Consider the following 144,179-nt stretch of genomic DNA (forward strand, 5'->3'; position numbering starts at 1 on the left):
GAATGTAGCTAAAGAAATCTACCTCAGCTGAATATTATAGATTTATATTTTCTTACTGCAATGGAGCAAACTCAGCTTTGACAGCACACTTTCTGAGTGTTTATCAAAATTTTAATACTTTGTACAATACTCTTAAATGCTGTCCTTTATTGTTCAAGAGTGAAGAAATTAAGAAGAACAAATTTTAGATAATAAGCATGTACATTAAGTTATTACTTATGAACTAAGGACTAACACCTGTACAACTTGGTGGGCATGAAGGAGACTTTCATTGCAGTCTCACATGTGTTTCAAACAGAAGGTAATAAAAACATGCTGAGTTTCCATGCCATATCAAAATGTCGACCATATCACACAGTAATGCTTGCTATGCCAGCACAAAGTTCCTTAATGTTGTACTTTCAGATGTTTATGAGGTAGCTACCATTCTGTGCAATCATCTTCTGTTTCACTCCTTTATCCAACATGTCATTTATATCTGGTTTTAGGAGGTATTACAAGTAGATGAGAAGGGGTTCATCGAACTTTAATGCAGGGATCCTTGCTGCCACAGCCTGGAGAAACCATTAAAAACTGAGGCACTATCATCCCCAAAGAGAAGGCAGCCAACAGCAATGGCTGTACTCATGGTCAAAAAGCTGGACATGAAGTATATCCCCTCTCCAATTAGAAAGGCCTATTTGGCCCGCTGAAACAAAATTCACCAACCATGGATGCAGCCATTTTGAGCCAATCCACTGTTCTCAATAATTGGGATGGTAACAACAGAGAACATCAGCTTTCCTTTACTGAAAAGCAAGCTCAGTGATGACCAATTAGGTGTCCAATTCCAGGAAGATAGCTTCTGGTCTGATCCCAGCAAACAAAGACTTGCTACTACTTCAGAATCCTGATTTCAATATCAGCCCTCAGGAAGATATTACCCAATGTGAGGATTGTGGAGAGTGGAATTCCCCAAGAGCATAACTAGACTCCATTGCGAATTAAGAGTCTAACAAGGACTGTGAACACACTATTGACTGTCAGGAAAAGCCCATCTGATTGACTAACTAATGTCCTTGAGGAAAGGAAACTACCATTCTTATCTGGTCTGGCCTACGTATGACTCCACACCCACAACGATGCGGTTGACTCTCCAATTCCATCTGGGGATGGACAATAACTGCTGGTCTAGATAGCAACACCCATGAATGAATTTTTTCAAAAAAAATATTGTTTGCACTGGTTTTCTTCCCTGAAGGATACTAATTAACCAGAGAGGAGTTTACAACAATGATTGTTATCACAATCACTGACACCTACAATAAATTGTCATGAAGGCCTGTCTTATTCTTTTTAGGGAAATAAATCTACGATCTTGACCCCATTTGACCTCGACGTGACTATAGAGATATAGCAATAGAGTTAATAATCTGAAATAAGTTCAGGGACAATCAGGGATGGGCAACAAATGCTGGCCTTTGTTAAGCTAAGAATAAAGCAGGCAATGCAGCATTTAAATGTAACATATTATAACGTTTTTTTCTGCGTGAGGCGATCATTCAAAAATTGTCTTAACACTTCTATTGTAAAATATGTTCTCTTCTGCTTTTCCAGATGTCGAAAAGAAGGAGTATGTAAGATCAGTATACCGACATAACTGAGCATCCCATTCACCGGCATCAACAATTATGATATGAAAGTGTAAGAGTTTGAAAGGGTCGATGCTGAGGAGTGCATTAAACACCACCCAATATGACAACATGATACGGACTTGGGTGGAGCTTTAGATATTTAAAGATTAAGACCTAATTTTGAGCTTTGTCTCATGGTCTCAGTAGCAATGGGCAGAATCTTGCCATGTTTTGGCTGTATAATTTTCATTGAGTTTCATGGAAGATTTGTCTTCATTAGGCCTAGTGGGATTTATCATGTGATCATCTCAAACTTCCCTCAGCAACTATCTACCACTCTTCTATGGTGGCCTTCTCATCTAAGGCAAGTCTGATTCTCCCACTTACCATAGCGGAGGTACACATCACTGCCAGGATATCCTGGGATATTTAGATATCTCTGGCGTTGGAGCCATATTGAAATGGTTGTTGCTCAGCTGGTGGTTAGTCTGGAACTGCCCTGCACGATGTCTGACTTTCGACATGTCAGACAAAGGAAAATTGGCACCCTGCTTTGCAGACAGGCACCTGGATGTCCAGATAGATGGGATGGTAAAGAGGAGAGATGTCCAGTTCTCAAAAAAAATTGGCAGAGGCCACATCAGACCTGGCTAGTCTGGTCTAAGGTTGTCACCCATGTCAGTGCAGTCAACACATCCAGCTATGTTGCAGGGAGAAGGTCAACCAGAGTAAGTGTCATGATCTGATCTCTGCTACCACATCCACCAGTCAACAAGGCTCATCCTCTACCATTTTCACTATTACATGCAACATCTCCCCTCACTTGTTCAATCTTATGGCACACAGATGGTAAGGGCAAGATGACTGTGTAAATAAGCTTAAACTTTTGTGGATATATTTTTACTTTTTATCATCAGTTGTAAGCCTCTGTCTAGCTGTAACTACAGGATTGAAGAAACCAAGCCCACCCATGATGCCTCCATGATGTTTGATGGCCGAAGGTGTGAAATGAACAGCTGCTACACCATCAACACATAATAGGTAATGTTGTAGGTGATTACTACTTTGGCAAATGGGCTCCATCTTCCCAGTTATTTCATTGCAGACATTAATGAGATTAGTTTGTTTTCTTACATGACATCCTCAAGGTGTATAGGGCAAGAATTTGAATTAACTACAGTAGGCTAATGCCAAAGTTTTAGACAGCATGTGAGAGTCACTGGTGAGTTTTAAGTCCAAGTTTTCATCTGCCCAATTTTACACCACTCAGCCCCAGGCACATCAAATAAACATACTGGGTTTGGTGTTACATTGTCACCATGTAGGAGTTAGTGCACTGCTTATTGTCAATGGCAGTTCCCCTCTCACATAACCTTGTTCTCTCCCAGCTCTAATGTCACCACTCCTTATTTTCTTAATTCACCTGTTCAGAAATGTTATTACACACATCCAGTGCTGGTGGGACTTGAAACCTAGTCTCCTAGCTAAAATGTAGGGCCACTACCACTGTGCCACTAGAACCCACTCCCCTTCTTATACTTTGAGTTCCATCCTCCACTTAAATGCGTCATCCTTCTGCATCACTGAACTCTGACTCCACTCCCTATAATTATGTTCAGTATGTTCAAAACCTCACACCCACCCCACCCCACAAAGTGCAGAACACCTGATGACTCCTCTTTGAATTTTGGTAGACTGACTATGGCCTACTTCCTTGAGTAACTTAGACAGGCCTAAAAGATGAGTGACATGACCCCGACCAAGATCTGTACAGATCTGTCTTCCTGTGACTCCCTTGACAGAATGTGTTAGACCCATAATGCTGACCATCATCGACTCCCTGGGCTGCAGAGCTCTACCAACCTCCTGACCCTAACCTCTCTGGCCAGTGACTTTTTGTATCCATGCCTTTGGACAGCAGAGCTACAAATGGCCAGACCCTAATTTTTCTCTCTGGTTTTCTAATTGTATTCATACTCCTGGATTGATATTGGAGGCTGCCCTTGATTTATTATGCTGGGACTGCTTGACTGAATGATGTTTCTCTGGATTTGACTGAGGAACATTTCCCTTAGACGTTGAAACATTGCATGTGCTGCAAGCAAATAGCCATGTGTTTGCCGCATAATCGACTGGCACTTGGTGGAGGTTTGAGATTGAGGAGAACAGTGCGATGCAGCAACATGCGCAATCCCTTGCCTCGTGGCTGCTGACAAATGTGACAAGCTACTTAGTTTTGTCTCTGCAGTAAACTGCACACCAAGACAGCACACTGTGAGCAGTGCTGCTGAGGAGATTAAGCACTAAAATGTAAGGCAAGGATGCTGCAATATGGTTAGGGTATCCAAGTTGATGCATAGTGAGTGAGCACCAGCAGAGCAAAATACAGCTGCTCCAGTGTGTGAGCTGGATGCCTGTTCTTGTTGAAAGGTGCTAATGTGCCCCAAGTGCAACATTGAAGTGCAAAAGTGCACTACATGTGGACTGAAGATGTGCAAGATAATGCAGACAGGATGGTATATTTTGGATTCAAATGTTCATGGAGATGGAATGCATGCAGCTGCTGCCCATGGAGCATGCCCTGAGACCTTGGTGCCAGGTGTCCAAGCTAGAGACCCAGATGAATAAGCAATGAGCTCAAGTTGCCAGGTACACACTTTGGCTTTCATGCCTGGAATTCATTTCATCTAGTTTCTCTTTGACAGATGGTAGTATAGGAGAGTGCATATTAATTAAGTGAGATTAAGTAGTGATTAGGGTGGTAATGAGACAATTTCCATTAATAGGCCTATCATGACTCACAAGCAAGAATCTTATCTCAACATCTGGAACATAATTGGAACTTCAACTTATTGGTCTTGATGTTAACAAAGGCATCGCTGAACTTCTGATGATTCTCCTAAATTTCTTGTCATTACCCACATCCTTCAGGGCCTAGGAATAAGGTAATTGCAATTTGTACCTGATTGCCATTGTGCAATAAACTTCATCTTATTTAAGACTAGTGCCCCTTTTCTTTAGAGCAACAGGTCTTTTTCCATTACCACATCAGACAATATGATAGTGATACCCTAATCCCGACCACTCTCTCTTTTGATGTCTGCATTGCCCTTAGCAGGCTTTGCTTGTTAATGCACAATTAGTCACATGGGTGTTTTCCTGGTGGTGGGACAAAAAAAAACTCAAAAAAATCTATTCACAATGGTTTCTTTCTTTTCTATCTCACTCTGCATAAAGGAATTTTTTTTAAAAAGGATGATGGCGGAGCATCTACTAGATGGACCAATCAATGGCTACTTTAAGGGATGTAGATGACAGTGAAGCAGTGATGGAGTGATAGTGGTGATTAAGGACTGATTAGACTCTCTCTTTTAGCTATATATTTTCTTTCCTTTCTTAAATTATTCAAAATTTCACCAATTCATAGTGACAAATGAAAGCGCTTCACTATATTTCATTGTATTCTTACTGTAAAATACATGTGACAATAAAATAATTCATTCATTTGCTCATTCATTCAGTCATCACCTCTATTATGTTACCCATCATAGGAGTAGCCCATACCATGCATGCAGACTGGAGTCAAGCCAGATGAGAGGGCTCCCCCTGTCCAGGCCCCCTGAATCCCCTAACCATCCTTGTGGTCTCTTGATCTGAGCCACCAACCCTTGCCAAAACTCCCTACTCTGTACTTCTTGAACTCCTTGGCATGTCGGGTTGCTGTAGCCCAGCAAGCATCACTACCTGAGGTTGGTGCTGCTAGAACTGTAAGACTACCAACCAATCCAATTGGCCAGCGGGTCTAAAATCGAAATTATTCTGAAACCCCTTGAAGGTGTCATAAAAAAGAAATAAGGAGCTCATTCCATCATTCAGTAATGGCTTCTTTTAAATGTTCTGTAAGATTTGTCTGGGAAATAAGAGTTCCTTTTCCCATTCAATAACAGCAGGAAGCCCTTCCATAAGATCCATTCAGCCTGGATCCAGGTAGCAACGAAGGTTGGTGCAAATGGACCACACCAGCAGCGCTGCTTGTTCTGATATTTGAAGACCTCCTAGATCAAGAGATGCATCATGCAAAGTATATGCTGTATGTCTATTTTTAGGATCTTTATTTCTCCTAAGTCACTGGTCTGAAGCCAGAGACTGTAGTTTGAGGCCCACTACTCCATATCAAGTGTGGCTGACCAGGAGTATCTGCAGCTCTTACCATCTGCCGTAAGTGTGTCCAAAGGATTTACATGTCGACAGTCAACTTGTTTGGACACAATATGAATGCAGCCTCCACAGCCATAAAGTTCTGGAATGGGACTTAGCCTGTAGCCTCTGCAATAGCCACCATGACACAAGACCTCTTCATGTAGCTTTGCAGTGACGATTGCAGTTAGGCCCTGATGACAGTATCAGAACTCAACCCACACTTTTCAAGAAGGGTCCCACGGCTTCTGCTGGGTGGCCTTCTCTTCTTGAAAGGGAAATTAAGATCAAAATCAGTGAAACAGTGAAGCAGTTGTATCAGAGCTGGACAGCTTTACGAGCCCACCTGCCCAGTTTTCACTGGCGGATAAGATAATAAACATCATTTTCAATGTAAAAATTCAGAATTTTCCATAGATCCCTTTATAAGTACCTAAATGCAAAATTAATATCATAATCTTAACCCCTTCAGGCCTTCATGTACTTATTTTTCTTTCTATTACCAGTGAAGCGATGTTGAGCACACCTTCAGTTTACATTGTAAAACTATATAACTAAATATATATTCCTTAAAAATCTAATTTGGAGGATTATTTTAATTTTTGTCAAACTGTAAGAGACCTTTTGCTAAGGTTTTAGGGTTTTTTTGTAGGAAATCCTACAAAGGTATCATCAAGAAACAAACTGATTAAATCTTTATTCAAGTTAATGAACTGTGCACGAGAAATCAAGCTTAAAATAAATTAATGATACAGGAGCACTCTAAAGAGACTATGTACAAGAAAGTCTGCCAGTCAAACAAAACCTTAAACAGTTTATTTTCCCCTTATTATTAATCTTGACAATTGTTGATACTCAGCATCAAACATATCACTGCTCAAATACAACACCTCGCTATTAAGACAAGCTCATTCTATTATGTCCAAATATTGTGCTTTAGTGCCACAGAAATATCAGAAGCTGGTTGTGGAAGCTATAGACAGACAAAATTGGACACCATTAGTGTAAATTAGTAACATTATTAACCCTGAAATTATATGCAGGAACATTACAATGCAGGGCTTCGCAGAAATCTTTGTCAATTACCAATCCCATATGATCTGGCATCATTTGACATCACTGATGATTAACATATATCTATCAGTGCTATATACAGCACCTTACCCCCTTCCCATCCAGGCCATTACACCTCATTAATTAATTACAAGTATTCACATTACCTCACACCAAAAGCACTGCAACCTTCCCCACCACACCCCATCCCCTGACAGTCAGAGTCACCAATTCCATCCCTGAGTCATAAAGGTAGATGGTTTTGTTCTTGGAGCATCTGTGAAGGAAAAAACAGAGTTAACGTTTTAAGTCCGGGGACCTTTCCTCAGAACTGGTTCTGAGTTCCTCAGCTCCTTAGGTTCCTCAGTTCTGTGGAAGGGTCACCGGACCCAAAAATTAACTCTGTTTTTTTACCTTCACAGATGCTGCTAGACCTGCTGAGCTTTTCCAGAAACTTCTGTTTTTGCTCCTGATTTACAGCATCCATAGTTCTTTCAGTTTTTATGGTCTTGTTCCTCTTTGGAGGAGACTAAGGATCACTCTTCTTGAAGAGGTGAACCATGTAGTGGAACAGTCAAACTGATTGCCTTAGTCATTTGGGATATTGGCCCAGTCTTGTAAATAACTTAGATTAGAGCATAACAGTACAGATCTACTCCTTCTGATAGCCCCCTGGTAAATATGCACCAGATAAGCCATGGATTAACGAACTGATTCAAAACCTGACCTCAACAATTCTGTTCATGGAATCACACTGTCTTCCTGGCTGGACAACCCATAGGTACTGTTTTATGATAATGGAATTTTATGCTTTGGTCAGACCAGGCATGATTTATTTTCCCTACCCATTCAATTTTACCACTTTGCAACATGGTCAAAAGCTACATGGAGAAGTTGTGAGTTGTGTCTGTGATCTCTTGTCCATCAAGATTTCTGATGAAGTGAGACCATTGCACAGGGGCATGGAACAGTAGCTTTACAGAACTAAGGTGATGCCTACACTCCTTTTTAACAAAGATTTTACTGTGCTGAGCCCTCTTTTGGCCTGCCCTTTGTTCTGTGGGTATCTGGGTGAACTGGCAATGTGGACAAACTCATAGGTATCAATGAAACAGTTAAAGCAGTCATTGGCAAACAGCAGACTGCTGTCAGAGATTATTAGGCCAGGGATACTGTGTGCAGAAATAAATCACTAAATCCATTGTCAATGTCGGGTGCAGTTGTTGTTCAACTTCAATCCAAAATGAGTAATAATCCACTACAATCAGGAATTTTTTGTCCTGGAATATGAAAGGATCCAACTCGAGATTTTCCCATGGTTAAGATGGGAACAAAGACTCTTCCAGTAATTCTTGTGTCTTTCCCATGAATGGCACAAGTTATGTAGTTAGAAATCATGTTTTGGACAATCCTTCCTACCTATCAAATAAGTGTGGGCCCTGTCCTGATATTTGGTAGTTTGCTACTGTCACTGATGTAGCTGCTGTAAAGTATCCAGCTGGTGTGCTTGAAGGATGATTTCCCTTTCACTGTAAGTCAACGTATCCAGGAAATCGAACAGCTCGGCCATTTCTAAGTAATGTTTTAGGATACAGTTGCAAGATGGATATGTAGGATATCCTGTAGCACAACTCTCATACCTGTACACACTCAGAATCAGCTTTTTGAGCTGTGTGAATTTCCTCGAGCTTCTTATAGGTCAAAGACATGTAGGTTTCCACATTCTTGGCAAAATGTATGGTGTGTGTAAGCTTCCTCAGAGGGAATACAGACATGCATTTGCTATTGTTTGGATGTAATCTGCAATGGCAACAAACTTTTAGTCTCCAGTGAAAAATCTCAATAATTTTGTGGCATCTTTGTGAGTTCTTTGGTGTTAAACAGATTGGTGACTGGTTTATGTTGTCTGAATAATAAACATACATCCCGGTACATTGTCAATTTTTTTTCCCAAACCCAGATGATAATTGAAGCCTCCTTTTACAATGACCACATACTGCTTGTCCATCTCTGTTAGTGCCTGAGACTTAAGAAACTGGTCTGTGGGAACCATCATGTTGTATTAGGAGCAGGATGTTCCTTAACCTTATGGATGACATAGCAGCCATCACTAGGTGGATAGATCTGGGTTGTTGTGGACCAGTATTTTATCAAAGGTTCTCTGTTGGTGTCCCCCTCAGTACCAGGTGTGGTCTGCTAGAGCAGTAGATAGAGCAGCTGATTAACGTTTGCAAGATGGGCAGGAGCTTCCTCACTATTGATCATGTCAACAAAAGGGCTGTAACATTAACGGGCACTGAGAAGTCCTTGATGGGTCTAGTTTTTTGGAGCGTCAAGTTTGATGCCATATGCATTAACAATATTACCTAAAAAGCTGATTCCAGCCTTTAGAAAATTTGCATTTTTGGTGGAATGTAAAGGCCTGCAGTCTGCAAGCATTGGGATATGTCCTAATCCTGGCATTATGCTCCAAAATATTGGATCCCTCAATAAGAATGTTGTCCCTGTGACACAAGACACCTTCCAGCCCTCCCGAAGTGCTGGTCACAGCATGTTTGAAAAATTTCAGTCACCAAGGCAATTTTGAATGATAGCCAATTGGAACAAGCATGATAAATGTAGTTAGTAGCTTTGATAGGTTATCTAGGGGTAGCTGCAAAAAAACTGCATTTGGCGTCCAATTTCATGAAAACAAAGTTCATAGATTCAGAGTTGTCAGCCCTGTGTGTTATGGTGTCAACACCCTTTTTCACAGCATTGTTCAGCTGGGAATGTCAGTACAGATTTGTGGTAAGCCTTTAGGTTTGGGTATAGTTACCATGTCTGAATAGCATCAAGTGGCCTGTGTTGCCAGTGAGAAGAGTCTTGGTATACTGTGGAATCAATTTCTGGTCTCCCCTTCCAGATCAACAGAAAATCAAACAGTAATTTAGCATCTGGCCTTAATGTAATGTGGTAAGCCATATCTAATTCCTCTAGATCCACAAACAAATTTGGAGATTCTAACTTGAATATCACTGTTTATTGTGAACAAGTTGCAAATCCAAGCAGTCTGTCTAGCTCAATAACGAAAAATCCTGATTTGCTATGATGTAAGATGTTCCTGGAATTTTGCTACGTTATATTGAAGCATAGTTGTCAACTCCCCCTTCACCTTTAGTTGGATGTCTGCCGCTCTGTAGCATTATATAGTTCATAACTGGAGTAAATAGGCTTCAGCTTCTGTACTGAATCAGAGTGAATTGACATCCCGCAGAATCCAATTTTAAATTTGTTCAGTGACTATGTACCAGAATTTTGGCACTCCATGAGTCTTCTGAACTTTGTAAGTTCACCCAGGAAAGGCAAGACTTGGAAATCAGTAATTGGATTCCTGTGGCATTTCAGTTCAAAATGCCCCATTTGCTTGTAGGAGTTACACTCTACAGTTGTGGTTGTGGAAGTTTGGCACAGGTGAGGCCCTGCTCTGTCACGACTTGGACCTAGAACAATGTCAGTGACTGTGTCCTTTGTCTTCTCACTCTAATTCAATGTAAGCACTCTGGCAGCACTTCCTTCTTCCAGTTGGGTGATAGTGAATGGATGTTGTTTTCAAAAGATTTAAAATTTATTGCAAAACCCTGCTTGTTGGTGCCACTTTTTTTCCCCCAAGTGTAACATAGCACTGTCTCTTAAATGAGAATCAAAGACCTTATTGATTTGGTCATGTTTGTTGATTTCTTCTTAAATGCCTTGTCTAGTCAGAATGGCGTTGGCACTGCTGCCAGTTCCATGTGACAGTGCACTAACAACCCTGATCCTTTTTGGGTCAGAAGTCAGAGGGAGATCCATATTCAGTGAAGTAACAATGTCATTCAATCCAGTGTGAGATAATAAAATGTGAAGCTGGATGAACACAGCAGGCCAAGCAGCATCTCAGGAGCACAAAAGCCGACGTTTCGGGCCTAGACCCTTCATCAGAGAGGGGGATGGGGTGAGGGCTCCGGAACAAACAGGGAGAGAGGGGGAGGCGGACCGAAGATGGAGAGAAAAGAAGATAGGTGGAGAGAGTATAGGTGGGGAGGTGGGGAGGGGATAGGTCAGTCCAGGGAAGACGGACAGGTCAAGGAGGTGGGATGAGGTTAGTAGGCAGATGGGGGTGCGGCTTGGGGTGGGAGGAAGGGATGGGTGAGAGGAAGAACAGGTTAGGGAGGCAGAGACAGGTTGGACTGGTTTTGGGATGCAGTGGGTGGGGGGGAAGAGCTGGGCTGGTTGTGTGTTGCAGTGGGGGGAGGGGACGAACTGGGCTGGTTTAGGGATGCGGTGGGGGAAGGGGAGATTTTGAAACTGGTGAAGTCCACATTGATACCATTAGGCTGCAGGGTTCCCAGGCGGAATATGAGTTGCTGTTCCTGCAACCTTCGGGTGGCATCATTGTGGCACTGCAGGAGGCCCATGATGGACATGTCATCTAAAGAATGGGAGGGGGAGTGGAAATGGTTTGCGACTGGGAGGTGCAGTTGTTTGTTGCAAACTGAGCGGAGGTGTTCTGCAAAGCGGTCTCCAAGCCTCCACTTGGTTTCCCCAATGTAGAGGAAGCCACACGGGGTACAGTGGATGCAGTATACCACATTGGCAGATGTGCAGGTGAACCTCTGTTTAATGTGGAATGTCATCTTGGGGCCTGGGATAGGGGTGAGGGAGGAGGTGTGGGGGCAAGCGTAGCATTTCCTGCGGTTGCAGGGGAAGGTGCCGGGTGTGGTGGGGTTGGAGGGCAGTGTGGAGCGAACAAGGGAGTCACGGAGAGAGTGGTCTCTCCGGAAAGCAGACAGGGGTGGGGATGGAAAAATGTCTTGGGTGGTGGGGTGATCACGTTCGCCTCACATCCCACCACCCAAGACATTTTTCCATCCCCACCCCTGTCTGCTTTCCGGAGAGACCACTCTCTCCGTGACTCCCTTGTTCGCTCCACACTGCCCTCCAACCCCACCACACCCGGCACCTTCCCCTGCAACCGCAGGAAGTGCTACACTTGCCCCCACACCTCCTCCCTCACCCCTATCCCAGGCCCCAAGATGACATTCCACATTAAGCAGAGGTTCACCTGCACATCTGCCAATGTGGTATACTGCATCCACTGTACCCCGTGTGGCTTCCTCTACATTGGGGAAACCAAGCGGAGGCTTGGAGACCGCTCTGCAGAACACCTCCGCTCAGTTTGCAACAAACAACTGCACCTCCCAGTCGCAAACCATTTCCACTCCCCCTCCCATTCTTTAGATGACATGTCCATCATGGGCCTCCTGCAGTGCCACAATGATGCCACCCGAAGGTTGCAGGAACAGCAACTCATATTCCGCCTGGGAACACTGCAGCCTAATGGTATCAATGTGGACTTCACCAGTTTCAAAATTTCCCCTTCCCCAACTGCATCCCTAAACCAGCCCAGTTCGTCCCCTCCCCCCACTGCAACACACAACCAGCTCAGCTCTTCCCCCTCCACCCACTGCATCCCAAAACCAGTCCAACCTGTCTCTGCCTCCCTAACCTGTTCTTCCTCTCACCCATCCCTTCCTCCCACCCCAAGCCACACCCCCATCCCCTACCTACTAACCTCATCCCACCTCCTTGACCTGTCCGTCTTCCCTGGACTGACCTATCCCCTCCCCACCTCCCCACCTATACTCTCTCCACCTATCTTCTTTTCTCTCCATCTTCGGTCCGCCTCCCCCTCTCTCCCTGTTTGTTCTGGAGCCCTCACCCCATCCCCCTCTCTGATGAAGGGTCTAGGCCCGAAACGTCAGCTTTTGTGCTCCTGAGATGCTGCTTGGCCTGCTGTGTTCATCCAGCCTCACATTTTATTATCTTGGATTCTCCAGCATCTGCAGTTCCCATTATCTCTGAATCCAGTGTGAGACTTGGTTGGGAGGCATCTGCACCATAGTGCTTTGCCCATCATGCTATACTGTCGTTGGCTGCTCCTCTTGGGCTCTGCTATTGGTGAGTTGCTGACAGTACTTATTGTGAGTGTAACCCAGGGCTTCTCTCCTCAAGCCTCAGCCTCATGTGATCTGTCACTACTGATGTAGGTGGCTATTAGTAAATAGATATCACTGCAATATACTACAAATGCCAATGTAGAGAAGCATCACTTAGTCTGTCAGTTTGATTTTTTTTTCCATTTCCCATGCAGGCACAGCCATCACATTTCAGCCTGCCTAAGCTTATGCCAAACAGGAAGCAGTTTTCATGCACTTAAGACCAAATTACAACATAAACACAATCCCCATTTTGTACAAGACCTCTATAAAATGTCAGTTGAAATAATCTGAGTTAGATCAAAACACAAATTCCAGAGGAGATTAGTTAATGTCTAATTCCATTATATTTGCCTGTTCCCTCACCACTGAACAAGTAAGCTAGCAGGGACAGTCCTTCAATAACACAGCTGCAGAGCAACATCCCTCAGTCCAGAAGAGTTGAGGGTGGGGATAGAAGAGACTTTGTTCAGTTGATGTAGAACTCCCTGTGTGGATGGGTGGATAGGAATGGTCCACTAATCCCTTCAAAAATTATACGAATTAAATCCATTGTTATAATTTCCTTGTTACTTTGTAGTGGAGTTCAACATTTGTTGGCCTGAAAATTACTCCCTGTAGCACTTCATAAGGTCAATTTAAATTACCAGAGTGTCTTCGGAAACAAAATGGAATGGAACCTAAGGTCTGAATGAAGTCCACTTCATTGTTGGCCAGCATTTCTTGTCCACCCCAATGGCCAAATTGAGACGGTGGTGGTGAACTGCCTTCTTAAACCGCTGTAGTTATTGGGGTCTAGGTGCACACAGTGATTTTAAGAAGGGAGTGTGATTTGTATTTCCAAAAGGCATTTGATAGATTGTTACATAAATGTTATGATGCAAGAATACGTGGCGTTGGGATTTTTTTGACATTGATGAAGGTTTCGCTATCTAACAGGAAACAGGATGGGTCTTTTTCAAGTTGACAGACACTAGTGGAATGCTGTAGGGATCAGTGCAGGGATCTTCTTCAATTTGCACTTTATGTTACTTAAATGAAGGGATCAAGTGTGTTGTAGCTGAATTTACTGATGATACAAAGACAGCGAAAGTGGAGGACACAAAGAATCTGGAAACAAATATAGATTGGTTAAGTGAATTGGCAAACCATTTGCAAATATAAGAGAATGTAGAAATGAGAATTTGTTCGTTTGGCAGAACCATTAGATAAACAGACTGTAACACAAATGTTGCATACGAAGGGATTTGGGTATCATCATATATGAATCTCAAAATGTTAGCATGCAGGTACTAACAAGTGAAATTAGAAAGGTAAGTGAAATGTTGGTCTTTTATGCTTCATCCCACGTGCAGTGAAGGTCAAAAATCTTGCTACAATTATACAGGGCATTGGTAAAACCTCACCTAGAGTACTGTGTACAGCTTTGATCTCCTTATTTGAGGGGAATACTTACATTGAAGACAGTTCTAACAGGGTTCAAAAGGCTAATTCCTGCAATGGCAAGATTATCATATGAAGGGACATTTAGCCTGTACTCATTGGAGATTAGCATGAGAAATGACTTCATTGACTCGTGTACAATTCTGAGGGAATGTTTCAGAAATAGGAGTTGTAGTTTCCTAATAAATTTGATTTAAGATGAAGATGAATAAGAATTTGTTCTGAGGGTGGTTAACCTTTGAAATTTCCTACAGAAAGAAGTGGAGGCTGACTCATTAAATATATTACGGATTTAATTGTTTTTTTTAAATCTGTAAGGAAATTAATCATATGAGGGATGGGCAGGAAAGTGGAGTTGAGGCCACTGTTAGATGAACCATAATCTTATTCAATGATAACCCAGGCTTAAGGAGCAAAAGGGTCTATTACTGCTCATTTTTTTTCTTAAGATCTTATGTCGAGTGTAGAGCATTTTATCACACAGGACTCATTTAAATGCTGTAGTTGCTGGATCAGAGTTCAAAGCAACTAGTGACTGACCTATCCCCACCCTAACTCCCCACTTATACTCCCCTTAACTGGCTCCATCCCCCCTCTTTGACCTGTCTGTCTTCTTTCCACCTATCTGTTCCTTTATCCATCTTCCATCCGCCTCCCCCTCTCTCTCTATTTATTTCAGAATCCCGTTCCCCTCCCCCAATTCTGAAGGGTCTAGGCCCGAAACGTCAGCTTTCCTGCTCCGCTGATGCTGCTTGGCCTGCAGTATTCATCCAGCTCTACACCTTGTTATCTCAGATTCTCCAGCATCTGCAGCTCCTACTATCTCAGTACCAGATAAATTCCTGGATTTCTAACCATCTACATTGCATTGTTGAGTAACATGAACTAGCATTTCATATATTCTCACTATTAGAATCATAGACCCAACAATTTAACCAAGACAAGGTGGATGAAAAAAAATGTACAGTTGGGGCAAAATTGTTCAAAATAATCAGCTTCCCCTTGTGTACTGAAACTGATTTATAATAACTCTGCAGGCTGTGTGTTTTAAATATCAGTAAAGAGCAAGAACCACATTTTGCTTTGAACTCTCATCCAGCAACTACAGCATTTAAATGAGTCCTGTGTGATAAAATGCTCTACACCCAACATAAGATCATAAGAAAAAAAAGAGCAGGAATAGACCCTTTTGCTCCTTAAGCCTGGATTATCAATGAATAAGATTATGGTTCATCTAACTGTGGCCTCAACTCCACTTTCCTGCCCATCCCTCGTATTATTAATTTCCTTATAGATTTAAAAGAAAAACAATTAAATCCAGAATATATTTAATGAGTCAGCCTCCACTGCAGTCTGTAGGAGATTTCAAAATTCACTAAAAGTGCCAATGTAGTTCATGGTACTCAACAATGTGATGCAGATGGTTAGAAATCCAGGAATTTATCCTGTACTGAGATAGTAGGAGCTGCAGATGCTGGAGAATCTGAGATAACAAGGTGTAGAGCTGGATGAACACAGCAGGTCAGTCCAGGGAGGACGGACATGTCAAGGAGGCGGAATGAGGCTGGTAGGTAGGAGGTGGGTGTGGGGCTTGAGGTAGGAGGAGTGGATAGGTGGAAGGAAGGACGGATAGTTTAGGGAGGCGGGGACGAGGTGGGCTGGTGTTGGGGAAGGGGGCTTTTGAAGCTTGTGAAGTCCGATCCAAGGTAATAAAATGAGAGGCTGGATGAACACAGCAGGCCCAGCAGCATCTCGGGAGTACCGATATTCTCCAGAGCTACAGCTACAATGCAAATATCGTGCACAGTTAGATTGATGGTATGGATACACTGCAATGTCAGAAGTACAATGTAGATATCCCACAGAGCCAGTTGCAGTGCAGATACCTTGCACAGCTAGAGTAACTGTATAGGTATCCTGCACTGCTAATCTTACTGTACAGAAATCCTGCACAGCCAGAATTGCAGTGAGATGTCCCACACAACCACACCTACAGTGCAGGTTCCTGACCAACCAGGATGCCTATGCAGTTAATCTGGACAGCCAGACCACTGTACAGACAATCTGCACAGTCAGAATGCCTGTGCACTTAGCTCTCACAGCCAGAACTATGGTAAATAAACCTGCACAACCAGACTGACTTTACTGTTAAGCCATACAGCCAGATTGACTACAATTAACATGGGCTGTCATACCTATTATGCTGCACTTGAGGCCATTTCAGAAAAGAAGAAGGTTGATCCTGTTGGGAGTGATAATGGGAACTGCAGATGCTGGAGAATCCAAGATAACAAAGTGTGAAGCTGGATGAACACAGCAGGCCAAGCAGCATTTCAGGCCTAGACCCTTCATGAGGGTCTAGGCCCGAAACATCAGCTTTTGTGCTCCTGAGATGCTGCTTGGCCTGCTGTGCTCATCCAGCTGCACACTTTGTGATCCCATTATCACTGAAATCCGATCCGCCCTGTCCCTCAGGCTCAACCAGTGCACCTCCACTGACACCCTTATCTGCTTAGCTGAACTCGTTCTCACCTTTAACAACTTCTCCTTCAATTCCTGCCACTTCCTACAGACAAAGTGGGTGGCCATGGGCACCTGCATGGGCCCAAACTGTGCCAGTCTCTTTGTCGGATACATGGAAGCATCCCTCTTCCAAAGCTACACTGGCCATATTCCCCACCTCTTCCTCCGGTACATCGATGATTGTATCGGCGCCACCTCGTTCTCCCATGATAGCTCGAACAGTTCATCCATTTCACCAACGCCTTCCACCCCAACCTTTAGTTCACCTGGACCATCTCCGATACCTCTCTGTTTCCATCTCTGGCAACCACCTAGAAACCTATATCCATTTCAAGCCTACCAACTGCCACAGCTACCTAGAATACACCTCCCCTCACCCACCTTCCAGCAAAAATGCCACCCCCTATTCCTAATTCCTTCGCCTCCACTGCATCTGCTCCTGAGATGAGACATTTTACTCCCAGACATTCCAGATGTCCTCGTTTTTCAAGGACCACAGCTTCCCCTCCACAGTGGTCAAAAACTCTCTTGGCCATATCTCCCGCATTTTCCAAAACTCCTCCCTCACACTCCCTCCCCACAATATTAGCCAAAATAGAAACCCCTTGTCCCACTTATCACCCCGCCAACCTTCAGGTCTAACGCATCATCCACCAACACTTCCACCATCTGCAATCTGACCCCACTATCAAAGACATTTTTCCCTCCCCACCCTTAGCTGGAGAGGGACCACTCTCTCCATGACTCTCTAATCCACTCCACACTCCCCACCAGACCCACCACACCAAGCACTTCCTGCGGTTGCAAGGAAAAGTGTCACACCTCCCCCCTCACCCCTAGCCCAGGCCCCAAAAAGACTTTCCACATCAAACAGATGTTCACCTGCACATCTGTTAATGTGGTTTACTTATCTGTTGTTCCTAATGTGGCCTCCTCTACATCGGGGAAACCAAGCAGAGGCATGGAGGCTGCTTTGTGGAACAACTATACTTAGTTCACGACAAACAAACGCACCTCCCAGTCGCGAACCATTTCAACTCCCCCTCCCATTCCTCAGACGACATGTCCATCCTGGGCCTCCTGCAGTACCATAATGATGCCACCCAAAGGCTACAGGAACAGTAACTCATATTTCACTTGGGAACCCTGCAGCCAATGGTATCAATGTGGATTTCACAAGCTTCAAAATCTCCCCTCCCCTTACCACATCCCAAAACCAACCCAGCTCATCCCCCCACCAACCTGTCTGTCCTTCCTCCCACCTATCCACTCCTCCCACCTCCTACCTACCAACTTCATCCCGCCTGCTTGACCTGTCCATCCTCCCTGAACTGACCTATCTCCACCCTAACTTCCCATCTACACTCACCTTTACTGGATCCATCCCCACCTCTTTGACCTGTCTGTCTCCCCTCCACTTTTCTGCCCTTTTATCCATCTTCCATCCGCCTCCACCTCTTGCTCTTTATTTCAGAATTCCCTTCCCCTTGCCCATTTCTGAAAAAGAGTCCAGACCCGAAACATCAGCTTTTCGGCTCCTCTGGTGGTGCTTGGCCCGCTGTGTTCATCCAGCTCTACACCTTATTATCTCAAATTCTCCAGCATCAGTTCCCACTATCTCTGAATCAATAGATTTTTATATTTGCTCAGATTTTGGGGAACACTTTTCCAATCTGCACTTAGTGAAGATCTGCCACTCTGACCTGACCTGGCATACAAAGAAATCCAAACACAGTAATGTGGTTGACTCTTAACGACCCACTGAAAATGACCCAGCGGTCCATTAAGTTCAAGGACAGTTAGAGATATGTAACAAATGATGGTCTTGACCGAAATGCCCACATCCTACCAAAGAATTTTTTTAGAAAGGTTCTTGAAGTTCGCATACAACTACTTTAATGCATTAATGTGCACGTTCATATGAAAATTCTATACGCATTAACTTAACCAAAGAATGAGTTAACATCTGTATAGAAATAGCAAAATGAAGCCAGACTACATTTAACTTTCATTTGTAGACTGAGGTGCTTGGAAATTCAACTTCTGGAAGCTGTTTTAAGGAACAGCATATCAAAATTAATTATTACTCCAAGGGAGCAACCTTTGTGATTCCATGAATTTATTTTATTTTTATTTTGCTATTCAAATCAGGGAACTCATATTCTATGAGGTCTAGCTGGTTACAAATCACGAGATCCCTTCCCCTCTGAGTCCAAAGGCGTAGGCTGGTCCTTTCTCTTGGAGACCTTCCTGGAGCGTTTTAGCATCGGGTCAGGTTCCTTCAATTCAGCATCCGATACAGGCGACATGTAATGCATGGGAGCTCACCTCTTACACCACGAGCACCTCGGTAGAACTTCACTCTCTTCTTCCTGTGACAAAGGCTTCAAGGCAGCTACATCTGTCATGTCCATCTTTGATTCTAAGGACTTGTAAACATTCGTCATAGAGTGTTACCCCATGGGTTCTGGCAGCCTTTCTGTTCTGTGAGACAGGGCACGTTTTGCTTCCATTTGCGAATTTGTGGCTTTTGTATGGACGATGTGCTTGCTCAGGACCAACGGACCTACCTGAACTTGATATGTCACTAGTCCCGACCTTGTGTCAACCATGCCTCTCACCCACCCAGGGCTATTTCTGTGATTCTTGCACCAAACCTCATCCACTGTATCAAACTACCTGTCTTGCTTGGCAGAGTCTTGTATTTAGAATTGGTGTTTCTGATGCCTCATTTCACCTTCTTCCCAGCACCTCTCCCTGTGATCCAGGAAGTTCAGTCTTAATCTGGTGTGGTGCCTTCTACGCATTAGCAACTCTGTCAGTACTATCCGGTAGTTGCAATGTGAGGTGGATCTATAATCAAATAGGAACCAAGACACCTTAGTATCAGTTTCTTCAAGCCAGCCTTCAAAGTTTTGATTGGTCTTTCTGCCAGGTCATTGAATGATGGATAATGTGGAGCTGTCCTAATGTTGAGTCCCATTCAACTTTAGGAAATACCCAAATTCCCTGCTGGTAAACAATGGCCCCTTATCTTAAGGATTCTGCAACTCCATGTATTGCAAAAGATAGGCACAGCTTTTCTACCATCTGTGCTTGACGAATGGATCCTATTCACGTCATTAAACCAGAGCATTGAAACCATGAAAGCACTGGCATAGTTGATGTGCAATCAAGTCCAAAGTTTATCCAGCTATTCCCACAGATGTAGGGGAACTGCTGGCAATAATTTGTCCCTTTCGGCTCTCTAGGCACTGCCATACCAATGCAATTCTATCTGCATCCAGGCCAGACACCAGACAGCTTCTCACCAACTTCTTCAATTTTGGAGACCCCTCTTGGATGCCTCTGCTGGAGGTCAGGCCAGTAGTTGGCAGCACAGGATCATGTTTTACTCTTGTTGCCACTAAAATAACTGTAAACTGTCACCAAGTCACCCTTTATTTACACATGAACAGTCCTTGACTTCAGTACTTCATCTTCAGAGGCAGCTATCAGAGTATCAACTTCTGACACTCCCCTTTTCATCTGTCAAGCAGGGCTCACTGATTGGACCAAATGAATAGCCCCAATCAGGGAACTCATTCTATGAGGTCCAGTTGGCTGGCCTCAATCAATATTTAAATTGGCAAGTAACCTTTGCACAGCATGCCACAACTGCTTCGTAATTAAATAATGATAATTAAATCCACCCAGTATATATGCCACCTAAGTACCCAACCTGTGCAACTGGCCTGTTGATAGCTCTGTCGCGTGTGTGATATGATCACTAACACTATGTCTTAGCCCTTCATCTGCCATAACGGTTCTTCTGCACCTTTCTCATACAGCAAATGAGCTCTTGAAGATTAACAGATACTTTTTACTTTTAATTCCAGGGCTTTATAATGGGTTCCAATTAATCATGAGAAATGAATTTTGCCATGAATGACTCCGGGTGCTCCAGTTTCCTCCCACAGTCCAAAGATGTGCAGGCTAGGTGAATTGTCCATACTAAATTGCCCGTAGTGTTCAGGGGTGTGTGGGTTATAGGGAAATGGGTCTGGGTGGGATACTTCAAGGGGCGGTGTGGACTTGTTGGGCCAAATGGCCTATTCCCACACTGTAGGGAATCTAAGCTAATCAAACCATTTGACTCCAATGTGCAGGAGCAGAGATGTCTTGCTGCAGTATATAGGGCATTGGTAAAACCAGACCTGGAGTAGTGTGTGCAGTTTTGATCTCCTTACCCTAAGGAAGGATGCTCTAGCTATTGAGGGAGTGTGTAGAAGGTTTACTAGACTAGTTTCTGGGATGGCAGGACTGAGGTTTGTAGAATGACTGGATCAGTTAGGACTATGTTCAAAAGATTTTAGAGTAAGGGGCAATCTCATAGAAACGTATAAAATCCCAACAGGGTTAGATAGGGAAGATGCACGAGGATGTTCTTGATGGCGCAGGAGTCCAGGACCACGTTCACAGTACAAAGATAAAGGATAGGCCTTTTAGGATAAATGAGGGGAAACTTCTTCACCCAGAGAGTGGTGGGCCTGTGAAATTCTCTGCTCTACGAATCTGTTGAGGCCAATATATTTGAAGGCTTTTCAGAAAGATACAGATATAGTTCTTAGGACTTAAAGGGAGTAATGGCTTTTTAGAGAAAACAGGAATAGGGTGTTCAGTTGGATGATCAACCATGATCATATTGATTGGCAGTGCAGGCACAAAGGGTGAATAACCTGCTCCTACTTCTATACTCTGTGTTTCTATGTGTACTGTATTACCATCCTGATTTATTACTGCAACTGAACCTTTCTTTTTTCCCAGCACACCTGTTAACAATATACCAACTCACCTGAATTATTTCTGTCTGAGACAATCTGGCACATTATTTCAGTGCTCTCAGAATCTCCGCAGAGTCCTCAATCTTGAGCAAAGCCCATTTCCTTTCACACAATACAATCAATTGTGTAGAAAATCAGATCTAATTGACATACCTTCCAAAGAAGGAATATAGCAGAGAAAGCAATTAGATATTTTGCCTGTAGACTGATTATAATGTCTATGGCACAGAAGGCCAATCAGCCCCTCATGTCTGTGCTGACTGCCTGAAACAGTAACACAGCTATCTACTCAACCTTTCCTTGCAGCTCTGCAAATTTCTCCTCTTCAATTAGTCATGCACTCCCTTTTGAGAGCCATGACTGAATATTCCTCTGCCACACTTTCAGGCAATTAATTCCCACCAACTGCTTACAATTAAACAGAAGTAATATACAATTAACACTTCCATCCTCCCAGTGCTAAAATATTACATATGGGAATTTATCACAATTATTTTAATCAGTTTACTAAAAATAGCACAGAAGAAATGAAGTTCTTGTCTATTTAAAATAGCATGAAGGAACTTTGTGGAGGAAGGCTCTATGCTGTGTTAAGGTGAATCACAAAATGTGCGTATTTGCGTTTGTATCTTGGATTATTGGAGGAGGTAAACATAGTATGAAGCATATATGTTAACCAGTTATTGCATCTTCATTGAATAAGATTGGTTTTGATATTCATCTAATAATGATGTTTATTAAAGAAACCTGGTTGGTAGAGCCTCTTTTATTCTAAACCTGATATAGATAAGTTATTTAAATGGCCTTCTCACTTTCTGGAAACTATTTTTATTTAATGTTCTGAACTATGGTGGAACCAGAGGGAAGTGCACTAAAACAACCTTGATCATAACATTGCAAACTTTAATCATTGCAACTGCACTCAACCTGGCAGTTAATTGCCTGGTTTATAGCCACTCTAGTCAGTGAGGAAAGAGTCATGGAATTGTTGCAATGCAGGAGGCCATTTGGCCCATCATGCTTGTACCAGTTCCATTAACTGGTGCCAATCTCCTGCCTTTTCCATATATCCCTATGTACCATTTCCATTCAAACTATCCTCCAATGCCCCCAGTGAATCTGCCTCCACCACACTTCCAGGCAGTGCATTCCATACCTTAACTACTCACCGCATGTAAAAAGTTATTTTCACATCGCCCTTGCTTCAGTGCATGTCACTAAGTCTGTACCCTCAGATTCCTTTCACTTTTACAAGTAACGACACCTCCTTACCAGTTAGTCTGGCACATTCATGATTTTGAATTCTATCAAATTTCCTGTCAACTTTCTTCTTTTACAAAGAATATAGTCCCAACTACTTCAATCTATTTTCATCACTGAAGTTTCTCATTCCAAGAACCATTCTCATAAGTAGCCTCTGCACTTTCTCCAACATACCCACATCTTTCCTATAATGTGGCAGTCACAACCGTATGCAATACTCCAGCTGAAGTCTAAGAGACTTAAAAAGTTCAATGGTACCTGCTTGTTCCTATTCTGTATGCCTCTTTTAATTAAGCCAAGAGCATAATGCTTTATTAATTTGCTCTCGTCATCTTGCCTGCCAGATTTAATGATTTGTGGAGGTCATCACAACCACATCACTCTGCTCCTAAATCCACTTTCGAATTGTACCCCGTATTTTACACTGTCTTTCAATGTTCTTCTGATCAAAGTGCATCACCACATACTTCTCTGCAGTGAACTCATCTGCCACCTATCCGTCCATTGCACCGACTTATCAATTTTCTTTTGGAGTTCCACACTGTACACTTTGCATTTACAATTCTTGATGATTAGTGTCATTTGTAAACTTTGAAATTGTCCTCTGCACACCAAAATCATTCATTAATCAGCTTGGTTCAAAGAACAAGGCCTGAAAGTGCATCTTGTTGAGTTGGACTAGACACATACTACTGTAATTTTTTTTTCTGAACATTATCAAGGAACACTTACCCCTCTCCACCCTTTACACGACCACTGTCCCAGTATATATTATCATAAGGTTCCCCATTATGACTACTCTTAATATTGGCATCTCCCGAGTAACACCATAGATTTCTTCCTTGAGGTTGGTTGGCTTGCCGAGCTGGTTTCTTGTTTCGCAGACATTTCATTACCGTGCTTGGTAACATCCTCAGTGCAGCCTTCAATGAAACATCAGTGTGTTTTCCCACCTGCTTTTTAAACTCTGGGGTCCATTGAAATGGATTGCCTCACTTCTGGTTTTCCTTCGGAGTGGAATGTATTTGGGGTCGAGTTCACTGTGTTTATTAATAGCATGCTTTGTGGAGTGCCAAGCTTCCAGGAATTCTCATGCTTGTCTCTGCCTAGCCTGTCCCAGGATCTTGATGTCCCAGATGAAGTTGTGGTTCTCCTTGTCCAAGATAACAAAGTGTGGAGCTGGATGAACACAGCAGGCCAAGCAGCATCTCAGGAGCACAAAAGCAGATGTTTCAGGCCTAGACCCTTCTTCAGAGAGGGGGATGGGGAGAGGGTTCTAGAATAAATAGGGAGAGAGGGGGAGGTGGACTGAAGATGGAGAGAAAAGAAGCTAGGTGGAGAGGAGAGTATAGATAGGGAGGGGATAGGTCAGTCCAGGGAAGACGGACAGGTCAAGGAGGCGGGATGAGGTTAGTAGGTAGGAAATGGAGGTGCGGCTTGATGTGGGAGGAAGGGGTAGGTGAGAGGAAGAACAGGTTAGGGAGGCGGGGACGAGCTGGGCTGGTTTTGGGATGCAGTGGGAGAAGGGGAGATTTTGAAGCTTGTGAAGCCCACATTGATACCATTGGGCTGCAGGGTTCCCAAGTGGAATATGAGTTGCTGTTCCTGCAATCTTCGGGTGGCGTCATTGTGGCACTGCAGGAGGCCCATGATGGAAACGTCGTTAAGGAATGGGAGGGGGAGTTAAAATAGTTCGCGACTGGGAGGTGCAGTTGTTTATTGCGAACCAAGCGGAGGTGTTCTGCAAAGCGGTCCCCAAGCCTCCGCTTGGTTTCCCCAATGTAGACGAAGCCACGTGGATTAAGATGAGTGAGTATTGGTCGTGTCTTTTTGTAGCCAGTTGGCGTTCATGTACTCTTGTTGTTAGTTTCCCTCCTGTTTGTCTGATGTAGTGTTTCTCAGTCTCTGCAGGGTATCCTGCTTTCCAATTCATGAACATTCCACACAACTTCGTAACAAGCCTTGTATCAGTGGTACGGAAAATGCAAGAATCTAATACAAAGGATGGGATTAATAAATACCTGGTTGGTGACTGTATATAGCCAGCATGGATTTTGAATGGGAAATGATGTTTGATCAACTTAGGAGATTTTTATCAAAAAGTTACAAACAAAATTAATGAATGTTAGTATAGTCAGATTTTCAGAAGGCTTTTGATAAAGTACCTCACAGGAGGTTAGTTAGAAAAGCCAAAGCACAGAAGATGAGAGGTAATGTACCACTCTGGATTAATGATTGGCTGACAGACAGAAACAGTAGGAATAAATGGATCATTCTCACATTGGCAGGATGGGGTACCACAAGGATCAGTGTTTGGGCTCCATCTGTTCACAATATGTATCAATGATTTAGAAATGGGGACCAAATGTAATATTTCCAAATTTGCAGATGGTATAATGCCAAGTGGGAATTGTGAGGAAGATGTAAAGCAGGTTCTGGACAATTTAGACTTACTGAATAGGCATGAACATGGTAGATGGGATATCATGTGGAAAAATGTGAGGTTAACCACTTTGGTAAGAGGAATAGATGTGCAGTATATTTCTTAAATGGTAAGAGGTTAGGACGTGTAGATGTATACAGATGATTGGCACCACATCCACAAACACTCACCCCTCCAGCACAGATGCTCAGGAGCAGCAGTGTGTGTTATCTACAAGATGTACTGCAGCAATTCACTGATGCTCCTTAGATCACACCTTCCAAACCCACGGACACTTCCAAGGATAAGAGCTGTAGATACATAGGAACATCATCATGTCCAAGTTCCCCTTCAAGCTACTCACCAGTCAGACTTGGAAATATATCACCATTTCTTCAGTGTTCCTAAGGACAAAATCATGTTGCTCCCTTCCTAAAGGCTTTGTAAGTGTATCAACATCAAGCATACTACAGCAATTCAAGACAGAAGCGCCTCACCACCTTCTCATAAAATCATAGAATCCCTGTAGTGCTGAAAGAGGGCATTTAGCCCATTGAGTTCGCATAAACCCTCCCACCAACACCCAAACCTCTGTCCTATCCCCATAACCCCACATTTACCATGGACAACCCACCTAGTCTCCATATCCCTGAACATTGCGAACAATTTACCATGGCCATTCCACCCAACCTGCATATCTTGGACAGTAGGAGGAAACTGATGCAGACATGGGAAGAACATGCAAATTCCACACAGACAGTCACCCAAGGCTGGAATCGAACATTGTGAGGCAGCAGTGCTAACCATTGAGCCGCCATACCACCCTTGGATGAGGTCTCAAAGGTAACTAGAGATGGGCAATATGTTCTGGTTCAGCCAAGAATGTCCACGTCCTGAAATGTGGTCTTGTCAATAAGCTATTGACAGGTGGCATAAGGTGTAACATGCTCTTGAAAGCTAATAAAATGTTAGCCTTTATTGCAAGAGAATTTGAACACAGGATTAATGAAATCTTGCATCAATTGTTCAGGAGTTTGCTAAGACATCAGCCAGAGTATTGTGTGCAGTGTCAGTGTCCTTATTTCAGGAAAAATATCACTTCTTTAGAGGGAATGCAATGAAGGATGACTAGATTTGTCCCTGAGTTGGTGGAACCCTCCTACTAAGAGACAGATTGGGCAAACTTGCAAAATTGTTAAAAGGATAGAAAGGCTAGGAGCAGGGAAAATGTTTTCTGACTGGCGAGTCTCGAGCCAATGGCACAATTTGAAAATAAGTGATATCCAAAGCTCACTTATGTCGAAGATAAGATTTTTTTTTTGCTTACTCAGTGTTGTGAACTTTTGGCATTCTCTACCACAGAGGTCTATGGAAGCTTAGCCTTCGAGCCTTTGAGCACTTTTAGGGTAGAGATTGATAGATTTCTGGTTCCCAGTGGGGTACAGGATTACGCTGATAGGGTGGGTAAAAAAAACATTCAAATGTTTAATCAGCCATGATTGTATTGAATGGCAAGGCAGTCACAATGGGCTGACTGGCCTACCCCTGTTCCTGTTTCTATGTTGGTATTTCAGGAGAATAAATTACAAAATATTAGCGAACAGAAAATCAGAAGTTGTGTCCATTATTTTCTCAGCTCATAAAATAAGTGCAGTTTCAGCATCCCTGGCTATCAAAGACAGGGAGACAGGAGCATCCCAGTTATGTGGTGACACAATTAAATATTAGTGACCCACATGTCCTATTGTCCTCAATCAGATTGGGATTATTTCAAGGGGGTGTAAAACGTGATAATTTCATAAAATGTTGACCCATTCTTACCTTGCTAATACTAATTCATGGAACACCCACATTGCCTTCACGTGGGCAGCATGTGTCACTGAAGGATACAAATGCCAATTGATCAGAGGAATTGAACCCTTTTCTTGGTTTCTTTTCCCTTGAATCAAGCATTTTGGAAATGTCATGACATATTTCTGTGGACATAACATCCTGAGGTAATACTTTGAAACTGGACCTTCTGCCCCTAAAAGATAGGGACATTACCACTGCACCGTAAGAAACTCATTATTTTGAAGGTTAACCTGCTCCTACTCCTAACTTGAATTTTTGTATGAATATCACAGGACTTGTGCATATAACCTACTAGAGTTCATGCACACATACTTCAGCAGGACTGGTCAATCAGATCATGCAGCTGACTAGGGTTTACAGTTGGTTCATACAGTGGTAGCAGGCTCTGCAGTAGAGATTCCATGTTGAGGAGTGCAGCCCTCTCCAAACTCTGCTGTGCTGGACATGGATGCTGTACACCTGGATTGTTGATGAAAAGGATAATTATTGAGTAGCAATAGACTGTGTGAGATGTACTGATCACCATTCCAAGCACACTGACCCAGAGCGCAGACAGAATAGATAAGTTCACCTCAAACACAAATTATTTGATGTCACAGAACACTGTGATTATATATTCCTCCAGGGAAAGAGTGACCAGTTTCATGGAATACTAAACATTTCAATCAGATGAAGCCATTCATCTCTTGAGTGTAGCTGTGTAGACTCTGGGTGACCCTAGCCTTAACCTGACAATGCTCTCCCTGACAGCAGGAGCAGTGAAATGCAGCTTGGCCATGAGAAGGATGATGGGAAAAGGGTGTATTGAAGTGGAAACTCCACTCAAAGCGCATCCAGATTTCATCTAAAGCACCACAACATTGCCAAAAGGCTAGCTTTCCTCACAAAGATTCAGGCTGAGCAAAATTGAACAGGCCCCCATGGGCTTGAAAATCTGGGACTCCTCAGCCAAGAAGATCTTAGAGCAGAGATCTGAGCAATCTGCCTTTGCCTCAAGTTCCATGTTACAAGGTATAGGAGCAGGAGGACAACGGAGAGGAAAGTTTTAAAATTGTACAAGGGCGTGCATGTGGATGTTTGATAAAATATGTTGCTGCTAAGTTCTTGCCGTGTCCGTCCTTGGTTTCTAGGCTCAGGTTTCTGACTGGTAAACCCTAGTCACTTTTGAATTGGATATCCTTTGTTCTCTAACAGCCACCGCTTTTTTAAAAAAAAGCTCTAAGGCCATCTAGGTTTTGAACCATCATGGGGCAAAAGAATCGTGTAACTCCCATGAGTCTTGCACACACCAGTAATTGCACGGTGGCTCAGTGGTTAGCACAGTTGCCTCACTGCACCAGGGATCTGGGTTCAAATCCAGCCTCGGGCAGCTGTCAGTGTGGAGTTTGCACAGTCTCCCCATGACTGCATAGGTTTCCTCCGGGTGTTCCTGTTTCCTCCCACAGTGCAAAGATGTGCAGGTTAAGTGGATTGGCCATGATAAATTGCCTGTAGTGTTCAGGGGTATGTAGATTAGGTGGGCTATAGGGGTATGGGTCTGGGTGGAATGCGCCAAGGGTTGGTGTTGACTTGTTGCGCTGAAGGGCCCGTTTCCACACTGTCGGGATTCTATGATCCTATGCCTGTGATTGTGGGTTAGCTGTACAATAATAGAGTGAAAACTCTTGTGATTCATTAACACTCCTTGTAGACCTAGGAATGCCCAGATTGCAACATGTTCGTTTGGTGATTTACCCTGCACTTATGGGAATCTTTGGGTAAGCCTACTGGTAGATCCTGGATGTGATTCCTACAGATGTGATTCTGGTAGGGCCTGGCGATTAATAAGTTGAGAGCAGTGGTGACACGGACAGTGTTGCTAATGGGTGAATCCTGCCTTCTCTGAGGGAGTTGTAGACGACCTGATGTGACAAGTGTGATTCCCGAAGCACCACTGATCCAATACGCTGGTCCTGCAGGTTATTTTCCTGCGTCAAATGTTAGAATTTAAGAAAGCAAAAACATCCTGCAGTGATTCAGAGAACCTCCATAGTGGAAAAACAATGGCATTAGCAGAAGTGCTATAAACAAACCCTTCTGCGCCTATCCCCCAAGCCAGTAGGAAAGAAATCAGACGAGAGTACTGAGAATCTTTGCAGTGCTTGTGTGAGCTTGATTCATTCATAAGACCATAGACCATAAGATATAGGAGAAGAATTGAACCATTCAGCCCATCCAGTCTGCTCTGCCATTCTATCATGACTGATATGTTTCTCAACCTCATTTTCCAACCATCTCCCCATAGCCCTTGATTCCCCTTACCAATCAAGAACCTACCTATTTCTGTCTTAAATACACATAGTGACTTGGCTTTCACATAATTCTGCAACAACAATTTCCACAGATACACTCCCTATGGCTGAAGAAATTCCTTCTTATCTCTGTTGTAAATGGTTGCCCATTCACTCTGACGCTGTGTCCTTGGGTCTTGGCCTGTCCTACCAGTGGAAACAACTTCTCCACATCCACTCTATCGAGGTGTCTCAGTATTCTGTAAATTTCAATTCCCCCCCTCATTTTTCTGAACTCCAATGAGTACATGTCCAGAGTCCTCAACTGCTTCTCAATGACAAGCCCTTTATCCCTGGAATTTTTCTTAAAAACCTCCTTTGGACCATCTCCAACATTAGGACATCCTTCCCTAAATAAGGACCTAAATCTGCTCTCAATATTCCAAATTCAGGCTGATTAGAGCATTATGTAGCTTCAGCAATACATCCCTGCTCTTGTATTCCACCCCTCACGAAATGAATGTTAATATTGCATTTGCCTTTCTAACTGCCAACATCGTAACTCAACCAACATGTTAACTTTAGGAGTCCTACTTCAGGATTTTCTTAAGTCCTTTTTGTGCTTCAGGTTTCTGAAGCCTTTACCCATTTAGAAAATAGTCTATTCCTCTATTCTTCCCACCAAAGTGCCTAGCCTCGCACTTTTTTCCCCACATTGTATTCTATCTACCACTTTTTTAACTAGTCTCCTGGCCTTTTTCAAGTCTTCCTACAGCCTCCACACTTCCTCAGTGCTATCTGTGATCCATCTAGCTTTGTGTCATCTGCAAACTTAGCAACAATGACCTCCGTTCCATCATCCAGAATGTTAATGTGTATTGTGAATAGTTGTGGTCTCAATGCTAACCGCTGTGGAACTCCATTAGTCACCAGCTGCTATCCCCCTGAGAAAGCCCACTTTATCCATATTCTGTGCCTTCTGCCAGTCAGCCAATCCTCTATCCATTCCAGTACCTTTTCCCTAACACCATGGACTCCTATCTTACTTAGCAGCATCCAGTGTGACATCTTGTCAAAGGCTTTGTGGAAATCCAAATAAGTTGTGTCCACTAGCTCTCGTTTGCCTAACTTGCTTGTCATCCTTTCAAAAAATTCTGACATATTTATCAGGCATGACTTCCCCTTTACGAAGCTTTACAACCTTAGCCTTATTTTGCCATGCGCTTCCAAGTATTCTGCAGTCTTAGCCTGAATAATGGGCTTTAAAATCTAAAACTAATGACCAAGGTTGGCTAACCAATCCATAATTTCCTGTCTTGCCTCTTTCCCATTTTAAAACAGGGGTGTTACATTGACCATCTTCCAGTCCTGTGGGACTCTCCCTGCCTCCAATGATACCTGAGAGATCACCACCAATCTCCTGAAGTATCTCCTTCAGATTCCGGTGACATAGTCCATTGTGTCCAGATGATTTATCCACCTTCAGACCTTTCAGTTTCACCAGCAACTTTTCCTTAGTGATGACCATTACACTCACCTGTACCTCTTGACTCTTAAAGTTCTGATTTGCAAGTGACGTTTTCCATCATAAAGCCTCGTCAATTGCTTTTCCATTCTCTCTCTGTTTTCAACAGTGAATTTTTAAGAACGTCCAGGAAAACACTCAATACAACCATGAATATAAAACTAATTTGAAATACTAATTTGAGTTCATTGTGTTAAAGTTGTTGAACTAGAGCTAGTTGCCTTGCATTTTGTCCATATAAATCTCTATTCATATCAGGATCCAGGCACTTCTCCAAGGTAAGGTTTCTCTCGGGGAGTCCGTGTGACAAAATCTTTTGCAACTTATTTAAATTTCCTGGATTACTAAATTACATGCTTTATTAATAATTAGGAGACTGTGAAAACTTCTGGCTGGGCCAGCATTTATTGCTCACCACAAATTACCCAGGGGGCCGTTAACAGTAAATCGGAGCTCCACAGCACCCTCCCCTGCAACCGTCAAAGGTGCAACACCTGCCCATTTCCCTCGGCCCTCCTCATTATTCAAGGGCCCAAATATACTTTCCAGGTGAAGCAACACTTGATCTGCGCTTCACACAATCTAGTCTGCTTTCTTCTCTGTTCACATGTGGTCTCCTCTACTCTGGGGAAATGAAGCGTAGACTGGGAGACCGCTTCGCAGAACATCTGTGTTATGCCTCCAAAAAAGACCCTGAGTTTCCAATTGCCTGTCACTTTTTAACACACCACCCTGTTCCCTGGCCAACACCTCTGTCTCAGGCTTGCTGCAGTATTCCAGCAAAGCTGGAAAAGCAACATCTCATTTTCTGCTTTGGGACCCTGCAGTGGACAGGACTCTATCGAGTTCAATAATTTTAGGCCTGAACTCTCCCATGTCCTAGCTCCCAACACTACACAGCAGGCCTTGTTATTACATAGTCTACCATTGCATATTGTCTATTCATAGCCACTAACAATCTTCATTAACAGCTATTCACCTTCCTAGCCAGATTGTTATCCACTACTTTGTCTGTCCAACTGTTCTTCTCTCTCTTTGAGCTCTATCCCCACTTATCGTTTACTCCTTACCCTCTCCCCCCACCATATCGTTTTCATATAAATCAACATTCCCCAGCTACTAGCAGTTCTGAGGAAGGGTCACCAGACCCGAAACATTAACTCTGATTCCTCTTCACAGATGCTGCCAAACCTGCAGAGCTTTTCCAGCATCCTCTGTTTTTGTTTAAGAGTCAGCCATAAGGTTGTGGGTCTGGAATCAGAGAAGTAAGAACACCAGACTTTCCTCCCTGAAGGACAGAAGTGTGGCACACTGGTTAGCATTGCTGCTTCACAGTGCAAGGTGTCGTGTGTCCAATTCCACCCTCTGGCAACTGTATGTGTAGAGTTTGCATGTTCTCCCCACATCTGTGTGGATTTCATCTGGGTGCTCCAGTTTCCTCCTACAGTCCAAAGATATGCAGGTTAGATGGATTGGCCATGCTGAATTGCCCATAGATGTGCAGACTAGGTGGATTAGTCATGGGGAATGCAAGGTTACAGGAAAGGGGGGGGGTCAAGGATGCTTTTCTGAGAGTTGGCATGGACTTGATGGGCTAAATGGCTTGCTTCCACACTATAGGGATTCTAAGTGAGCCAGCTATCATTGGGCTCACTTTTAATTTCACATTTTTATTGAAATCAGTTTGTCATAATGAGATTGTCATTGTCCCCAGAAGATCGAGCTGTACAGCATGGAAACAGACCCTTCATCCATGCTGACCAGATATCCTAAATTAATCTATACAAAACGCTAGTGCGGCCTCACCTGGTATATTGCGTGCAGTTCTGGTCGCCCCATTACAGGAAGGATGTGGAAGCATTGGAAAAGGTACAGAGGAGATTTACCAGGATGTTGCCTGGTCTGGAGCGAAGGCCTTATGAAGAAAGTCTGAGGGACTTGGGTCTGTTCTCATTGGAGAGAAGAAGGCTAAGAGGGGATTTAATAGAGACATACAAGATGATCAGAGGATTAGATAGGGTGGACAGTAAGAGTCTTTTTCCGAGGATGATGACATCAGCTTGTATGAGGGGGCATAGCTACAAATTGAGGGGTGATGAATCTAAGAGAGATGTCAGAGGCAGGTTCTTTACTCAGAGAGTGGTAAGGACATGGAACACTCTGCCTGCCAATGTAGTTAACTCAGCCACATTAGGTGTGTTTAAACAGTCCCTGGATGAGCAAATGGATGATGATGGTATAGTGTAGGGGGATGGGCTTAGATCAGCTCACAGGTCGGCGCAACATCGAGGGCTGAAGGGCCTGTTCTGCACTGTATTGTTCTATGTTCTATTCCCAGTTGCTAGCATGTTGCCTATATCCCTCTGAACCCCTTCCATTCACGTAACCATCCAGATGCCTTCTAAATGTTGTAGTTGTACCAGCCTCAACCACTTCCTCTGACAGCTCATTCCATACATGCACCACCCATTGCGTGGAAAAAAAAATGCCCCCTAGGTTCTTTTTTATATCTTTTCTCTCTCACCTTAAAACTATACCCACTAATTTTGGACTTCCCTCACCCTGGGGGAAAGACTTTGGCCATTCACCATATCCATGTCTCTCATGATTTTGTTAACATCTACAATGTCACCCCTCAGCCTACAACGCCCCAGGGTAAATAGCCTCAGCCTATTCAGCATCTCCCTATAGATCAAACCCTTCAACTGAGCAACATCCTTGTAAATCTTTTCTGCACCCTTTCAAGTTTAATAACATTTTTCCTACAGCAGCGGAACCAGAACTGAATGCAGAAGTGGCTGAACCAATGTCTTGTGCAGCCACAATATGACCTCCCAACTCCTATACTCAATGCACTGGCCAATAAAGGCAAGCGCTACCCTATCTCTCGGTGACTCCACTTTCAAAGAATTAGGAGCTTGCATCACAAAATTGTCCAGAGCTTTAGATAGTTCTGCCTATAAATGCTGTTTCTCACTGCGCAAACTGCTCAGTATTGCAGCATTGTCTGTTTGTTCTAGGCCAATATCTCATGACATGGCTTGATATCAAACTTAGTTTGATAACAGCCTGATAAGCCCTTTGTGATGTTGTACTGTGTTAAAAGGGGCTATATTAATGCAAAATAAAAACTGAAAGAACTGCAGATGCTGTATATCAGGAACAAAAACAAAGTTGCTGGAAAATCTCAGCACATCTGGCAGCATTTTTGAGGAAAAATTCAGAATGAACGCTTCATGTCTGGTTGTGAGGAAGGGTCACCAGACTGGAAACATTAACTCTGATCTTTTCTTCACAGATGCTGCCAGGCCTGCTGAGCTTTTCCAGCAACTTCTGTTTTTGTTCCTACCGAATGCCCATAGTTACAATCTCCTTTAGTAGAAGAGCTGGTCACATATTTAAGAATGTTAATCTTCCCTGCGTAGACCAAGAGACCTCTCTTCCCTAGAAAGGTTTGCTTTTTTGAATATTGAGGATGCAGAAAACAGGCCATTCAGTCCTTCATATGTGATCATGTCCCACATTAACCTCCTCCCCTTTTCCTCCTTCTAACCCCAACATATTGTTCTGTTGTTTCCATCCTCTCATTCTTATTTAGTTTCCCTGAGATTGATTTATTCACCTGCATCTCTGCCGATGGCAGGTTCTTTGTTTATTGTCAGCTGATAGAGCCGTCTTTTCATAGTTCTCTCTGTCAAGAGTGACATCCTGTGACCTTCTGCCCTTTGGGAAAGGCAAGGAGGCTAACCTTGGCAAAGCAGGAATTGAACCTGTCCTGTTGGTGTTATTCATAACTACAAACTGGCCATTTAGCCAGCTGAGCTAACCCACCTGTTTCCCTTCCATGCCCATTCAATCCCTCCATCTGCTAACAGCCTCCATTGTTTCAACAGCACTGTTCAAACCACAAAGGCTCTGGTCACTGTCTCTCAAACATTTCTCGATCTGAAGTTGGGCAACTATCGATGTAAAACTCTGTGTAGGGATCTGACTCCAATAGAGTTTACCTACATTTATGTGAAGCCTGGAGCAGTTTTGGGACATTCCACAACATGTTCAGTTGAATAATGTACCTTTGACCTGCAGTCGCATGGGAAACTCAGCAACCAATGGATGCACAGCAACGGCCCATTTCCAGTAGCATCTTGACAGACCATCTGTTTTTGTGATCTTGGTTGAAGTATAAAAATTGCCCATGGGATCCAGGGGAACTCTCCCTGCTTTACTTCAAACAGTGCTCAAGGGCGTGTCCGTTCATCTAAGATCACAGGCAGAGCCCCAATTTGATGTCTTATCCTGATAGTGAAACATGAGATTTAGATTCATTGATGGAAAGAACTGAAGGGATAAGGAGAAATGTCCTGGACAGTATTTATTAACTTGAGTAGTGATAAGAACATTTTAGGACCCTGGAAACTCTCATTGATTGCCCTACAAAGGGAAACATCCTCTCCATATCTAACTGAAACCACAAAAGAATTTTGTGTATTTTCATAGGACCGATATCCAGTGGTCTCCTGATAGCCTTTGTCACAATGTTAAACAAGCTAAAGTAGATATTTTCGAATCAATCTGTTCAGAAATATTAGGACAAATCTCTGGAACAGGTGGGGTGTGAACCTAGGCCTCCTGCCTCACAGGAAGGGTTCACAGTGCCTCAAGAGCCTGCAATATAGTGTTTGTAGAAAATATTCTTAGTACAATGGTAAACCTCCTTCTATTCTGCTCCTTATCAATCATCATGAGCCTCTAATGAAGTCCAGATCCTTTTAGTCAACTTATTCAATGGTGTTATTACATATTTCTGGTTAGCTAGGCCTCTTGGTTCAAATATGGTGACACTACTACCATGTTCCAAGAGCTCCGTGAGGCTAAATCCTGCCGTCAATTGAAAGAGTTATCTGTACATAAGGCAACATAATTGAAAGGCCACTTTGGAAGGAAGGCACTGCTGAGATAATTTGTACCTAGTTGCTAACATGCAATAAACATTGGAGCTGTTGTGGTGTGGTGGTAGTGTCCCTGCCCCTGAGATGAGTTGGAGCCCCACATGCTCCAGAGGGGTGTGATGATATGGCTGAACAGGTTGATTAGAACACCTTTCTTCCCTGAAGAAGTGATGTCCTTGAACTGAGTTAATTGACCTCATACAGCCACAACAAATTGTCATCATATAGAATTATGCAATAAACTGCATCTTGTTAAGACAAGAGCCTCTTATTAACAATGAATAGTGGTTGATACTGTTTGGTATAAACCAGTTAGGCCCTTGGCTTCTACAGGAAAAGAGGAACAATAAAGGTTGTATATTGCCATGAGTAGTACTCTTGTGTTTTGGATGCAGCAACCTTGACTCGAGGTGGCAGTTCATGGTACTGACCAGAGTAGAGTTGATTGAATAATTACCATCAGTTAGGGAAAATATATTGCTGTGAGTGAAACAAGATCTGTGGTAATGTTCCTGCCTCTGAGCTAGGAGACCTGGATTCAGGTTCCACCTGCTCCAGAGGTGTTATAACATTATCTGATTTAAAATAACTACAAGAGGAAGAAACAAGGATTGGGGATGGAGCACCTCTATCTATTATTTATATATCATTCAATTAATAACACTAGAGCAGGCGGCCTAATCATTATCTCACTGTGGTATCTTGCTGTGCACAAATTGCTTAGTTCCAACAGTGCCTATGCTTCAGAACCTCTTCATTAGCTGCCAAGTGTTGCAGGGTATCCAATATTCTGAAAAACAATTTAGAAGCCTGATTAGGCCATTCATTTGTCCAACTCCACCATTTAGTAAAATCATGGCTGATCCGATTGTAATTGTAACACCATTTTCCTGCCTGTCCCCATAACCTTTGACTTCCTTATCAATCAAAAATTAGTCAGACTTGAATATATGTGCTGGAAATTTTGGCAAACATTAAGATTGATAAGTCCCCAGGGCCAGACCATATTTATCCTAGGTTGCGCCGGGAAGCGAGAAGGGAGGTTGCTAAGCCGTTGGCGAAGATCTCTGCTTCCTCACTCTCCACGGAAGTCGTACTGGAAGATTGGAGGGAAGCAAATGTTGTTCCTCTTTTCAAGAAAGGGAATAGGGAAATCCCTGGAAATTACAGACCAGTCAGTCTTACGTCTGTGGTCAGCAAGGTTTTGGAAAGAATTCTGAGGGATAGAATTTATGACTATTTGGAAAAGCATAACATGATTAAAGGAAGTCAGCATGGCTTTGTGAGGGGCAGGTCATGCCTTATAAATCTTATTGAGTTCTTTGAGGAAGTCATGAGACAGGTTGACGAGGGTCGAGCAGTGGATGTGGTGTACATGGACTTCAGCAAGTCATTTGATAAGGTTCCCCACGGCAGGCTCATTCATAAAGTCAGGGGGTATGGGGTACAGGGTGATTTGGCTGTCTGGATTCAGAATTGGTTGGCTGACAGGAGGCAGAGAGTGGTTGTAGATGGTAAGTATTCTGTCTGGAGGTCAGTGCTGAGTGGTGTCCCGCAGGGCTCTGTTCTTGGGCCTCTGCTCTTTGTAGTTTTTATAAATGACTTGGATGAGGAGGTTGAGGGGTGGGTTAGTACGTTTGCTGATGACACAAAGGTTGGAGGTGCCGTTGATAGTATTAAGGGCTATTGCAGGCTTCAGCGAGACATTGACAGAATGCAGAGCTGGGCTGAGAAATGGCAGATGGAGTTCGACCTGAATAAATGCGAAGTGATGCATTTTGGAAGGTCGAACTTAAATGCTGAATATAGGATTAAAGGCAGGATTCTCGGCAGTGTGGAGGAACAGCAGGATCTTGGTGTTCAAGTGCATAGCTCCCTCAAAGTTGCCACCCAAGTGGATAAGGTTGTTAAGAAAGCATATGGTGTTTTGGCTTTCATTAACAGGGGGATCGAGTTTAAGAGCTGTGAGGTTATGCTGCAGCTCTACAAAACCCTGGTGAGACCACACTTGGAATATTGTGTCCAGTTCTGGTCACCCTATTATAGGAAAGATGTGGAGGCTTTGGAAAGGGTGCAAAGGAGGTTTACCAGGATGCTGCCTGGACTGGAGGGCTTGTCTTACGTGGAGAGGTTGACTGAGGTCGGACTTTTCTCTCTGGAGAGAAGGAGGAAGAGAAGTGACCTGATCGAGGTGTACAATGAAAGGCATGGATAGAGTTGATAGCCAGAGACTTTTCCCCAGGGCAGGATTGACTGCCATGAGGGGTCATAGTTTTAAGGTGTTACAAGGAAGGTACACAGGAGGCATCAGAGCGAGGTTCTTCACCCAAAGAGTTGTGAGCGCATGGAATACTTTGCCAGTGAAAGTCGTGGAAGCAGAGTCATTTGTGACATTGAAGTGACTGCTGGACATGCACATGGGCAGCAGTGAATTGAGGGGAGTGTAGGTTAGGTTATTTTATTTTTGGATTAACGTTATTCCACGGCACAACATCGTGGGACGAAGGGCCTGTACTGTGCTGTACTTTTCTATGTTCTATGTATGTTCTATATCCAATCACCCAGCCTCCAATGTTCTTGTGGAGAAAATTCCAAATTCTGCTGACCATCAGAAATGAAATTCTTCCCTGTCTCCTCAAGTCAGAGAGTCCTTATTTGAAACTGTGGACCTTAGTTCTTGATTCCCACACTAGGGGAAACATTCTCTCAATATTTCCCCTGTTCAACCCTAAATTTTAAATGTTTCCAGAAGATCACCTCTCATAGTCCTAAGCTTCCAAACTTTCCTCATAAGGAAACACCTTGATCCCAGGAATGAGACCAGTGAACCTTCTCTGAGCTACTTTCAATGCAAGTATATTCCTGATTAAGTGGAGCACAACAGTGCATTGTGTTCTAGATCTCATCAATGCCCTGAATGGATGGAGTACGTGAATGGTGTCATTTAAATATCAATTGGTCTGAATTGTGGCAGTGTTGGAATAGATTCTGTGTACCCTGTATTGCTAACGTAACAACATCCAAAAGGACTTATTTTGTTTACCCTTCTCATGCAGAATAAGGAGGAGCAGTTAGTGATAAAGGCTGCCAAGTGTTTCCTTCCTCTTTGTGAAACAGAGCCATGAGGCAGCGCGGTAGTGCAGTGGTTAGCACTGCTGCTTCACAGTGCCAGGACCCTAGGTTTGAATCCAATCTCGGGTGTCTGTATGAAGTTTGCACATTCTCCTCATGTCTACGTGGGTTTCCTCCCACCGTCCAAAGATGTGCAGGTTAGATGGATTGGCTGTGCTAAATTGTCCTGTAGTGTGCAGGGATGTGCAGGCTAAATGGGAAATATGGTGTTACAGGGGAGTGGGTCTGGGTGGGATGTTCTTCAGAGGTTCAATATGGACTTGATGGACTGAATGGCCTGCTTCCACACTGTGGGGATTCTATGATTCTATAACAGTGAATATAAGATTTAATATCCATGTAATATGCAATAAAGTGTTTCAGATAATTTGGTCTGTTTCATCTCTTGCATTAAAAATGACTGAACGCATGACTGAAACTTTTATTTTTGCTTTCCTTGAAACTTGTTAGTTTATTATTTTAAGCTTTTTAAAATAATTCTGTTTTAAGCAAAGCAAAAACATAATAGACATCCAAAAAGGGGATTTACATTAGAGCTTGAATGAATACTAGGCAAGCAGAAATATCTGAAAGTCAAAATGAATATTTAAGTGGATATGTCAGGAGTTTTGCACTTGTGTTAACCAACCAAAGCATTTCCATTGATTCAGCAGTGATCTAATCACCACCTGTCATTGAGCCATTAGTCACAGCAGTTGCTGCTGCGATTTGAGGAGTAACAACACAAGCAGAAGGAAGTAATGACCCTGCATCATGCTGATTCCACACATCAAGATGAGTTCCTACCTTACATCACCGAACAAAAAATTATGAAACCATTTTGAAAAGAAATTCAAGCAGGATGTCAAATGGGCAGTCAGTTTGCTGTCATCCATTTTACGCCTACTGAATACGTTAAAATAATTCCTTTCGCGCTGGTTTTCTTTTGCTAGCTGTATAAGTCTCATTTATTTTTAATTTGCTCCTTGAGTGCTTCTTTCCCCTTTCTCGTATGATTTGTACATGAAACACCATTGTCACCTTTCATTTTTACATGTTTATCAATCTCTTTTCCTTTTAGTCTCGTAGGTTTCTAAAGGCTGAGATAATCTTATTTTTCACTTGGTACAAAGTCTCCACATTTATTGTAAATGCCAACTTAATCTTCAAAATAGTACAGGATTATTTCAGTCAGTGATCTCTTTGTTACCATCAATATCACTGAAAGCATTTTACAATTTAACCTTTGGCATCATCTGTTTATGTGTGTGTGTGTGTGTGTGTGTTTGTGTGTGTGTGTGTGTTTGTGTGTTTGTGTGTACATATGTACCAATTCCTGGAGCAATCACTTCTGACTGCATTGACAGATTTTTGTCTTGGAACTTAACTTTTGCTAGATCTACAAACTAATTCATTTCCTGTTTGATATATTAAAACAAAGTCATGATTTTGCTGAACTATCCAAATAGCTGCTAATTTGCTGAAAGAATAAATGAGTCAGTAAATGTGCATTGATGCTGCAATTTTCATGTTCTTCCCAGCCTGAAGAAGTTTCAGATCCAATGGATGGGATCTTATAGAAGTCTGAGCAACATGGGATGTGGCAAGATTCGTAACAGAATTGAACAAGAAATCTGGACAGGCCTATCTCAACAGCAGGACTGTCTCACTCCAATTGTTAGGCAGTGATGAGTTGCCAACTATGGAGGATTATTGCTTACTCAACACCTTTCTAATGGACTAGCTTACTTCATTAATATTTCGGTTTTTGTCTTACCAAATACACCAAACAAACCACACGTTGAGAAAACATGACATGGAAACCAGAGTGGGAACCTGGCAGATTCAGCTCTCCGCCTGCTCCAAAGGACCTCCATGTTGCTTAAGACCAGCCTGCATTTCAGAACAGTCCAGAAACAGTACAGGAGCTTTGCCTTAATCAATTGTACACAGGGATTCTCATGGTCAGGAATTCTGCCCCAGTACATCTGGGGTAGGGACAACAGTCTGTCCTGTAGGATGATCACAAGCAATCACGTGTGCTGCAAACACAGTGGTCAAGGCGTTGATCAGCAATATCTAGGTACAAATTGTAAAAGTTGGCCATAGGCACAATCCATGCATACCAAATGCTGGCATCACTTGCCCACTGATATTGGTTTCCGTCATTTGCCAACCTCTAAAAATCATCACCACACATCATTGATACACTGGCATCAACTCAATGCAGGATGCACTCATAACTAGTACTGAATGACTGACTACAGATGGAGTACTTTGTAAGTACACAGGTAACCATCTCAAGAATTGGACTAGGCTTCATGACAGCGTTAATTGCTGCTCTCATAGTGCTTGCTCACCTAGCACCTACCTGGACTCTCACAGCATCCATATCTTGCATTGCCTGATTATGCCTGGCCTATGGTGCATGGTGTTTCAGATAGAATCAACAGCTGTCAGTTCTGCCATCCTGAGATGCTCTTTAATACAGGCACAGGTTACATATCATACTTGCCCGAAGGGATCTGTCCAGGCTGTCAAGATATCTTGATGCATGCCACGTCAGGATGTCAATCTAAAATGCAACAGTTTCCTATGGAGCAAACACACTGCAGGTTTATTCAACCTGATGACTAACGGAAACTGCTCAAAGAATGGAATTGCCTACTCCCATTCCTATTTCCTATGTTTTGTCCCTATGTCCTAGGTTCAGTCATGTGGGTGGTGGGAGTCACTCCTGGCAGGGATCCCAGGACTCTCATTCATGAACACAGCCCACAACAGCAAAGGAGCTTTGTCAAAACCAGTTGTACACCAGGATGCTCGTGCTCAGAGGTTCTGTCCCAGCACAGTCTGGGTTATGGACAGCAGTCTGTTCTGTAGGACCATTACAAGCAATCAGAGGAGCCGCAAATACAGTGGTCAAGTCACTGGTCAGTAAAATCTAGAGGCTAATTGTAGAAGATGGTCATAGGTTTGGGGTGGGAACAGGGTTGGGCATGTGCGGAGGGTGGGGTAATGGAGTCTCCAATGTAGTCTGGACAGTATGTGCCATATCAGGGGACACTAAAATGCTGCCTTAGCAGTGATTTAGAGAGGATGAAGCTTTGAACAGGTAAATTGTGCAGTGTATTGGTGGCACAGTGATTAGGTTGACAGAACGATATCATGTATGCAAAGCTGTGTCAGCCATGCACTATGGGTAATGTTATCTAAATGGTGATAGATTACAGAACTCTGAGGTAAACCTGTTTGTCTGAGTGCCTAAATCACACAAGGTTCATTTTCAGGTACAGCAAGTAATTAAAAAAAGGATTGTTATTGTTTATTTTGAGGGGAACTGAATGCAAAGTAGGGAGGTAATGCTTCAGTTACATAGGGCACTGATGAGACCACATGTATTGTGCACAGTATTTATCTCCCTATTTAAGTAATTATGCAACTATATTGGAGAATAGGTTTACTGATATTGAATTTGGAAAATACAGTGTCCTATGAGGAAATGTTGGACAGGCTAGGTTGGCAACTTAGTTTAGAAGATCAATTTGTTGACTTTATTAAAAAATACAAAGATCCTGAGCAGACTTTGACAGGCTGAAAATGGAAAGGATATGACTCTGGTGAGATAATCTAGAGCTAAGGGTCAGTATTTAAAACTAAAGGGCCACACATTTAAGGCAGAGTTTTTAAAAAAATGTTTTCTGTGAGGCTTGAGAATCTTTGCTACTTTCTTCCTCAAAATGGTTCTGGAGGCAGAATCACCAAACATTTTTTAAGGCAGAGATAGATAGGTTCTTGATAAGTTAAGAGGTAAAACGTTATCAGGACAATGGAGTTGAGGTTAAAATCAGATCAGCCATGATCTTCGTCAATGGTGTAGCAGGCTCTTAGAGCCAGGAAGGCCACTCTTAATTTTTATGTATGTATCTTTGTGTGTTCACATTGCATTCACTTCTAACCTCTCTTCTGTGCTATCAATTTTTGTAACCAGTGTACACAAACAGATTATTACTGCAGAATTATTCGAATATCTTATATGGAATAACCAAATGGATATATGTATTTATGTATTAATAAGTTTGAAGCTTCCTATCTGAGTCACAAGTTCAACATGGCTTGAATTCCAAGATCTATGAACCCTGTTAGATATGTGTGGTGAGACATCTAGTATGATCCTTCTGGATGAGGTCAATTAAATAGATTCCTTTTGGTTCATTTCAGTGTATGGACTACAGGCAGCCCAAAGAAAAGGAGGGCTAATCAGTACCTGCAGAGGACAGCCAGCAGACTGACTGTGAATGCTGTGCACTGTTCAGGTGTGTGGAGATGAAGAAGGAAGCACGGGTTGTAGGTACCAATGTTGGTGGAGCTGTTAGCCAATTCCTGGGAACCAATGTTACTCATTGGATGCTTCAACAGGTACGAAATGCTTACAATATCCTGAATGAATGCCCTGAGAATCGCCGATGTTGTCCTTGAAAGTTACTGCAGATTATCTGATGGTGCTCTGACTTACCACTCTGCCCTTGCTTCCTGTAGATGAGCTACAGGCAGAAACATATCCCATGCGTGGCCTGAAAATTTCAATAACTTTACAGAAGTATCAACTACTCAACCATATAATGACATTATAGGTTCTCCTGCGCTGCTGACAGGGGCAGGGAGTGGGTGACTGCTGAGATTTCCCAGCCCAGCCTGGAAACAGTGGGACACATCAGTGAAACAACCTGATTTTTTTTTCAAATTTTGCTTGCCTGACCTAGATCTACATAATATGTGCTTCCTCCTCGTGGGATGCATTTTGGATTGGAATTCCAAGTGAAGCTACACAAAGATGTTGATTCAATTGGAATTCATTAATGTGTGCATATTAGAATAGACTTTGCCTTCACTCCTTATCCTTACATTACAGCTCTGATCTATTGGAGGTAGAGTCATTAAATATTTTTAACACAGAGCTAGATAGATTCATGCTAGCGAGTCAAATGTTATTGGGGTAGATGGAAATGCAGAATTTGAACACAAACAGATCAGCTATGAGTTTGTTGAATGGCAAAGTGGGCTGAGGGACCACATAGGCCGCTTCAGCTCCTAGCTATGTGTTTGTATATTCACAACTTTTACAAACATTATGGGACATAAACATTGTTGGCTGGGCTGGTATTTATTGTCCATCACTAGACGTCCTGGCGAAGGTAGTGGTGAGCATCCTTTTTGAATCTCTGCAGCCCTTTCACCCACAATGCTGTTCGAGAGGAGGTTGTAGGTTTTACACCCAGCATCACGGAAAAAAAGGAAAAATATTTCCAATTGAATTGGATCTGACTGGTTTAGGTAGGAACTCACAGGTTCCTGTAAATCCACTGCTTTTGACTCTCTAGTTTAGTCATCACAGGTATAGAAAGTGCTAAGGAGCTGTGGTTGAATTTCTGCAGTGCATCTTGTACATATTACTGCTGAGGATGGTTGGTGGAGGGGATGAAGGTTTGTGGATATGATGTCAAACAGGCCGGTTGCTTTGCCTTAGATGGTGTCAAGTTTTTTTTGAGTGTTGTTGGAAGTACAGTCATCCAGGCAAATGGGAAGTATTGAACCAAACTCCCTGACTTTTCCCTTGCAAATGTGAACAGATTCAGGAAGAGAGTTACATGCTGCGGAATTTCTAGTCTCTGACCTCCTACTTAAACCACTGTATTTATTTGTTATTATCAGGGCCCTTAATTTTTTTCAGTTTCCAGTGCCTTCTGTCATATCATGATGCCATGCAGGATGAATCAAATTGACTGAAGACCAGCATCTGTGATGCTGAGGACCTTATGATCAGAAGCAGAGGAAATTTATAATGAAAAACAAAAAAAAAAGCTGGCCAACTAAATGTACACTTTGGTTCTCTATTCAGAAAGGAGGACGCATATAACTCATCAGAAACGTTGGAGAATACAGGGTTTAGTAAGAGGGAGGTACTGGAGAAGTCAATATTAGTAGGGAAATAGTGTTGGAGAAACTGATGGAATTAAAAACCAGTAAATTCCCAAAAACCTGTTAATCTAAATCCCAGAGTATTTAAGGAAGTGGCTTAAGAAATGGTGGATGCATTGGTGATCGTCATTCAAGATTATATAGACTATGAAACAGTTACTACAGTCTGTAAGGTAGCTAATGTAGCCCCTCCATTTATGAAGGGATGCAGAGAGAAAACCAGGAATTATAGATTAATCATCCTGATATTAACAGTGGGGAAAATGCTAAAGTCCATTATAAAGAAATTAATAGCTGAGCATTTGGAAAACAGTGACATGATCGGAGAGTCAGCATGGATTCATGAAAGGGAAGTTGGGCTTGATAAATCTAGGATTCTTTGAGGATGTTATTCGTTGAGATGATGAAGCCTTGGATGTGGTTTATTTGGTTTATTTCAGAAGACGTTTGACACATTCCCACATGAAAGACTAATTCACATGAGATTGGAGTTAGTGTACTAAGATGGATAGAAAATGGGTTGGCAGACAGGAAGCAAAGAATAGGAATAGATGGGTCTTTTTCTGACTTTCTTATTTAGAGTTGATAGGGCTGAATTTACTGTTGTCATTCCTAGTGCTCAAGTCAATTTACGGTGGTCCAACTCCTCTTCTTTCTATTTTGAGGTTTTTAAGTGGTTTTGATACACATGTCAAGCTGTTTCAGAAGGCAGTTAAGACTTGCTATGGATCTGGAATCAGCAGTACAGACATTGCTATGCGTTAGAGATCGGGGAAAAATTGCCAGGATATTTTGATCCAGAAGCCAGCCAGATAACAGCTTGGACTCATTAATAGTGAGATACAAAGGGATATGATCGCTTCTCCAGAAGATAAGAAGTCCTCAAATGCAGCTCTGTCAACCCTTGTCATTGTTCCAGCAGAATGTAGGACTTGCAACTGGTATTGGTGAAAATACAAACTGCTGGGAGGAAGAGTAAATTGACCATAGCTCAATGGTGCCTTTTAGTTGGTGTCACAAATAAAGGCAAGCTTGTTGAGAAAGGGGGAATCATTTCAATGTCACAGTTCACACAGAAATCAATGACATGGGTAGATCTAGGAAAAATGTCCTTCTGAGAGAATTTGAGAAGTAAGGATACAAATTAAAAAGCAGATCCTCAAAAGATAATAATCCATGGATTACAACTTGTGACATGCTCAAAATGGCAGAGGGAGAGACAGATTAAAGGTTCAAAGGTTAGTTTGAAAGAATGGAGTTCAATACAGGCTTTATAATTCAGAGGGTACTGGCATGACTAGTGAGGAAAGAGGGAGCTGTTCCTCTGGGGTGAACACCCCTTAAATTGAAATGGCCCTAGTACCATAGAGAATCAAATAAGTGAAGATATTAAATAGGGTTTTAAACTAATAAGGGCAATGGATCATTCAGCTAAGAGCAAATCTATGAGGGTGAACAGAAAAATTCAGTCTATAAAGACCCTTTATGCCTTGGTTAAAATCAGACAGATTGTTAAACACTTTATTCTTTTCTGACACAATGGCACTAGAACAGTTGTAACTAGGGTCACTTCAGAAAAAAAAAAGTTTTAAAGAATGTATAAAAGTAAAAAGGTGCTATATATGACAGCACTCACAACAGCTTTGAAGTAATGGCAGAATAGAGACAAATAGGTTTGTTCCAAGAGTCACATAATGAAATACTCACTGCACTGGAGGGCCTGATAAATCTTATGAGCAACAAGAAGGAACACAGGAGTCCAGCATAAATTTTCCGCTAGATTTTATGAAGTGATTGTAGTCTGAAGTTTTGTAGTCAAAACAATTGTTCTTTTGTGTCTGAAATACCATCTGACTTTGCTAAAACATTACACATAATAGTATCTGTCATAAATTCCAAATTTTAAAAAATTTCAGCATTGACTTTTCAAAAATTACTGAAACAATTTACAAGACAATGGAATGAGGCACTATAGTGATAATAATTTAGTTTCAGTGCTGGAGAGGCTGATTGGCAATCATTAATACTTACCACCTCAATAAAGTGTATGGTTGTAATTACTTGTAATTGTGCTTGTAATTATGACACCTAAATATCTGTGGTGAATTTAGTCCATGAAAATACAGCAAATTTATGGCAATCAATCCATGTCAATCTTGAAGAAGACAGTGAAGCATCACAAACAGCAATTTTTAAGACATTCACGGTGAATATTCTGCTCATTGCCTTACTGCACCATTAACCTCATTATTTTGAGAGTAAAATGTGGCCAGTGACAGCTTTCACCAACAAAAATCATTAGAAACTAATACTCCTATTTAAAAATAATAATTGAACTCAAAGGTGAGCGTCCTTAATTGTGAAATGATTTTGCTTTCCTAATATAGCAAAACACAATAACAAGAGAAAAGGAAGCAGATGTACAGCACTCTGAAGGTCATTAAGGAATTAATAAAAACTGATTGAGAATTTCATCATCAGAAGTCAATTGACAGATCAGTTATAAAGAATTATAACTCAGTTAATCCTTTTTATTGCTCAAAAATTATTTTTGGTGAGACACAATGACATAATTGTAGCTAACTGATTTGGCACATACGTAGTCAGCACTGAGTCATCCCCAAGTTTATGACTGTATCTCTACTCCGGTTATTTAGCTTCCTTGCAATTAGAGTCAGTAAACGCTTCAAGTCAGTACTCAGTGGTAATATCATTATTAGTTATTGCTCAGCAGAAACACTTTAAGGAAAAAAGCTGTCAGAAATAGTCAGAACTGTTGCATATCGCACTTAATTATAATTTTGTTTAATTATTTGACTTTTGAAAGAATCTGAAATGGTATGATTTAAACGATGCTGAAAGGCAAGTTGAAACTTTTTGTCTTGGATCATCAGAACTAGAATGCAAGAAACAGACATAAGGTATCATTTTATCCAAAATGTTGTGTGATTTCCACCTTGATTATTTTGATTAATCCTAGTCATTTCAGCAGGCAAAACTGTAGTTATACCAAGAATTATATACAAATACTGTCACTTTTTTAAAATCCCTTAGACAACTTGGTTTTGTGGACCGATAGAAAGATAGCTGTTGTGGACAGGAGATGCATATGACCCAACTACCTCTCAAATTTAAACTTCTGGTGAGCAATTATTGAACAACTGAACCCATTGAAAATATCTTGAGTCAGAAATTTCAGAATGCCTGACTCACTTAATCGAGTAGTTAGCCAGGAAATGCTGGAGAGATCAAAGCCTCCTGTAATCCCTGGACAACAATGAAACTGAGACCCTGACTCGCACTGACCTCCCTGACACCACTCTTGACTCACCACCTCCCCAAGCTGACATCCTCCCCAATTTTGCCCAGCAGCCCCTGAACTGACCCCACTTTAACTCTCCGCAACGTCATCCCCCAGCTCTACCCTAGACTCTCCCCACCCCCACTAAAGCAAAAATCCCCATTTCCACTTGATACCTGCCATCCTCCTTACCACTATTCTACTCAGATTCCTGACTACTCAATTGCCACCTTACCCAGATCTTTCTCAACGCTCCCCCCAAACACCCACCCCTACCCCCAACAATTTGACTTGCCTGAAGAAGACCCTGACCTGATCACCCAATTCAACTTGACCTGTGTCCAACCCACCATCAAAAACTTGTCTACCTGCCAATCTACTATATACCACCCTACCATATTACCCATTTGTCATCCCAGCAACCAGCCACCTCACCATCTATTACCCTATCACCCTAGCAATGTACCATCATACACAATACTTCCTTATCCAGATGCCTGCCTACCCAGGCGTCACCCTCCCTTGATGCCACCCTACCCCTCACCTACTTACTTCATTCATTAAAAGCAATGAAATAGCATTGAATGTTAAATAAGAAAAAACAATTCGTTACACTTAAACTCAGTGGCATTTTTATTTAATGAATGGAAATATTAATAATATTAAATGTTTTCACAAAAGCGAATACAATTACTAAAATGGTTTTGAACACCTTAAAATGGAATGGAAGTTTCATTAAACTAATCTTGCAGTTTAAGTGTTGGCGACCCTTCCTCAGAACTGATGGTGGCTGGGAAAACGTCAGTTTATATGCAGAAAGTAGGAGTGGGGTAGGGAGTAAACAACAGGATAGAGCCCAAAGAGAGAGAAAGACAGTTAGACAGACAAAGGAGTTGCTAACCATCAGGCTGGGAGGGTGAATAATTGTTAATGGGGACTGTTAGTGACTAACAACAGGGGGTGTGTAGTGGCAGGCTATGTGGTAACAAGGCCTGGTGTTTGGGGTGGGGGACTGGGACATGGGACAGTTTAAGCCCTTAAATTATTGAACTCAATATTGAGCCCGGAGGTTTGTAGGGTCCCCAAGCGGAAAATGCGGTGTTGTTCCTCCAGCTTGCACTGGGCTTCACTGGAGCACTGCAGCAAGCCGGAGACAGATGTTGGCCAGGGAGCAAGGTGGTGTATTGAAGTGGCAGGCAACAGGTAGTTCAGGGTCTTTTTTTGTGTGCAGACCATAGATGTTCTACAAAGTGGTCGCTAAATCTACACTTCGTTTTCCCAATGTAGAGGACACCACATTGTGAGCAGCGGAAGCAATGGACTAGGTTCTTGGAAGTGCAGGTGAAGTGCTGCTTCACCTGGAAGGTATGTTTGGGCCCTTGGATACTGTGGAGGGAGGAGGTTAATGGGCAGGTGTTGCACCTTCGCCGGTTACAGGTGAAGGTGCCATGGGGCTGTGGGGAGGTGTTGGGAGTGAAGCAAGTGTGGACCATGGTATCCCGGAGGGAATGGTCCCTGTGGAAGGCAGGCAAGGGAGGGGAGGGGAATATGCGTCTGGTGGTGACATCTCGCTGGAGGTGGTGGAAATGGTGTCTGATGATCATATTTCTGCCCATTTACCTCCTCCCCCCTCAGCATCCAAGGAACCAAACATACCTTCCAGATGAAGCAACACTTCATCTGCACTTCCAAGAACCTAGTCTACTGCATTTGATGCTCACAATGTGGTCTCCTCTACATTGGGAAAACAAAGTATAGACTTGGTGACTGCTTCGTAGAGCATCTACGTTCTGCTCACAAAAAAGACCCTGAACTACCTGTTGCCTGCCACTTCAATGCACCACCTTGCTCCCTGTTCAACATCTCTGTTTCCGGCTTGCTACAGTGTTCCAGTGAAGTGCAACGCAAGCTGGAGGAACAACACCTCACATTCCACTTGGGGAACGTACAGCCCTCCAGACTCAATATTGAGTTCAATAATTTTAGGGCTTAAACTGTCCCATGTCCCAGTCCCCCACCCCAAACACCAGGCCTTGTTACCACATAGCCTGCCACTACACGCCCCCTGTTGTGAGCCACTAACAATCCCCATTAACAACTACTCACCCTTCCAGCCTGATGGTTAGCAACTCCTTTGTCTAACTGTCTTTCTCTCTCTTTGGGCTCTATCCTATCGTTTACTCCCTACCCCATCCACCTCCCTCTTTTCTGCATATTAACTGACGTTTTCCCAGCTACCATCAGTTCTGAGGAAGTGTCACCGAACCTGAAATGTTAACTCTGTTTTCTCCTCCACAGATGCTGCCACACCCACTGAGCTTTTCCAGCAACTTTGTTTTTGTTCCTGATTTACAGCATCCGCAGTTCTTTTGCTTTTATTCTTGCAGTTTAAGTCACAACTGTCTGCAGCAATCATTGGGGCTGTTCCAGTTCCTCTGTATCTGAGGGGGAGCCTTCATTTCCCCATTAATGTATCAATATCTAAAGGCTTTTGAGAGCAGCCAGCATGGAAAGTTCATTTGGAAAAAGCATGAACAAGTAAGTGAGTAGTTGTTCCTACAGTTCTGGGTCAAAGTCCTTCGCTTTACGTCTAGATATTCCCAACACTGTAAAGACAGCTGGAGGTGACAGGGCTAAGAAAATAATGAGGAGCCATATTGCTATGTTTCTCCAATACACTTTTACCACTGAGGAGGTTTTGCAGGAATGTGTTGAGAAGAGGAGTGATTGTCCATGACATGGAGGCAGCCAGCCAATTCATGGGATGGGGCTCCCAGTTAGGGATGATTTGGCAGCCTTACCAACATCTATAGTATACAGTAGTATTGTCAGGCCTTCAGAGTTGTTTTGTTGGACCTTTGATTGGGTTTGCAGGATTGAGAACCCCGCTGCTTTTCTTAATAACACAGTAACTCAGAGGCCCCTAATTAACAAACTGCCTCCCATGAGGGGATTGCTGAGCCAGATTTGTTGCTGGCAACTGTGAGCTCAGAAACCACTTTTGGTTTCAACATCAGGGCCCTAAATCCCCGGGAAGTCCCAGCCGTAAAGCCACAAACATCATCTATTTCGATACAGTAGTCACTTAAATTGTAATGTTGGCTTACTAGACAAAACAAGTGATGCAATTATGTTAATTTCCTGTTAAAGACAGACCTTTGAAGATCAAGATTTGTTGCAATGGCTATGATGTCAAGGACATTTCTATAACTGAAAATCTGCACAGAAGCAGGCATATATGAAATGTGATTTTTGAATTGGAATGCATTACATTGACATTGCACTGTCAACCCAGTAGCTATCATATTGAACATACATATCTAGTTGAAAGAATATAAACTTAACAGTAGCAATCTACAGGAAAAAGCAAGAACTGAATTTAGAGGCACAAGATGAAACATTAGCATATTGCTCATTTATTGCTGCACAAGTATAATTTTGGATAGAAATCCAGAGGAATAAATCCTTAATACCAGAATATTACACTGAATTTGGAGAGAGCATTGATAAAATATTGCATGGGAACTGTAGACTTCTAATCAATTGTATCCCAAATTACCTGTCAGGCTGTGCTGTCATGAGAGGAAAGTAAAATTTATCAGATGAAAGTACAATGCCCCATTTTCTGTTTTAATTTAATTTTCTGTTGGAAAATATCAGGCATAAAATATACCTAAATATTATAAAGAGAATGAGAGATAATGGGAACTGCAGATGCTGGAGAATCCAAGATAACAAAGTGTGGAGCTGGATGAGCACAGCAGGCCAAGCAGCATCTCAGGAGCACGAAAGCTGACGTTTCGGGCCAAGACCCTTCATCAGAGAGGGGTGTTTTCTGAGAGGTCCAGGAAGGTGAGGGATGTGTTGGAGATGTCCCAGGTGAACTTGAGGTTGGGGTGGAAGGTGTTGGTGAAGTGGATGAACTGTTCGAGTTCCTCTGGGGAGCAAGAGGCGGCGCCGATACAGTCATCAATGTAACGGAGGAAGAGGTGGGGTTTGGGGCCTGTGTAGGTGCGGAAGAGGGATTGTTCCACATAACCTACAAAGAGGCAGGCATAGCTGGGGCCCATGCGGGTGCCCATGGCCACCCCCTTTGTCTGTAGGAAGTAGGAGGAATCGAAAGAGAAGTTGTTGAGGGTGACGACGAGTTTGGCTAGGCGGATGAGGGTGTCGGTGGAGGGGGACTGGTCGGGCCTGCAGGACAGGAAGAAGCGGAAGGCCTTGAGGCCATCTGCATGAGGAATACAGGCGTATTGGGACTGGACGTCCATGGTGAAAATGAGGTGTTGGAGGCCAGGGAATTGGAAGTTCTGGAGGAGGTGGAGGGCGTAGGTGGTATCACGGACGTAGGAAAGGAGTTCCTGGATCAAAGGTAAGAAAATGGAGTCCAGATAGGTGGAGATGAGTTCGGTGGGGCAGGAACAGGCTGAGACAATAGGTCGACCAGGGCAGGCGGGTTTGTGGATTTTGGGAAGGAGATAGAAACGGGCCGTGCGGGGTTGGGGAATAATAAGGTTGGAGGCTGTGGGTGGGAGGTCCCCTGAGGTGATGAGGTCATGAACGGTGTTGGAGATGATGGTTTGGTGCTCGGGGCTGGGGTCATGATCAAGGGGGCAGTAGGAGGAGGGTGAAGGGTCTCGGCCCAAAACGTCAGCTTTTGTGCTCCTGAGATGCTGCTTGGCCTGCTGTGTTCATCCAGCTTCACACTTTGTTCTTATTATAAAGAGAAGCTAGTTTGCCAACTGCATCAAGAAGGTCACTGTATCAATTATAGTAAGAATGTTCTTCTTAAATATTTAGACTCAAGGATAAAGGTGGTTTGCAAAAGAGGATTTTGGATTGGGGGAAGACAGAATATATTAAAATAAGTCAGAATCTAGACGAATCAGACTAGGAACATGTGCTTCTGGGTAAATCACAGCAGAACAGTGGGCAGTGGGGGCATTCAAAATGGAATTGGTGAGAACACAGTTCCATCATGTTCTCTTTAGGTTGGAATGTTGGAGCACAAACCCAAAACAATTCCCAATATCAATGAATATTTAGAGCTGGAAAAGAAGAAAAGGAGAAACTTTAACAGATACGAAGGGAGCAAAGCAACGAAGACTGTGGTGGAGTACAGAAAGTGCAGGATAGAACTTATGAAAACAATTAGGTGAGCAAAGCGGAGCCATGAATAAACACTGGTAGGCAAGGTTAAGGAGAATTCCCAGATATTCTATAAGTATATTAAGGGAAAGAGGATAACCAGGGAAATAGTAGGGACCAAGGGGCCAATCTGTGCATGGAGCCAGAGGACTTTGGTAAGGTTGAAAACAAGCACTTCACATCTGTCTTTACTTTCGAGAAAGAAGGTGTAGGTACAGAATTCGAGAAGAGGGATTGTGATTTTCTTGAGCAAATGGGCATAGGGAGTGAGGCGTTATTGGAACTTTGGCAATTTGTATACAAAGTTGCTGTGGGACCTGAGGGAGAAAATTGCAGGAGCCCTGACTCAAATTTTTAATTCTTCTCAGGTCACAGGAGAAGTGCCCAAGGACTGAAAAACAGCTAATGTGGTCCCACTTCTCAAAGTGTGGCCACAATAAACTAGGGAATTACACACCAATCAGTCCCACATCAGTAGTTGGGAAACTAGTAATGAAATAATTAATCTCCATTTGGAGAGGTAAGGTTTGATCAAAGATAGTCAGCATAGTTTTGTTGGGGAGATGTCATAGCGAACGAATGTGCTTGAATTTTCAAGGAGATGATCAGATATGTCAATGAGGTTTGTACTGTTGATTTGGTTCATAGGCCTTTTCATCTAAAGTCTCACATAGGAGACTGATAAAGAAGGTAAAAGAGGATTTTGGATTGAGGAAAGGCAGATTTTATTAAAATAAGTCAGGATCTAGCCGAAGCAGACTGGAAGCAGCTACTTCCAGGTAAATCACAGCAGAACAGTGGGCAGTGGCGGCATTCAAAATGGAATTGGTGAGAACACAGTTCCATGAGTGTAACTAGGCAAGTTGGATCAAAAATAGCTTAGGAGGCTGAAGCCCAATGTTTAGTTGCATACCACAGGGATGTGATGGGTCATTTATTGATCATGATATATCAATGATATAGAAGCAAATTTGCAAGGGACAGCCAGGAAATTTGTGGATGACACAAAGATTGACTATGATAACAAACTGTGGAGCTGGATGAACACAGCAGGCCAAGCAGCATCTTAGGAGCACAAAAGCTGACATTTCGGGCCTAGACCCTTATACAGAAAAAGTGGTTGGCAGTCAGAAATAAGGTCTTCTTAGGTTACAGGAGAACATATTAGTCAGATGGCCAGATATGTGTAAGATGGAATTGACTCTGGTAAATGTGAGCTGATGCATTTTGGAAGAACGAGAAAAACAAGGGAGTACTCATCGAATAGCGAGACACTTTGAAGCTCAGAGGAACAGACCAATCTTGTGTGTTTGTCACAGATCCCTCAAGGATGCAGGACAAGTTAATATGGTCATTAAGAAGGCATGTGGACAATTGCCTGGGATAGTAGTCGAAGCAGGAATCACCACAACTTATAAAAAGTACTTGGATGAACACTCGACATGTCATAGCATTTAAGGTTATGCACTAAGTGCTGGAAAGGGAAACTCATGTCGTAGTTTAGAGTAGTCTTATGGTAGTGTCTTCTGTTTGTGTTGACCCAAAGGGGCTGAAAGGCCACTTCTGTTCTATATAATTCTATGAGAGTACCCTTTTGCAAGATACTGCAATGGTTGCTTTCCCTCTTATCTTAGAGTAGATACTACAGATGCATTGTTAATAGCCCAGTCACAATGGCTTCTGTCCCATCCACCCACTCCTGATCTCTTCTCCAGAAAATTTCCATCATCTGTCACAGCACTCATCCCCTCTCCCAGACTAGATAGTAGTTCAATGACATTCCCATCAGGTCACATTTTACTCCTCAAGACACATTTCTGCATCCATCATAAAACTGGAAGGGCTACCTGGCAGACTAGTCAAGCAATAGTGCACAATGGCAGCGGTATACCATCCATGAGATACACGACAATAATTGACCAATAATCCTCCCAAACCAGCATGCTCTATCACCTAGAAGGACAAAGCAGCATTCCTTCACTGTAGCTGGGTCAAAATCCTGGAATTCCCTTCCTAACGTTGCTGTGAATGTTCCTATACCCCAAGAACTGCAGGGATTTAAGAAGGCAACTCACCATCACCTTTTCTGGGACAATGGCCTAGTGGTAATATCACTACTAATCTAGAGATCCAGGTACTGCTTTGGATGCTGGGGCTTGAATCCCACCATGGAAAATGGATGGAATTTGAATTCAATAAAAATCTGGAATTAAAAGCCTAATAATGACCATTAAAGCATTATCAATTGTCAGGAAAAGCCTGTCTGGTTCACTAATGTCCCTTCGGGGAAGAAATTCTATCCTTACCTGGTCTGACCTATATGTGACTCCAAATCCACAATAACATGATTGAGTCTCAACTGCTCTTTGGGCAATTAGGGCTGGCATAGTCAAAGACACCCATCTCCCATGAACAAATAAAAAACACGAGCTCTACGTCTCAAGCTGCCTAGAATTATTATTTAAATATCAAATCAAAACATAATTTTAAAATTCAAACAGAATGCAATAATTCAAAATGAACACAATATGTATACACTCCATGTAATGTGGCCCTGACTTTCTGCAGATTTTGTCAATGTGTTGTTGTGTTGTTGAGACCTCAATTGTAATTTGCATAAATCCACCTTTAATGAAGTTATGGTAAGTGAGTAAGAGTCTGTGGCAATTCAGATGGATGCATCTTAATAAAAATCCTACTTCAGTATATGTCAGTCTAAATCTCCCTGTCCTCTATCTTCACAACACTGAAGACAGTCCTTGGGCTGAGCATCCTCGCATTGCCCATTCCATCTTCTTATTGGGCAACACCAGAGAGATTGACTAGTGATAAGTGTTCGCTATCAGGATATTTTAACAGAGATGTTAGCACATTCAATTTCACTGTTTAATGCCTCCATTAGAATAATAGACAGAAGAATGTATTAAGTATTTAACCACTAATATCACAAATACCAAAAAAAGCTCAAAATGGGAAAGATTAAGAGAATTTGTAAATTAAATTATTTTACACATACGATAGGGAATGAATGAAATAGACAGGCTGTGGTACATTTTAACATATTTGAACAGTTACTAGTGAAGGAAATGAGTGATGGAAATAAGAGATCGAATTGTGTATAATGTTTCTTAATTTTTCAGAATGATCCAAAGAATCTAGTCCTGTATGGCTCAGCTATACATTGGCCCATCAAAGGAATGATATAGAGCTTATTTATTGAAGCTCAGAGAGCAGTAAATAATGGTAGAAAGACTTATAGTACTCTGAAGTTCATTATTTTATATATTTTGTACTACAAAGATTTGTTTCACGCAATGACTGATTAAATTAAGAAATGCGACTTGTTTTGTTCAGGCCATTTCTATGAACTACAAGTGCATGACTGTCTATGGCACTATATGTTACAATAAGCTTAGAAAGTGTAGTCCATCCTTTGTGTGAGTGAAGCTAACTTTGATTTCACCCGTGAGGCCTGCATTGATTGTATTATATTATTGTACTCAGATGGGGTAGGAGATGTAGGTATTTCCCTAAAACCAGCTGTCACAAGTCCCCCATAGTTAAAAAAATTAATCAAAAACATTATTTAACCCATTATTAATTTTAAAAATCCAACTCCCTAGACTAGTTTCATTTGGTGCCACCAATGCTGCTATTATATTGTATAGAAGGGAAAGTGCAGGATGGGAAATGGGTTATTTGTAACCAGCATGTTTATTTGTCCAGTATTGTAAGTAATTTTTTACTTAACTGTAAATCTGATTTGGAAAATGTTGTGAATGTCACTTTGCACATAAGAGTTGTCAAAAATGTAATTTTTATTGCATGCAAAATATTTGGCATTTATAACATCTCTTTATACTTAAATTCATCCGTTAAATCTTCTCTGTACATTTTCATTCAAATTTGAATATATTATGTATTCATAAATCTCTATAGATGTCTGTACTTTTGTACAAAATATGACCACTGAAGTTAGCTTCTGTGGTACAAATTTACATGATTTCCCTTAACCATGTACATTCGTTATAAAAGCAACAATGTACATTTTGAAACGTGCCATATTTTAATGAAAAAAATAGAAAAGTGCATTATTTTACAACACTGCAGTAATTGTAAAGACAATGTAAAATATATACATGTTAGTGCAATCATTACAAAAAAAGAAGCAACCCCATTAATTACATTTTGTACATGAGCATAAAAGCTTCCTTGAGTTGTAAACATTTTGTTACAGCTTCCTATCATTTGAATTATGTCATACAACAGCAAAAAAAAATGGTTTTTGGAAATAACAGTTAAAGTCACTTAAACTGTTAGACCTTCTGAAGAGGAAAATCTTTTTTGTTGCTGATTTTCTAAACGTATTGTCCCTATCCAGGCATTCAAAAACTAATTCCATTTCATGCCAATCATAACTGCACTAAAGTTATTAAATGCAACTCCAACCATTCATTTTTACTCCTCTTCCCTCTGTCAAAATAACCACAGAAGCCAAGAAAGAACAAATGGCTGGAATTGCTGCAAAAGCATAAATACTATTCATAAATCAATAAATATGAATTGTTTTATTAATTTCATTGCTAATTAATTTGTGTTCTCAGGTAAGTTATAATGCATACCAGTTGTACAAAGCACATGCATTTAAACTGGCATGCTGAAATTATCTTTCAGCATTTTACAATCCAGTAATAAAGAGCCAGCTGTTGAAAATACAATGGCACATCCAGTATACCAACTGCTTCATTTACTAATGCGCATGCTGTCTTGGCAATACGATTTGGGTTCGTCTGTTTGTCAAATCTGAAACTCAGTTAAATGGTTTTAAAAAATTAATACCTGATACATTGTATGCCATACACACACATCCCCACTTTCACCAATAAAACTTCCTCATTCTAACAGTTTACAATCACTTCCAAGCAGAATAATGTCAATGTTACCAGTCCCCTTGCTGAAGTAGTTCCAATAGATGCCCAGCATTTTGCTTGTTCCTAAAATTCCATCTGCCATCGATAAGGCATATTGTTGCTGATGTAGAGCTTTTATTAACCATGCTTCATGCTTGGTTTCTGAGTCCCAGAGTAAGGTTATTGTATTTTCCTCATCTTCTCCAGCACGCTCAAAAACAAATCAAAATAGAAATATTTCAAATAGACTTTCTCCTTCTCATGAGCCTGTGGTTCTCATTGAAGCTATGTAAACCTGGTGACACAGAGCTCACAGGGGATGGGAATAGACTGTTTTTCAATGTGCTTGGTGAAATCTCTTCTATCTTGTAAGATACTGAGTGAAAGTACTGGGGATTAAGTTGGGAGCTGAACGAATTCTGGTGAGATACCACCTGATTGGTGTACTCATGGGATCTGGAGCACATGCAGGAGCAAACAGACTGCAGATCTGTCACCTCGGTTTTGTACCGCTGACGGCCCTGTTGGGGATCCTCCTGGATGTGAATGATCATGCTGTTCCTATTCCCTGCCAAAGAAGCTCTCTCTTCAGCATCCCGTCGCTCATCTTCACTGTTCATGGTCAAAAACCTGAGAACCACCAGGTTGAGGAATGCTCCAATAACCGTCAAACCTACTAAAATATACATAAAGCTAAAGGCCACATACAGTGGTCTTTTCTGCAGAGCCTTATCTTTCTGGAGGGCTACAAAGTCTCCAAACCCTATTGTAGTCAATGTAATAAAGCAGTAGTAATATGCATGAAAGAAGTTCCAGTCTTCATAATGTGCAAAGGCAGCTGCTCCAATGCAAAGGGTGCCCATGCAAGAGAAGAATCCCACGGTCACCATGTTCTCCATCGACACATCTGTGCTTTTCATGCCGAGGCATTTCTTTATTCTTTTCAAAAGGTATTTGACAAATGTGTTCATCCGTTCTCCCAGACTCTGGAACATGACTAGGGTCAGTGGTATTCCTAGCACGGCATAAAACATGCAAAAAGCTTTACCTGCGTCAGTGTCTGGAGCTGCATGGCCATATCCTGCAAAGCAATTAGAAACATTCATTAATCAATTTGCTCCTGGAATCTTCAAGTTTTTGTCAAAAATACCCAGGATAATAAATGGCCTCCCCTGTTAACTTAATTTTTTATGCAAAAATATGATTCATCATTATTTCTCACAGACCTTTGACATCTAAAACAGATGTTTTGCTATCTACTTTGTGACTTGTTTGTCTTTAAAAATGCTTAAATATATACACAATCATCACAGAAGAACATGAGGTTGGAAAATTCTCAGATAATGTTTTTCATTAAAGTATGTAATGACAAAAATTGTTCATTAAAACATCAGAAGCAGAGTCACATTGTTTCTCTCGGATGCTGCCAAACATGTTGCATTTCTCCAGATCTTTGTTTTGCTTTTATCTATAATGAGTCCATCAATGTTAAATGTCAATGGCAAAAGAAAGCATGGAATTATTATAAGCTAAAGCAACTCAGCAATTCAAAAATCAGTTTAATATCTAAATCTAAGCAGTCATGTTTTAAGAAGAAAACAGCTGAAAAATAGTACATTGTGGATTCAAGTTGTTCTGCGGCCTAGAAACTAAAGATTTAATCAAGATCAACTAAACTCATTTAACTTGTGATATTGAATGAAATAATTTTCATTACCAGATCTCTGTACCTGGATCCATATCTCTGAGGTTTCAATTCACAATGTCACTTAACTTCTAAACATGCACTGTTCAATCCTTATAAATATGTAACCGAATTGCCAATATTTTAACTGAGACTCCTATATGCCATAGATAAAAACAGCCTCCGGTTATACTTTCATTCAGTCTGCAAGTCAAATATATGTGGCAGAAAACACTAAACCAAAAATATTTCTGCTTCTAAAATCTGGTGCCAATTCTGAATTAAATGTGTTCTACGCTCTTGTAAGAAAGTGAGAAATTTATTTCTGTTTGTCTTGTTTGGTTATTCTAAACAATGGCAAAAAAAGGACAGGCTTTGATACAAGGATATCTTAAAGTTAGATTCCCTAGAGTGAACAAAGGTTGTACAAGTTCTAATAATACTGCAGCAATGATGTTAGGATCCATTGAGTGTTAGAGAGTCAACCTGTCCTATTCTTCTGATTGAAGCACAAAGTCTGGTTGGCAAGTGGGATGAGAAAATGAATACACAGTAAAATCTGCATTAGTAATTCTTTAAATAAAGGTAAAATTGCAGTAAAATATTTGAAGAAGTTTGATTCCTTCATTTTGTGGGATTCTAACAATAACTAACAAACTGGCCAGGAATTTCCTGGAAAGATTTGTCATAAACACACCATGAAGCCACTCTACTTACAAGCTGTATCTTGGAAATCTGCGTATTACTAATTTATGCTAGTTTTTCAATGATTATTTGTGCCTTAGTTGCAACATCCCAGTTAACTCATGAACATGGATAATCCTGTTCAAATGTCCAGAAAATGCAGTTTTTCTCAATGAGCATAAATTTCTCCCAAAGGTATACATGCAACAAGATTCAGTCACATTTCCTAGTGTTTTGGTGGGTTTTTTAATCCTCCATTCTGAGACCTGCACTGCATGTTTTATACATTGGAATTTTTTTTATTCAGAATGTTTAATTTCAGAATCTTGTGACATTAAGAGGAAACAATATCACACTATTGCATTTTCTTAGACACGCAGTGCTTAAATGTGCTTAAGTGATTCTGATAGTTTCAAATTTAATTTTCACACTAGTCAGATAAGGCGGGAACGTAAAGAATAAAAGGCACCTATATTCTGCTTTTTTTTTGAGAAACAGTCACTTACACTGCTTTCCACCTAAATTTCACCATTTTAAAATACTGCGAGTGAGATTTCTGAGAAAATGTTGGCATAGGTTGATTTCTTCAACCTCAACATAATTGCAGCATGAATCAAATGAAGGAGATTACAAGTCACTATCTGATTGGTGTTTGAGGGATCTTCCTCTGTGTGAAATGGCTGCTGAATTTGCCTACATAACAATTAAAAACTTAGTCACTACATCTACATCAACAGCTTTTAATAAATTAACATTATCATTGCAGGTATTCTGCTTCATAGGAAGTCATTGTGTAGGAAATATTTGGAGAAATTTCAGAAGCACAAATGTAAATCACTCTTTATCCCTTACCAAGACAGTCTTTCCCTCCTCACATCTGTCAAAATAAATATAGAATGAGATTCTAGCATTTGCTAAAAATTTATTCAACAACAGTAGGAATGCAGAGCAGAATCTTCCAGGCCCAAAGAGGCAAAGAAAGAAGCAAGAAGCCCGGAAAATTAAGTGGGCTGTTCTCAGGACAGACACCCAAAGCCTTTCCACCTCTATCCCAAGTAACCACTGGGCAGGAAGACCTATGGCCTACCTTCCTGTCCAGCCTTCACTCAAGACCATTAAATGGTCAATTAATGATGATTAATTGTGAAACAACTCCACAGAGGCCAATATCCTGTCACCGGCTCTCCTTTTATTTGTACATGGAAAGGCCTTGACACTGATCCAGCTCTGAATGAACAGGACGTCTGACACTGTTTATATCTATCAGTCAGAGCTTCCTGATTGTACCAGATTAACAGTCCCAATCTGGGAATCCATATTCTTAAAACTCATATTTTTAAAATTCATTCATGGTATGAGGACATCACTCGCTAGGCCAGCATTCATTACCCATCCCTAATCATCCTGAAGGCAACTGAGAATCAACCACACTCATGTAAGGCCTGGAGTCACATATAGACCAGATCAGGGAAAGACAGCAGTTTCCTTCCCTAAAGGGACATTAGTGAACCAGATGTAATTTTTTCTGATAATAAGCTATCATTAGACTCAACTTTTGTTGAATTCAAATTCTACCATTCTACTATGGACATGAAATCTGTGCTGTTGATGGTGGGATTCAAAACTGAGTCCCCAAAACATTACCTTGGTCTCTGGATTAATAGTCTAGTGATAATAGACAGTTAGTTGTTAGTTTTAAATCTGACATAAGTATTTGTTAACAAAAGGTGTTAAGGAATATGGTCCAAAGGCAGTATCTATACTACAGATCATCTATGATCTCATTGTACAGTGGGACAGATTCAAGGTTCACATGTTCCTATAACACTTCCAGGTTATCACCTCCCCAGAATTATCACAGCTCTGGACAGGATAAACAGTGCACCCCTCAATCTGCACTACTAATGTCCATGACCTTGAATGGGCAGTAAGGTGAGGCAACAGAGTGATCTCTTATCTGTATGGTGCCCTTCCTATTATGAACTCATCATGTGGGACCATGCTAAAACAATGCCTACCTTTGTCCCTTGTTGTTCCTCCACCTGAGAGCCCACAGGTCTCCCAGAACTTGGCATGATCAGCCAGGTGCTAAGTCAGCCATGACATTTTATCACAGGATCTACAGCTGGGAGGAAGAGCTGCCACTGTTGACTCAAGCACCTGATGATCACAAGATGCGGCAGCCTTATTGCTAAGAGTCAAATGATGGTGTTTAGGACCTTTTTCAGGCAGTACACTAAACACCTGCCTAACTCAAAAGATAATGCTCACAGGAACCGGCATAGGTCGCTCAGCTGCTCAAATCTGTTCTACCATTTGGTGAGATCATATCTAAACTTTGACCCAATTTCATTTGACCACTTTTTTCTCCTTATGCCTCTCATCTTTTGGTTAACAGTGACTCCTCATTCTAGATTTTTCTACAAGAAGAAAGCTTTCCGCATGCACACTGTTAAGGCCCCTCAGAATCTTATATGTTTCAATCAAGTCACCGCTTACTCTCGACTCCAGAATATATGAGCCTGTTCAACTCCTCATAGGATGACTTTACTCATTCCAGGTATTGGCCTGGTAAACCCTCTCTGTCAAGTTTTTTCTTGACATCAGAGTGCACATGGAAAGCTTCTTCTTTTGGAAGAATTTATAAATAGGGTTCACTGTTTAAACACAATATAGAGATAAGAATGACATTTTTACCTCACCAGCAGGTCATAAGTCCTTAGAACTGTTTTCCACAAAATGGTGGAAGCAGAGTCTTTGAATATTTTAAGGCAGGTAAGCAAGGAATGATCAGGGCAAACAGGAATGTGGAATAAGCCATGACCTTACTGAATGGCAGAGCAGGCTCGAGAAGCTGGATGGCCAACTGTTGCTTCTAATTTGTATGTTCATATGACAGGCAGGTAATTGGCCAGACAGGATTTGTCATGCTAAAAGCAGTTGTGTTTAAACATATTGATCAGTAGTTTATTAATCCTTCCTAAAAGCCTATGGCAGGCAGGAGTGTTTTCTGTTCTGCTGTAACCATGTATTAACAGCAAAACAATACGCTCTCATGTGAAACAACCCCACACATGAGTTCGTTCCATGTGCAAGTATCATCCTCATTCCAAGAAGCAACCATATGCATGCATAGAAGGATTGCACTCAAATAACATAAGCAGCAAAGATGGAGAATTATCACAGACTGCAATTTGTTGGTAGTCTAACAACTTTGTTGCTAGTAACAAGAAAGGAGGCAATGATAGATCTAGTTCTAGGAAATTTTTTAGAAAAGTTGATAATATAAAGGAATGATGAGCGTCTAGGAATTAATAGCGATAAGGTAATTAGGCAGTGGGCCAGTAAGCTTAGTTGTTTGGACAGCTAACATATCAGAGTAACATTAACAACACAGGTTTCATGTCCATTGCAGCTGAGATAGATTTAAGATTTGCCACCTCACACGGCTAGAGTGGAACATGCGTGCTTTGGATGAAACTCCAGACAATGAACCAAAACCTTTGAGCAGATGAAGGAGCAATACAGTTAAGTTTGAGATAAAAATTGAAGATAAAATTTGAAAAGAGACAATTTCGATGGAAAAACTGAATTTATTTTAATAAAATATTGGCAGACAAGGCAGTGGATAAACCATGAGAGGCTGTCAAATAGGAAATGCTTACTCTACAGATCAAATGTATTTACAAATGGAACAAGTGTTGCAACAAAAGCTGTAATTTTAAATTCTCATTGATTTTTGAAATTATAATCAAGGGTGGGGGAGGCGCGGAGACAGAGAGACTTGGGTGGCAAATCCATTCCCAGCAGTCTATTCTTGCCTGATTTATTCAAGATGAAGCTAAAATGGAGATCAGCAGGTTAAGAAATAGAGATTATACCTCTGCGATCAGGCAGTCTTAGGACCATCAACTGTCAAGAAGCTTGACACAATCCAGGAGAAAGCAGCTTACTGGATTGACGCCCCCATCTCCCATGTTCAGCAATCACTTCCTTCACCACCAACACAGAATGACACAGTGCATGCTGTTTACAAACTGCTTTGCTGTAAATCACCAAAGCACCCTTGATTTCACCTTCGAAACCTACAATTCTACCTCCGAGAAGGAGAAGGATAACTGATACATGGGAATACCAGCACCTACTAATTCACCTCAAACCCACACACCATCCTGATTTAGAAACATAATCACCTTACCTTCACAGTTGCTTGGTCAAAATTATGGAGTGACGGTCCTGTTGATGCCCCTACATTCCAAGCATGACAGCAATTCAAGAAGGAAGCTCAACTATTTACAAATGATGACATTAGAAATGTATGGGTACACATGCCAAGAAAGTAAGTAACAGATTTGTTCTCTTCCTGTGATGGGGTGAGGGGATGTGAAGGCTGCAATGGTATTTGAAGGACAGGTCTGTAAAACTATAGAAGATGTTGATACAGTGAGTAGAGAGTGAGTGGGGAAGAAAATAACTAAAGGCCAATTAATGTAAAATAGCCACTAAGAAATCCAATCAAGAACTTCCTACCTTCTCTGATGCAAAGAGAGATGGGTAATTAATGTCATGCACCCCGAAACACCTTCATCCCATGAACAAATAAAAAAGAATCATGTTGTGTTTTGTTATGGACTCCTGTCAGAGTTGGTTAAACAGATATTGGTTTGGCGATGTTCAAGTTAAATGGGGTTTTACATATAAGGATAGAAAGCATCTGAGACACAGCTGCTTAGCTCATCTCTCCAATTTCTGAATAGATGACATTCCTGTTGAGCATAGGGTGAAATCTTTTCATTCTTCTAAAATAGTGGTTGCAGGATCTTCACATCTTAAGTTTCCTGAGCAAACTGTGTCTTCAAGATTCCAGAAGATCTGTACATGATCAGTAACTTGACCACACAGGTTGGATCATGTGACAGACTGCAGGGCACACTATACTTTATTCCCTCAAGATTAACCCATTGATCAAAGTGGGTTTTTTTTTCCAGAAACAATATCTGCTGTGTTCCCTTTTGTCTTTTTCTGAACTGTCAGAGTGTGTCTATGTTTGGGATTATTTAAGAGAGTTAAACAGTATCAGTTGAATTTGACCAGAAATCAGCCAACTGTCAATTTTGGCATGTTTCATGAAGGGTTTCTCTTCATGAGGCCCAGGAGATTTCTCACACTATTTGCTTATTATCTATTCACCATGCTTTGATGATGCCTCACCAAAACCAATCTTCCCTTTCATCAAAAGTGGAAATCTGCTGTTGCCAAAACCTCCCGGGATCTCTGGGGGGGGGGGGGGGGGGGGGGGGGGGCACTATCTTTAAAACCCAGTCATAAAACCAGTGAAGTGCTGCCAACCAGAAGTTGCCCTTCACTATGTGTGGGGTGGAGAGCTACCAAAAACAAATGCCTCTCAATGCATATAGTTGACAGAGTTGTCACTTCAATAGATTTACGAAAGTGAAATTGCATTTGCAATGTTGTTCAATATCAAGCTACACCTTTGATAGGATTCTAAAATGGTATGATACTAAGAGGGGTTATTCTTTTCCAAATAGGCAATGGAGCTTAACATCTCATTGTTCAATGTGAAACCATCACAAAGGAAAACCATCAAATGGTTAAAAACATTCACTTATGATCAGCAACAAAAGTGAAGAATAAACAAAATTGGTGTTCACCTCTGGGCAAAGAAAGGGACTGCTTGGCTTTTGTTTCACATCAGTTTACACTAAACATGATCATTGCATCCAGCTTACACCTATTGGAACCAGTTGTCGATTACGTCCTGTCTGGCTTGTTACAATGGACGCTGAAGTGCTCTATCACACTGAAGGTGTTGTTCCTCCAGTTCAGTGTCCTCATCTTCATCCTTGGGATACTACTTCTGCTGTCCCAGCTATTCTGAGGCCATCGCAATCCCTCATTCCCGGTCCGTTTGCTACTAGAATTAAACAGCATGCCCTGTTTGGGCTATAATGCAATGCCAGACTTATCAAAGAATTAGAAACTCCTCTTCAGCAAACCTAATGCCTGTTCCATGATGGCCCTGGTCAAAGAATGGGTTGCATTGTATCTACATTTGGCCTCAGTCAAGGGGGTTGGGTCATGGAATCATCAGCCATGGTCATGGATATGGGCATCCTGCCTACTCCCAGGGTATACGGTATAGATTTCTAAGCTATGGAATCAATGATCATTGAGAACTTTGCACATTGATGTTTCCAACCCTTTACTCTTGATGAAGTCAGCTGTTATGAAATGACACACTCAGTGCCAATTGTACAGACTAAAATGCCCTTCACTGCAGGAAAACCAGCTGTGATGGCAAAACCTGCTGCAGTACTGACCTCATCAAGGAAAACAAAGCAGTTTAAGCAGGCACAAATCGGTTACAGTCTTAATACATTTATGGATCGATGGTCGTGAGATCCCATTCAGGTCCCCATTGGCTTTTTGGAAGAATCAGCTATATAATGTTTTAGCATAGCTGTCTCTTTGACAGTCACTGGGATAGGATAGGCCACCCTTCATACTACAGGCCCCAATCCATCAGTTACCATAGTTCTGTGGCAGTTCCCCAGGATGTCCTCTGTCTGCAGTGACACTGCACCTCATTCAGCCAGAGAAGTTGGCATTGAGGATGATAGACTCTGGGACTCCTGTATGTCCTCGGGGGCATTCAGCTGTAACTCCTTCATGTGGATGCTGTTTAGTTCATGCTAGAGATTGCTGTTGGCACCTCTGTCCTTCTTCAGTCTCTCTGCACCCCTGTTGCATTGCACCAACAGTGACACTAAACATTACAGTGGCTGAGTCCATTTGCCATGTTTCCAATAAACCTAGGTAGGGAATATATGAAGCAGAATAGGTCCTTAATAATATGAGCAGTTAGCATTCACATCACTAACAATTGATTATTTAATACAGTGAGACATGGAGCACTCCTACAAAGGGGCCATGAAAATGCCATAATATGGACCTTTGACGTAGGGCCCATATTCCAGTGAATGCAGCAGAATTCATGGCAAGTAAATACAGTAGGAGATTGTAAGTGCTGTATGAGTATTGAAATCTTGACCTCCTGCTTTCGGTCCCCCAACACCCAGGAAAGGCAGCATTGCATACAAGAGTGTGTTAGCAAATACTTACAGTTCAAGGTGAGAGGGAATCAGCTTCATCTCCTTGTACAGCCTATGAGGTCTTGGAGTGTCTTTGTGAATAGTGGCCCGCAGGTGCCACTTTTAAGGTCGCCTGTGATTACTTCTGCTTCACAGAGATGACCATCTTCAATCTGCAATGACCAATGACATGGTCAAGGTTGCTTGTGGCCAGGAATAGTATCCCACACTGTTGGACAGTGCATGAATTTCATATACAGGGTGCTATAATTACAGCTGACTTCTGCCTTACTTGTGAAAGTGCCTGATTAATGCACTTGTCCCTTTAAGAGTGTCCCATTGTTCACAAGTGAAGCCTCCATGCTCAGACTGATACCATCAGCTTCTTCGGGCAATTAGTGATCAGCAAATTGGCAATAAAACATTGGTCTCACAAATGATGTTTCTAGTCTATGAATGAATAAAGAAAATGCTTGGAACCACTATATCCCAAGTTGCCCTGCCATTTTCAATGTTACTTAGGTTAGATTCACATTTTGCATGAATATCCACACCTAATTCAGCCAAACTGTCCCTTCACTATAACAGACACAAATTGCATTTTAAGTGGCACTAGCCAACTACAAAATATTCACCTTGTGGTGATGCATTCAGCCACTCAAAGCCTGGTTAGTTCTGAAGTGACTGGCAGCATCAAGTTGACATTGCAATCAACAGGCAAGACTTCATCACTTACTGGCATTTTACATCCATTTTTTTTAAGAGTCCATCAACTTAAGCTTCCAAGCTGTCACCTTCACAGTGGAAGGATATGCTAAGAATCACTGTTTCAAAGAAAAAAATGTTCTTCTTCCCCTATGATTTAATATGAAAGTATGACATGCTAAAGGTATCAATGGAAAAATTATTTTAGATCTCTTCCTGCCTAACATTGTTCTGTACATGGTCCAATTTCAAAATTGATGAAAAGGTTACTGTTATAATAATGTTTATCTTTCAAATGAGATGAAACTGGACACTATATTTATTTATGCAGAAACGTAAGAGAAAGAATACAGGCAGAATATTATTGAAAAGGATTGTACAGATGGTGAGTTCTTTAATCTGTTGTACTGCTGCTTACAAATAAACACATCAATTCACAGTAAACAAAGAAGTCATTTCTCTTTATAGTTCAATTTAATTGCTGTCACTGCCAATACATGCATTATATTTTATTATAGTGTTTCTGGTAAGTGCAATACATCGTAGTCTGCAATGTAACAAACAGTCTGATGTGCTGTAATCAAAAATCTCTGTCCATTTCCCAGATGTTAGTCATCAACATAGTTGTCACAGTAAGAGGGTTTTCAACTTGAGCCATGATCCAAATAATGTGGCACATTTTACAGATTATTAGTTGTTCTGAATTGGTTGCAGAGGTGTTAACGCACCAAGTCTGCAGCTTCACTGTGTCTCATTCTGTACCACATGACCAGTGGACAAGGAGGTCCGAGGACCTGACAGCTCTACTGAAGCAGAGAATGAGCAAGGGAAAGGAGGAAGAATGCCGAAGTGAAACAAAACAACAGGGCAAAACCTAAACAGTGCCAGATTTAAATAAACAAAAATGAGCTTTTGAAAATAAGGCTCAACTTAAAATATAAAGTAAAGGGAATATTGTAGGAAAAGTATTTGAGACCATGGAAAATATCTTTTTCCTCTTACATACTAAACTAAAAACATCATTGCATTTGTATAGAAGGTAGCTGCCATGCTCAAGTATTACCAACCAATACAGAAAAAATAATTACCTTAAAAGTGCAGTCTCTAAATTAGAAATAATTCAAATAGTTGATGCTTTCTCTCTGTTTGGATTTACAGGCCTTTTGAACCAAACTAAAAACAAAGGGACGAAATAAAACCTTCACAGTAGAAATGCAAAGCTATCAAAATTGGAAAAGCAGCAAAATCTAAACAGTATTCCTAAGTGAAAAATAACTATAAACCAGTTAGTTTTAACTAATCCAAATAATGGGAAAGATTTTGCCTTCCCTGCACCCCCTCCACCAAGTCAAACTACTTCAGATTTTAAACTGAAATTTCTATTTTTAAACCAGTTGACTTAAAAACAGCAGGACAATGTTTCCTTCCCTGATTAAAGGAATAGATCTGGTGCTTATAAACACAGATTCAGACCACATTACATTTTGTGCATGAAGTGAGGGAAAGAATTTTTTCACTATTAACTTTGACCTTCACGTAGAACAGTTATTCCCTTGTGATGTCTCTAGGCTATTTAAATAGAACCTGTATTATAGTTCCAATTCCCTGGCCCCCAACACCTCATATTCACCATGGACGTCCAGTCCCTGTACACCTGCATTCCGCATGGAGATGGCCTCAAGGCCCTCCGCTTCTTCCTGTCCCGCAGGCCCGACCAGTCCCCCTCCACCGACACTCTCATCCGCCTAGCTGAACTCGTCCTCACACTCAACAACTTCTCTTTTGACTCCTCCCACTTCCTACAGACTAAGGGGGTGGCCATGGGCACCCGCATGGGCCCCAGCTATGCCTGCCTCTTTGTAGGTTACGTGGAACAGTCCCTCTTCCGCACCTACACAGGCCCCAAACCCCACCTCTTCCTCCGGTACATTGATGACTGTATCGACGCCGCCTCTTGCTCCCCAGAGGAGCTCAAACAGTTCATCCACTTCACCAACACCTTCCACCCCAACCTTCAGTTCACCTGGGCCATCTCCAGCACATCCCTCACCTTCCAGGACCTCTCAGTCTCCATCTCAGGCAACCAGCTTGTAACTGATGTCCATTTCAAGCCCACCGACTCCCACAGCTACCTAGAATACACCTCCTCCCACCCACCCTCCTGCAAAAATTCCATCCCCTATTCCCAATTCCTCCGCCTCCGCCGCATCTGCTCCCACGATAAGACATTCCACTCCCGCACATCCCAGATGTCCAAGTTCTTTACGGACCGCAACTTTCCCCCCACAGTGATCGAGAACGCCCTTGACCACGTCTCCCGTATTTCCCGCAACACATCCCTCACACCCCGCCCCCGCCACAACCGCCCCAAGAGGATCCCCCTCGTTCTCACACACCACTCTACCAACCTCCGGATACAACGCATTATCCTCCAACACTTCCGCCATTTACAATCCGACCCCACCACCCAAGACATTTTTCCATCCCCTCCCCTGTCAGCTTTCCGGAGAGACCACTCTCTCTGTGACTCCCTTGTTCGCTCCACACTGCCCTCCAACCCCACCACACCCGGCACCTTCCCCTGCAACCGCAGGAAATGCTACACTTGTCCCCACACCTCCTCCCTCACCCCCATCCCAGGCCCCAAGATGACATTCCACATTAAGCAGAGGTTCACCTGCACATCTGCCAATATGGTATACTGCATCCACTGTACCCAGTGCGGCTTCCTCTACATTGGGGAAACCAAGCGGAGGCTTGGGGACCGCTTTGCAGAACACCTCCGCTCAGTTCGCAACAAACAACTGCACCTCCCAGTCGCAAACCATTTCCACTCCCCCTCCCATTCTCTAGGTGACATGTCCATCATGGGCCTCCTGCAGTGCCACAATGATGCCACCCGAAGGTTGCAGGAACAGCAACTCATATTCCGCCTGGGAACCCTGCAGCCATATGGTATCAATGTGGACTTCACCAGTTTCGAAATCTCCCCTTCCCCTACTGCATCCCTAAACCAGCCCAGTTCGTCCCCTCCCCCCACTGTACCACACAACCAGCCCAGCTCTTCCCCCCCACCCACTGCATCCCAAAACCAGTCCAACCTGTCTCTGCCTCCCTCACCGGTTCTTCCTCTCACCCATCCCTTCCTCCCACCCCAAGCCGCACCCCCAGCTACCTACTAACCTCATCCCACCTCCTTGACCTGTCCGTCTTCCCTGGACTGACCTATCCCCTCCCTACCTCCCCACCTACACTCTCTCCACCTATCTTCTTTACTCTCCATCTTCGGTCCGCCTCCCCCTCTCTCCCTATTTATTCCAGTTCCCTCTTCCCATCCCCCTCTCTGATGAAGGGTCTAGGCCCGAAACGTCAGCTTTTGTGCTCCTGAGATGCTGCTTGGCCTGCTGTGTTCATCCAGCCTCACATTTTATTATTATAGAAACAAGCCTTTTGTTCCAAGTTTTGCCTTGAATTTTTGTCTATGTACTTAGATTTGTAAAATTCTTACGTTATGTAATAGTGTCAGAAATAACTAAAACACTTTGTCACTCGAATTCATCATATTTATAACGTCTATCTATAAATACCATTTCATGAAGAAATAAGATGCGCAAACAGATGAGTTTATCCAATGTTTGTTTCTGAAATCCTATATAAATCCATTCTGAAATATCTCTCTCTCTCTCTCTCTGTGGAAATCATTTTGTTATAACATGTACTCTGAGATTACTTATCAATGTAACTTGTAATGAAGCCAGATCACCAGTTGCCAATTACTAATTCAGTACCTTGTTCATATTATAAATATTACAAGGTAGACATCAATTAGCTTAAGATACCAATCTAGTCAAGGTTTAAATGGCATGTAAACTGTTTGAATGTATTGCATCCTCTTAATTGCCCCTGTGGGTCAGTTGTCTTGTTCACCAAGAGGTGATTAGAATCCTCCCCATAATTTTAAACGTAAAGATATTTAATTGAGATTACTGACTGATTGAATGTTATTGTAACTGATTTCCCAAATCCAATGAATTATTAATACTTAACACAAATTATCGAGCACCTCTTACAAATATAATTCACACTAAGGAAATATTTTTAAATTAATTAGTTCACAGGCTATGTCAGCATTTATTGCCAAGACCTAACAGTGAACTGTGTTGCTGCGGGTATGGAGTCATATGTAGGCCAGACCAGTTAAGGATGGCAGACTTACTTCCCTAAAGAAATATCAATATTTACATCATTTTTAAGTATCTATCATAGAAAAGTTGTGCCTAATGACTATGGTTACACTGGTTATAATGCAATAAATAGGCAAACAACCAATGACTGAATATTTACAATAACAGCAATGGAAATCCAGAACAAAAGTTATGTACTTTGTAGCCATGGGATTGATTTTAACTCCCAGACAGAAGGTAGGCCAGCAAGCACTGGGTGCATCCAGTCACGATACTTGGGAAGTCTACATAGTTCACTTTAATGATCAAGCCTCACTTACATTCTGTAGAATATTTTCTCACCCAAGGTAAGTGGGAATGATGATGAGGCTGAAGAAGGAAATGAACAACAAGGACCCAAGGAAATAATCTCCATCATTAGGTATGTAAGATCCAGAAATAGTGATGCGAAGGGAAACAAAGAACTATGGTTTCATTCCAAGGCCTGGAGAAATACTTCTGATTTTCCTTGCCCAAAAGGAAATAATTTTGTTCCGAAAAACAACTTTGCTGGATCATCTCTGATCCTAATTCTGTTTGGGGCAGGTTTGGTCTAGCAAGGGAAAAAAGAACAGAAAAAGACTTGCAAATAACCCAAATTAATCTGACGTGTCTTATATACTTCAAAATGGAGTGCCAGTATGACTAATATTCATTTTGAAGTGTTACTATTTTACTGATGTGTGAGCCTTGATTTAATATTGATGCAATTGGAAAGCAATCTGCATATTTAAACAAGGACACATACAGGACCTTTAACAGTCAAAGGGAAATAGAAGAGCAAACAAGTAGACAAATTTCAGAGAAGTGTAAAATTAAGGCGGTAGTGATAGAGAAACATTTTATAACTTCCTCAACATTAACTGGGGTGGTCAAACTATGAAATGTTTAGACAGCAGAATTCTTAAAATGCATCCAGGGAGCTTTTTTTTTATTATTTTCCCTACAATGTGGAAATAGGCCCTTTGGCCCAACAAGTCCACACTGCCCTTTGGAACATCCCACCCAGACCCATCGCCCTACAACCCAAACACCCCTGAACACTACGGGCAATTTAGCATGGCCAATCCACCTAGCCTGCACATCTTTGGACTGTGGGAGGAAACCGGAGCACCTGGAGGAAACACACACAGACACGGGGAGAATGTACAAACTCTGCACAGACAGTTGCCCGAGGCTGGAATTGAACCCAGGTCCCTGGTGCTTTGAGGCTGCAGTGCTAACCACTGAGCCACTGTGCCGCCCATATCAATATGTAGAAGGCCCTATAATTGAAGGGATGGTCCTGGATTTAATTTTAGGTAATGAAGCTGGACAGGCAGTTGAATTAATCAGTGGGAGAGTGACTTTCAGACAATGATTGTAATTCAATTAGATTCATGTTTCTTGTGCAAAAGAACAAGGATGGGCCTAAAATCAAAGTTCGCAACTGGGGGATGGCCAATTTCAATAAGATTTTATATAATTTGGTCAGAATTTACTGGGAGTAGATAGCTTTAGGAAAACCTGTGCCAGAGCAGTGGAGGAGAGTATGGGGTCTATAGTTCCAACACACAAAGAATGGGACCAACAAATCCAGCGAACCCTAGATATCAAAGTATGTACGGGATTAGATCAAGAGAAAAATAGAGATGTTTGTGGCAGATACTGAGGACTCAGAACTGCATAAACATTAAAGGAGTATATAATGTGCACAGGTGAACTTCAAAGAGAAACTAGGAGAGCAAAATAATGGGGCATAAAAGGATAACGGCAGGAAAAATAAAGGAAAATCCTAAGTTATTTTTCATTTACATTCAGAGTAGAGGTTAATAAGAGTAAGGTTCATGAAAGACCATGGTGGTAATTTGTGTGTGGAGCTGGAGGACATGGGTAGAAATCTAAAAGAATACTTTGTGTTGGTGCTCATTACTAAGAGAAATGATGTCAGAGAGAAGAACTGTGAGATAATTCAAATTTAGGGCAGCACAGTGGCTCAGTGGTTAGCACTGCTGCCTCACAGCACCGGGAACCAGGGTTCGATTTTACCCTTGGGCAACTGTCTGTGTGGAGATTGCAAATTCTCCTTGTGACTGTGCAGGTTTCCTCGGGGCGCTCTGGTTTCCTCCCACAGTCCAAAGATGTGCCGGCTGAGTGGATTGGCTGTGCTAAGTTGCTCATAGTGTTGAGGGCTATGTAGATTTAGTGGGTTTTAGGGGATGGGTCTGGGTGGGATGTTCTGGTGGTCAGTGCAGACTTGTTGGGCCAAAGGGCCTGTTTCCACACTGTAGGGATTCTATGAAATTAGCACAGATAAAAATGTGGTGTGATTGATGTGGCAGGCTTAGAAATAGATAAATCACCAGAGCTGAATGAAATGTATTCCGAGCTTTGACTCAGGTAAGGAAGGAAATAACAGGAGTGCTAGCAAGTATTTTCAATTCCTCTTTGGACACAGGAGAGGTTCTGGAGGTCTGGAGGACAGTCAATGTGCTACCATTCTTCAAAAAGGGAGGAAGGGGATAACCAGAAAATTACAACAAGCAAGTCTAACCTGGGGAAGCTACTGGAAGCAATTCTAATGGATAGAATTAGTCTGCACTTGGACAGGCAGTATGGATTTTTTTTAGGGAAGCTCATGTTTGACTAATTTTTCAAAGAGGTGGATAGATGCGTAGATGAGGGCAATGCATTTGATGTAGTCTACATGGACTTCAGCAAGGCTTTTGAGAAGGTCCCATACGGGAGACTGATAGCAAAAGTAAGAGTCTGTGGGATCCATGAAAATTTGGCTAAATAGATCTAGAATTGGTTAATTAGCAGGAAACAAAGGATAATGGTCGATGGGTACTTTTGTGACTGGAAGCCTGTGTCCAATGGGGCTCCACTGAGATCAGTGTTAGGACCTTTGCTGTTTATCATATATATAAATGCAGGTGGGCTGATCAGTAAATTCGTATTGGATAATACAAAAATTGCTGGGCTAGTAAATAGTGAGAAGGATAGCCTTAGTTTGCAGGAGGATATAGATGGGATGGTCAAATGGGCTGACCAGTGACAAATGGAATTCAATCAGTTAAGAGTGAAGTGATGCATTTGTGCAGGACAAATAAGGCAAAGGACCTATGTTAACTGTAGGACCTTGAAAAGCACCAAAGATCAGACAGTCTTGGTGTGCATGTCCACGGAATGCCTAAGGTAGTAGAACAGGTAGATAATGTATTTGAAGGCATTTGGAATATTTGCCTTTATTAGCTGAGGGATAGATTTAATGGCAGGGAGGTTATGTTGGAACTGTTTGAAACATCAGCTAGGCCACAACTAGAGTACTGTATACACTTCTGGAATCTACTGTTAATGAGGTATGTGATTGCACTGGGAGGGGGCAGAACAGATTCACCAGAATTTTGCTTGGGTTGGAGGGTTTTAGTTATGAAGAGAGATTGGTCAGACTGGGGTTATTTTCCTTGGAGCAGAGCAGTCTGAGGAAGGCTATAATTGAGATGTATAAGGTTATGAAGGGCATTGATAGGATAGACAGGGAGGAACTATTCCCCTTGATCGAGGGATCAATGATTGGGGGTGGGGGGAAGGGGCATAGATTTAAGGTAAGAGGCAGAAGGTTTAAGGATATGAGGAACAATGTTTTCACCCAGAGCATGGTGGAAGTCTGGAACTCACTGCTGCGAAGGATAGTAGAGGCAGAAACCCTCCTAACATTTAAGAAGTATTTAGATGTACGCTTGTGATGCTAAGGCATACAAGGCTCTGGGCCAAGTGTTGGAAAATAAGATTAGAATAGTGAGGTTCTTGTGTTTGACTAGCACGGACCCAATGGGCTAAAGGCCCTTTTCTATGCTGTAAGCCTCTATGATTCTATGACATTACTGGCTCCCAACATATTCCCTTAGCAATTCCAATTTAAATTCCAGTCTGTGGGATCTGGGAATGAAAAGCCTAGGTGATATTCCTATTCCATTCTAATTGTTAAGAAACTGGGCAAAAAGGTTGAAATTTATACACCGTAACTCTTAGTACCTAACCTTTAAAATCACAGAATTTTCACAGTGTAGAATGAGGTAGGTTGGTAAATAACATTACCTTAAATTACCATACACACAAAAATGACATAATCCTCATTACCATACACTTAAAGCGCCCTTAGAATGACATAACCACATTGCTATATACAGATAATTATATTACTATACACTTAAAACAAGTAAGTGTCATAAAAAAGAATAAGGGAAGAGTGTTGACTTAAAAATAAACAAACCTACACAGTTAAATGAACCAGTAATTGAGGCTCTCTTTTGAAGTATACAATTACTCATCATTGTTTCCACCAGTTCAATGGCTGTTAATGTGACTTGGATTTCAAAAGGTAATACCCAGTTGCCAATTTTAACTCATTTATAAATACCTATTAATACACTGGAAAGCTAGCTTTAGCAGAAGGCTACTTTAGTTATCTTTTGAAAGCTGAGGGAGCTGCTCTATGCAAAAGTTAAAATATTTTGCAAAGCCTCAATAGTTCCTTAACTGCCTTAGAAAGTACAGTTGAGCTTTGTTCACTAGGGGATAACCTGATTATTTTCAGCAAGTTTATTCGAACATAAGTGTCCTATTTAACTGATTTGAACAGTATTTCTAAATGAACAGGTCCTATAATTGTTTGTAACCAGAGTCATGGATTAAAGGAGATGACACAGCTGACAAGAAAATCTTGGCTATCACAGCTACTCTGTGTCTAAAATTACAATGCTTTTGAATGATTTACATTAGTTGTGTATTACATTACATGATATGACTGAGAAACCTACTTCAGGCCAACTTATAACAGCTTCAAATTTATTGTTGCTAGGCTACACTACATTAGAATCTAGATGGTATCAGTTTTTTTCACTTTAACACTAAACACTGATTTGAGTGAAGTGACAAGTTTTTCTTACAGTGAGAAAAAAGCCTTGTATAAATCACAACTTCTTGTACGCTAAGGCCCTATTTATAAAATCTAAATGATGGCGCCAAGTTACAGTTCTATTTCTCCTCTATCTGGTTTTCAGTAATTGCATATTTTCATCCCTTGGTGCCTCCACTCCTCTAAATGTATCAGTGCCTTTGGATAATTTTCATCACTGCTTTTTCCTTTTAAAATGCACTGCCTCATCATATTAAATATCATCTACCACCTATCTATTCATTCTGACTTATCGATGACTTCCCAAAATCTGCCACCACTCCCCTCACACTAAATCCCCAGCATTTGTATTATTAGCAGATTTCAGTATTGTGCCTCCCAATCCAAAGTTTTGATTATCTAAGCATACTGAAAACTAAAGTGATACTAGCATTAAAACCAGAGTTACTTTGCATCTAGGGATAATGGGAACTGCAGATGCTGGAGAATCCAAGATAACAAAGTGTGGAGCTGGATGAACACAGCAGGCCAAGCAGCATCTCAAGAGCACAAAAGCTGACGTTTCAGGCCTAGACCCTTCATCAGAGAGCTCTGATGAAGGGTCTAGGCCCGAAACGTCAGCTTATGTGCTCCTGAGATGCTGCTTGGCCTGCTGTGTTCATCCAGCTTCACACTTTGTTATCTTACATTGCATCTAACTCTTTGCTAGTTCCTAGGACTAGGTTTCGGTTTATGACTGATATTTGTAAACCGTTAACAAGAATTATTAGGTGCTAAAAAGAACATTATTACATCAGAGAAATTGGATATATTTTACTGCATTAATTGTAATCATTCAGAAATATTGCTCAACCAATTCCATCCCTGCTCCCACCTACAACATCAGAACGCATATTAAAAGCAGAGATAATGGGAACTGCAGATGCTGGAGAATCCAAGATAACATTGGCCTCTACATTGGGGAAACCAAGCGGAGGGTGGAGGCCGCTTTGCAGAACACCTCCGCTCGGTTCGCAATAAACAACTGCACCTCCCAGTCGCGAACCATTTTAACTCCCCCTCCCATTCCTCAGACGACATGTCCATCCTGGGCCTCCTGCAGGGCCACAATGATGCCACCCAAAGGTTGCAAGAACAGCAACTCATATTCCGCTTGGGAACCTTGCAGCCCAATGGTATCAATGAGGACTTCACAAGCTTCAAAATCTCCCCCTCACCCACTGCATCCCAAAACCAGCCCAGCTCGTCCCCTCCCCCCACTGCATCCCAAAACCAGCCCAGCTCGTCCCCACCTCCCTAACCTGTTCTTCCTCTCACCTATCCCCTCCTCCCACCTCAAACCGCACCTCCATTTCCTACCTACCAACCTCATCCCACCACCTTGACCTGTCCGTCCTCCCCAGACTGACCTATCCCCTCCCCACCTCCCCACCTATACTCTCCTCTCCACCTATCTTCTCCTCTATTCATCTTCAATCTGCCTCCCGCTCTCTCCCTATTTATTTCAGAACCCTCTCCCCATCCCCCTCTCTGATGAAGGGTCTAGGCCCGAAACATCAGCTTTTGTGCTCCTGAGATGCTGCTTGGCCTGCTGTGTTCATCCAGCTTCACACTTTGTTATCTCATATTAAAAGCAGTTTGTATTCAGTTAAACCTTTAAAGAGTTAACTTCATTTTTAGTGGAATTTGAAACATAGCAAAAATATGAAGCTGAATTCCCAAACAGACTTGTGTTGATGACTGGTTTTACTTTCTGAAATTGAAATACAATTCTGCAGAAATTTTGTCCAAAAGCCCATGAGCAGTCATAACGTTTGAAAAATATTTTATCAATTTCCATCTCATTCACCAAGATTAAGTTAATTGGTTTAAAAAGCTGCTGTTAAATTACTTTAATGATGTTTTTCTACATATTAAGCTAAGTCCATGACCACATGTGAGACGAGATCATAATCTACCCATTCTTGCATGTAGATCAGAAAATGGACTTTTTTCATGATACACATTCTAAATTTGCTACCTCGTTACTTCTAAATATCATTCAACAATCATTATCTCAGTGCAGAGGAAATCAAGAGGAATTTCCTTTTACATTTGATACTACTCCAGTGATTGAGGTGTCAACATTAGGCATTAAGATGAGCCTTAGCTTTTGCCCATCAGTGATTAAGATTACTGGTTACTCTTACACTCAAATCTTGGCGTTCCTATATATAATTTACATTGACCAGTGAACAATAGAGTCATAGAATTAATGAATTATTAATTTCAAGTAATTTCTTTCTTTCCTGCGCACAAGTGAAAAGAGCATTTTACCCAAAACCAAATACAGATTTCATTTTATCTTCCATTCCACTACTAAGTTTTGTCCCATTTTCAATTCAAAACTTGGTGCTTCACTGAGATAACAATCCACAGCCACATTCATTCTCCATTGCTCTGCAAGTAGCTTATTAAAGGTATTGGCAGATATGGAGCAAAGATGAGTTTATGAAGTTGGAACAGAAATCAGCCATGATCTCACTGAATAGAGGAAGAGAGTGATTGCTGTCCCTATGCTATGTAAATAATCGTAAGGCACATCGAGCAACACTATTCAGTCAAGGGCTTCAACTGCATTAAACACTAATATTGAGATGAGATGTGTGATATTTGGATTAGAATAGAGGCTAGAAATTTGGTGCTCTAGGGTCAGAGAAGTGCTTTGTGCATAAATAATTTTATTATGTGCATTATTTCTCCATAGATGTTAAGAAATTTAAAGGAAGTCTACTTTAAAGAAATGTCCTGTCTGCTTAATTTCTTTTTTCAAACTTCTAAATCAGACAAGTTAGCACTTTATTACATTTCACTGCTATGTAATTAAAGAGCACTGGAATTTAGCAGAGATAGTGGGATCTGCCATTGCTGGAGAATCTGAGGTAAAAAGGTGCAGAGCTGGATGAATACAGCAGGCCAAGCTGCATCAGAGGAGCAGGAGAGGTCTGGACCCTTCTACAGAAAAAGAAACCTGGCAGGGAACTGTATTTGTTCACTGCTCTCTAAGCTGATACATACCCACACAGATTTTTGCAGGCTTTTCAACCTTTGAGTCTAAATCAGAACTCTGCCTTATACGGGGGACCTATAGTATATGTGAGCAGGTTGCGAAGCAGCACGACACCGCAACCAGAGTGAAGAATACTCACTGAAACATGTAGACTTGGATTTTCCCTGTGGATTTCTGAACCATTCTGTCAGATTCAGACAGGTGCAGCAGGCCTGCATTGCATGGGAAGCAGTTACCCATCTGTGCTTTAACCTCGTTGGCCAATTAATTGCTGGAGGCTGGGTTCGCAAACCACTGATAGTGGGCAAGTTCTCGAAGCTGCAGTGTCCATCATCTCGAAAGCAGGAATAGCGTGTTGTGGCATTTAAAAATAGCTACGCATTCACGAATTCTGGGAAAAAAAGTTGAATGCCTTTTGTGGGGTGGCCTGTAGCTGACACTGCACTGAAGCAAGCTAGGAAGATCTCTAAGTCTGTCTGAAGTGCTGGATCCTGGACTGCCACAATGCGGTCACCTCCAGGCTGTTAACTTTGCCTTTGCCGCAAGCAGGAACCTGGAGGTAAACTGTAAAGTTTACATCAGTGACCCTTAATGAGCTTAACTGGCTGCACTCCATTTGAGGGTGGGTGATCTGGCCTCACTATTTTGCCATCCCATAAAATGACCCAGGCATGTGCTGGGAAATTGAACCACAGGCTGGAAGAACTTACCCACATCCATTCCTGGCTCCAACAGGGCCTAAACCCAAGCCCAATATAATCTAGTAATTACAAATTGGTTGTAATTCATATGGACAGGAAATAAAGTAAGTGGCAAAAGATTAGATTAAGACAAAGAAATAAAAGAGACAGAGAGGCAAAGTATTTTTTTAAAAAATCACTAAAATAGACAAACTCTCTGCAAGGATGGAGTTCCATACTTGTAAAATTAAATTTTCATAACCGGATAAGTTGTTTGCTAGTAATGATCACTTAGCATAGTACTGAAAGTTAATTTATTATTGAATGTAATAGCTTGTCTTTTTCGACCATGTTTAGTGATTAAGAACTGGCTCTGCGCCACCATTTCTCAACTTTGCATTAATTTCAGTGCCAAATTTATTAGAAAAGTATTGTTATAGCACGGCCAATGAGATAGCAGGATCATTAGTCAGAAATACTGGTGAAGTGGTAACACCACTGGTTCTTACTCCAGAGGCCCCAGCTAATGCACTGGAGATTTGAAATAATCTGAAACTAAAAATTTGTTTCTGGTCATTAATATAGACACTATCAACAATTGGTGCAAAACTCATCTGGTTTACTGATGCCTTTTAGAGACATAGTCTGCCATCCTATGTGGCCTGATCTAAACATGACTTCAGATTCACAACAATGTGGTTGACTCTTAATTACATTTAAAGGTGAGTGTACCTGTGATTGTATTGGTATGTCAATGGCTCTTAATGTGCTTGTATATCTGTGAATGCGTGTGGGAGTCAACAGATTTGAATGTATTTGTTTCTATCAGTATTTATGGGTATGTACATAATTATGAATACATTTATCGACTTATTAGTCTATACATGTTATTATGACCCAAACTGATGTTATTACTGGATAAGTCAAATTCCAGACTAAAATCTGGTTTGATAGTTTATCTTCTGTTTTTAATGAAGCTTTTTTTTATTGTAATGCAAGCATGCAATGCTGCAGATTAGGTTTAACAATAAAATTACAAGTTTTTTTTACACAAAGGAGATGAAAATAAAAATACAATAAGATCTCTATTTACATACAACACAAGTTTAAATATTTTAAAACATATGGTAAAATTCAATCCCATTCATCTCAACAGGACTCCTTTTACAATACTCACACCAGAATATTCACTCTCCTCTCTGTCATATTTTTATGACTTAATTTAATAGTGGCTTCTGTTCTTCATTTTGAAAATCTAACAGGCTTTGCCTTCCATTCAGGTTGTATATTCTCCACTCTAAATAATCCTTTGAAGTGTTTAACCAAACACTTCCAATCCGGAATCTATTTCTTAATCGTTTTTAACTGCTTCTCCCTTTTTGGGAGTAATTGTCTTATGCATCTAGTTTTAGTCTTCTGTAAGACTTCTACAAAACTCCCAATTTGAAACTGAAAAGGTGTTTCCAAGCTATAGGTGCATCCCCTAAACCAAAATAAAGAACAAATTGCATTCAAAGCCTTCTAATTAATAACTAGTTAAACAATTGTTTGCTCTGTTTGCTTGTAAAATTTACCTTACATAAACAAACTCCCATTAGACTCCAAGAACTATTTGCTCAACGTTAAAAAAAATCACCACAATTATAGATATCCTGCAAGCTAATCATTAAACTCCTTCACAGACATACAGGCCAAATCTGACTTGCCAGTGGTTCAAGTTTCAAAATAAGTTACAGTTAAATATATGTAAATCACACAGCTTACATCACTATATTAGCAACTTTGAACGTTTCTCTGTACTGTGAATTTGTATGTATTTTACTGTTTACTAACATGTCTGCATCTGTGAGTGTGTATACATTTCAATATCCATGAATATTTGTTGGTCTGTTCATTTGTTTTGTTGAGGACATGCTTAAGAGAGAAAAAACAGACGGAAAGAGTGCACAGTCTGAAAAATAAAGAGAATGAAAATATTGACATTTATCTACTACCAACTTGTTATTTTAAATTACAGTTTACACTAGATATTTTCTGGCATTTCTAAAGGGCAGTGACTTATTGTTTTGATTTAATAACTGTTCTGTTTTGCATATCCAAATAAGAATTTCCATTGCGTGAGGCAACGTTGCTGAAAGTAATGTAACATAGGATGTGCAATTTCATTGTTCAGCATTTGACATGATCATGCTTCACCTTATTTTTGATGCACCTTGTACATTTATTGTGAATTAGAAAACTGTATAGTCAAGAAATAAACCAGCATACATTAAATTTATGAAGTGTAATTTTAGCATATCATTTGCCTTAGTGATTTGCCATTTTAATATTAATGTTCTAATTGAATTGTTTTATGTTTCAAAAATTGACTGAGATTATTTTCACCAGTCACTTTTTTAATTAGTTACAACAAAATTTTTAATTTTAATAGCTCTTTAATTCATGCACACTTAAATTTTTCTCAATAAAAATTGGACAAAGCCTGGAACAGCCATATGATATTGTGGCTTTCAGAGCTGATCAGAGGTTAATAATTCTGTAGCAAGGCACTCAGCTCTTTAAAGATTGTCTACAGGTCAGAAGTGCCATGGAATACTTTTTATTTGCCCGAGTGAGCGCAGTTCCAGAAACACAGAAGCTCAACATTAAGCAAGCCAAAGCAGCTCACTTGATTGGCATTCTATTAGAAACTCTCATCAATCACACTCTCCATCAGCAATATTACACACTGCTGCCACTATACTTCTACAAGATGCAGTGCAACAATTCACCAAAGTTCCTTAGACATCACTTCCTAACTCTCAACCTCTAACACTAAGAAGGACAAGAGCAACAGATTCATGAGAACATCACCACCTGCAAGGCACATGTCATCTGAAATTTTGAACTTTTCTTTTATTCATCCGTGGGATAGGCCAGCATTTATTACCCTTTCCTAATTACCCAGTGGGCACTTAAAAGTGAACCACATTGGTGTGGTACTGGAGTCAAATGTCAGCAAGACCAGTTAATGATAGCAGCTTCCTTCCCTAAAAGGCATTAGTATTCCTCGGCAAATTTACACAACACGTATACAGCACAACTTCTTTAAAGTAGATTTCTTTTAAAATATCTTTATTTACAGTGCAGCAATAATACAACAAGGCTGATGTCTCACACCATTCAGTCATTGTCATTGGGTCAAAATCTTGCAGCTCCCACATAAGCAGCAATACCACATGGACAACAGCATAGCTTCTTGAGACCTTCTGGAGGACAATTGTGGATGGGCAATAAATGCTGGTCAGTGAGCAATGGCCAAATCCTATAAATGAATTAAAAGATCCAAAGCTATTTATGATTTAAATTTTTACTCCAAAGAGCCTTTTTAGTTTGTTTGTAATATTGTGAGGTTACAGACATGATGAATGAACAAGAGAGGGCTATACATTCAAACATTAACACTGCCTTTCAATGACATCTTGAATCTATCTGCTCTCACTGTGAAATTCTTCCCCAAATTCTGCTGAGTTAATAAACACAGTATTCCCAATAACCACACATGCAGTACATTTCTCTTTTTCCTTCTCCATCTTCCACCCTTTCGTGAAGCATGCTGCTGTTCATGCAGATGATAGCGATCAACAGGAAGTTCGAATTCTATTGTTTCAGTTAGAGAAAATAAGTCAGCATTAAAGGCCACATTGGCTCACCTCACAATCAGACAAATCAATGATATAATGTATTGAAATCAAAGCAAGCATCCTATGATTCTGTACCCAGGTACCTTTGGACCAAAGATGGCACAATAAGTAGCGACTTGTAACTTTTTCACTGTGCTCATGTGAGTACATATGACAATAAACCTAATTCAAAGTTAGTAGCCTTCCTACACTAACATGTTTGGATCGTGTTACAAAGATAGAATAGCATCATTCTGCACATAAGGGGGCCATATGGCCTGTTGTACTAATGTTGGCAATTTGCAAAAACTATCCAATTAGACACATTGCTGCCCTTTCTGTATAATCCTGAAAACATTTCCTTCACACTATTTATTCAATTACGTTTTGATTGTTTTGAAAGCTAAATAATAACGTGATTGTGCTTTTCGCTGTGTGAGCAAAAGTAACCTGTGAGCAATCAGTCATCAGACATCATTGGGAAAGATTCAAGTAAGGGTCTATCAATTCTAGAAACAATATATCCATCTCGAGCCCATCTCATACACTCCTCGCAATGTAATCCATAGAGAGACAATCTGTACCATTACTTTTCATGGGACTGCAATTTTATTGGGCCCGACATAGCCATTTCTCCCTACCAAGCAATCTTATGGTTCACTAATGGTTTCTAAGGGACAATAATGCTCAGTGACGGTATGAAATAACATTATTAATGTGACCATTATCCATGTTGCCTCTTTAATTAAGCTTGTAATAAATCTAGTCCTTGGAGTTGTCAGCAAAGTTTTTATTTCATTGGCCAGCTGCGTGACATATTGTCTCATTTAATTTTGCCTAAGAATCCACAAGTCTAAAATTGATTTGGCTGTTCTATCATGATGAAATGGTATTACAATACCACAGAGTATTTTTCAGCTTTAAAAAATAAATTAGAGAATGGAAAAATAAATAACAATAGTGGACTGGAAAAATATGAAATTGTACAGAACAGACTACCAGTATATTGAGATATAAAGAAGTCATAAATTGGTTTTGTGCTTTACTTTTCTATACATAACATGGCTTCAAGGATATTTATTCAGTTTTTAAGATTGAGGCATCATTATTGAAAAGTTATTTCATACTTTTTCAGACCATATTATTCATAACTATCAGCTAGAGTTTGTGCTGTAATTGTAATGTAATTTATGATTTATCAAGGCTTCATTGTTAATTCTTTCAGGTAAGACTTGAGAATTATCCAAGAAAGAGAAGCATTACTATTGAAAGAATAGATTTAATTTGACAGAAATTGGATCTTACCAATTATTTAGTAACTAACTTACATCTCCAATATCGATATCAAATAACATAGGTCTCAGTCAGGCTCTCTCAGATTATTTTTTGATTGGTTACAAAGAAAGGCTGGGCAGGCTAAGACTTTTAATAGTAGTGCAGGAAGTTGAGAGGTGACCTTGTAGAAGTTTATAAAATTATGAAGGATGTAGACAGAGTTAATAGTAGTTGTGTTTTCCCTAGGATGGGGGATTTCCAGACCAGGGGATACATTTTGAAGGTGACAGCAGAGAGTTTTTAAAACAGACATGGGGGCAATTTTTGTTTTGACATAGAGGGTGGTTCGCATGTGAAATGAACTTTCTGTGGAAGTAGTGAACAAGGGCACAATTACAAACCTTAAAAGACATTTGTATAAGTATATGAATAGGATAGGTTTTGAAGGATACAGGCCAGGAGCAGGCAGCTGGGACTAGTTTACTTTTGGATTATGTTCGGCATGGACTGGTTGGACCGAAGGGTCTGTTTCTTTGACTTTGGAGCAGTAATAGGCCTTTAAGGGGAGAGTTGCTTTGGAGCATTGATTTCACTTGAATCTAACTCAGATCATTTTGTCATGTAGATCTTATATTTCTGTCTGCCTGTAGGAATTACATGCAAGTAGAACTGAATAATAGAATGCCTTTTCTCATTGTTCAAATGTTGCAGTCCCTAAATGGGCTAAAACTTTAAGAATACTGATGGCACTCATTCAACGCAATACAATGCTAAAATTGTATTGTATGCTGCCATTACATTTACTGAGGTGTGGTTGTGTAGTCCTTGCAATGCATGACAATGATTTTGCCTGTGCAATTTTTCAATATTGATAACATTAACTCTTTGCGCCCAAACATCTGACCTGTGCTCTTACATTAAACAAAGACTTAAGTCTGGTTCCTAAGCATACTTCAAGTTTAATGTGTTTTTTCCTGACATGAGAGTAAACATAATGTGCAGGATCCAGTTGCCTGGTAGTTGGAACTGCTAGGGATTAGGCAAAGAGTTCGGGGCTCATCAGAGAATATCAGTGGATTTTGGAGAAACTCTGAAACTTGAAGGTAGCCACATAGGTCATACTGATTGAGGAGAAAGCAATTGTAGAAAATAGCTCTTATAGCAGACTTTGATTTATTTGTTACACCCAGATTAATATCAGGAACTACTGAACACACAGATTAACTTTGGTTTTAGTACTGAATACAATAAAATATTTATGTTCCCACAATGGTGAAACATATCTGTATTTTCACTTCTGTACACAAGGATAGAACAGAGGTACTTGTTTAATTCAAATTCCAATCCTAATAGATAATCTTTTACCTCTATCTGGGACTAGAGAAACATTGAATCCATTATTGTGAGACCCTCTAGTTTGCTTTCTCACTTCCAAACACTTCAATCGCTCAGATTAAAAGATTGCAGATCCTTATACTGACAAGGACAATAACCCTAACTAATATCACTACGTACAAGCAATTGCCCAACAACATGAGCAGTTCACAATTTACAGGATCTCTTCTTTGCAATAAGATTTTGGCTGACTTCACTGTGACTAACTGTACATTATTCATATATTCTTTTCTTCAGCAAATTCTGGGGCGGTTTTTACATACCAGATTAGTCAAGAAGATAGGCCATTCACATAAATAGCCACAGGGGAGTTGTCATCTAAAACAACAATAAAGGAGAATTATACACCCCCGTTAATGTTATGAAATGACCTAAAGTTACTTCACAAGAGCAGCATAAAATGTAGAGCCACATTAGGACATATTACGACAGGGATCAGTTTTAGGGGGTTTCTTAAAGAATGAAAGCGATTTAAAGTAAAATAAATGTAAGAAGTGAATTGCAGATCTCTGAACCTAGGCAAATGAAAACATGGCCACCACTATTGAAACAATTAAAGTTAGGGAAGCTCAGAATTAGAATGCAGACGTCACGAAGATGTATGATATTTTTGAGTATGTTTAGTGCAGCTCCTGGCATGCCCTCCTGTACTCTTCAATGAAGAGTGGTAGGGTGATAGGGAAATGGAACTTTGTGAGTTAAGCCATGGACATTTGGTTAACAACACATTTATGGAAGGTAGAGCGAAAGACAGAAATGCATGAGAATAGTCAAGTCTGGATTTAGTGAAGGCATGAATGAACATCTTAAAGGCAGACCTGAGCTAGGGTAACAAGAGCATAAGACATAGAAAGAGGGGTAAGTAGGTCAAATTGCTAATTGAACTTATTCCTTGTCCTCTTATCCCTTGATTCCCTCCAAAAGTCTGTTTATTCCAGTTTAAAATGTATTCAATGACAGAGTGTCTACATCCCTCTGAGGCAGATTTCCCAAATTTTACAACCCTTTGACTGAGGTCATTTCTCCTCATCCTGGTGGCAAACAATCAACTCTTTATCCTGAGACTTTGATCCTGTATTTTTAAATTCCATGGCCATCAGAAACGATCTCTCAGCATCCACCTTATCACATCCCTTGAGAATTTTGGATAACAAGGTGTGGAGCTGGATGAACACAGCAGGCCAGGCAGCATCAGAGGAGCAGGAAAGCTGACATTTCATATCGGACCTTTCTTCAGAAACGGGGGAGAGGAAGGGGACGCTGAAATAAATAGAGAGGGGGGGTAGCGATGATCGAAGGTCGATAGAGGACCAGATAAGTGGAGAGAAGACAGACAGGTCAAGGAGGTGGGATGAAGCCAGTAAAGGTGATTGTAGGTAGGGAGTTAAGATGTGGGTTGCTCAGTGGGGAGGGAGGGCCGGGTAGGTGGTAGGGAAGGCAGACAGGTCAAAGAAGTGGGTATGAGGCTAGTGAGACAAAACATCAGCTGACCTGAAACATCAGCCTTCCTGCTCCTCTGATACTGCTTGGCTTATTGTGTTCATCCAGCTCTACACCTTGCTATCTCAGACTCCAGCATTGGCAGTTCCTACTACCCCTTGAGAAACTTGAATGCCTCTCCTTCTTTTAACCTCCATAAAATATAATCCAATTAATTAGAATAACTCCTTCATTCCAGCACCAACTTAGTGACCCTTCACTGTACCACCTCAAATGTAATATTTGCTTAAATGTGGAGACAGAAACTGTACACAATACTCAGATTGTGAACTTATCTATCTTATCATCTGTATGATTGGTAATAATACTTTTTAATTCTTCTACAGCAAAGCCCATGCATTGAAGACTAATATGCCATTTGCCTTCCCAATTGTTTGTTGTAACTGCATACTAGCTTTCTGAGCTCCTTCCACAAGTACAACTAAATCTCTTGTACATACAGGTGTCACATCTTTTCAAAAGTATTCTGCACATCTATTGTTATGATCAAAGTGAATAATTTTATAAATCCATTACAATCCATCTGTGAACTTGCTGCCCTATCTATATTTCTTTTCAGCCTTTCTGTGTCCACTTTAAAGGTTATCTTTACAATTTTCTTTGTATCACCTGCAGACTTAGATACATTGCTCTCTGTCTCTTCATTTCATTTGATAATGTAGCTTGCAAATTGTTGAAGTCCAGTGATGATCCTTATGGCATCCCACTAATCGAAATATTGCGAATGATATTTTCAAAGCAAAAATAGGTGGCCTTCGTTACACCAGGAATCTGAGGTCAGAAATTTGTTTAGAATTGAATGTGACACCAAGGGTGCAGTAACACAGATTAAGTACTGTAATTATCTAGCAACAGTACAGGAGTCTAGCAATGGGTGATGCAGTACAACTAGGTATTGTGTGTATATAAATGAAGGCTAACCTGTGCTTGCAGGTAATAGCAAAATGAGGGAGCATGTAGATGAGAAATAGGACAAAGCCAAACTTGTTCCTTGTGGGCCATCACTAATTCTACAGAAGCCAAACTAATTTTGCAGAAGGGAGAAATTCAATGCAATGTAAAAGAACAGCAGAACTATAGAATGGTACAGTATTTTCATCAAGTATTAGGCAATTTGTCAGCGTACTTGTGCAAATTAAAAGATGCACACATCAGTTTAAAGAAAAATCAATGTTCCCTTCGTATTTCAAATGCAATAAGCTGACAATAGCAAAAAACTTGTGTTTTCAGTAAAATGCAAGACACAAAGCAAATGATTATTGTTTTGAATCATTATTAGTGAACTCAGATTCAAACATTGAAAGTATTATTCAGAAAAGACATTTTAGTTTGTTTAGATTTGTGGAGTTTTTTTTGAATACTAGTGATTACTTACAATGGTAAGAGTTGACAGGCCTTGATAGCAGATTTTCTTTTACGTTGAAAGCAAAATCTTTCCAAGTCAATGCCTTTCATTGTTGTCTTCTCCTTAAGCTTAACTTCTATAAAATACTTCTGAGGTTCCAAAACAAAATTACACTTGGTATAATTGAATTAACTAAGTTAATTACAAGTTGCCCTGTTAAATATGCTTATGGAAGCGAGGTGTGTTTCATGTTAAGTTTTAAAATCTTATTTTTATTAACATTTTATGTAGGCTTTGTACAGAGATGAAAATAATCAATAATAATCCACCATAAGATAAAAAAAATTTGGCAGTGAGGTTGATTCTGATTTTGCTGCAATGAAATACAGCATTGCAGTTATCCTGGAAGAGAAAGCCATTCTCCCCAACTGTCAACTTTATCAGTTAGCACTATCTTGCACTCACTCTTTATTTAGCTATTGGAAACACTGGGTGAAATTTACCACCTTGGTGGGAGGCTTCATTCAATGCCAAAGGAAAGCATCCTAAGAGGAGGCTGATTTTTTTTGGTCACTTCAGGATAATTTCAATAAAGGTTCCTACCATTTTAATTCACACAATTAATAAAGCCAACTAATCCAGAATTACAGAATTGTTACGTAGCAGAAGGATACCATTTGGTCCATTCTGTCTGCACTGGCACTCCGAGCATTTTAGCTTAGCGTCAAAACCTTGCCTTTTCCTGTAATTCTACACATTGTTTCTGTTTAAATGATCACCTAATGCCCTCTTGAATGCCACAATTTATCTTGTCTCCACCACAATTCCAGGCAGTGCATTCCAGGCCCAAACTACCCACTGCGTGATTTTTTTTCAAACCTCACATTAGCTTCTTTTGCAAAACAGTTTAAAACTGCACCTTTTGGTTCTCAATCTATTTACACGTGGGAATCTTTTCCACCTATCCACTGCATCCAGACACCTCTTGATTTTGAACACTAACATTGGATCAGCTCTTGGCCTTTTTCTCTCCAAGGAAGTCACTTCCAGCTTCTCCAATATTTCCAGTGTCCAAGTGTCTTATCCCTGAAACATATTCAAAACATTTTTCTGCACTCTGTCCAATGCATTCATAGCCTTTGTATAGTGTTGAGCCCAGTCTGTATGCTATACTTCAGTCTAACTAGTGTCTTATATAAGTTCATCAGAAGTCATGCACTAAAGACCTGTTCAAGAATCCGTGACTACTGCATCCTTTATTAACAGATCTCTGTACTGTCTTCCCCCTCATAGGTTGCTTTTTTATCCTGTGGTAGACTACCTTCACTATCTTCAAGGAGATCTCCTTTTCCCCTACCACCTGAGGATTTGTTTTCCCCAATTTCCATCCCTCACACATCAAAATTATTGTCAGAAGCCAAACTTTGATTTATGAACCTATTCATAATCATCTGCCATTTCCAATGTTAATCTTGCAGTCTAACCCTCTGCTCTTCCACATGAATCCTCATTACTTCAGGAAGTTAATTTTTGAACTCCTCCAAAATAATAATCTAAAAGCATCATAAGTTTGACCTATTTTCAATGCCCTTATCCACCTATCAAAATTACTTTGTTTGATCCTTTTAATGTAAGGCTCACCCCTTAGACTCACAAAACATCTGTAGGCTTCTGGTACTAGCTCATATGCACTTAACAGGTCTTTTTTCAGCTCATCCTACTCTCCAAATACCTCCTCTGATTATGATGCAAATACCTCACTAACTCTACCAACTAACTTTGTTTGAATCAACAATATCCACATGGTCACTGGCCAATTCATTTATTTAGTCACTTGCTCAACTGAAATGAAAAAGGCTTCTACATCCTTCTCATTAAACTTAGGCAACACTTGGACATATTGAAACAGCTCCCCACCAGACCTTGGCTATGATGAGATTGTCCTCCATCATTGTACTCATCATTAGTCCTACCTTTTGCCTCTATCTACTCCATTTTAAGTCAACCTTGAGCTTTTAGTTCCCACCTCCCAAGTTCAAAAACTCTCTGTCTCCCATTGTTCTGCTACGCTTTCCTTCCCTTTACTTTTTGTTCTATCAGAGCTATTATTTTCTTTCTTTTTCCTTCTGATAAAGGTATTCCCTCTTTCTGCTTTTCATCATAATTTGAACTGTTTCATTTCCTTTTCATGTTCTGCTTCATTTGCAATAGAACTTTAATCATTTTCTATTATTCTGATGGTACTTCTGGCAATTGCAAATGTCATGCTACTGCTGCAATTACCTTCCCTTTTTGCACGAACAAAGCCAACCATCTTGTCTGTCAATTCCAAAAGCTTTGCCTTCCTCGCTTTATGTAAAAGTCTCAAAGTGACTTCGTTCACTCCTGGCAAATTCTTAGTGACAGAAAGAGCCATTATTGCAAAAGGCACACCCATTTAAGCCAACCAAATTTAGCACGTGAAAAGAGATCAAAAACATTCACCACTCATGGCCTTTGAGTCCAATAAGCCTAAACCCTACCTGAAATTAGAGATTTTGATCCCAACATGAGCTCCCAATTTTGTTAGGGATTGGACCAAATCCTCTCAAAATACATGAAGAAAAAAATAATATATATGTTTAATATAGCCTCAACCCAAACATTTTCTTACTTTAAAGGTAAGTGTAAGGTGTTGCGTTCGAGATTGGTCAAACTACGCAACTTTAAAAAAAAACACACTATTTTTACAGTGCAGTTAAAATACAGACAAGATAAAAAACTAATGAAAAGATTGGGCTTAACTGTAACTTAACAAAATGATTAACAATATATATGCTAACTACTTCTAATTAACTGTTCCAATATAATAACACCCCATAATCACACCCTTGGAAAAGGCAAATTCAGTTTAATAGATTGTCTTAAATGCAATTCCAGCAGCAGGAACAGAACCCCAGCTTTTAAATGTAACAGAGAGAGGAATAAGAGTTTCCACATCCAGCTTCAAGACCCTGGCAACTGCAAAAAGCTAAAATTAAAAATCCAGATTCTGTGGGAGCTTGATCCCACCCATTCAGGCTATTTCTGTTATTGCAAATTGTATTAAAAAAATACTCCAAGGCCTCCCAAGCTGTTTACTCTATTGACTTTGAGCAGACCATTCGTCACATCTGTCTCAACCTTTCTTCATAAAAGGACAAAATACACCTCTTAAAGCCATAGTATCATCACAAATATTTTGCATTATCATCATGGTTTACAATCCTCCCAAATTTTGTGCCATCTGCAGTTTGAAATTGTCTGCTGCACAACAAAATCTAAATCATTTTTATATGTCAGTGAAAGAAAGGATCCAAACTCCACCTCGGGGGAACTCCACTACAAACCTTCTCCCAGCCTGAAAAATCCTGATTAACCATCATTCTTTGGTTCCTGTACCTCAGTCAATTTTGTAACAATGTTGCACTGTCCCCCTTATTGTATGATCTGTAACTTTCTTCACAGGTCAGTCGTGTGGCTCTGTTTGGAATTTGGAACGCATGCTGGATGTCTGGAAATACCACATCAACAAGCATTCCCAAATTAACCATCTATGTTAACTCTTAAAGAAACTGCAGTAAATTAGTTAGCATAATTTTGCCTCATTATATCCACGTTGACTTTTCTGAGTCAATCTACATTTTCACCATGTGACTATTACATTTGCCCACCACCACAGTTAAACTCACTAGTCTGTAATTGCTGGGATAATCTTTACAACGTTTTTGAAGAAGGGCACAAATCTCCAATCCACTGACACTACTCCAAAATCCAGGAAAGATTGAAAGATAGTTGCCAATGCTTTTGATTTTCCATTTTCTCTTCTATCAACATCCTTAGCTGCACCTTTGCAGTCCCACTGCCTAATCAACTAACTATTGACTATACCTCCTTTGTCATCCAGGGAGCTCTGCATTTGTTTGCCCTACTTTTTCCTTTGTGCTGAATTTATCTCTTCTTGGAATGTTCAAGTACCTTTTTTATCACCAACCTTTGACTCCAACCTATCCAGCCTAGCTGTTCTTGTCCCATTAAGTACACACTTTGCTAGTTGATTATTCTTACTCTGAATTGACCAGTGTCATTTCCTTCAATCATCGTAACCCTTATGATACAATGATCACTGCATCCCAAATGTTCCAACACTATCTCTTGATCTACTTGATCACCTCATTCCCAAGAACCTGGGCCAACAGGACCTCCTTTCTTGTTGGACTAGGCATGTACTGTTTTAGGAAATTCTCCTGAATATAATCTAAAAGCATATGACCCTCACTGCCCCTTAGTCCACCACTATCCTAGTCAATGTACAAGTAATTCATTTGCCCCATTGTAACTACTCAATGATGTTTACACATCTCTATAATTTCCTTACAGAATTGTTTCTTTGCATCCATTCCATTAGCTGGTGCTCTGCGTGTTACACTGAGAAATGTAACTGAGCCCTATTTATTCCTTAGTTCCAGCTAAATTGCTTCTGTCCTTGAACTCTCTGAAACAACCTCTTTCTCCATTATTACAATGCTGTCCTTAACCAAACACCACCCTGCCTCATGTTTTTACCTTCCCTATCTTTTCTGAAGACCTTGAAACCAGGATAATTTAACAGACATGATCAGCCCTTCCTTAGGACCAGTCTTTGCTGTTGTCACATCACAATCTCAGAAAGCAATCTGTGCCTTTAACTTCACAATTTTATTAATTTTACTCCGTGCAGTAGCTTACATGTAGTGTAATCCTGATCTTGATATCATTACTTTCTCCTTTGTCCAACTCCACCTATTAACTCCATTTTACTGCTGTTTCTCTCTCCAGCACTTCATGCACCATTGTATTAACTGCTGAATTGACTTAAGCCCTCCCCGAGAACACTTAGGAAATGCCCACAAGGAATCAAGTCCCGGCTCTTTTCAGATGCAACCCATCTGGCTTGGACAGGTGTCTTGCTAATTTTCAACCTAGGTCCCTAAACTCCAATTGTAGCACCAAATGTCCCTTACTACCTATGTCATTAGTACCAATGTCAATGACGACCTCTGGTGATTCGCCCTCGTCCACAGTATTGGCCAATTAGCAACAACTTTATGGTCCTATTTTACAAGCATCAGGATGATCCCTTACTATGTGGCTGTTGGCCTTAAATAGCTGATCCATGGTCCGCGAAGGAGTACCCTGTTGCTTTGGTCATGCTCATGGCTCCAAATTTGCCAACAGAATTGTCGGCCTTCTAGTTTCAGGGCTTGCCTTCCTTATTCCCATACATTAAAATGATCTCGCATGACCTTCAAAGATTCTTGAAAATACAGAAGGGGCTGGAATAAATCCCTCAGTAGTTGCTTTTACAGCTGACGATGAATGTTTGGTTAGGATTCCAGCCAAAAGGCAATCCGTAACCAACCCTAAGAACGCTTTATATGCCACAAGACGATTGATTGGATGTTTTTTGATGACCCTGAAGGACAGAAAGATGTGAAAAATGTGCCATATACAATTATGCATTAGCAGCAGCTACCTCAATCAATCGCGTTGCCGAGGCAGCTGAGGTGGACCAGCAGATCTCTGCTGTGGACAGTAGTCCACCCCAGTAGCATTCTTAATTGACCAGTATTAGTAAAATCCCTCCCCAGGACCTGACATCCAGCCAGGCAGGTTTAAGATTCATTTTGGGCTTTTCAGCAAGACAACCGGGGATTTGATTACATTCCAGCCACTTATTTAGACGTTTTGTAAGAACAAGAGGATTGTTAGAAACTTGGTGCTGATATTGGCAATCTTCTGGGGTCATTCAGCTACTGAGCACTACAACATGCTTATCTTAAATGCTGAAATGCAATGTGGCATTCTTAGAAAGAGCTTGTGTCCTGTAGTATGTACTTTAAAACATATGTTTTCGAAGGTACTATTAAGTTGATTAGAAATCAGAGTTATCCATCAACAAGCTGCTTCTGTTTATGCAAAATCATGAAGTACTTTTCCTTTTTTAGCAAGTGCCTTAACTTCTTCAAACACAGAGCCTCTTCTCATAAGCAGAAGTGCAATTAGTATGCACACACCATATTCTTACACATACCCTTTGTTTCCAGAAAGAGAAAGGCTTCATGAATGATTGCAATTATACAATGGTATGACATGAAAATGAAAAGTCATTCATTCATCCCAATTATTAAGCATAAGAAATTAATATTGGTACATAATAACCACAGAATCCATCACTGCAAGACAATATATGTCGCAGCCTGACACCTAAATTATTGTATGATGTATGATGTTGCATTGTTAAGAGGAAAAGAAAATTGAATATTTTTGAATGACACAATGATGTTGGAGTTTAAGAATGCCCAAAAATGGCAGCATAAATTAATGACATGCACAAGATTTGCCAAAATTAGTGAATTCCTGACCTTAGCCTCACCAATGTAGGGAGGATTCTACACTATCGTATATTCCAGAGCAGTGTTCACAACAACATTGCCTTCCAAATATCCTCCTATACTGTTGTGAACATAAATTAGAATATAACAGTAGTAACAGCTGACAGCAGGAACCAAGCGGTTACAATGAATTATGCACACACATCAACATGTTACAATTATGAGGCGCTATGTGTTAACATTTACAATATCACTGAGCCTTTCAAATCTACCCTCTTCCGTGATCACAGCAACTGAAATGAATTGAGTAGCTGTACTTTATGCTCCTGGCTGCATGTTTGAAGGCTGGGGGCTGGGATGTGTTCAACATTATCCTGCACAAATATGGTATTCCCACAGTTACTTATTACTCCCACATCCTCCTCGTTTTAGCTTCTAACCACTGCCCTTGCTGCAGTCAACCTGACAGGCCCCTAACCTGACAAGACTGCCACACTTAGCTTAGTGTCTAGTCTCCACCAATTGTCCTCATTTGAGATTAGCTACACTCTTAGCAGTGGCCACTACTCCTGTGCAACCACCTGAAAAGCTACTGGCCATTTGATTGGGGTGGAAGTGTCACTCTGAGGCCAACAACAAAAAGTATCAGCTCAGGCTTCCTTTGAAGGCTGGGTCGCCCCCAGCTTTTAGTTGGGTGCAGAGGGCCGCTGCATGCACTCAGAAGTACAGCCAACACTTCTATGGAGTTAAGGAAGGAAGGACTGGATTTTGCCCCATTGTGTCACATGTATCAATGACTGGTTACGTTGCTAAAGTCAACACAGACTGAATCTTCCCATGAAATGGCTAAGAGTAGTTTTTGTTGAGTTTCACAGAAGATTTCTCTCCATGAGGCATAGTGAGATTTCTCACAAGATTGTCCTAAACTCACCTCATTCATCACCTACCATGTTGCTACAGCACCCCTCACGTCTAATGCCGTATTGATTCACCCACATGTCATAGCTGGAAGTAATCATCATTGTCAGGATATCAAGACATACTGGTATCAATTGGAAAAAAACTTACTTTTAAAAATTCAGAATTAACAAAATAAATCCCTGATTTTCCAGCTGTGACACTATTTCAGAAAGGACTATTTTGCCTACTTGATTATCTCTATGCTGGTGGATGTTTGGTGATTCCTTTGACCTTGGTTAGAATCAGAATGATGTTGGGAAAGGAACGTCCACATCATAACAGTAGATATATCAGTGGGCAGTTTTCTCCCATGTGTGCATGAAACATTATCAATTCAGATTAAAATTGTAAAATCTGGACCAATTTTTCAACAAAAATTGTTTTGTACTGGGTCAAGAAAGGATGAGGAGGTAGGTTATTAAAAATCCATATAATACACACCACATATTAGCAATTGACAAAAATGATGATAACCCAATTAATCAAAGATTAGAAATTCCAAGATGAATTCTTACTATTGAACTACCTATTCAATTGCTTACAGGGATGGTACTACAAATTATTTACTGTCATACTCAACAAATCATTATATTTCAACAAAATCCGTATTCCAGAACTTGCCACACCCCTAGCCAAGCTGCTCCTGAAAAGTTATGACTCTGGTACCTTTGCAACCACATGAGAAGTTGCCCAAGTATATGCTGTACAGACAAAGCAGTAGACACACAATCTGGCCAATCACCAGCCCATTGAAATCATTGGTAAAGTGATAAAAAGCACCATCAACAGTGCTATCAAGCATCACTTGCTTGACATTGTCAGTAAGCAGGTCATTCAATTTGGGTTCTGCCAGGCCACTCAGCTCTTGACATCATTAAAGTCTCAGTCAAAACATGTTCAGAAAATCTAAATTCCAGAGGTGAGGCGAGAGTGACTACCTTTGATATTAAGGTCACATTTGACCAAATGTGATATCAGGGAGCTCAAATAAAACAAGAGTCAATGGAAATCAGGAAAAACTCTTCACTGGTTGGAGTCATAGCTGGCACAAAGAAGGATGGTTGTTGTTGGAGGTCAGTCATCACAGTTCCAGTAAATCTCTGCAGACATTCCTCAGGTTTGTGTTCTGAACCCAATTATCTTCAACTGCTTCTTCCATCATAAAGTTAGAAGGGGGAATATTCAATGATGATTGCACAATGTTGAGCACCATTCACAACTCCTCAATTACTGATGCAGTCTATTCGCATCTGCAACAAGATCTGCACCATATACAGGCTTTGGCTGCCAAGTGGCAATTAACAGTCATGCCATACAAATGCTAGGCAATGACTATTTACAACCTAACCATTCCACTGCCTGTCCCTCACTGCCAAAAAGGCACAAGTCAGCACTGCAATGGAACACTCCCCACTTGCCCTCTGAGTGCAGCTCCAATAACACTGACACTTGATACCATCTAGGATAAATTAGCCTACTTGATCAGCACCACATCAACATTCAGTCCCTCTATAACAGATGCTCAATAATGGCAGTGTGTACCAACTACAAGATGCAGTGCAAAAATTCACCAAGGCTCCTTTAGACAGCACTTTCCAAACCCATGACCACTACCATCAAGAAGGACAAAGACAGCAGGTACAAGGGAACACACCATGTGCAAGTTCCCCTTCAAGCGACTCACTATCCTGAATTGGGGAAAAAACTCATCTTTTCTTCAGCATTGCAGAGTCAAAATATTAGAATTCCCTCCCTTATGGATTTATGGCTGTATCTACAAAAAGTTGATTGCGGCGATTCATCATCACCATCACATTCGAGGACAGCTAGAAGTAGGCAATAAATGCTGGCCCACATCCCATGAGTGAATGCAAAAATAATGCTTGGCATTCACCAAGGCAGAGAATCTGAGCCTACTCTCTGTTCAAGGAGCAACCACTGTTGTTTTCAATGATGCCAGTGCACAACAGATATTAAATTGTAAATGAGACTTTATAAATCTCTAGATAGGCCCCATTTAGAATACTGTGTCCAATTTTGGGCCCCACACCTCAGGAAGGACATACTGGTGCTGGAGTGTGTCCAGTGGAGATTCACATGGATGATCCCTGGAATAGTAGATATAACGTATGATGAATGACTAAGGATACTGGCATTGTATTCATTAGAGTTTAGAAGGTTGAGGGGAGATCTAATAGAAACTTACAAGATAATGTGTGGCTTAGAAAGGGTGGATGCTGGGAAGTTGTTTCCATTAGGTGGGGAGACTAGGACCTGTGGGCACAGCCTCAGAATTAGAGGGAGTAAATTTAAAATGGAAATGAGGAGACATTTCTTCAGCCAGAGAGTGGTGGGCCTATGGAATTCATTGCCACGGAGCACAGTGGAAGCCGGGACGTTAAATGTCTTCAAGGCAGGGATTGATAAATTCTTGATCTCACAAGGAATCAAGGGCTATGGGGACAGCGCAGGGAAGTGGAGTTGAAATGCCCATCAGCCATGATTAAATGGCGAAGTGGGCACAATGGGCCGAATGGCCTTGCTTCCACTCCTATGTTTTATGGTCTTATGGTCTTATGGACAGGGTAAGTTTTCCATTCTGTGATGGAGAAGGCTTTAATCTCAAACAATGTGAATCCCTTCAAAGAGAAACACTATTACCTGTACACCAAAGCTGAAACACAGGTATATGCTTTAAGAACCTTAGATGTGTAGTCCAAATCCTAGCAATGTGCATTCTTGAACATGTCATTCAAGGTAACAGATGATACAATTGCAATGCTTGCCTGGCTGAAAAGCTGGAGCCCACTTCCCAAAGTAGCAATCACCTGCAATTTATCATTATCTGTGCATGGTTTGGAAGCTGTTCACTTCACACTTTGGCTCCTTGAGCATTGTGTAACTCTAGTGATTGTTAGGATCTGAATTTTCAATGACATAGCTTTGGCTAGACAGAGTCTTGCATTCACACTTAGTGGTAAAAAACTGAACATATATTTAGAAAACTGGAAATTTACTTTCATGGATGTCATATCGATACCATATGTGTCACCTCAGAAGGCAGTCATCTTTCTTTCTCATCTACTATTTCTCAGTGCATCCCTGGGTTCTACAGCTAGTTGGAGGAACCAGTTCTACAATAGAATTTATTGGCCTTTTAACTTTTATTGTGCAACTCCAAGGGTGAGGGGTGGGGGGTGATTTTGTCTAGAGGGCCAGACATGTTGAGTGTGTCCTCTCCAGTGGTTTGAACTCTCACAGGCCTGAATGTAGCAGATAAGGTGGATATGGAAATCCCACAATCTCTGGAGTGTCTCCAGAGGAGACTTCTGGACGGTGTGTGTGTGATTTCTCTTCCACCTGGGTGCCTACTGGTACTACTGTGTCTTCTTCTGAGCAATGGGTGCTGAGAGACAAGGTCATGATCCCACATCGCCCTGTGACCTTGCCATTGGTGCTAAGCATGGAGTGTAGGTCTGTGCAGCAGACTCTGAGATTGCTGGATCTGGTTCTTCAAGACAGCTAGCAACCTCGCTGTGGAGACACCCAAGTGATAGCGTACCTGAAACAGCAGGGTCCTTGTGATATTACCGCTGTCCTGCAGCCTTTGTGTTAAATTGTCTGCTGGCCCTGACAAACCGACCTGCTGCTCCTGCGTCACCTTCTGCAAATGTAGCAAGTCCCTAACTGTCGACACCATGAGGTCCTCTCCAGCCTGAGGCCTGGAGCAGATGCCTGGTCGTAACCAAGCCATTTCTCCCTGGGCCGCTGTGAAGAAATGGCAGTGAGGAGCTCAGGACCAGGGGCTTCTGTCTCTCATCTAAAAAACACACCTATCCAGCTGTCAGTATCTGTGCTGCTGGAGAAAGCAGAAGGTAACATTGCCTGTGCTTCCACTGAGGATCTATTTATATCATCCGTAAAACCATTGTCTTAAGACTGCGTTTTATGTTTACATCACAATAGATAAATTTACATTTCGTCAATATATCTGCATTATCAGGGTTACTGACGCTGCTGACTAGTAAAAACCCACCTGCATCTAAATCATCAATACATAACTTTTTCAGGTGTTATTAGATCAGTTGCATAAAAAGGTGATTTCTCCTCAATTTACTCAGTTTAATGCAGCCTGTAGTGGCTTCGACAGCACGACCTACAGGAAAGTTTATAAACAATAAGTGCTGAAGCCCACACATGCACAAATAAACACAGAAATGTAGAGCTCGCCTTTTTTCATGTTTAATTGTGCATGTGCAGCTTCCAGGACTTGCCGTTTGTCGTGAAAGAGCAATTACTATGAATAGAGTTTCGCCATAATTATTTGGAACCTTCGAAGAATATAGCAACGGTGGCTGATGCGGCCCATAAAATTGCAAAGGTGAATACGTGTACATAGGAAAGGAGGAACGATCTGCTGGCAATGTGGAAGCATTTAGAATGTGTGTAGGTACGAAGGAGATAGAAAAAAAAGTGAGTATGCAGGCGTGTGGCCGGCGAGAGAATTGTGCATGGGCAGTGTGCGTCTGTGCAAGTGTGTCGTGTTTCAATTCATAAAAACCACTCGGGAGAACGGTGGCCGTCCCTAGCATGGACCGTGAGCAGTGCGGGAGATTCCTGGGAATGACAGGAGGATATCCCATACCACAGTAATTAAAGGTTGAATAAGTCCTGGGTTCCAACAAAAACCATTGCGTTTTAATGCTTTCGTGAGATGCGCAAATGTTAAGCCTACGGCTGAGGAAAACGTACATCACATTCGACAACGTTCTGTTTCGAGGCTGTGAAGTGAGACTTGTCACCGCTTTGTTCAAACGCTTTCTCTATCATCTAGATAGGCATGAAGAGGATTCAGGGAACATTGGGCTAGCGATAAATGTACTTTTCAGATGAATTGGAGAAGACCCGCTCGTTCCTCGTTGTTAAAACTGTCAAACAATACTTCGGGAATATAAATTCAGCCTTTCTTTCGAACAAACTCTGCCATTTTCCTCACAATGGCAAATATACGTTTTACGCATTCACCGAAAATATTATTCTGCTGAAAATAAAAACGAGCAAAATTTATGAGAAAACACAAGCACACGGTGGAGTGAGTCAGTTTGAAGATTGTGCAATTGAACGAAGAGGAACGCAGAGAGATAAGGGCGAGATATGTAAGGAAAGTGGGGAGGAAGATAGTGGATATGGACGAGAGGGTAGAGGAGGAGAGACGTGTAAGATTGCAACAGAGTAGAAAACAATGGCTGAAACAGGGTGAGGATTATGTGTAAGAAGATTGCAAAGAAAGCCAAATTTAAAAGCGCTATGTATTGTTTTCGAGTTGTAGCTGAGAGGAGGCCAGATCCTGAGGTGAATCTACAGGATCACCCAGAAACCAATCCAAACTAAACTCCAAGAGAGTAATATGTAAAAAAAATTAAGCGCCTGAATTTAACTCCCCCGTGGCTACGTTTAAAGAAAAGAAAATGAGCACAAGGTATTAAGCCATAAGTCATTTATAGGTCGCCATACCCAAGTAATAAGGTACTGTACATTCCAATACAAATACATCCGAATACATCCCAACTCAAAATCTTCAACTACAGCTAAACCAATAGGGATGCAGATCGATTTGTAGACATATCCCATTAGAGAGGATTTTTGAATGTATCACACAGGCGTTTTAATTTGTATTTAAAATATTAACTTCGGGGCAGTGCCAGTGGGTTTAGAAGATTAGGAAACAAATCTGATCTGTGATCGTTTCCAATTGAACTATTAGGATCAATCTGCTTTGCTAAACTTTTAATGCAAGGTAAGTTAACAGCAATGATGATGAGATAGGACAACATTCAGAGAGAGGAAAGAAAATGTTAACCATCAAACACATTATAGTAGCATAAACGAGAAATGAAAACTATTCTTGGGTTGTCAATATCAGAGGAAACTATTATGTCATGTTAAAACAGAAATTGGCCCTTATTGGGAATTGGGCAAGCAACTGGACAGGCGAAAAGCGGGGACTTGTCATTTTTTTTCCTTGCAGAGAGTACAGACCCGACAGACCGAAGGGTCAGCTCTTGTGCTGAAGCCATTCTATGATTCCACTGCAATTTGAGTGTTCGGAAACCGCCACAAAATTTGAGATGTACACTTCCTTTCTTCCCAGTTCCAGGATAAGCAGGGGATGGTGAATCCTAAAGGAATTCAAAATCTGAAGTGATAAAATTAATGAAGGTGTATCCCAGTTCGCGTAGTGATACCTCTAAGTGGAAAAGTACCTCTGACTTTACTATCACCGTCTTCTAATTCCACATTTGTTCCTTTCTGCTTGTTTGAGAAAATCAAATTGTTCATTGAACTAAAACAACGAACTGCGATGTTGAAGATATCTCTCTTTCTCTCTCTCTCTCTCTCTGGGCTCCATCTCCACCTATTCGCTCACCTCTCCTTCCATTCTATTACAACCCCTTCTTCAGCGTAAATACTGCTTATTCCCAACTGCTATTAGTTCGGATGAAGATTCAGCAGACTGGAAACGTTAACTTCGCTTTGTCCCCACAGACACTGTCAGACCTGCTGAGTTTTTCCAGAAATTTCTTATTTTGTTTCAAATTGCAAATTGCTACCTGATGATGGTATGAAAAGGGGGCTGTGTGAATGTTTCTCCAGCCTCCAGAATAATCGCATAAAAATCCAAGATATTAATCTAAAATTGGAATTTACATTATTTAAATCGATCCGTTGAGAGAATCTTTGTGTGCAGCGAGGAAATCACACTGTTCCTACATTTCTTTATCGTCTATCTTTCTAACTTCCCTTCTCGAACAGATATTTTTCTTAAAGAACTAGATAAATATCAGCTGATAAAATCATCAAAAAGGTCACTGTAGGAGTCGAGTTCACATATTTGCTAAATCTTCAGTTCTTATTATTTTTTCTTTTAATGATTAGGAGAAATGACGTTGAATTGAAAAATGCCTGGGGAACAAATTGTTACATTAGGTTTTCCAAAATCTGCGATGGTGTCATATTCTCTGACCTTATTTACAAAGTAAAGCATTTGGCCCTGGATCTGTCTCTTTCTCAAACATTTATCAGATGATATTTGTCAGGTCTCTCCTGCAATTACTAAAAGCAAATTATTAGTTACATCATTTCACTCACCCAACATTTATTTATAGCCACCTTGAATGAACTATGGATCAAAAAACAAGGCTAACAACTCTCCAACTAACTCTAATGTGGCTCTGACAACATCGTGTATCAGCTAAGATGCACTGCAGCAACTCAACAAGGCTCCTGCAACAGTACCTTCCAAGCTAACATCTAGCACAAGGCCAGCTCATACGCAGGAATGCCACGACCTGCAAGTTCTCCTCCAAGTTACACACCATCCTGTTATTGGAACTATTTCGCTTTTCTTTCATAACTATTAGGTTAAAAATAAGTGGAATATGACTGTGCGTGTCCCAACACCCTAAGCATCGCTGCAGTTTAACAGGGCAGTTGGCCAATACCTTCTTAAAGGCAATTAGGGATAGGTAACCCACATGCTGAGAAAGAATGAAAAAAAGTGCCAGTCAGTTTTGAGATTAGACAACGAGATGCGTTGCCTGTATCGCGATGAAACAAAAGTTTGCTGAAGTTTAGTAAAGTTCTAATCCATACCGTCTTTCAAGTCGAAAAAGAATAATTCAGATATGAGGGCTGACGGAGGGCGGTGGTTGCGAGGGTGACATTCTAAATGCTGAGTGTCTCTTACGGGGGCGCTACAGTTCTCTACCACTAATCTTGACACTGCTGAACAGATTGCGTTCACAAGCATACATCGTGCACGAGAACACAATCTAGGTAATGATAATGTGTTTCTATCCTAACCTAGTTTGAATAACGAAATATGTTGATTGATCGCCAAGAGTTTTAAAGCGCAAGATCGTTTCTAATTTAAGTAACCGAATCATTATATATTGAACTCTTAATCAAGCATGAAAGTATCACTGAAACTCTCAGCTCCGTGCGGTATAATCCAAGCAACATCGCATGCAACATGGATTTGATATGCAAAAAAGGAAAATAATTTACACATTGCAGGTTCATCTATTTGGTACAATGAGGCGTTCTTCAAATCCATTTATTCTAGACATACAAGGATCTACAAGGTGATGAGGATAATAGAAGTTTCTAGTCAAATGATCTGCGCTTGAATCTGCCTGGATACCCCGCCGAGCTCTGACACTGTTGTGATTATAACAACTGCACTGCTAAGACCCCGCTTGTAGTCGATAATTCAATGAAAGGCAGCGGTGGAAACATTTAAAGCAATTAATCAAGAAAAGTCAATGGATCGAGTGACAGGCAGGCAGGAGGAAATGTCAGTTAAGACACTTGGGGCTAAGCAAAGTGGGGCTGCTGTCAGACCAAAATCGGTGCGCAGAAGCTTAAGAAGAAGAACATTCATTCAGTTAGGAATCATGCTCGAATTCTACCCTTTGCATTCCTCAAAAAAATTCAACTATGTAAAATAGCAACTTGCTGTTTAAACGCATCGTGAGGTAACTCAAAGGGTTTATAATGTATTGTTCTGGAAGTTATAGGAAAATAAAGATATAACTGGAGCAAAATGGGTGGAATGGCCCAAATGATGCTAAGTTGGTGTGACCATGTTAGGGTTTCTGTTTCTGTTTACGAGATCAGGGATGATATGGCAGTGATTCACCTCACCCTTCCACCAAACTATACCACCCACGCCTTCCTGTACTCGTGCTTTTTAGCAAAATGATTATATTGTAATTCAGAAGGCGAAGTGCATACCTGGTATATTCCAGGTACTGATATCACTGCAATACTTTGCCCCAAATACTGATCTACTGCATTTGGTGCAGTACAGGGTTGATCTCCCTGACTCTGGGCCTGTTATTAACAAACACCACCATACCCCTCTAAATCATAAAATATCTCGGCGTAATAAAAAAATTTAAACACTAATCATCTTTCTTCCCTTGTAGTTCTATCAGCAACTGGTAGGAATTAAATATTCAGCATTTTTCTACAAACTGCCACTATTTCTTAACTGAAAACTATGTTGCGCACCTCATTGAATATCCTACTGCCCTGTATGTGGAAATCTATTTCCTCCTTTTCCATAGCACGTCATCTTTCGCGCTTGCTGCACTGCACACACGCGGGAAGCAGTTTTATTCTATTTTGCTCACATTGCGGTTTTCTCGAAAGCGTTGCAAATCCATTTCTCTCGTCATTTTGAACTTTACAAAGCAACAAATTTCGCAGCCAGTCAAACATTCTAAATAGAAGTTCTCCAACCACTACTACCCGCATCTCCTCTCTATCTTATCCCCTACCGCCTCGTCTTACACTTTACAAACACTTTAGTAATCTATCTGGATCTTCAAAAGGTAACATGCACTCCTGCAGCATTAAGTGCCACCAGATGGTTTAGTACTCTGAATGCAACAGGACTCATGTTCAGTGCAAAGACTGGAGCAGATACGAGTGTAGTTGCGATTTGATCAGGAGTTTTGATACCAAAAGTAAACAATTGTTGTTCATGCAGAGTCACTCTTCGAAAATCATAATAGTGTCTGTGATCGCCTTGTGATCTGAATGCGTTTAAACATTGCAATGATGTAAATTGGACATGATCTTATCAAACAGATCACGTACAGTTACCAAGAAGCTGGAAGTCAGCATGAAAGCCAGAGTGTCTGGCTCTGTAACTGAAGTAGTGAGACTGTCCAACAGTCTTTCAGCGAAATTGCACTCACGGACAGCAGTTCATTTGCAGACAATGCACAAAGATGATGAACTCGATTTGTAACTGCATTCGTTACACTATCCCCATGAACGAAGTTTACACCAGTTTCAGTTTAGAGTTTGAGGAAGGTCGTGTATATAATCGGTTCCGTTACCAGGCAGACTTTAAATAGGCTTGTGTATCTGTCGAACATGACCTAAACATTTTTTTAAAAGTGTCAACCCAGCTCATGGCTTCCGGGGTCTCCCTCCTGGTTTGTCGCTTTTCTTTCAGCACTAAGGTCAGCGCCTTAACAACAATTGTGTATCTGACTCTTTGTGTGTGTGTGTGTGTGTGTGTCTGTGTGTGTCTGTGCGTGTCTGTGTCTGTGTTTTCAAAGTGGAATCACAAAGCACATCCTTACCTATAGTCGTGATCACTGTAATAGCAAAATAAAAGGATCCAGCGAATTTCCACTGAACTCCTGCTCTGTGGGGCTCCGCTTGCATGATGATCACTTCCAGTTGCTTGTAATCTTCATCGCTAATGTTATACTTGCCCTTGAGCCCGATCTGCTGTTCTTTCAGTTTTCCACCCTGCTCCATTTCAAACTCGGACTCGAGGGCATCGAAGACAGCGGCTCCCACCAGCAGGTAAGTGAACGTGCAGATGATCAAGGATAGAGTTCGCACGTTCTGCCGCTTCATGGCCTCCAAAAAGCGGCTTGTGAGCGGCTCATGTCCGCTCTCCCTGCTATTCTCCAAACGGGCGAGGTCCACCGAGAAAGCCCGGGTGCAGCAGCCAGGATCCCGGCAGCGGCTGCTCAACTTATCCGAGATGTACTGGTCCTCGTCGATGGCTTTCTCGGGGGCGGACAGGCAAAGCAAGCTGCTCGATCGCCGGGACCAGGATCCCTGCAACCTAACTCTGCGCAAGACCTGACCAAACCAAGTCGTCCCAGTGCGCAGGGCCATCAAAACAGCACGCTTTAGGTGGGGGGAGAATGCTTTTCGCTGAGCGATCCGTTCACAAAGGATGTGATCGAGTGCCCAAAAGCAGTGCAATCTGCGTCAAAACCTGCTGGTGACAGTGGGGAGATGCTGACGGGGGGGATGCACTGAGTGGGTTTGGCGGAGTTCTGACCGATCTGGGTGGGATACCCACCAAGTTAGGGTGGGTATGATTGCTGGAGAGATTTGCCTCCCCCTGGCCGCCTGCCCTCTCTAACCACACCCAGTGGGATCCCAGCCATCGCACATCAGGGTGCTTGGCTTTATTTATTTGTTTGCTAATCTGAAGAACAGGTTTTTCTAGATGGGTTTTTGTAATGCAGAACCACAGCTAACCGACCAGCTGATGTCATCCTGGTATTTGCACGATCAAAAAGATGGGGAATTAAATAAACCGCTGAGGGGGAGATTAAAGTCAGGTGAACCCGAAAGACCGAGGGCGGGCACAAGCTGAGCGAAAGGCTAGTAACGGGAACTTTCTTCCAAAAATTGTCAAATCGTTCAGTTCATAACTTACCCTCCCCCATCTATTTCTGATTTCACATAGGGCCTCGCAGGAATAGCTTGGATTAGATGTTCAGGCTAACTTGACATTTATTATGATGGTAATGAGGCAGAATTAGTAGGCTTGTTTTCCATGTTTTGGTTTAGTGTGCGTTCGCTGTTGTGTCATTTCTACTTTGAATTGTTGGGTTGCATTTGTCGCCCTAAAACATAATTTATTTTTTGAAGGCACAGTCAACTGGTGTAGATTGTGCGTTACACTGAGCACGGAGTTTGATTACCAGATCCGGAAGCCTGACCCTATCCATGTGCTGTTAAACCGTTTCGAATATAAGTACATGGGAATCATCAGTCTCAGTGCTTTGATTCCAGCAAACATGTGATTTTGATTCCCTGGCATGTGGTCTCAAATGAAAGAAACGCAAGTACGGAATGAAACAGCAGTAAAACAGAGCTCCAAAGCGCCGCGGTACCTCGTCAAATAGAATGACGGTAGGGACTGAATTTGGATCACAGAAAACACCTGCCCAAATAACACATATTAAAGTTAGTTCTGTGAAAGCATAAACAAGAATCAGGCAAATAAAACAACAGAAACATTTTGGGGGGGACAATGGGGGGGGGGGGTGTTGGAGGGTGGGTGGACTTGTCCCGAAAGTGTTGCACGCAATTACTCGTAATATGACTTCAGGCTAGTGTCAATGTAACCCCTGTTCCATTCAGTCATTTCCCTAAGGTTACTTTGTTCATTTAATCTCATGGAGAAGGGATCGAAGTCAACTTGTTCAAAAGCTATGAAGTATTTAGAAGTGCGATACTTCTTGTGTGAAAAAAAATCTCTTTAAGATGAAGTTAAATAATAGATAATTCAGTTCATGTTATCTATAGAATATAGAAACTCCGAATAAAATGTAATCTCGGTTCGTGCTTTGCATTCAGTTGTCGCGTAATTATGTCTTTTTGAGGCTGAGACAATGGTGTAGCTGAAGAACTTGGGGGAACACATCTGTTATAAATAGCGATTCGGTTTTTGCATTTGACTATGTTTAACAGGAATCATGATTCATGTAAGATCAAAATGTAGTCCCAAAATGGCGTTGATAATGTGGAACCATGTCTGGGAAAAGGTAATTAGTCAGAATACAAAAAGAGCAGTGTCAAAGGAGCAGAAGCCACGTTGTATCTTTGTTGTTTCTGAACTGTCCGTGGTGCTGAAATACAGCGACAGCCCCAGGGCGGGGTTTTCCGACTGCGCGTCATCGATAGCGGAAGAAATTGACATCATGGGTGAGTTAGATGAAAATTAAAAGATACAGGAAGGGGACGGGAAATGGTGTGGCCGAGTCAGCCTTCTGTCTGCTGAGTCAGCGGCTGCACAATGCTATTAGCCGCTAAAACCTCAATCAGGTTTAAACAATTTGCTTCTCAGGACAGGTTAGTTTAGGGACGCACTGTAGATTTGCAAATTACCGTCTCCACCGACCAGAACATTTAAAAATAAAAGTCAGCAAACCATTCAAAATACAGCGCGCTGTTTGTTACTTTGAAACTGCGTCTTGTGTTGAAGGGGATCATTTAATTTCGGGTGAACAGTTCTACTTAGTTCATTCGACGCCAACCGCTAATTTAAACGTCTAAAATAATCATTCTCCATAACCAAATCCACGAACAGGACCATACCCCATATTGATACCAGCTGTATACGTTCCCACATTGTTTTGCACATCAGTTAAGCTAAACCTGCAGAAAATATATATTGATTGACATTAACAAGCGTCATCAACAAGATTACTATAAGTACAACCACTTCACTTCAGGCTCAAGTTGACTTCGACAAAAACACTCTTTGCCGCGGGGTTAAATACACTTAAATGCCCTACTCGCGGGAGACATAAGGCGTCCCTTTTCATGTTTTCAGATAGCAGTCCGCATTCGCAATGTTTGTCCTTTGACTTTGTAAACCTGGTAAATAACTTAGACTTCCGATGGCAAACTAAACTGTGAGTTTAATATGCTTTTGCTTTGCTTTGAGCTGCGAAACAACAAAAACACCGCAATGAAAATTGTAAATTCCTGGTCTATTTTTGCAATCGATTGATCCATTCAGTCAGAATGGCCTTTACGAGGCTGAATTTGAAACAAATGCAAGTTTGGTTCCAGTAACATTTGAGTTAAAGGAATTGCAATGCCGATTAGTCTTCGTGTTGGTGACTGTTGTGAGACTCACACAGCTAAGTGGAGAATTGCTATTTATACGTTTGCAGACATACACATGTTCTCGCAATGACCGGAGTAGATGGTGTGGCATGCTGTTTGGTTTCATTGAGATTATTATATTTTCTATGAGGCGCTTGACCTAAGGATAATTCAGTTCATTACAAATCGGATGTGAATTTTTACGCGCCACTGGACAGTTGCTGTGAAACAGTATATAAATGCAAACGATCCCCCTGCACCCAGGATTCAGCCTGTAGCACCGCAAAACGAAACAGAAAAAATACAACTGTTAGCAGGAAATAATCGGTGTGGGTTTTGTCTATTCAAATTACAAGATGAGAACAAATAAACAATATTGTTTTGTGGGGCGGAAGGAGTTGTGGTAAGTGCATTAGAGATGCAAGAAAATCACGAGTCTTGAGGACGTACATGGTTTTGCTCACTTTGCAAGTGCCCCTTTCAAAAATACAATTAAGTCGAGGAACAAGTATGCGCCTGCCATTTAACAGTTCAGGGAAGGTTTGTCTGAACATAATATTTCGTAAGTGAAGGGAGCACGTCACACCGTAGCTGCAAAAAGGAACACCTTGCCAAACAGAAGGCGACGTAAACTGGTAGATGGGAAATCCAGGAAGAATAATTCTGAATCTTAGTAAAAATCACGACTGGTTAAGTTGTTTTCAAGCTTAGACAACTCCATGGATTTGCATCTTTTATACTGCTGCATATAACTTTAAAATGGGAAGTCTGCTCATGTACTTTAGTACATTACCATGGTTCAGTGCGTTTGAACAGATCATAGGATCCCCAAACTATGGAAACAGACCATTCGGCCCATCAGTCCACACCGACCCTCCAAAGAGCATCACCCCCAGACCACACCCCCACCCTACATTCCTCATGGCTAATCCACCTAGCCGAGATATTCCTGGAACCTATGGGCAATTAATATGGTCAATCCACCTAACCTGCACATCTTTGGAGCAGATAAATTAATTAGTGCACACAGGGTAATCAGCAAGGTTACAATAGGAGCTGAAAGATATGCAGTCATCAATGGTATACTTGATATATTTGGCTTTACATCTTTAGCTTAGAATATCAGGTTGTCTCATACATTATCTCAGGCTTGATTGAGATAGAGATTGGGAAGGTTTGTGCCTGGAACCAGTTCCCTCAAATGCCCTTCTCCATGTTTTAGATAGGGTCGCAAAACGTGTTATGTGTGCATCTCAATACCTGTTGTTACGGATTTCTCTATAAATAACAAATTTGATATGGGGCAGGGATTGGTTGAGGAGGTATATCTACCTGAGTACTTGTTGAAGAAGTCTCCTTATATATAGATTAACGTTTTCTGCCATTGAAGGTAGTTCAGAGAACGTTAATAGGTTGATACCTAGAATGGGAGTGCGGGAAAGGACCCTTTTATGAGAAAAAGTTGGTCAGGGTAGGCTTGAATCCGCGTGACTTGATTAGAGCGTACAAAGTACTGAGGAGCATTGGCTGCGTGGATATGGAGAGAATAATTCTTCTTTCAGGAGAATCTAGAATTAGGGGTCTCTGTTTAAAAATCAGGAGTCTCCCTTTAAAAGAGAATGTGAATTTTTCCTCACAAAAGAATAACGAATCTTTGGAAATTTGATCCTGAAAGGTGATGGAAACAAAGTTCATGAATATGTTGAAGGCAGAGGTAGATAGATTCGTGTTAAGCAAGAGCGAGGGTGGGGGGTGTTCAAAGCTAATACGAGATAGGCGGGAATGTAGATTTGAAGTTACAATCAGATCCGCCGTGATCTCATTCAATGGCGGGAACTTACACCTGATTCTAATTCGTATGTTTGCGAGGAGAACCTTTCGGGGGGTCGGGGGGTGGTGGGGTGGGGTGGGGTGGGGTGGGGGCTGCATCCATTTAAGCAACTGTTGTATCCAGCCATTCTCGAATATATTGCAGGTCGAGTAAAGTTATGATCTGCTTAAAAGCAAAAATGACTTTATACCAGAATTGCAATTCTTTCATCCTGTTACATTTAAAAATTAAATGAGCCGACCATCAGTTCCCTCTCCGAAAATTTCCTACAGCCTGCATTTTAAATGTATCATTTTTAAGCATACACGTTGAAGTTACAATAGATTTTTTTTCTAACTAACCTGTTGAAAAATGTTATTGCATACCTTTGGAACAGGTAGAACTTAAAGCCAGCCTTCTGCACCAGAGGTAGGGACACTATCACTACACCAAAAGGACCCAAATACTTGCAATAAATGCTTTGACATAGTAAGAACTCCCGGTGCTGGAGTCAGAGATAGCACAGTATGAGGACCCAGTCAAGACCCTGGGCCCCGATCCGAAACTTCAAGTTTCCTACTCCTCTGATGCTGCCCGGCCAGCTGTGCTCCTCCAACTCCACACTGCATTACAATACATACTTTGTCTTTTCTGCAGGCCTAGAAATTCAAGTGATGGAAGATAGCCTTCTCAATCTTCAAGATCAGGACTAGATTTGGAGTGGTTAGTCTGGAAGACTGAAGTGTAGTATTGAATTGAAGCAAGAGCGCGGGTTCGTTGCTCGTGCTGGCTGAGGTAGGCCTTGGGGTTTGCTTGGGGCATTAATATAGCATCAACCAAGATCTGCCATTCCTCTCGCTTGTTTTTTTTTCAATTTCAATTATTCTTGCTCTCAATTCACCCTTTCATGAGTTGATCAAATAATTCAAATATTAAAATAGCTAATGCCAATGTCCACAGATATCTGCGGAAACAATCGATTTACTAATGACCTAATGTGCACTGAGGAGATGAGATTCCTTTATAACTTGCCGTCCTTATATTCGGTCCTGTAAACTTAACAAGTAGTATTTCAACAATTTGTTTTGACTGGATATGTGTATAACTTCAGAAAGTGGTCCTATTTTAAAATTGATCAAAAACTGTCTTCAAATTCTTGTGAAGAACTTGTATGGATCTCTCAATTTGTTGAGTTACGGAACTCTTTATATTGAATCAGAAGTTGTGTGGACTGGGAGTTAAAATGAAACCAGGTTTAACATCAATTGTCTTTATCAACAGTTACCGGAATGTAACCGTCGTCCAGGATGTTGCTCCATGGTCAATCTTAATACACAACCTGAGGTAAAGTCATGAGGTTATATAATAATGGACCCACGTTTAAGCCTGTCCTCAACAGATGCTCATATACTTTCGGCAGCAGAAACCTGAGTAAATATTCTTCACTCAAAAGGAACATCGAGGTCAATTCGAGTGCTTTCAGATGATTCCGCTGAACTTAAAGTAATACAGAAACAGGTCGAAGGACGATATTGGGTTTCAGCCAGCAATTCATCGAAGGAGAGGCCATCTGGGGAACTGGGCCGATCATTCTGACTCGGACCAGTGGGTAGCAAGATTCCTTTTCGATATTACGCTTGCATTGAATGCAACTGTGTCATTTGATGGCACCATTCTCTAAAAATACTCTCCAAACTGCTTTATTAGTGATATGGTTACTATGTGTTTTGCTATTTGCTGACTGCATGTAACTTTTGTTAGGACGTCCTGGTCAACGAGAAGAGAAAGGCAGTGGTGAAATGCCGGCATCCCTCATACCTATGAATATTCGGGAAGAATTCGATTCCATTTCATAGTATATAATTTGGGGCTACGAATCCTCTCCGGCTGTATGAAATGATTTAATAGGACAGTCTCTGAAATCATAAAGATAATTAGAAAGGAATATAGTCTATTACAAGCTGGAGTAAATTTGTGGGAGAAAATTCACCTTGAGGATGTTTATCCAATAATAGCAATTGGAAGATAGATTAATTTAATCCTTACGTAGTTTGGATTAAGTTAGTAAAGTTCCATGCGATCAGGTTATGGGATATATTGCATTTGTAAGCAAATGGTACAAAACTGTATTGGTTATTTGGTGGGGAAACTATCTCAGATCGAGCGGCATGCTGTGAATACAGCTTTTTGTCTGTATTAAAGGAGTTAACTAGTCAGGAAAATGCCTACGACCGATTTTACAAACATTGGATACGTAATTAGTGGGTTGCATGTATCTCTCCCGATAAAACGAGATCTTCCACATATTCCGGCGGTTGTAAAGAAAACTATAAGCCGGTTTGTGACAAGTAAGCGGAATAATCCAGTCATCTTTCAGGGTAACTAGCTTTATCCCAGATACTCAATTTGAATTTCAGAATGTGCCCTGGGAAAGTTATCAAAATGGCATACTGGCTTTTGTCAGACACTATGGAAGTGCATGTCTTCGAATAGATATACCTAACAATGCTAGAACTACCTCAGAGCCCCATACAAAGGAACAAAGATGACAATTTTCGACTGCCTGCTTATTAGTTAAATTGTGTCCATAGTTAATCGTTGGCCAAACAATGATTATAATCCAAGTTGTTTCTGCTTAACCTCTCGGGACCCATCTTTTGCTTATTCAAATACGAAGTGCTGCGGACGCTGGAGATTCGAGATAAAATAGAAAATGCTGGAAGCATTGGGCAGTACTGGCAGCAAGTCGGAGGAGGGAAACAGGCAATGCTCCAGGAATGTGATTTTCCGTTCGAATATCTGTCTCAATAGCCTCTCTCTTTGTCTTACACATCTTTTTATTACATATTCTGCCATCCATCCTATCCCAGAACTTCTCGTCTCTTCTTTCTCTCCTTTCCTGACTTATGCCAACTCTGTAGTTGCCTAAAATTGGATACTTCTTCAACTTTTTTTAAAGTTCTGACAGAAGGTCATCGATCTGAATCGTTAACCCTTTCCTTTGTCATAGATGAGCCTGGCTTGTTGAATATGTCCAGATTTTTTATACATCAGATTTGTAGCCACTTCAGTATTTGCCCACTGTGCTACTTTCTATCCAGTTTATATTGTGGCCTAGACAAGAAGCAGGTGAACATTGCTATCCTAATGCTACGTAACTTTAGTTACTCTTGCAACAGTCGACCTACCTGTATGTTTTGTGTTGGATGCAACCAGTAGTTACATCCGATTAAGGACTTGGTCTTCAAACTACCCTTTATGTGTTCCCTACAAAGTTACCCTTACTTGCAAGTGTCAGGGTAAACGAGAACATTTGGGAGATAAGAAAATGGTGCCATAAGAAGTTTGTGGGACCGTCTACATCTTAACTTGTCTGCAATAATTCACTGCTGTGTGCCACACTACCTCCAATTACACAGCAAGTGAGAAATATGTCAAACCTTCTCGTAAGCAATATTTGCTTGAAACCAGTGTGTGCTTTTGCGAAATGCTGTGATGTCGTCTGGCCTAGCTGGTCTACGCCTCAAATAAGTAAACAGTATTAATTTGATACCCCACACAAACTCTGAAGAAGAAATGATTTTTGCTCCCCCTTGATCAAGTCTTATTTCACCTGCAAGAAGATGGCAAATCGATGGTTTTCAGAAAAAAATTGGCATCTTGACACCCGGCAATAACAATAGCGACAATCACAAGAAAATTCATGATTAGGCTCATCCCCTTTCACCTACTAAAGAAGACCATGGTAGAGCATTGAGTGATTCTCAAATCAGTCAGGCGTTCTGACAATCACAATCTTGACAGTGTTTTCCGAATTGATCACTCTGGCGGCTGCCTTAAAATTGTCACCTCATGATCAAAGCAATAAATTTTATAATAATTGTCAGCATTTACCTTTTCTATGCTGTCCACTGTCAGCCATATTTCTAAAATCACTTCTTAGAAATCTTCTTCATGGCTAAGGAACCCAAGACTAGCTATTTTTCCTCATAACAAAGGCTTCATAGACAGAGGTCAGTCTTGCCTTCTTTGCATATCTCCAGGCAGTGAATACACTGCACACCACCCCTCATATTTATGTTTTCGTGCCTAGAGTTTGACCAATGTACTTTACAATTTAATCAACATTTCCGCTGAGTTGTATTTTGATATTTTAGCTAGTTATTACAGTACTTCATTGGTTTTATTGATTACTGCTTTGTATTGGTGAGATGTTTTTGAACATTGATACTAATCCTCCTGTTTTCAACATTTTTGATGAATTAAGCCACTTTTTTTAAAATCTGAACTTTTAAAAAATCTTGTTTTTTTAAATCTCAGTTTCCTGGTTAGATGTGTACATATTGAGAGTTGAACATTATAGCTTCAAATAAATGTTTCTGAACAATCTCTTCCAATCGCTTCATTTATCTGAAGTTCATCATTATAATTGTTGTTAACAATTCTGGATCCCAGAATGTCTTCAACATTATCAGCATCAACACCCTGCCTTGCTACCTTTTACAGTTTTGGATTCTTAATAAATACAAATCACTATGGTTTTTGTAACACCCTGATCCAAGAATTAGTGCTCCATTGACCAGCTGACGAGAAAGATCACTTTAGTTCGATAAAGGTACTTGTGATAATATCTTTTCAGTTTTCACATTATCCACTAATCTTTTGATAAAGCAAACTGACCTCCTTCCTAAGCTTACATAAATGTGAAGAGGTAACTTCCAGTTTAATTCGAAGTTTTCATGATGACAATACCCACACAGAGTCGTCTATTTTGCACATATGTTTCACTGATATAATTGGCACCCCACCTCGTGTTCTGTTTGCCTTACTTTTCTGTTTTATAATTATTTTCATGGGATGCCAATTTATCAGCATATTTTACTCATTCCTAAATGCCTTCAGATTGTGGTGGTCAGCTATCTTCTTGAAATATTGACTCCACATGCTGGAGATAGACTCACTGTGTTTTTAGGCATTGAGTTCTTGAAATTTTGAGACAGCAACAGGAGAAGAACAGCAATATCATTTCAGGTAGAATTTTGGAACTCACTCCCACACGCAGCAGAGGATGCTAGATCAGTTGTTAATTATAAATATGAGATAGATAAATTGATGTTAAGCAAAGATTTTAAGGGATATGGGCCTCAAGGAAGTAAATGGAATTAGGCCACACATCAACCATGATCTCACTGAGTGGTGGAATAGGCTTGAGGTGTTGAATAGGCTACTCTTGTTATTTTCCTATGTCAGCATGCTGTGTGACTTGGAGACATGTTGCTGTGGCTGAGTCTGTTCCCCTTCTCCTTCTAGGTGGCAGCTTGTGTGGGAACAAGTTACCTTCATGGTGCAACAAAGAGCAAGAGTCTGAACAGTAACTTGCAATTGTGATGAGGAAGGACCCAGTCATTGAGGCCCTATGGTACCAATGACATTGCAGGAGAAGAAAATAGGTTCTGCATAGGCAGTATGCTAAGCTAGGGGCCAAATTGAAAAGCAGAACCTCAAAGCTAATGACATTTTGATTATTACCTGAGCCATAAGTAAATTGGTATAGGCAAATAAGATGAGTGAAATGAATGTGAAGCTCGAAGACTGGTATGGGAAATGTGGTTTCCAGCTTGTGGGGCACCAGCACCTGTTTTGGGAAAGTAGAATCTGAATCTTTTAGAAAGTGCACAACTGGCTGCTGTTCTAGCAAGCCATAAATAATTGGAGAAGTGGAGTAGGCTTTAAACTAAATAATGGAAGCAAGGGTCAAATTTGAGAAGATGTGTAAATCAAACAGTATAGATAAGGCAAGAGAGAGAGTAATAATATGGGAAATGATAGACAGATTATCATAGCAAGGGATAGACAGTGCAAATCTCAGGATAAATCAACAGATAAGGCTAGAATTTACAAAAAAAAATAAAAGGACAGAAAGGCCTTGTATCTGAATACATGTGGCATTTGCAATAAAACAGATGAACTGATCGCACAAACAATAATACATCAGTATGATCTAATGGCATTGCAGACATATTACTTTGGAATGACATCAACTGAGACCTGAATATTGAAGAGTACGCGTCAATTAGGAATGACTGAAAGCTAGGAAAAGATGGTGAAGTGTCAATGGTAATTAATAAATCACTGCATGATTAGACACCATTTGCTTAATCATCCTGACAGTGTGAGAAACTATTGCTGATAACCAAATTAGGATTGTCATTCAGGCTCACAATGTGGCACGTATGCATGTATTAATAAACATAACCCTATTCTTTGCAGACAAAAAGAACATATATACATACTACACTGTTTCAACGCAACAAAATAGGTGACCACCATTGTTTGATTCATTTATCAGGACAATGTTTTGACCTATTAGGTTCAACCTACCTCATTTAAAATTTAGGTGAATCTTGGCAGTTAACTGTCAGTCTTAAACTAAAGAGTATATTCTCCGGAGTACATTTCTACCATTTAGAGTTCACTTGCCAACCAAATGTCACTGTCTGCTTACACAGTTTAAATGTTAATTTCCTATTACATTTGGTATTTCTTGTGAATAGCCCTGATGAATGCAAAACCAAAAGCTTTGACAAAATGTGTCTTTTATCGGCAATACTCAAGCTCTGTACAACCAAATGACTAAAATTATAGTATACAGGGAAGCGGCAGTGAGAAAATTGCTGGTGCTCCAGGGTGAAAAGTCCCCAGGTCCTGAGTGACTTGGGTCTTGGAAGTAAAATTCCTTAGATTTTGAAAAGGTCCTATCAGAATGGGAAATAGCAAATCTAACTCCTTTATTCAAAACAGGAGTGATTCAGAAAGCAAAAATCTACAGACATCTGTCGTAGAGAAGATTTTTTTAAGCTTTCGGATAATGTAGGTGTCACTGGCTGGGCCAACATTTATTGCCCAGCCCTAGATGCCCTTGAGAAGGTTGTGATGAGCTGCCTTGTTGAACTGTTGCAGTTAGTTTGGTTAGGTACACTAATAATGCAATTAGGGTAGGAGTTCCAGGGTGATCTATTTCAAAGTTCCAATTGTGAATGGCTTGAGAAGGAACTTGAGGGTGATGGCATTTCCATTTATGTGCTGGTTCTTGTCCTTCTACATGACTGTGGTCCCAGATTCAGTAGTGCTGTCTAAGAAGCTTCGGTGAATTAGAAGCTATTATTATATAACTTATAGCAGGGTACTTAGAAAAAGTCACAGCAATTAGGCAGAGTCAGCATGTTTTTGTGAAAGGGAAATCATGTTTAAACAATTCAGGAAAGTAAGATGTGATGTGGATAAAAAGGATCTTGTGGATTCACTGTACTTACATTTTCAGAAAACATTTCATAAATGTTACACAAAGATTATTGTGAAAACTAAAAGCTTGTGCTGCAGGGTAAATATATTGGTGTAAATAAATATTGTCTAGCTAACAGGAAACAAAGAGTAGTCATAAATTGGCCATTTTCTGGTGAGTATGATATGATGAGTGATATAACACACAGATTAGTGCTGGAGCCTCAGCCTTTTACATTTTATTGAAATTACTTAGATGGAGGGACTGGTAGCGTGGATTTGAAGTTTGCCGATGACTAAAAGAAGGGTAGGAAAATAAGTTGTGAAGAAGAGATAGGGAGATGTAGGCAAATATCTAGCAAATGGAGTATAATGTGAAATTGTCCATTTCACCAGAAAGGAAAAAGTGAGGCATGATATCTCAATGCTGAGAGATTGCAGAGCCCTGAGATGCAGCCAAGTCAGGATCTCCAGGTATCTAATTCACAAAACGTTCGTAAGCAAGACTATTCAGTGATTAGGAAAGCCAATCGAGCGCTATCATTTAATACAAGATGATTTGAATGTAAAAGTAGGGAGATTAAGCTTCAATTTCAAATTAGTGAGAGTGGTGTACTTTGTATGTATTGTTCTCTTACTTAAAGAAGGATTTAAATCAGAGAACATATTGAGCGGTGATTTGTTTTATGAGAAATGTTTGGATTGGCTTGTATCTGCTAGCAGGTTGAGGGATTACTTAATAGAGATGTATAATACCCTCAACGGACTTGACAGGGGAAATGTGGGAAGAATGCTCTGTCTTGTAGGATATTCTAGAACAAGAGGTCACTTCCTAAATATAAGGTGTCAGCCATTTAAAACAGAAATGAGATTTTTTTCACACAGAAGGTGATAAGGTTTTGTAAATCTCTTCCTCAATGGATGATGAAAGCAAAGTCTTTAGATATTTTTAAGGCAGAAGTTGGTAGATTCTTGATAGGTCATGGAGAGAAAGATTATCAGGAGTGTGCAGGAGTGTCAATTAATCAGATCAGTTATGATCTTATTTAATAATGAAGCACACTCAAGGGGTCTAGTCCTGCTCTGAATTTGCAAGTTTGTAGGTTAATGTTCTGAATATCATTGTTGAATATCACAAAACATATTTACTCAACAATAGCTGATTAAACCAGATGCTACAGAGAGTGGCTTTAAAAAAAAATTCTCACCTAATGCGAAGCTAACCCTGCTTCCAGGATGCTTAGTGTTGGGATAATGTATACTGAAGTCTTACTTTCCTAGAAGATTATTTGTCACAAGCCTCACTCATACCTTGGGTCTGCATCTTGAAAATGACCTGGCAAAAGAAATATTGAACAAACCAGAAATTGCTGGAAAAACTCAGCAGGTCTGGCAGCATCTGTGAAGGAAAAAATCAGAGTTAGCGTTTCGATAAAAGAAATATTGAGTCAATTTGCAGTTATATAGAACTATAGCATACTCAGGTTGTGTCATTGAAGCCAATGAATTACTTTTGATATATCATTATTTTTATAATATAGACAAGCACAACAACCAATTACATTCAGTAAAATCCCACAAACAGCAATGAGGCAATCGACCATATCATTTGTTTTGTCATATCACATGAAGAATAATTGTTGACCTGAGCACCTGGAGAATTGACATCCTGTACTGTTTTTCACAAGATCCTTTATGTCTACTTTGAACGAGCAAAGCTGGCCTTAGTTTAACATTTTACTAAAGAGATAGGATGATCAGCAGTACAGGATTCTGTCAATACTTTTGGCACAGATTACAGCAATACAATTGCTCCGAGCTGCTTCCATTCTAGCATTGCCAAAGTGCAGGAGGATCCTTGTGTATATGGGTAACCAGGTTTTCAATCATTACTGCAGTGAAATAACACTGGGAAGTGAGACTAGCTATCAGAAATTTCCTAGTATATTGGCTTGAGTGTCTTGAGAAGTTTTGAATTCACAACCTTCCAACTCAGAAGTAAAGCAATTACTTCTAGGCCAATGGTGATATGTTTATCTAGACTCCTGAATAATAACAGACAGTCTGGATACACACAGTTGAATCTGTTTTGAAACTTTGCTGTCATTGAAGAGATAAGCAAGCAAAAAACGTTTGCTCAATTTAATGAGATCCCAAGTCTTTCTTATATAGTTGTACTGAGCCTGTGACCACACAGTGTGGAGCACAGAGTGATCAAGGAACTGAGTACTGTGTAAACCAAATGCTAAAGCCAGGAAAATAATAAAATATGAGGCTGGATGAACACAGCAGGCCCAGCAGCATCTCAGGAACACAAAAGTTGACGTTTTGGGCCTAGACCCTTCATCAGAGAGGGGGATGGGGTGAGGGTTCTGGAATAAATAGGGAGAGAGGGGGAGGCGGACCGTTCAATTTACACTTATGCCTCAAATGTCCTTTTTTGGCATCTGAAGCATTTAGTTTTCCAAAATCTACACAGGTCTTGGGAGGGAGGGTGGTGGCTTCCCCCATATTTAAAACACTCTGCGCACTCAGGGTCTATCCAAGACTGTTATTTTAGTCTTCACTACTTCCTGGCTCTCCAGTTCCCATACTTATTTCCTTGCTTGGACCAGTGTGTTCATACTACATGCCACTGCTGCTAATGTTTTCTATCCTAACTGCGGACTGCACTGCTTGGTGCATCTTGCATCTCATGGGCTCCCCTCACAGTGCTCTCTATGGCTAATGCAATTTCCAATGTCTTTTTAAAATCTAATTATTCTGCAGACCCAAAAGCGCAATGCTGTGGAATCTCAGTAAGCCTTGCCACAAAGGCTGCAATGGTCTTCTCTGGGATTCCCCGAGTTGAATTAAACTTTTAATGCTGTAAAATTACTGTGGAATCGGGGTGGTAACGCCATTTGAGTAACTCTAAATCCAACTGTGTGAATGTTTTTGTGTCAGGGTATCCCAGGCTTTGAATCAAAATATGTCTGTGCCTCACGTGTAGTTAACAAAATCACTCTGTTTCTCCTCCCCCTCTATCTCATTCACACCGAAAAAGAGTTTTAAACATTCTTCATATAGTCCATAGCCCCAGAGGACCACTCTTCTCGTTTGACAGAGATGACTGGGGGCGGTTTAACCTGAGGGTCACAAAGCCTCAGATGAGAGAATAGCTTGCAGAGTCCTTAATGATAACTTCAGCCAGTGTGAGAATTGAACCCAACCTGTTAGCATCACAATGCAGGGCAAACCACATATCCAGACAACTGCGCTATTATTGATGAGTGATTATGGGAACTGCAGATGCTGGAGAATCCAGGATAATAAAATGTGAGGCTGGATGAACACAGCATGCCCAGCAGCATCTCAGGAGCACAAAAGCTGACGTTTTGGGCCTAAACCCTTCATCAGAGAGGGGGATGAGGTGAGGGTTCTGGAATAAATAGGGAGAGTGGGGGAGGCGGACCGAAGATGGAGAGAAAAGAAGATAGGTGGAGAGGAGAGTATAGGTGGGGAGGTAGGGAGGGGATAGGTCAGTCCAGGGAAGACGGACAGGTCAAAGAGGTGGGATGAGGTTAGTAGGTAGGAGATGGAGGTGCGGCTTGGGGTGGGAGGAAGGGATGGGTGAGAGGAAGAACAGGTTAGGGAGGCAGAGACAGGTTGGACTGGTTTTGGGATGCAGTGGGTGGAGGGGAAGAGCTGGGCTGGTTGTGTGGTGCAGTGGGGGAGGGGACGAACTGGGCTGGTTTTGGGATGCGGTGGGTGAAGGGGAGATTTTGAAGCTGGTGAAGTCCACATTGATACCATTGGGCTGCAGAGTTCCCAAGCGGAATATGGGTTGCTGTTCCTGCAACCTTCGCGTGGCATCATTGTGGCACTGCAGGAGGCCCATGATGGACATGTCATCTAAAGAATGGGAGGGGGAGTGGAAATGGTTTGCGACTGGGAGGTGCAGTTGTTTGTTGCGAACCGAGCGGAGGCGTTCTGCAAAGCGGTCCCCAAGCCTCCGCTTGGTTTCCCCAATGTAGAGGAAGCCACACTGGGTACAGTGGATGCAGTATACCACATTGGCAGATGCTTGGGAACCCTGCAGCCATATGGTATCAATGTGGACTTCACCAGCTTCAAAATCTCCCCTTCCCCAACTGCATCCCTAAACCAGCCCAGTTCGTCCCCTCCCCCACTGCACCACACAACCAGCCCAGCTCTTCCCCTCCACCCACTGCATCCCAAAACCAGTCCAACCTGTCTCCGCCTCCCTAACCTGTTCTTCCTCTCACCTATCCCTTCCTCCCACCCCAAGCCGCACCCCCATCCCCTACCTACTAACCTCATCCCACCTCCTTGACCTGTCCGTCTTCCCTGGACTGACCTATCCCCTCCCTACCTCCCCACCTATACTCTCTCCACCTATCTTCTTTTCTCTCCATCTTCGGTCCGCCTCCCCCTCTCTCCCTATTTATTCCAGAACCCTCACCCCATCCCCCTCTCTGATGAAGGGTCTAGGCCCGAAACGTCAGCTTTTGTGCTCCTGAGATGCTGTTGGGCCTGCTGTGTTCATCCAACTTCACATTTTATTATCTTGGATTCTCCAGCATCTGCAGTTCCCATTATCGCTAAAGCCAGGAATTTGTTCAAGGAGAAAAAAGATGAGTGCAGGCACATTGGTGGCACTGTGGCTCAGTGGTTAGTGTTGCTGCCTCACAGTGCCAGGGACTGAGGTTTGAGCCCAACACTGCACGATTGTCTGTGTGAAAATTGTACATTGTCCCCATGCTTGCATGGGGTTTCTGCCAGGTGCTCTGGTTTCCATTCCCAGCCTAAAAGTTTGCTGTTTAGGTGGATTGCAGTGTGTGCTCTATGCAAGATGCAGTGCAAAAATTCACCAAAGGCCCTTTGACAGTATCTTCCAAACACACAAACACTTCCATTTAGGAGTATGGTGTATCAGTAACTAGGGGTCATGATTTCAGGATTGTCAGCAAGAGAGCAGGCAGAAGATGAGAATATTTACTCAGAGAGTTGTTAGGATTTGGATTGTGCTGCTTGGGGAAGTGGTGGAAGCTGATTCCATAAGGTTTCAAAGAGACCTGATTGAGGGCTATGGAGATCAGGCTGGAGATTGGAATTAGCTGGGTAACATTTACTGGAAACTGTATTGAACAATGGGCCAAATGGCCTCCTTCTGTGCTGTAAAATCCTACGATTCAATGACAAAGGAAACAGATACATCAGAAAACCAACAGCTGCAAACAAAATAAAATTGTGCTCAGCTGCCTTCTTGAACTGCTGAAATCCATACATTGTAGGTAAATACAGTGCTGTCTGGACGACATTTACAAGACTTTGACCCAGCAAAAATAATGACGATATAGTTCCAAGTCAGGTTGGTGTGTGGCATGTGGGGGATCACCCCTGCTTCTGACTTTACAATCAATTGAATGTCTCCATTGCTGACCTTATGATTGAGAGAAAATTATTGCAGCTCGAGATGGTTGGGCCTAGGACATGACTGAGGTGAGCTCCTGCAGAGATTTCCTGTGGCTGAGTTGATTGACCTCAAGTAACCATAACCTTCTTCCTTTGTCCATGGTGAACTCAAGCCATCATCTATGCTTCTTTTCATTTCACCATCCTGTCTTTTCACCACCCTTTCTGTCATCCTGAAGCCTGTAGCCGGTCTCATCACCAATTACCTGCTTTTTCAAGTTTTGTATTACTTCCAAACTTTTCATGCTGCTTCTTCAATGTTTATTGTAATTGTTAGTGAAGTACCCAAACTAACCCTTTGGAAACAACATTACCAGCCTAAAAAAAATTGACTGACCATTATCTTTTCTTCCCATTCCTGAGTCAATTGTATATCCATACCATTATTTTCCACTTAATTCCAAGGGCTTCTATTTTTGAATACTTGTCAATTTTATCAAATAACTTCCAAAAATTCATGCATACGTCTCGATCAACCTTTGATATTCTCTCATCAAAGGATTCAATTGAGATATGACTTATTTTTATTAGGTCTGTGCATGTTCTCCCTGATTAACCCATGTCTTTCCACATGAATATTTATTTTGTCTCTGGAAATGATTTCCAATAATTTTCCCACTATCCATCTTAGGTAATTGAACTGTGGCTTGCACCACAGAGAATTTGCACAATGTATTTTGCATTACTATCACTATTGTGCTGCATGACTTCTTCACTACGAGAAATACTACAACATGTAACACACAATGGTGTAGATATTGCACCAAGCATCTTTCAGTGGAGGTAAGAAAGCTCCAAGTGATTCACACTGCAGTGGTTCTTACTATGGTGGATATTATCCACATATACCAGATACTTTAGATGTCTTCTGCGCTGAAGATTCCTGAATGGGGGCCTCCTGTTATCAATTTACTCATTAATCTAGGAAACCAAGACTGAAGAGAATCATTATTGAAACAGTGCTACCTGACTCACACTGCAATTAGAAATTGTATCCTCTCTGTAATATAAATTGCACCATTTCTCCTATTGAAAGAAGAACATCTGCCTTGTACTGTAGTGCATATTAAAACATGCCCTTGCAGTGTGCTGAATATTGTTAAATGGTTAAATTGCTGCAGCAGATATTCAAGTGTGACTGAACTGTAATAGACTGCACCATGTGTCTTACTGCATTAGACATTATTCACACATTGCCCAGATAACATCTCAATGGTAGTACCAAAGACTTACTTGTACCTCATAATTAGCTGCACCCATCACCAAGATGGTCCAATACAGTTACAACACAAGTATCTGCTTGACAATTTGAAAAAAGCCTATAGTCCAAAGGGTTAATATCAATATGTAAGTAAGAAAGTCTACAACTGCAATGATGCAAGATCACATGACTACCAGACTACTGGGAGATAGTTCATAGCTGAAGACTCTATAGACCTTATCCTGTAAATAGTTTAAGGACAATAATCAATATAAGTTAACGTTTACTACCAGGTCTCCTTCAAACTCTATCAATCCCAATCCTGAATACAACGAGACAACAATCACAGATGGTGGTAACAAATGACAGAACAATACAGGAAATGGTAAAAAAAAATGGATGAATGTCCAAAGAGATTAGGATACTATGCAAACGTAGCAGGTTTGGATCAGATTGAAAAATATCAGAATTAGCATTGGAGATTTTTGAAATACAGCACCGCATTGGAACTAGAAGACAAGATGATGAGGGTCAGTGTCCTCCTATACCTATAGATTGTAGAGCAGATGACATCTTGGCCAGACAGGGACATAATGAAGAAACAGTTATTATAAAGAAGTCATAAGAACATATAATGTGTACTTCAGCCTTAGTGGAAACACTAGCAAGGAGTAACTAAATTTGATAGATACATCCAACGACAAGGAGAGGGTTTCAACTTCTTTATAGTTGACTTGCATAGGTGAGTTGAGAATTCCAAATACAGATCTCTAAAAGGTAGATTAATTCATAATATGTTTGCCATTGCATGTTAGGCTCACCAACTATAACCCCTAAATTCATGATGAGGATATTTGTGGAGATTCCTCCTACTGCTAGTTAAATAATGCACTACTATCCAGATGTGACAGACCTGAAAAACTTATTATCTGTTCCATTGGTTGTGGATTTGTTTAACTCCATCTAACACATACTAATTTTGCAGTGTGGCTTGGAGGTAAGCCTGTGTTGCAGCTTCACTAGGTTAGAGTTTCAGTTTTAGGTCTATCTGATGGGCTTAGAGGGCATAGTATCAAGCTTTCTGTAGTTGGTGGAAGGTTTAAGACTATTGAAAATGGTATAAGTATCTAAGCAGGCAGAAGCAAGAAGGCAAAATCAGGTATTTATTTTTGAATTGAGGCAACTTAGTCAAGAAAATTACTGGTATTATGCAGTTGACGGATGCTAGAGTGGAAGTGTACCCACACAGAAAAAAGTGAAAGTACAAAGAAGACAAAACTGTTGGAATGCAGAAATTTTGGTCAATGGAGCAAAAAACAAACTTCAAATTAGGTACTACAGCAGGTGTTTCAGTTCTTATTGGCACAGGACTTTGGTTAAAGAAAGACTTCCTCTGGCTATCAACTATAAAGTACCATGGTCCAGGAGGCATGTAACTTAAAATAAAAACACAATTGACTGCTAAACATTGACACAAAGAAAGTAAATCTTAAGAATCCTGTATGTGATCCAGAACAAGGATTTGTCATCGTTAAGTAGAAGATTTTGCATAAATCTACAGCTCAACTATGAAGAGGAATTTGGAAGTCGAGACAAACTTAAAAAATTCAGAACAGAATTCAACAATTACTTAAAAGCTTCTGAAAAGTGAAAAGAGCTTATCACATCAAACTAGTTAGCTGTCCAGCCAGCGTATCTGTTCATCCCACAAGCAAACATTCTAAATAACTTATGCAGAAGTTAAAGCAATGAATTGAATCGATGTTACAGCATGGAGTTATCTTACTTACAAAAAATTCTACAATTTGATATTCAGGTAAGGTTGCAGTACTGAAAACAAATGAGAATTGATGAACCTATGTTGATCTCACACATTTGTGCAAAGTTATGGAACAGGAGATTCATCTCCTAGTGTCTGTGGATGACAATCTGGCAAAGTTATAAAGGGTTCAAATCCTTGAATGAAGAATCCAACTTGCTTCTAATCTTCATCACATTATTTATGAGATATTGTTTGGATGGGTTGCCATTTGATGCCATAGGTGCCCCTTAGATTTTTCAGTGAATGATAACAAGTTTTCTTCAAGGATTAGAAGGAATTTTTTGTCATATAGATGGCATCCTTATCCATGGTTCCACCACAAGCAGTGTGCCGCCAATGTTACAACATTCATAAAAAACAAGCCTGGCCCTCAATAATAGATGTAAGTTCTTGTAAAGGCCATTAGATTTCTAGGTTGCATGGTGCATGTATCAGGAATCCAAGTAGATCTTCAGAAAAGTGATGAGAATCTTGAATAACTCTAAGTTTAAATAATGTTTTGCATTTCTAGGCCAGAAACATCAGCCTTCCTGCTCCTCTGATGCTGCTTGGCCTGCTGTGTTCATCTAGCTCTACACCTTGTTATCTCGAAAGTCAGTCAGTGTGGTGAATGCCAGAAAGTGAAGAACTGCTGGACATTAGATTTAGGGAATTTATGCTGATGCTTTGCAATTAAAGTAATAGTGAGTTTAGGTTGTATTTTGCTCTAAGTGTCTCAGGAAGAGATGCCTCATGAAGGGAAAAAGCATCCAGTGACTGCATAGAGATTCACTGAAAGAAAACCAGTTTCAGTTGCACCAAACTGAAGCTGACCAAAAAAGTCTTAAGTCAAGTTAATAGAAATTCTTCACTGAAGATTGGGTATTGGAAAGGAGATTGTTGCGATAAATGGAATTATGTGAATTGAAATCTTTTCCTAATATCTGTAATGAAATCTTTCATTTTGTCTAGTGCAATTTACGGTATAGATGTTTTATTCTCTGTGTTAAAAGCACTCTAGCAGCCTCTTGTAAATGTATTTGGTAACAGTCAAGCTTAAGAAAAACAAAGTTAGGACCTAACAAGCCACATTTCATTCTGGGATCTGACTTGTCTAACACTAACAGCAGTTGAGGCTATAACAAAACCAAAGAAATTGAAGAATTTCCCCTTCTGCTATGTCACAGAGCTTCAGTGATTTACCTGGATAGTGAATCAAGTAAGAAAAATCTTTTGTAACTTGATATGTTTATTGGTAATGCAAGACTCAAGCATAGTGCTGGGACATAAACCAATATACTTCATTCAAAAGAATAAGAGACATATTCATTTCACCTGACATATTTGCTCATTATGATCTAGAACTACTTGTTCTGGTTTCTGCAATTTTGTCATCAACTGGACTATTCCAGATTCAAAGGGTTGGTAAGCATTGACCAGTGTCCTCTAATTGTCATATTTGGCTGAAAAAGAGCAAAGGATTCACAGTAACTGAAAAGGAGGCATCAGCTTAGAGTTGTAACAAGCTTGTAGACTTTGCCTTATAACTTCATTTCACCATTGAAATAGACAATAAACTGATGGTTATTTAAGAAACGCTAAAGAATTGGCAAATATACTGTCAAGAATGGAAATGTTTCATTTCAGACTGGTAAGACAAATTAAATATGTCCAAAGGGAGAAAGACACTATAATGGGTACATTGTACTGCATTCCCTGTAGGCTGAAAACAATATTGAATTCCATACCTGGGCTCTCAAAATTGTTGGAACAAGACAGATTATGCAGTTGTTGCATTATGTGTGCAATCCATTACCAAAAACAAAGGGATTCCACTGATAGCAAAGCGTGGACCTGGATGAACACAGCAGACCAAGCAGCATCTTCAGAGCACAAAAGCTGATGTTTTGGGCCTAGATCTCATTGATGCTATTTTCTCCAGGCAGGGAAAGTTATACTGGGGAACAAAGAGATAGCAGGCAAACCAAATGTATATTTTTTTTCTATCTTCATAAGAGACAACAGAAAAAAGCTCCCCAAAAATGTTTGGGAACATAGAATCCAGAGAAGAGGAGGAACAGAAGGAAATCAGTAAAAGTAGAGAAATGGCTTGGTAGCATTATTGGGATTAAAGGCTGATAAATCCCCATGGTCTAATAATCCATTCCAGAATACTTAAGAAAGTGCCCTCGAAATAGTGAATGCTTTGGTGGTCATCTTTCAAGATTCTATAGACAATGAAACAGTTCCTACAAATTTAGGGAATAGCTAATGTAACCTCAATATTTAAAAAATGGAGGTAGAGAGAAACAGGGAATTATAGAACGATTAGCCTGAGATTGGTTGTTTGGCAAATGCTAGGGTACATTATAAAAGATTTATAATGAGCTTTTGGGAAAAGAAAGTGACAGGATCAGACATAATCAGCAGGGTTTTATGAAAAGGAAATCACAATTAACAGATCTGCTCAAATACTTTGGGATGTAACTAGTAGAGTTGATATGGAGGAACCAGTAGATTTAGTCTATGTGGACCTTCGAAAGGTTCTCAATAGGGTCCCACATGAGAGATTAGCATGTAAATTGAAAGTGCATGGGATTGGGTGTAGTATAGTAACATGGGAACCAGTTGGCAAACAGGAAACAAAACGTAAGGGTAAATGGGTCTTTTTCCAGTTAGCAGACAGTGAGTAGTGGGGTACCACAGGAAAGCAGATCATCTAAATGGCAATAGATTTGGAAATGCAGAGATCCGTCAAGACCTGGGAGTCCTTGAACACCAGTTATTGAAAGAAAATATGCAGGTGCAGCAGGCAGTTCAGAAGGTGAATGGTATGTTGGCCTTAATAGCAAGAGTAATTGAGAGCAAGAGCTTGCCTTGCTTCAGTTGTACAGGGCCTTGGTGAAACCACACCTAGAGTATCATGTGCAGTTTTATTTCCATACCTGAGGAAGGATTTCTGGCTATGAGGGAATGCAACAAAGGTTTATCAGACAGATCCCTGGGGTGACAGTTCTGATACATGAAGGAAGATGAGATCAGTCAGGAATATATCCATCGGAGTTCACAAGAATAAAGAGTGATCTCATTGGAAGCTGTAAGATTCTAACAGGACTAGACTGGTAAACACAGAAAGGATGTTCCCAATGATGGGGTGCCCAAAACCAGGAGTCAATTTTTAAGGCTACAGGGTAAGTTGTTTGGGACTGAGATGCAGATAAATTTCTTCATCCAGAGACTGATGAGCCTATGGAATTCTCAGCCACAGAAAGCGTTGAGGCAAACCATCTAATGTTTTCAGGAAGGAGCTCTAGTTCTTACAGATAAAGGGATCAAAGAATGTGGGGGGGTGGGGAGGGAGGAAGCAGGAAGCAGGAACAGTCATTATCATATTGCATGCTAGAGCAGGCTGAAAGGGCCAAATGATCCACTCCTGTTCCTAATGTTTAAGTTTCCTTTCAGAAGGGAATAAATGTGAAGGAGGAAGACCAAATTCTTGATAAAGTATGACATCTGTGATCTTCCTCAGTGGTGAGTGAAAATGGAATAGTGAGAAAAAGCCAGAGGGTACAGTTTCTGTGAGGAGACCTTCCACAGATTGGAACAGTATTCAGGAGACCTGGAAGATGTCTTGCACAGTGAACTGATAACATCTGATGATTGCACTGTACTGAATCTGACAGAAAACATAGAGAGAGCTCAATTTCCATACCTTCTCTGAGAGACCTACGAGCAAAATTAGCTATACTGGAGAACCCATCATGGTGCTTATTTCTGTGAACCAGAAAAGAGGTTAGAGACTTGCTGGGATGGGGTACAATACCAGATAATGTTAATAATTTACTAAATGGAGACCTAGGACTTGTCAGGGGTGGGGGCGGGGGGGGGGGGGGGGCGGTGGGAGTGGGAGGATGGTGTCGCATGAAAGGTTACTGTTAATTTGTAAATAAGCATCTGCACAAACAGTAAATATTACCATAACCACAGATTCTTGGTATCTCAGAGAATCAAAGTTTGTGAGGAACGGGCAGGAAAGTGGACTTGAAACTAACATCAGCCTTCATAGTATTGAAAGGCAGAACAGATTCAATGGCCAGATAGTTTTATAGAGTCTTGGTGTCATACAGCACGGAAACAGGGCCTTCGGCCCAAATTGGTCCACGATGACCACAGTGCCTACTAAACAAGTTCCATTTGCCCGCATCTGGTCCATATCCATCTTGAACCCATCTCATCTATGTACTTATCCAAATCTTTTTTACATGTTGCTATTGTACATGCCTCAACCACCCTCTCCAGCAGCCCAATCCATATACGCACCACTCCCTGCTTGAAGAAGTTGCCCCTCAGGTCCTTCTTAAATCTATTCCCTCTCATCTTAAACCTATGCCCTCTAGTTTTCAATTCCCCATCCCTAGGAAAAAGACTACATGCATTCATCCTATCTATGCCCCTCATGATTTTATACACATCAATAAGGTCACCCCTCATTTGCCTACGTTCCAAGGAATAAAGACTTTTCCTGGCCAACTTCTTCTTATAACTCAGGCCTACTAGTCCTGGCAACATCCTAGCAATCTTCTTTGCACACTTTCCAGTTTAACTATGTCTTTCCTATAACAGGGTGACCAAAGCAGTACACAATACTCTAAGTGTGGTCTCACTAACAACTTATAAAACTGTAACTTAACGCCCCAACTCCTATACTCATTGCCTCGACCAATGGTGGCCAGCATGCTAAATACCTTCATCACCCTGTCCACATCTGACACTGCTTTCAATGAACAATGTACAAATATGACATATGTACTTACAGGTCCCTCTGTTCCACAACACTCCTCAGGGCCTTAACATTTACTGTATAAGTCCTACCTTCGTTTGACTTTCCAAAGTGCAATACCTCACATTTATCTGTATTGAACTGCCTTTGCTAATCCTCTGCCCACTTCCCATTCTGTTCAGGATCCCTCTGTAATTTTTGATAACCTTCTTTGCTATAACGATACCTCCGAATTTTATAACGTCCACAAACTTACTAATCATATACTGTACATTCACATCCAGATCACTAATGTAAATAACAAATAACAAAGGTCCCAGCACTGACCCATGTGGCACACCACTAGTCACAGGCCTTAAGTCTGCGAAGCAACCTTCAACCATCATCCTCTGCTTCCTACCAATGAGCCAATTTTGAATCCAATTAGTTAGCTGTCCCTGGATCCCCTGCAACCTAACCTTCATGACTAGTCTGCCATGCAGACCTTGTCAAAGGCCTTACTAAAGTCAATACAGACAAAATCCACCACTCTACCCTCATCCATCCTATTGGTTACCTCATCAAAAAATTCAAAGCTCTGTCAGACATGACTTCCCATGCACAAATCTATGCTGACTATCCCTAATCAGATTTTGACTATTCGAATGTTGATTGATCCTGTCCCTCAGTACCCTCTCCGATAACTTGCCCGTGATGTCAGGCTCACTGGTCTGTAGTTCCCTGATCTGCCCTTGCTACCTTTCTTAAACAATGGAACAACATTAGCCACCCTCCAGAGTCCAGAACTTCACCAGTGGCTAAAGGTGAAGCCAAAACGTCTGCAAGGCCTCTGCAATTTCTTCCCCAGCCTCGCACAATCCATGCTCAGATTAGGCCCAGGAGATTTATCCACCTTAATTGGGGAAGTACCTAGTGGTATTATTGCTGGACTATTAATCTAGAGTTTCAGATAGCATTCTGGGGACCCAGGTTCGAAGTCTACCAAGGCAGACGGGGAAATTTGAATTCAATAAGTATCTGGAATTAACAATTTAATGATGACCATGAATCCATTGCCAATTGTCAGGAAAAACCCATCTGGCTCACTAATGTTCTTTAAGGGAGGAACCTTCCATCCTTAACTGGTGTGACCTACATATGACTCCAGACCCACAGCAATGTGGTTGACTCTTCACTGCCCTCTGAGCAATTAAAGATGGGCAATAAATGCTGCCTGGCCAGTAACACTCTCATTCCTTGAATGAATAAAAAAGAATTTTGCTTCAAGGCTGCAAACACCTCCTCTCTGGTAAGGTGTATACAGTCCAAAACATCCCCAGTTGTTTCCCTTATTCCCTTACCAAAGCATTTCTTCATAAACTGAATACATGAATTCAGAAGACTTTTGGGTTTCCATCTATGTTAGTTATCAGTCTCTTATCTTTGCTTCCTCTTATTTCTTTTGCATTTCCCATCTGAACCTTCTACATTCAGCCAAGTTCTTAATTATTTTCCACTCAACGCCAGTCAGGTCCATAGATTTTCTGCTTTATCTTGCTCTCTCTCTCAGTCATTATCTAGGGAGATCGGTAATCATTTGCACTAGCTTTCCCTGTCAGAGAACAGTACCTCAGCTACACCTGAACTATTTCATTTTTGAAAGCATAGTTAATGCAGAATACAAGGTGATTTGCTGAATGAAAACACAAATGATAAAAGAAATGTCAACAGTTAGTCATTTGCTAGTATAGAACTTGAACATTACTGAATAATTCGTCACTCTGCAATTATCAGAACAGATGCAAAAAAACCCAAACTTCCAAGGGTGCAATAATTCATTCTGCATTCGAAGAGGGTGTCGATTGCTTGGCAGGTTGGCTCCAACTGGTTGAAACATTGCCATGCAAAATGCATCATGAAGCAATTGCTCCCATGCTTTTTGCTTTATTTAAATAAAGCATTAAGAGGCAATAGATATGTATATGTATATGCTGCCTAACTGTAGCCCTCTAATTGATTAAGCTGCATAGTTTTAAAAAGCTGTAAGAATCAATAGCAGCAGCAGAATGAAGGACATCCAGAGCCTGCCGACAGATAGCATCAGACATCTACAAGAAAAGAAATTTCCACCTTGTGGGGCAACCCTGGCTTGTCTTGTCCATAGACAATTACTCACTTAAACTCTTCCCCATAATCTACCGTCCGGTGCAAGGAATTCATATAAATTTCACGTCTAAGAGATCTACTTTCTGCTGCTGTGATTTAAACTCCCATTCCTGACCATCATGTTAACTGCAACACAAGATCAACCTCAAATGCTGCCATTTCATCCTTGACATCCACATCCTTGTAAAATGCAAGCTAGCTAAAATGTCCTGGGATGTTATACTCAGAGATAGATCAATAGAGAAGCAGCAGCCGACATTTACAAAGGTACTTCAGAATGCTCAGAATCAGTACATTCTTACTATGAAAATGTTCGATTCTCCTGCCACTATTTCATATGGTTGTAGAAATTCCATTGTGAAGGTTTTGGTGGTACAGTGGTAGCAACCCTTAATACTAAGTCAGAAGGCTCACATCCTACCTTCCTGATGTGGCAGAACACATTGGAAAGAATTGATTAAAAATATCTAGGAACTTCATTGTGTCTCAGCCCCATTGTGAATGTTGTACTATGTGTCTCAATGTAGTGCATGTTGCGTAGGTGACTCATTTTACACAGAATTGCACTTATTGTCTCACTACAATTGAAATTGGGATGAATTGCCTAATAATCTCTAGCAAATTATGCAACCACTGTTTATGTTGTTTTTCTCTATTTTGAGTATCTTCTGACAATATTACAGCCAAGTAGGAAAACCCTTAAGGAAATTCCAAGTGCTTGACTGTTTCACACTGCAATAGATATCAAACCATCTGTTTCATGTTGAAGCACATATTTAAACACTGTGAACTCTGCACTGATATTAGACCATATGAATTGCATGACAATCATTATTGCATATCGCAGCATGTGAATCAATTTGGGGTGGATATTGCACATCACTTGCAGTGTAGTATTTACCACTGTCTGACAGTAGTCAATACATCGTGTGACTCACTATAGTAGGAATTTCACTACGTAAACTTATATTTTCTGAATGTGATCCAAATTCCAGTTGACAAAGCACTATTTCTTTTCTTGAAGTTCATAGGCTGATTTGAATTACACATCATTGAAAATTGCCATACATGCCTTAAACTACACTTTTCATTGTATGCCTCAAATTCAATGGATATTGCATCATATGTTCATTATATTTAGCATTTCCTTCCCAACACAAGAGTTTCAGTTATCTCTGTTCCCAGTTAAGCACCTTTGCTACCTCACCATCCTCTCTGCCTTTGATATCCCAGACTCAACAGTTCTAGCCTCCCATTTTGCACACTTTGTAAGCTGAAGCTCATCTAACATTCTGCTGCATGTATTACAAATCATATCAAGTCCCTTTAAGTCATCACCCCTCTGCTGGCTGATGAATGTTGACTCCTAGTCTGGCAGTGTCTTGATTTTCAAATTCCCATCTTCATTTTCAATGTCCTCCCTCACTCTGAAACCTCCCCCAGCCCTTCGAGTCTCCAAAAGTTCAGTATTCCTCCAATTCCGACCTCTTGTCTTTCTTTGAAATTCATTGGTCCATCAATGGCATATGTCCCTTCAGCTGCCTTGGTCCTCTGCTTTGCCCTTAGACAATTCATTTTGTTTTATGAATATTCAAGGGAACGCTCCAGTTTTGTTTCTGTATTTTTCTCATTTTCTCTCTTAAGGGACTGATTCCTAAGGACTGGTGACATAGGTTCTGAGAGTCCAGGGCATTTTTATTATTTTTCAATGGAATGTAGATATTGCTGGCTATACCAGTCCTTCCCTAATTGCCCAATCTTTGGAGTTCAAGAGAAGTGAGCAACTGCTTTGTTAACATCAAGTCATGATGGCATGATAAGGAGGGTGTGTTCGTTTCGTATTCTATGTAGATCATGTTAATTCTGATATGAGATAATTATCACAGTAAAGGTTTTATGGTTGTGTATACCAAGATTTATCTTTATTACAATTTCTTGTATCTAGAGTATTTGTGGCCAGCCCCTTGTAGAATTTCCACACCTTGCTTCAATGGGATTGCTTTCCTAGACCTCCCTACACTTTCATATGATGCTGGATAAAACATACTACATAGATCAAAATTTTGCTTATCTGTTTTAATTTCCCCCTCCACAGTTTGGGGCCAAATGCTGTTTGATGACACTCCTTGAAAGCTTCTTGGGATGAGGTACTGCAATTAATCATTGTTAGAATGTTTTTCAATACATGTCTCATAATGCAGGAAGATTTACTCAAGTAGTAATCAATTAAAAAGACATTTTGAGTAACATATAATATAGAACATTACAGCGCAGTACAGGCCCTTCAGCCCTCGATGTTGCACGACCTGTGAAACCAATCTGAAACCCATCTAGCCTACGCTATTCCATTATCATCCATATGTTTATCCAAATGCCCTTAAAGTTGGCGAGTCTACTACTGTTGCAGGCAGGGCATTCCACGCCCTTACTACTCTCTGAGTAAAGAACCTACCTCTGACATCTGTCCTATATCTTTCACCCCTCAATTTAAAGCTATGTCCCCTCATGCTAGCCATCACCATTCGAGCAAAAAGGCTTTCACTATCTGCTCTATCTAATCCTCTGATCATCTTGTATGTCTCTATTAAGTCACCTCTTAAATTTCTTCCCTGTAATGAAAACAGCCTCAAATCCCTCAGCCTTTCCTCATAAGATTTTCCCTCCATACCAGGCAACATCCTGGTAAATCTCCTCTGCATCCTTTCCAATGCTTCCACATCCTTCCTATAATGCGGTGACCAGAACTGTACGCAATACTCCAAGTGCGGCCGCACCAGAGTTTTGTACAGCTGCAACATGACCTCATGGCTCCAAAACTCAATCCCTCTACCAATAAAACCTAACATACCGTTGGCCTTCTTAACAACCCTATCAACCTGGGTGGCAACTCTCAGAGATCCATGCACATGGACACCAAGATTTATTTGCTAATCCACACCACCAGGAATCTTACCATTAGCCCAGTACTCTGTATTCCTGTTACTCCTTCCAAAGTGAATCACCTCAACTTTTCCACATTAAACTCCATTTACCACCTCTCAGCCCGGCTCTGCAGCTTATCTATGTCCTTCTGTAACCTGCAACATCCTTCCGCACTATCCACAACTCCACCAACTTTAGTGTCATCCGCAAATTTACTAATCCATCCTTCTACGCTCTCATCCAGGTCATTTATAAAAATGACAAACAGCAGTGGCCCCAAAACATATCCTTGCAGTACACCACTAATAACTGAACTCCAGGATGAACATTTCCCATCAACCATCACCCTCTGTTTTCTTACAGCAAGCCAATTTCTGATCCAAACCGCTAAATCACCCTCAATCCCTTAACTCTGTATTTTCTGCAATAGCTTACCATGGGGGGCCTTATCAAACGCTTTACTGAAATCCGTATACACCACATCAACCACTTTGCCCTCACCCACCTGTTTGGTCACATTCTCAAAGAACTCAGTAAGGTTTGTGAAGCACGACCTACCCTTCACAAAACCATGTTGACTATCTCTAATCAAGTTATTCCTTTCTAGATGATTATAAATCCTGTCTCTTATAATCCTTTCCAACACTTTACCCACAACCGAAGTAAGGCTGACTGGTCTATAATTACCAGGAACATCTGGTGAGTCTTAGTAAATATCAAATTACCAACTGTCTCAGTTCTGAAGTAAAGTACATTTTACATTTATCATGTTTTCAGCAGATGGAAGTATACAGCAAAGATATGTCTAGAATAAAATAAACTGACCACACAAACTGTGCTTGCTGTCAGAAAAAGTGAGTTTGCTAGCTCATTGCGTTAACCCATTGCCTACATGGGTTACTGGCTTGTCATACCCTCCTACCTTCAAATACTGATAATAAATTACAATCAAGATCTTTCATAGTAATCAACTGAAGGACATCTTCCATTTCTTTAGAGTAAAAATTGGGCACTCAAGTAAAATCCATGGACAGGTGTCCAATGTATAATTCATATTCATTTTTCTTATGTAGACGACTTGATCAAACATACACAGGTCAGATCAAATTTGAATAAAAATTGAAAAGCTCCAATGTAAAATGTCTCAGTGGAACTTAATCTGTCTGGCTAACAATGACTATTTTCTGTTAATAATGAACAGATTTACAAAAGATACATATTACAATATGTGGGGTTTTCAAATATTCTTTGGTAAGGTTATAAGTTACATATCTTATCATCTATATATAAAATGATCCCATGCTATAACGCTAAACCCCTATGAAAATGGTTTGAACCCAATATGTAGTGCACACAGATTGCATGTATTTGGTATGAATTAGTCATATCATTTATGGAGGATTTATTGATGATAAGAAAAAAAAATTGCAACAGTGGTCTTCTGAGGTTAATTTAGTTAGGCAAATGCTTATTCTGAATCTGTCTGTGCTTCAGCTCCCTGAGAAAGGTTGGTTCTGACACTAGGTGCAAACAATTATTGGTATGATTTTTCTCTTATTTTAAGCAGCCGACAAATATGTAAAGTGACTGTAACATTTTTAACCATTTGTACTGATGGGACATCTTATGATCCAAGCCATTCTTTCAACGTTACCATGACTATCTTTCTAGCACACATGAATTATTAAGTCACCAGAAATAAGTGAAGAGAAAGGCTGATTTCAATTGCGGAGAAATATATAAGTTATCCCACTGGAACAGACAGACCTATCATGTGGTATTCATGTTCAATTTGCAGGCAAATAGTTGGGACATTATGTTGAGGTTGTACAGGACATTGGTGAAGCATCTTCTGGAGTGCAATGTGCAGTTCTGGTCACCCTCCTGTAGAAAAGTTGGAGAGGGTACAGAAACGATTTACCAGGATGTCGCTGGGGATAGAGGGTTTGATTTATAAAAATGAATCTTTTTTCACTGGAGTGCAGGAATTTGAGGGATGAGCTTACAGACATTTATAAAGTCATGAGGGACATTATCTGAAGAAGGGTCTAGGCTTTTATGCTCCTCTGATGCTGCTTGGTCAGCTGTGATCATCCAGTTCTACCCCTTGTTATCTCAGGGACATGGATAAGTTGAATAGCAAGTTTTTCCCTAGGGTTGGAAAGTTCAAAACTAAGGGACATATTTTTAAAGTGAGATGAGAATGCTTTGAAAAAGGATATGTGCGGCAACTCTTTTTTGCACAGTGTAGTTCGTGTGTGGGATGAACTGCCAGAGGAAGATATAATGCAGGTACAGTTACAACATTTAAAAGACATTTAGATAATTACGTGAATAAGGAAGGTTTGGAGGGCTATAGGCCAAATGCAGGCAAGTGGGATGAGTTTAGTTTGGGAATATGGTCAACGTAGATTAGCTGAATTGAAGGGTCTGTTCCCATGCTGTATGACTCTATGGCCCTAAATCATTCTAATCTCATTCACCTACCCGTTTCCCATATTCCTTCCATCCAATTTCATCTGAATAATTTCTACCTCAACTGTTAATTTTGGAAGTGACTTCCAAATCTGTGCAATGCTTGGTGTGTGAAGATGTCTCTCCTATCCTCTGTTCTAATTCCCTTACATTTTGTTATGATGATTGTTCAGAACCCTCAAGTATTGCAGACATTTTTAGCTTTGTAATTCCAAATATGCTTCTTAAAAGACAGCAAGTACAACCAAAACTAATTAGGGATGTAAATTAAGTGACTGTCCAGAGAAAGAGAGGAAATAATGGAATGTAATACTTAAAATGATAAGGAAACTTCAAATAGACGAGACTGTGATCTCTTATCACAACAAATGTAATGAATGGTCAATAACTCCTGCTGAACAACTAAGTATTCCCAATGGATTATTGAGGGAAGTTTTGTGTTTTCTCCTTTGAAGAATATGCAAACCCAGGCATTAAAATTTCAACTCTCCTCGAGTGAATTAAAGGAATTGAACACTTTAACATGTACCCACATGGGTTTGAGCATTAGGGTGCTGTGAAGGTTACAGTTGAAGAACTACCCATTTATTACCCCTGCATTGCAGGTGAAGATGCTCTCTTTTACAAAATGCTACAAACCAATTGAGGAAAATAATCAGGACAAAGGAACTTCAATGAGCCTACAAAACCAAGAATCTCAATAAAACTGCTATTCATCTATCAACATCAATATTACTGGTGACTTCACTTCCAATTTGCTTAATATTCAATCAGCTGCTCCTCATGAACAATTTAGAGAATGATTAGAGTGTAGGTTTTTGTTTATATTAGCAGACTCACTTTGTACATTAAATCTGCATGACTGTGTGGTTACTAATTCTTCTTGTGTTCAGTAATGAATAAACTCACACTTCTGTGTTGATTCACAAAAGCTGAGTTAAATTGGCTCTTCTTAAAACCAAAAAATTCAATTCAGCCTGGGAGAAAAGTACCACAATGAAAAGAATCCTTTGTAAATTAACAGTGTTGCTATCAACCAAGAAGGTGGGTGAATAAAGCAGGCGAATCAATTCAACCCTCCTCACCCAGATTAACAAAGAGCAGTATAACACATGGTTTTCAGCCCACAAGCCTCTACTGAGACATGACACCTTCCTAAGCTAAAAATGTTTTACCTCTATGTGGTCTATATCTCTCTATTCCCTGCCTATTCACGTAGCTGTTAAGGCACCTCTTAAATATTGCTTTATATCTGCTTCTATTACCTCATCTGGCAGTGCTTTCCAGATAGCGAACACCCTCTGTGTAAAACATTTGCCTCTCACATCTCGATTAAACTTTCCCCCTTTTATCTTAAACCTATGTCCTCTAGTAATTGAAATTTCTACACTGGGAAAAAGACTCGAATTACCTATTTTATCCATGCCTCCGATAATTCTGTAAACTGCTATCAGACTGCCCCTCAGCCTCTGACATTCAAGTGAAAACAAACCAAGTTTGTTCAATCTCTCCACATAGTTAATAGCCTCCAAACCAGGCAAAATATTCTGGTAAAATGTTTCTGTACCCTCTCAAAAGCCTTCACTTCCTGTCTGGTAGTGTTGTGACCAGATCTGCACACAATATTCCAAATATGGCCTTACTTAATTTCTCTACAGATGCAACATGACATGTCAAGTTTTATACGCTATGCCCTGACTGATGAAGCCAATTATATAATATGCTTTCTTGAACACGTCTTTATCAACTAGCATTGCCATTTTGAACAACTGTGGACCTGTGTGCCCAAACCCCTCTGCATGTTAATGCTTTGAAGCTTTCTTCCCTTTGCTGAATACTTCTCTTCTGCATTAGACCTTTCAAAGTGCCTCACCTCAGATTTGGCAAGATTAAGTTCTATCTGCCTTTTTCCACCTAAGTTTCGAGACCATCTATAACTTGCTATATGCCCTGGCAATTTTCCTCCCTATCTGCAGCTCCCCCAATCTTTGTGTCATCTGCACACTAACTGGACCACCTAAATTCTCCTCCAAATCATGCATATATGTTTACAAATTGCAGGGGTTCCAGCACTGATTGCTGTAGAACACCATTCATCACAGACCTCTAGTCAGAAAAATACCCATCCACCGGTTACTGTCTTCTACGGCTAATCCAGTTGTGTCCATCTTACCAGCTCACTACTGATCCCATGCGACTTCAGCTTTTGATTCAGTCTGCCATGAAGGACCTTGTCAAAGGCCTAGCTAAAGTCCATGTAGACAACCTCTATCGCCCTGCCCTTATCAATTATTTTTGTCACTTCATCAAAAATCTCAATCAAGTTTGACAGACATGATTTTCCCCACACAAGCCTTGCTGCCCATCACTAATGAGTCCATATTTTTGCAAATGTGAGTAAAATCTGTCATTAGAAATCTTCTCCAATAATTTCCCTACACTGACCTAAACTTTACCAGATTGTAATTTGCCGGATTATCCCTTTTGTTCTTCTTAAATAAGGGAACAGCACTGGCAATTCTCCAGTCCTCTGGGACCTCTCCTGTAACTAAAGAAGATACAAAGATTTCGTACAAGCACCAGCAATTTCTTTCCTCATCTCCCTAGTATCCTGGGATAGATCCCATTAGATCCTAGGGAATTGTGCACATTAATGCTTTTGAAGTTGCACTATACTCCCTCCTTTTTTATATTGATATGCCCTAGAATATCATTGTTCCTTTCTCTAGGCTCACCATGTCCTTCTCCTTTGTGAATACCAATGCAAAGTTTTCTTTAAGGACCTCACCCACTTCCTCTGTCTTCAAGCATAAATTCCCTCATTTGTCCTTGAGTGAACTTATCCTTTTCCTAGCTACGCTCTAGTTCCTTGT

At 41.0% G+C, this 144,179-nt stretch overlaps 1 protein-coding gene and 1 long non-coding RNA gene across 2 annotated transcripts; one reads left to right on the top strand and one right to left on the bottom strand.

The window, feature by feature from the left end:
- Nucleotides 1-57,351: 57,351 nt before the first annotated feature.
- LOC125451442 (potassium channel subfamily K member 9) lies at nt 57,352-109,055 on the bottom strand. Its single transcript, XM_048528514.2, has 2 exons — nt 108,128-109,055; nt 57,352-59,482 (listed from the first exon to the last, which is right to left on the bottom strand). The coding sequence occupies exons 1-2, from the start codon at nt 108,675-108,677 to the stop codon at nt 58,641-58,643; spliced, it is 1,392 nt and encodes a 463-aa protein (XP_048384471.2). The 5' UTR covers nt 108,678-109,055; the 3' UTR covers nt 57,352-58,640.
- LOC125451443 (uncharacterized) lies at nt 108,222-117,486 on the top strand. Its single transcript, XR_007247300.2, has 3 exons — nt 108,222-108,356; nt 113,881-114,018; nt 114,505-117,486. It is a non-coding gene; the product is annotated as an uncharacterized LOC125451443 (long non-coding RNA).
- The last annotated feature ends 26,693 nt before the right edge of the window (nt 117,487-144,179 follow it).

The sequence above is a fragment of the Stegostoma tigrinum genome, chromosome 5 (assembly GCF_030684315.1).
Source record: "Stegostoma tigrinum isolate sSteTig4 chromosome 5, sSteTig4.hap1, whole genome shotgun sequence".
Taxonomy (NCBI): domain Eukaryota; kingdom Metazoa; phylum Chordata; class Chondrichthyes; order Orectolobiformes; family Stegostomatidae; genus Stegostoma; species Stegostoma tigrinum.

What these genes read in the sequence shown, in the direction of transcription:
- LOC125451442 (XM_048528514.2), bottom strand. Translation starts at nt 108,677, where the DNA reads ATGGCCCTGCGCACTGGGACGACTTGGTTTGGTCAGGTCTTGCGCAGA. An exon ending in TACAGTGATCACGACTATAG is followed by an intron (nt 59,483 to 108,127) that starts GTAAGGATGTGC and finishes ATTGCTTTGCAG; the next exon opens with GATATGGCCATGCAGCTCCA.